Source organism: Astyanax mexicanus, chromosome 17, assembly GCF_023375975.1.
Source record: "Astyanax mexicanus isolate ESR-SI-001 chromosome 17, AstMex3_surface, whole genome shotgun sequence".
NCBI classification, from domain to species: Eukaryota; Metazoa; Chordata; class Actinopteri; order Characiformes; family Acestrorhamphidae; genus Astyanax; species Astyanax mexicanus.
The window spans coordinates 23367976-23512154 of NC_064424.1; the positions used below are offsets into that span (position 1 = coordinate 23367976).

Here is a 144179-nt window from a genome sequence, read left to right on the forward strand (position 1 = left end):
ACCCTCACATCTTTAATAGCTTCTATTTTTGAGCTTTTGTCTTTGAGCTACTGTCGTGTTTGTAGAGGCAAATCCTTTAGTTAAGGTGAAGCAATGGTTTACTCGCGCCATGTCGTTGAGTCAGATAATTATCCATTTTCCACTCCACAGGATGTTTTAAAAGAAAAAACAAACTTTTTTTCCACGTTTCCACAAGTACAATTATCCAACAAAAACGCTGGCCACGGTAAGAAAACCGTGTGCTTCCACAGCTGATGGCTCTTAACAAAACTCTCTCCACGTACGCTAATCACTGCTTTCCCCCAATAGCGTTTCTCTTAAAGAGACAGTACCCGTTTACATTGAGACTGCAGTACCACACAATGAACTAACAAATAGGGAAAACTTATTTGCCTAGATATTAATGAACTAAATATTACACAAACTAAAAATGGTCTCATTCAGTAAAAACTTCTCATACCAATAACCACAAAATAAAATTAACATAATTAAATAAACATAAATAACAGCTTTGATTAGTTTCAGTACGTGGCCCATACACACCCCGGCCCCTAATTGTATTCTATTAATAGAAACAATTATCTTACATAAAGGCAATACCCTATACAAACATTAAAGTCCTTCAAAACAAAACAAAAAAGATCAAGTCTTCAGGTGTCAGAGGTTGCCAGCACTTGACACACCGTAGGAGTGCAGTCTTTACCACTGCCTCATTCTGTGGCGTGAAGAAGACAAATTTTAGTAATGGCTCTGTCAAGCTCACTGGTTTTTGTCTTCACTCGAACTCTGCGAACAAGTCCATGCTCATCTTTTACTGTATGGGTAACTCTACCCAACACCCATGAATTTCTTGGTGCAGACTCATCCACAATCAACACAATGTCTCCAGGAACATAATTCCGTGTCACTCTTGTCCACTTTTGACGTTTCTGTAACTCAGGCAGATACTCCCTAACCCATCTTTTCCAAAAAATGTCAGCCATGTATTGCACCTGCCTCCATCTTCTCCGTGCATACAGGTCCTCCCTTTCAAACAGTCCTGGAGGCATAGAGGGCCTAGTTTTTAACATCAGGAGATGGTTTGGGGTAAGTGCCTCCATGTCATCTGGGTCGTTTGATGGCGTGGTGATTGGCCGACTGTTCAAGATGGCCTCTGCTTCACAGAGGAACGTGTGTAGACCTTCCTCGTCCAAATTCTGCATTCTTAGGGTGGTGTTAAGCACTTTCCTGATGGAACGGATCATGCGTTCCCAAATTCCTCCGTGATGAGAACCGGATGGAGGGTTGAACATCCACTTGATGCCACGCTGAAGCAAGGTATTCTCTATTTTGGAGGTGTTCCACTGTTGAATAGCGTTTTTTAGCTCTCGTTCAGCACCAACAAAATTTGTTCCATTATCGGAACGCATTTCCAACACTTGGCCACGTCTTGCAATGAAGCGGCGCAAGGCGTGGATAAATGAGTCTGTGTCCAAGCTTGCAGCCATTTCAATATGGACTGCTCGTACAGTCAGGCAAGTAAAGATGACCCCATATCTCTTTACTGTGCTTCTTCCACGCTTCACATTGAACGGGCCAAAGTAATCTACACCTGTTTTGGTGAATGGCGGTTCGTCTGGTAGGACTCTGTTTGTGGGCAAGTCTGCCATTTGTTGTTGACCAGTACCGCCTTGCAATCTCCGGCAGGTGACGCACTTTGAGAGGATCTTTCGAATTAAGGCCGTAGCATTGGGAATCCAGTACTTCTGACGAAGTTGGGAGAGAACGTGATTACGTCCACCATGACCTATTTCTTTATGGACCTCTTGCACAATCAGCTCAGATATTTTATGGTCTTTGGGCAGAATGGCAGGGTACTTGGCTTCATCTGGAATGGCTGCTCGCCTTAGTCTCCCACCAACTCTGAGAATGCCATCAATCAACACTGGATTAAGCTTGCAGAGATGACTGCCTTTCCTAACGTTCTTGTTCATTTTAAGAGCCAAAATTTCCTCATGAAATTTCTTTTGCTGGCAATAATGAACAATGTCTTGTTCAGCTCTCTGAAGCTCTTCCACTGTTAGAGTTCTCTTGACAAGTTTCCTTCTGAAGCTTGACATTGCTTTCTCTATCTCAGTCTGCGAATGACACTGGATTAATTCCTTTCTCCTTTTAGATAGCTTCAGCAGTGTGTTTTTTATTCTGAGAAGCCATGCTGTTGCCTTTTTAAGACGTAGCCATGAGGAGAAGTGCTCAATGAGCTGCTTCAGTGTGTCTCTTGATTCTTCAACTGCAATAGCATTGACCATTACAGTCTTCTTTACCTCAGGGTCTGTTGCCGTAGGCTCATCCAGGTGAACAGACGTCTCTGGCCAGTTATTTACTGGCTTTGTGAGAAACTCTGGCCCACTAATCCAAGCTTTGTTCTGCATAAATGTATCAACATCTTGCCCCCTTGATGCATAATCTGCAGGATTTTGTTGAGAGGAGATGTACTTCCATTGAGAGACCGCAGAAGTCTCTATAATGGCTGCCACTCTGTTGGCCACAAAGGTGCGGAATCTTGTAGTTTCATTGGCGATATACTTCAGTACAGCTGTGCTGTCTGTCCAAAAAACAGAGTCCCCTAGTGGAAGTTGCATTTCCCTTCGTAGCATGCAATCCACACGTGTAGCTAAGGTCGCTGCAGTCAGTTCCATTCGTGGGATGGTTGTGGGCTTGAGAGGGGCGACTCTAGCCTTTCCTAGGACAAAGGTGCAGTGTATTTGATTGTGACAGTTCTGTTGGACGAGATATGTGACTGTGCCATAGCCCACTTCACTGGCATCTGAGAAATGATGCAGATGAGCAGATACAGGATCTCCAAAGCATGCCGGCTTCAAACATCGATCCAGTCCAAACTCGCAGAGCTGCTGTATGCCCTTTACCCACTTAAACCACTGCTGGGCAAGGTTCTCAGGCACAGCATCATCCCAGCTGAATTTTGATCTGCTTAGTTCTTGCAAGATATTCTTCGCAGGCAAGATAACTGGTGCCAAGATCCCGAGAGGATCGTATACTGAACTCAACATGGACAAGATGCCTCTTCTGGTAAGTGGTTTGTTCTGGATGACAATTCTGAACCTGAAGGAGTCAGACTGGACACACCATTGCACTCCTAATGCTCTTTCAACAGGAAATTGATTATGGTCCAGATCAAGATCTTTAGTGCCATGGGCCTTTTCTTCATCTGGAATCTTAGACAAAACTTCTGTGCTGTTGCTGATCCACTTTGTTAGCCTGAAGCCTCCAGTCTGGCAGAGCTCCCTCAGATCATGGTACAACGACAATGCTTGCTCAGGAGATGCAACAGATTTTAAAAGATCATCAATGTAAAAGTTGTGCAACACTGTGTTAACAACAGATGCATCAAACATGTGCTTGTTGTCCTCTGCACATCGCCTTAGAGCATAGCTAGCACAACTGGGCGATGAAGTGGCCCCAAATAAGTGCACTTCCATCCTGTACTCTTCCAGGTTCTGACTAACATCACCATTTGGCCACCACAAGAATCGGAGCAGGTCGGCATCTTCAGCAGGAACCTTTACCTGGTGGAACATGGCTTCCACGTCAGCCATTACCGCCAGAGGCTCTTGACGGAATCTTGTTAAGACTCCAATCAAAGTATTGCTCAGGTTGGGCCCTTGGAGTAGTTGCTCATTTAATGAGGTTCCTTGATATGATGCTCCACAATCAAACACCACACGGATTTTGTGTTTTTTGGGATGGTACACTCCATGATGTGGAATGTACCACACCCTTCCATCACTACGGTTGATGTCTTTGTTTGGAACCTTCGCTGCATAGCCTTTAGAAATCATATCATTCATGAATGTGATGTAGTCCTCTTGAAACTGAGTGTTTTTGAGAAGCTTCTTCTTCAAATTTAATGCACGCTGTTCAGCAATGGCACGGTTGTTGGGCATTTTAGCCTCCTCATTCTTTAAGGGCAAACCAATACAGTAGTGACCACCTTTCAACTGAGCGGATGTGGACACCCTGTTCATGAAAAGAAAATCCTCCTTTGACATCTTTGCCTGCTCATCTTGCCTGCCCTCAGGAAAGTCATACTTGAACTGTTGATTCCACAGTTCTTCGAGTCGGTCCACTGATATACGATTTGACAGTACATGTGGTACACCAGTTTTGGTCCTGCTACAGCTGTCCTCCCTAAGAGGTCCATTAACAGTCCATCCTAGCATTGTTTTCACAGCATAGGGCCCATTCTTTACACTGTGGATTACCTCCTCTGGTTCCAATGCCCTTGGCACATTTGCACCAATTAGTAGTCCTATTTCTCCAATTATGCTTGGAATTTGAACACCTTTTAAATGAGGCCACCTGTCTACTTCTTCTTGTCTTGGGATGTTTGCCTTGCTTACTGGAATTGCCTTTTGGGAGAACACTTCCCTTAGCTCAAGAAAGTTGTTACTATGAAGGCCACTCACTTCCAACCCAGCTACAGCATTACTGCGAACAATCCTCTGCTCTCCCATTGTGGTCAGGAGAATGTTAACATTTCGTCCACAAAGGTTAAGCTCATCTAAAAGCCTTTCAGTGCAAAAGGAGGCGTTGCTGCCAGGATCCAAAAAAGCGTAAGAAGTCACTATCTTGCTGCCCTTCTTTGCTTTTACTTGTACTGGGACAATAGCAAGAACACTGTCTGTGTTCCCGGCCCCGTTGCAGTCATATTTGTCGGCTATGTCCACAAAGCTACTGATTACTGTTGGATTTTCTGGGTCCTTTGCTTGCTCTGAACTAGGTACAACTTTCTCTTTGATCTTCATATGCAGAAGAGTGGGATGTATCATTGAGCATAGTTGGCATCTCAGTTTCTCTCCACATGCCTTACTCATGTGCCCTGGTTTAAGGCAACTAAAGCATAGGCCCTTACTTCTGAGAAAGTCCAGCTTTTCTTTATGCAGAGACTTCTGCAGCTTTTTACACTGCTCCAATGTGTGCTCCCCTTGACAGAAGATACAGTGCTTACTCACTGTTTTAGGAGCGGTGTTAGGATCATTTTTACTTGGACGTAACTCTGTAACTGCACTCTGTGGATTATTTAACTTGGTCACTGTGGTAGTGAAACTCTTCTTACTACCCATTCTATCTGACCTCACGTTTGGCAGAGATTTTGTCTGCATTTTGTGTTTGTCCTTTACTTCTCCAAACACTGGGTGGAGAGCAATCTTTGCTTGTCTGGTAACAAACCCCACTATATCTCTGAATCTGGGTTTTCGTCCTTGTTTTTCCTGTATGTCACAGGCCACACCTCTCCACTTTTCTCTCAACTTATATGGGCATTTGGAAATGATAGCACGCATGTTGGCAGCATTATCCATCTCATCCATATATTCCAACTCTGCCATTGCATTTCTGCAGCTTGTCAGGAAAAGTGCATAGGAGTTAAGTGCTTCACTGTCATCTGCCTTGATGTCAGGCCAGTTTAATGCCTTATCCATATATGCTACAGATATTTTGTATTCATTTCCAAAATATTCCTTTAGGAGACGTTTAGCTTCACAATACCCTTCTCTAGGCTTCATGTGAAAACAACTCTGCACTAAATCTCTTGGGTGCCCAGTGGTGTACTGCTCTAAAAAATACAGTCTGTCTCTGCTGTTTTCCGTTCTACTCTCTACACTGTGTTCAAATGCTCTCATGAAAAGTATGTAATCCAAAGGATCTCCCTTGAATGTGGGAATGCTTTGAGGGGGTAAAGAAGAGAGTCTTTGCTGCTGTACTAAGCATTCTGTAATCTCATTCTGCCGCTGCATTACAGTGCATAGAGTCTGAGTATTAACTGGGCTATTAGAAGGAGCAACACCATTAGCGGGGGACTGTGGCTGAAAATCATCAGCAGTAGAACTATGAACTTGTGCAGCAGAACTGTTGATTGACCGACAGTCCGCTCTATCAGGTCCAGTAATGGACTCCTCCTCCTTTACAATGGGAACCACACCTGCATCACTTAACTCATGTGACTCTTCATATTTTTGTAGAACTTTAAGTTGAGCATCAGCAGCAGCAAGTGCAGCCTTTAGCTCAAGCTGCTCCTTTTCAGCTTTAACCTTCAGCTCTTGTTTATCCAAAGCATGTCTTTGCTCTAATGCTGCAGCTTTAGCCAATAGCGTTGCCTTTTCCAGTTCTGCCTTTAAACGTGCAGAGGAGGCTACTGACGATGCTTTAGAGCTTCCAGAACTTTCTCTAGACTTCCTAGAGGATGTGGTTGATATGCTATCTCCAGGGCTCACACTCTCATTGAACTTTCTTGCTTCTTCTCTACGTTCGGCAACAGCTTCAAACCATGCACTGACCTCATTAATAAATTCACGAAATGATGTACCTTTAGGCTCAAACCAACTCTGCTGATCCCTTTTCATTTCGTCTTCAGACATAACCTGGTGTAAAAGCCCCTTTACAGAAGTGTTAAGGTTGCAAAAATCTCCAAATAGTTGGTTAAACTCTGTGTGCAACTTAGTTTTCACCACATCCACATTGCCATCATCCTCCATTAACTCAAGCATTTCGTTTTTCTTTCCGGTTAGCTGACTTAGCTTAGCCCTCCTAGCACATGTTTGCCTCTGTAAAGCATCCTCCATAGCTTTCACTGTTGGTTTTACTTGCCTTTTTTCCACTGAAGCTGAATCATCAGCCATAGCTTAGCTTATTAGCTTTCCACCTGTTAGCCTAGCTGCCACAGCAAAACGTGCACTTACTTCAGTAACTTTTCTTCCTCTTTAACCACCTGCAGTGTGACGAAGCAGGTTTTCTTACTAATGTAGAGGCAAATCCTTTAGTTAAGGTGAAGCAATGGTTTACTCGCGCCATGTCGTTGAGTCAGATAATTATCCATTTTCCACTCCACAGGATGTTTTAAAAGAAAAAACAAACTTTTTTTTCCACGTTTCCACAAGTACAATTATCCAACAAAAACGCTGGCCACGGTAAGAAAACCGTGTGCTTCCACAGCTGATGGCTCTTAACAAAACTCTCTCCACGTACGCTAATCACTGCTTTCCCCCAATAGCGTTTCTCTTAAAGAGACAGTACCCGTTTACATTGAGACTGCAGTACCACACAATGAACTAACAAATAGGGAAAACTTATTTGCCTAGATATTAATGAACTAAATATTACACAAACTAAAAATGGTCTCATTCAGTAAAAACTTCTCATACCAATAACCACAAAATAAAATTAACATAATTAAATAAACATAAATAACAGCTTTGATTAGTTTCAGTACGTGGCCCATACAGTGTTCTTAAAGGCGAGATATAGCTTCATCCAGCAATCAGCAGCCATGGAGGTCCGAGCTGCCCTGCTTCTGATGACTGCTGCTTACGCCGTCACTGCCAACTCTAACGGTACGTACGCATCTTCTTCAGGCCTCAGATCAGTGAGTGAATGAGTGAGTCTTATATAAGTATTATCATAAGTGTCCCTGGTGAAAATATATATATATATTTAATTATACTTAATACATATTGAGAAACAAATTTATGCGCTTAAAATATATTAAAAGTACAACAATATTATGCTTTCATCAAATGTTTAAAAGTACAATTTGATCATACTTTTTAAAAAGTACAATATTTTAAATTTAAATTTTAAATAAATGGACTACAATGAAGTACACATTTAGTTTAATGCAACTCAATATAGTTCAAAAATATATATTTTTACAAATATATTTTGTCCATTTTTAGCAAAGTGTGTTAAAAACAACCGTTACAGTAGTTCAAGTACTTAAAGTACAATGTGTCATGTAACTTTTTAGAAAGTAAATTAAATTACTACATTTATAAAAAAAATCAAAGTAAGTTTGTAACACGCTAAATATTGTAGTACAGTGTATTAAAATATATATTTATACCCAACGAGGTATACTAGAAATGTGCTACTTACAAAAGTCAGGAACAAGAAGCATATTTGTACTCTAATGTAAATATATATTTAACATCCATTCTTAGTACATTCCTAATATACTATAATATGGTCTATAATAGTGATACAGTTGTAATACTCATTAAATGTATTCTAATTTTACTGTAAGCATATTTAAAATATGGGGTTACATACATGAAGTATAAAGTTTAAATGTTACTTAGGTATATTTAAAATAGTTCCATTTTAGTACAGTTAAGTACACTTAGCACAATTTAAGTAGAATTTTGTTTAAATGTTCTGATTAATAATGTGGCTACAAGAACACTTTAGTGCACTAAAGGATAATAATGCTTGTTTTACTTCTATCTACTTTTTTTCACTAGGGGTTTCTGTATGACTGGAGGGTTAGTGAGCTTAGATGATGTTCTTTTTTCATAACTTTTAATCCTGTTTCAACTTTTCCAGATAATCAAATCTCACTTTTTCTATTAAGTATCAAAATGATTTCAGACAAGATAAAGATTTGCTCCCTATGTAAATAAAAGTATGTGGGCAACACTTGGCTCAATTGTTGTTTCTCTTGAATTCAAGGAGATTACAAAGAGTGTGTATCCTGCTTTTGTTGGAGTAGCTTTCTCTTACTGTCCAGGAAATGTTTTCCTCTAGATTTTGGAAAATTGCTGTGAAGAGTTTATTGCATTTAAAAATATTGTATTGAACTCAGTCTCCACTTCACAGAACAATATACAGTGATGTGTTCTTTTTGGTCAGCAGTTTTTTGTGCCTTGGAACTTGGAATTTTACCAATTTTGCCCAGTCTCTTTCTTATTATTGAATAATGTTTAGCTGCAGTTTTTTAGATGTTGCTGTGGTTTCTTTTGTTATCTCTCTGGAGGAGTTGTCCATGCCCTTTTGGAGTAATTTTCATGTGTTCCATGTTTTCTCCATTTGTGAAAAATAGCTCTCACGGTTGTTGGCTGGAGTCCGAAAGCTTTACGAATGGAGTTTGCAGACTAATAAATGTCAATGACTTTGTTTTCTCATTAGTTTTTGGATTTTCGTTAGATCTGGGCATAATGCATTGCTTTTTGAATTACTTAATACTATTTAAGTGATTTCTTTATTCTACTAATATGTTTGTGGCTACCAAACCTTGTTTTTTTATTCCTCATCTGCCCTGTTAATTTTTAATTTGTCCTTTTTAATACTTTTTTCCCAAATTGTAAACACAACCTGTTCACTTAGGTAGAGCAAAAAAGTGAAATCGTTGATTAAATAATATTTTTATTAATGTAAGTGTTTTAAATCACTTTAAATAACTTGAAATCTTAATTTCTAACAGTAATTTCTCAACAAAATGTGTCCTTTATGCTTCTTTGTATTTGGTATTAAAAATTATCCAGTCCTAAAAAAGCCCCAGTTGACATAAATGTTGATTTTGATAATAACATTCTGAACAAAATCTTCAGGATCAAAACATGTATTATCTGTTTAAAAAACAGCATGTTTATTCCAAATAATTTTCTTTTCTTTTTTATCTACTTTCTTTCTATATGCTAATCTGCATCAAAGTGTGTCTAAATTGTGTTTTATGTAGATATTTGTGGATTTTATCAGTACTGTAAGATGTTGTTTAAAGCAAAGCTTGATCTCAGATGCATTTCAGTGGCTTTTGAATTGCTGCCAGTGTGACGCAGCTTTTTTTTTACGGTCAGACTGTTCCACAGGGAACAGTTTGAAACCAACACTTCAATCAGGGAGATCAAATGATCTTCCTGAAGCTTTTGAAAATAACAGGAAAACACAAACTCATCTCTATCTGACCATCCGTACTGTACACAAAATATCCTTTACTGGCCTAAACGTATTTGAAATACGGGAAATATTTTTTTACAGTAGCAAAAACGAAAGTACAGCCATTTTTCTGATCCAAAATTTTAGGAACAAACTGAAGAAAAGCAGCAAAGAAGCTTAAGTACATTTTTGGTGTCTCTATACTAATAATAATTTTTCAGACTACTTTTTACCTTTACTTTTTAAATTTTTTCACCCAAATATCTGAACTTAGAATTTTTTTAAACCTCTTACATTTTAAAAATAGCCTTGTTACTCCTATTTTATTTCAGCTTGTTTTCATTCCAGCTCACAATCGTTCAAAAAAAAAAAAAAAAACCCTGTACAGATAAATCTCTCCATCCAGATATAGTGAATTTGATTGTGGTTGGATGAGAAGTAGAAACATAAACTATTCTGACACTCTATTTGTTTATATGATTTTTATTAGTTAGTCTATATATTCATGTCACACTCCACCAAGAACATAGCAGGCCTATGTAGTATGAAGATGATCCGCGGCAGAGACCCAAGAGAACTAAGATTCTTTAATATATTTGCATTGTACTAAAATTCATTCATTTTCAATGAGCATGTATGCTAAATATTAACATTGTAATATAACATTACATAACTTTATATTAATATAAATATTACAATATTATATTAATATTAATATTCTATACCATTATATTAATATAACATTAGTCACAGACTAATTAGGAGCAGTGAGTAATGAATGTAAATACTTCTGACACATTTGTCAAAAGCTAAGTGTTGTAAGCTGTTGACTCATCATCTCAAATTTACAGTCACTTGACAGGAAAATTCTCCCCACAACAACACTTAACAAATGTACTCTCTCACTGTAGTAATATACATAACTCTTGGAGCTGAATTTACTATATATCTAAATACAGATACTCTTTTAGTCACTGTTTCTATTGAAGCAGTAGCCAGTAAAGAAGTCAGTGACTAAAGATAGTTCCTGTTATCTTGAAGGTCAGATTAGACTTCACTGTATTTTTTAAATATATTACATACGTTTGTCATCTTATACACCATATATGTGTAGGATTTAGTAAATATCAACCACTTTAAAAAATACTAAGCACTAAAATATTTACTTAAAGACCTACTGCTCACTGATTCGTGGTTTGAATTTCTTTACTCTTTTCCACAGGCAGTGACCCTCGCAGTTTTGCAGTGTTCAGAAAGACACCAGAGACCAGCACTTATGAACCAATCGACTACCCACTTCCTGAGGAGAAACACCCAGAGAAAGGGAACATCAGCACGCGTAGATCTAAGCTGCGTTCTTTGTGCAACAGCGCCACTCAGAACTGCAGCAGAGGTGCATCTGTAGAGACCCTACATGTCTCAGATTTGGCCCAAACTTTCCTCACTGGGCCGCTGGCCACAGGCTTCTTCCCCACCATCTATTCCCTCGTTTTCCTCGTCAGTGTGCCACTCAACACGGTGGCGTTTGTGGTGTTCACCTGTCGCATCCGCCAGAAGAAGTCGGTGGTGGTGTACATGTCTCAGCTGGCCCTGGCAGATCTGCTGTTTGGCCTGCTTCTGCCGCTGAAGGTGCACTACTACGCCCGTGGTTCAGATTGGGTGTTTGGAGAGGCGGCGTGCCGTGTGTTCACCACTGCCTTTTATGGATACATGAACTTGTCCGTGCTGCTGGTCATGTGCATGAGCGTGGACCGCATGCTGGCCGTGGCATACCCTTTCGTGTCCTTGTTCTGGCGTAAGCCGTGGATCGCAGCGCTGGTGTGTGCAGGGGCATGGATCCTGGCCGTGGTGGGTACGATACCCTTGTTGACCATGCAGCAGACTATGAAGATAAGTCAGGTGGGTAGGAGTGCGCACTTTTATGATTTACCTGCTGGAAAATCCAAGAAAGCTGGTTCTAGATGGTCTTAAAGGTGAACTCTGGTGTAAAATGGATTTTTGGTGTAGTAAAACATGATAAAAAGTACTTATCTTTGATAAATAGCATACCTCCATTCTCCCACAGTGTTTCAAGATCCAGAAATTGTAACAGTTTGTCCAAACAACCTTCAGACTGGATAACACAGGGCATAATTTGCCCCGATAAATAACTTTTTCCACTGTTATCCAGGCTAGAATCCGGACAGCCCTGACATTTAAAACAAGGCATTAATAACTTAAAAGTTGCACAAGAAGCTTATTAAAACCCACTGTTTACATCCTATAACGCAAGCATCACCTCCAAACGCTGCCATTACTAAACTTAAAATAACATAGACATGTGCGCTATAGGATGTACAGGAAGATTTTTGTGCACTTTTTAAGTTGGCACCTTCCAGCGCTGGGGTATTGGGGTTAAGTCCCTATCTGGGTGAAGTTTTCTGGGTGAATGTTTTTCCTACATGAGTTTCCTGTGGGGACTCTGGCTTCCTCCCACAGTCCAACAAAAAAAACTGGTAATCTGGATTTTCTAAATTGTTCAGAAAATTGAGTAGTCTAAAAATAGCCCTGGTGTGTGCCTGTATGCTAAATATCCAGATATGAATTGGCAGCTTGTGCTAGGTCAACTCCTCCATGCCTGATGCAGTTTCTTCAGGTGAACGGTTGTTCTGATTGAAAGTATACTGTGTGCAATTGGCTGCCGCTAGTCACCGGTGTGTTGATTGTGTGTGTTGGAATTGTAAGTGTCCTTGAGTGCCTTGCATGGAAGAAAGGCAATGTATAAGTGTAATTGTAATTGTAATTAAAGTCATCTTTGGTCCTTAAGATCTCCAAACTTGCACGATTTGCTCTCAAACACCACAGAATGTAGGAGTGCTGGGAAATTCTTTTAAAAGTGTATTGTTTGCTTCTACAGGTCTGTTCTCACCATTTAACCATTCAACTGCAATGCTAATGAAACATTTTCGTTCCATAGAACCAGTTCTGACCTGATTTTATAATTTGTAAGAAAATGTTAAAATATATTGAAATTATGAAATTATTGTTGTCATTTATGGTACATCAGAATTTGAAACTTAATACAAACTGAACTTAATACAAACTAAATTTTACATTTGGCATCAAATTTAGAAACGGTTAGGTTGGAAAGTGTGTAAGCAGTGTGTTTAACACAAACCTGAAAAGAAGCTATTCATCATTCTGACATTTCTTTTTACTATTAAGGTCCTATGGAGACCTAAGAAAGCTGTAGTAGATAACCTGTGGATTTAGATCTACAGAGATTTAAACAGGCTTATTCCAATATTCTACTGAACACTACTGAAAAGAGCTCGACTTACATTATAGATACATAATAGAGGGTTTTAATTGCATATTATGATCTGTCTTCAGGTATAATGTTGATTTATCTCTTGCCATTGCAGGTAGGGACCACCTGTCATGATGCGCTGAACCCTGAGGACCCTCAATACCTGATACTCTTCTCAACTATCAGCTGCCTCTTTTTCTTCCTGCCTCTCGTCATCACAATGGCCTGCTACGCCGTCATCCTTCTCACACTCAGGCCCCAAAACTCCTTCCAAGGAGCGCTGGCATCCTCATCTTTATCGAGGAAGAGAAGGAAGAGAGCCATGGTCACGGTGTGTGCTGTGATGGTGGAGTTTGTGGTGTGCTTTGCGCCGACCAATGTCATTCTCCTGGTGCACTGTCTGCTGCTCGGGATGGATGGGAAAACCGCGGGCGGGGACGGGATGTACGCGGCCTACATGGTGGCTCTGTGTCTGGGCAGTGTCAGTGCGTGCTTGGACCCACTGCTCTACTACTTCGGCTCTTCTCAGTGCAGACAGCAAGTCAGCATCGCTCTGTGGTGGAGGAAAGGAAAGCAGGCGTCCAGGGCTTTTCAGTCCAGTTCATCACAAGAGACCTGCCAGTACAGCTTGCCGTGTGGATCTATCACACATTGAGAAACAACAGCTACTGGTGTGAAGTCCTGAGAAGGAGGCTTGAAGGGAAATTCTACCTCTTTGTTAAAAATGTTCTCAAAATACAGGCTTTGAAATGAACACACTCAGAGTGGAGTTTGGCTTAAAATGATGGTTTATTGTTAAAAAACTTCAGACTGTTCAGACTACATGAATACAAATATACAAATATACCCACACTGTAAAAATAATGTTTGAGCAATAACTCATTTTTATGAATTAATAAGTTATCAGCCTTTCAACTTAAATTCATTCATTAATTTAAACTGTAAGTTATAGCTCTGTCTGTGTGTAATACACAGCAAATTCTGGTTATTGGAATAAAGTCCCCAGTAGTTAAAAGAAACTCATTTTAAGTGTAAATGCGTGACTATTAAATACACTCTATTACAGAGCTAAAGTGACTCTTTTCTGAGAGTGTCCAGGAGTTAAGTCCAGGAGTAATCTGAACTCGTGTGGGAGTTAAAATGCGTAGATCTAGAGTAAAATACAGCTCTCAACTGGAGTTAATTTAACATAATTTTAACTCCTTCACAGTGTTAACAATTAATGCAAAAAAGTATTTTTTTTTCATTACTGATTTGTATTGTATTTTATTTAACAATGTCATACTCAACAAGTTAATATAACTGCATAAATGTGCACTTAAAACGAATTGTGTGGCCAAATGCCATTAAAATTAGAAAATAAAATATTTCACAATGTGTACTGTAACAAAATCAATTTACATTGATATTGATATTGACTTTCTTTTGTTTATTCTTATTATGAGCCCATGGACACCGTTAGCAACCACACCAATCAACACTGCCCCACTTTCAGACATCTGGTTCCAGACAACATTACTGCTACTTTAAAAATATTTATATATAATTATCTTAAATAATCAATCTAATCAATCCACTCTGTTGGCTGCTGTTTGCTTTTGAAACATTTAATAATGGAGAACATTTGAAACAAATAGTGGAACTACCCTTTAAGACAATCAGCAGTAGATATGAAAATGAAGCTCTTATACTGTATTTTAAGCTGAAACAGTGTTATAATGTTTTTTGTCTGTAAATATTCTTTCAGCACCTTTAAGGCCAGTATTAATAACATATTTTTTTTGTCAGCTGAGCGCTTCAGTGTTAAAGGAAATCTCTGAAGTAGACTGTGGTGCAGGCCTGAGTCAAGTCACAAATCAGTCAACATGCAACTATAGTGTAACTTCAGTCTCTGTTTGAATCTATTTTTGTTTATATTGTTATATTGTTGTGTAAATGTATGTGTATTTTAAATTTAATAAACAGCATTTATACAATATTTTTTGTTTCAGTGTAATGCAAAACCTCCTGAGACCCGTTGTTGTGCATTTTTAATTTGTACTAGCTATTTGGGTGCAGGCAGTGTCTCTGTACCTGTGTTTATAAAATAAAATAAAAACAATTTAGTGTCTATTTCTACATGTAAAATATGCACATTATATAATATAATAATAAGCACCGGACAATCGGATCAGTTTATATGTGTATAACACTGTGCTGTATTGTAGTATGCTTTGTTTGAAATGCACTTATTATTTTATAACTGCTGTGGTCATAAAGATTTGGCAGCTGTAGTTCTCTCGATTCGCCGCTAGAGGGTCACGCGATGAGGATCTGCTGCTCAGTTTAAAAACAAGCACAAACCAACCGGCGCAGATAATTCAGTTACTCTCAGCTCTCACTGAGCTGTTTACACTAGTACTGGGCTCATACTGGAGTTATACTGGACTAATACTGGTAGCGTTACTGGGTGTTATATACTGGGGAGCTGGTCAGTATGCTCTGGGGGGAGAAGGAGTGGAGGGGGCTGCAGCTCTTGGTGCTGGGGGTCTGTAACAGTTCCTGGTCCTGAAGTTTCGTTCATTCAGAAGAACAGCAGGTAAGAATCACCCAGCTTTTAACCTTCCACACAAACTAAACCCAAATTTTACCTGAACTAAACCCAAACTAAAACCAAATTAAACCTAAACTATAACCAAAATAAACCCGAACTAGGTCCGTACTAACCCTAAATTAAACTTTAACTAAACTCGAACTGAACCTGATTAAATACAAAATTAAACCTGAACTAAACCAATATAAACCTTTTATTGTGTCTGAATGGAACCACATTTAACCGAACTAATCCTGTACTAACCCCAAATTAAACCTGAACTAAACTCCAACTAATCCCAAATTAAACCTAAACTACCCCCAAATTAACCTAAAATAAACTCGAACTAAACCCGAACTGAACCTGAACTAACCCTGAATTAAACCTGAACTAAACTCGAACTGAACCTGAACTAACCCTGAATTAACCTGAACTAAACTCAAACTAAGCCCGAACTGAACCTGAACTAACCCTGAATTAAACCTGAACTAAACTCGAACTGAACCTGAATTAACCCAAAATAAAACCACAGCTTAACATGGACTGAACCTGAACTAACCCCAAACTAAACTTGAACTAAATTTGAACTGAATGTGATCTAAACGAAAATGAAATTTGAGTCAGAATGGAACCCCAATTAGACCTGAACTGAACCTAAACTAATGCTAAATTAAACCTGAACTAAACCCAAATTAAACCTGAATTAAACTCGAACTAAACCTAAACTAACCCCGAATTAAACCTGAACTAAACTCGAGCTAAACATGATCTAAACCAAAATGAAACTTGAGTCAGAATTGAACCCCAATTAAACCTGAACTGAACCTGAACTAACGCTAAATTTAACCTGAACTAAACCCAAACTAACCCCAAATTAATCCAGAACTAAATCCGAACTGAACCCAAACTAACCCTGAATTAAACCTGAACTAAATCAAATCTGAATTTGAACTAAAAACAAATTAAACCTGAACAGAACCCAAACTACAATCCAATTAAACCCGAACTGTGTCCAAAATAAACCTGAATTAAACCAAACTAAACAAAAATTAAACTCGAACTGAAACAAACTGAACCCGAACTGGTCCCGAAATAAGGGACTGAAATTACTTTACTAGCAGAGGGGCTGGGTTTACTGTAGTCTTTAATAGCAGAGCGGCTGGGTTTACTGTAGTCTTTAATAGCAGAGCGGCTGGGTTTACTGTATAGTCTTTAATAGCAGAGGGGCTGAGTTTACTGTATAGTCTTTAATAGCAGAGGGGCTGAGTTTACTGTATAGTCTTTAATAGCAGAGGGGCTGAGTTTACTGTATAGTCTTTAATAGCAGAGGGGCTGGGTTTACTGTATAGTCTTTAATAGCAGAGGGGCTGAGTTTACTGTATAGTCTTTAATAGCAGAGGGGCTGGGTTTACTGTAGTCTTTAATAGCAGAGCGGCTGGGTTTAATGTAGTCTTTAATAGCAGAGGGGCTGGGTTTACTGTATAGTCTTTAATAGCACAGGGGCTGAGTTTACTGTAGTCTTAAATAGCAGAGGGGCTGAGTTTACTGTATAGTCTTTAATAGCAGAGCGGCTGGGTTTACTGTAGTCTTTAATAGCAGAGGGGCTGGGTTTACTGTATAGTCTTTAATAGCAGAGGGACTGGGTTTACTGTAGTCTTAAATAGCAGAGGGGCTGAGTTTACTGTATAGTCTTTAATAGCAGAGGGGCTGGGTTTACTGTGTAGTCTTTAATAGCAGAGGGGCTGGGTTTACTGTATAGTCTTTAATAGCAGAGGGGCTGAGTTTACTGTATAGTCTTTAATAGCAGAGGGGCTGGGTTTACTGTATAGTCTTTAATAGCAGAGGGGCTGAGTTTACTGTATAGTCTTTAATAGCAGAGGGGCTGGGTTTACTGTATAGTCTTTAATAGCAGAGGGGCTGGGTTTACTGTATAGTCTTTAATAGCAGAGGGGTTGGGTTTACTGTATAGTCTTTAATAGCAGAGGGGCTGAGTTTACTGTAGTCTTAAATAGCAGAGGGGCTGAGTTTACTGTATAGTCTTTAATAGCAGAGGGGCTGGGTTTACTGTATAGTCTTTAATAGCACAGGGGCTGAGTTTACTGTAGTCTTAAATAGCAGAGGGGCTGAGTTTACTGTATAGTCTTTAATAGCAGAGCGGCTGGGTTTACTGTAGTCTTTAATAGCAGAGGGGCTGGGTTTACTGTATAGTCTTTAATAGCAGAGGGACTGGGTTTACTGTAGTCTTAAATAGCAGAGGGGCTGAGTTTACTGTATAGTCTTTAATAGCAGAGGGGCTGGGTTTACTGTATAGTCTTTAATAGCAGAGGGGCTGGGTTCACTGTATAGTCTTTCATAGCACAGGGTTTGGGTTTACTGTAGTCTTTAATAGCACAGGGGTTGGGTTTACTGTAGTCTTTAATAGCAGAGGGGCTGAGTTTACTGTATAGTCTTTAATAGCAGAGGGGTTGGGTTTACTGTATAGTCTTTAATAGCAGAGGGACTGGGTTTACTGTAGTCTTTAATAGCAGAGGGGCTGAGTTTACTGTATAGTCTTTAATAGCAGAGCGGCTGGGTTTACTGTAGTCTTAAATAGCAGAGGGGCTGAGTTTACTGTATAGTCTTTAATAGCAGAGGGGCTGAGTTTACTGTATAGTCTTTAATAGCAGAGGGGCTGGGTTTACTGTATAGTCTTTAATAGCAGAGGGGCTGAGTTTACTGTATAGTCTTTAATAGCAGAGGGGTTGGGTTTACTGTATAGTCTTTAATAACAGAGCGGCTGGGTTTACTGTATAGTCTTTAATAGCAGAGGGGCTGGGTTTACTGTAGTCTTAAATAGCAGAGGGGCTGAGTTTACTGTATAGTCTTTAATAGCAGAGCGGCTGGGTTTACTGTAGTCTTTAATAGCAGAGGGGCTGGGTTTACTGTATAGTCTTTAATAGCAGAGGGACTGGGTTTACTGTAGTCTTAAATAGCAGAGGGGCTGAGTTTACTGTATAGTCTTTAATAGCAGAGGGGCTGGGTTTACTGTATAGTCTTTAATAGCAGAGGGGCTGGGTTCACTGTATAGTCTTTCATAGCACAGGGTTTGGGTTTACTGTAGTCTTTAATAGCACAGGGGTTGGGTTTACTGTAGTCTTTAATAGCAGAGGGGCTGAGTTTACTGTATAGTCTTTAATAGCAGAGGGGTTGGGTTTACTGTATAGTCTTTAATAGCAGAGGGGCTGAGTTTACTGTATAGTCTTAAATAGCAGAGGGGCTGGCTTTACTATATAGTCTTTAATAGCAGAGGGGCTGGGTTTACTGTATAGTCTTTAATAGCAGAGGGACTGTGTTTAATGTAGTCTTTAATAGCAGAGGGGCTGAGTTTACTGTATAGTCTTTAATAGCAGAGCGGCTGGGTTTACTGTATAGTCTTTAATAGCAGAGGGGCTGGGTTTACTGTATAGTCTTTAATAGCACAGGGGCTGAGTTTACTGTATAGTCTTTAATAGCACAGGGGCTGAGTTTACTGTAGTCTTAAATAGCAGAGCGGCTGGGTTTACTGTATAGTCTTTAATAGCAGAGGGGCTGAGTTTACTGTATAGTCTTTAATAGCAGAGCGGCTGGGTTTACTGTAGTCTTTAATAGCAGAGGGGCTGGGTTTACTGTAGTCTTTAATAGCAGAGGGGCTGGGTTTACTGTATAGTCTTTAATAGCAAAGGGACTGGGTTTACTGTAGTCTTAAATAGCAGAGGGGCTGAGTTTACTGTATAGTCTTTAATAGCAGAGGGGTTGGGTTTACTGTAGTCTTTAATAGCAGAGGGGCTGAGTTTACTGTATAGTCTTTAATAGCAGAGGGGCTGGGTTTACTGTATAGTCTTTAATAGCAGAGGGGCTGAGTTTACTGTATAGTCTTTAATAGCAGAGGGGTTGGGTTTACTGTATAGTCTTTAATAGCAGAGGGGCTGGGTTTACTATATAGTCTTTAATAGCAGAGGGGCTGAGTTTACTGTATAGTCTTTAATAGCAGAGGGGCTGAGTTTACTGTATAGTCTTTAATAGCAGAGGGGCTGGGTTTACTGTATAGTCTTTAATAGCAGAGGGGCTGAGTTTACTGTATAGTCTTTAATAGCAGAGGGGCTGGGTTTACTGTATAGTCTTTAATAGCAGAGGGGCTGAGTTTACTGTATAGTCTTTAATAGCAGAGGGGCTGGGTGGGGGTGATGTTAGATTGAACTGTGAAGAGCAGTTGTGGGCTGTCTTATCAGTATGTGTGTGTGTGTGTGTTTGTCACGTTATTCTATCTAGCTCTACTTCTCTTCTTTTTGTATGCAATTCTTTTTTTCCTCTTTCTATTTTTTTATTTAAAGAAGTTTTTTTTGCATGACTGTAATGTCTGGAATGAAAACAATATATATATATATATATATATATATATATATATATATATATATATATATATATATATATATATATATGCAGTTAGGACAGTTTGGACACAATCTTCATTATTTGGGCTTTGCATGCCACCCCACTGGATTTAAAATGAAATGAGATGTAAGAAAGGTGAAGACATTCAGGTTTAATTCAAGAAGTTGAACAAAAGTACCCAATCACATAGTCATACTTATGTGTCTCTTTTAACGTCTGTCTATCTTTATATTTGTATCTATCTCTGTGTGGCAGTGTGTGTGTGTCTATAGGGTTGGTTATCTGTGTTTTGAAACTGAACAGTGGTTAAAGTGTTCCTGCCCAGTTTACCGACAACTGTTGATAGAGGCCTATGTGTGGGTTTGGTTGTGTGTTTAGCCTCAGCTCCGCAACAGTTCAGACTAAAATAGTTATTTTTAATTCAGTAAAATAACTGTAAGATCTCTTTACTGAACATTTTAGTAATCTCTGAGACCTATAGTCTAGTGTAAATGTCAATAAGTCAGACTAATTTAACATTAAATGTGCAAAAGTAATGAAACATTATATACAGTGGTTTGAAAAAGTGTTTACACCCTTCATAATTTCTCATTTTTTTGCATGTTTGTCACCAGTTTACCAAACAAATGTAAATATTAGTTAAATACAACACAAGTAAACACAAAATGCATTTTTCTAAATGAAATGTTTTCATTATTAAGGTAGAGAAAATCCAAACCTATGTGGTCCTGTGTGAAGTAAATCAAGAAATCACTTAAATAGGATCTGCCTGACCAAGCAAAGGACACCAAAAGATACTCAAAACCTAGACACCATGCCAATATCCAGAGAAATTCAGGAACAAATGAGAAATAAATGATTGAGATCTTTCAGTCTGGACAAGGTTATGAAGTCAATACGGAAGTTTTGAGACATTGTCCACAAATGTCAAAAACATGAAACCGTGGTGAACCTTCCCAAAAGTGTCTGGCTGGCCAAAATGACCTCAAGAGCACAGCGATGACTCATCCAAGAGGTCACAAAAGACCCCACAGCTCACTCGCCTCAGTTCAGCGGTCATGGCTCCACCATAAGAAAGAGACAGGATAAAAAATGCTCAATTAATATTAAAATCTATTAATAAATGGATTAAGTTTCTGTTTGTTAGAGTATGCTATTACAAAGTGTATCCTGACTGTCTGTCTATTTCCTTCTGCAGAGATGTTGAGACGTAGCTCCAGATTAAAGTCAAAGTACCCCAGTCCTGATGAGGACTCCACCATCACCAGCTCTACCGGATCTCCAACACAGATCTCGTACAGGGAGAGTCCTGTCCGGTGTGTGTGTGTGAGGGAATAATGCAGAATACACTGAAAAACTGACAGCACTTTAGATCCCCATAGTAATCATTTACAATATCAAATCATCCACTTAACAACACAATGTCAACCACTTTACCATATAATTAACTTAGCAACAACATCGCAGTACCATAGCAACCACCTATAAGCCACTTGGCAACATTATAGTAACCACCATAGCAATATCATAGCAACCACCTTACAACCACTTAATAACACCATAGCAACCGCCCAGTAACCATTGGGGAACAAAATTACAAACACTTAGCAACCATCTTTAATACCACAGCGACCCTCTAGCAATCAAGTAGCCACACCATAGAAACAACCTAGCAACTGCTTGAATGTGTGAAACATGTAATCAGTGCAGCTGTTCAACTTTTCATTTTGAAAATGCACTTTTCTCATTTTAAAAAGGGGCTACACTAATTATCATCATATCAAAATGTCTGTTTATATCTATGCCCACCTTCCTCTCCACTAGGATCTTCAAGAAGAAGAGCAGAACCCACAGGCTGACTAATGACATGGGTAGGTACTGATGCTGATGATCGCTGTAACCCAGTTATAAAGCCTTAATTACAGCTTATAGCAGTTTAAAGTTGTTTTACATCTATGATACTGTATATAGTACTAGTAAAAAGTTTAGACACATCTTTCCATTCAATGTTTTCATTAGTTTATTTTACATTGTACATAAATACTGAAGTCATCTAAACTATGAAGGACAAAAAGAAGTCATTTTAAAAGTATTAAAAGTACCAAAATACTGTGTGAAGCATTTAGGTGGCTCTTATTTGGGGAGCTGTTAACTTGCTCTTTCTGAGGCTAGTAACTCTGAAGAACTTATTGTGTGCAACAGATGTAACTCTTAAACTTTCATTTTTGGCACGGTCCTGATGGGGGCCATTTTCATCATAGTGTTTTTATAGTCTTTGCGATTGCACTTGAGAATACTTTCAAAGTTCTTGAAAAAAAGATTCACCTTTATTACTTAAAGTCATTTTTTCTTTACTTAGTTGAGTAGTTCTTTCCAAAATATGGATTAAATCATTACTCAAATAGGGCTATTCACTGTATACCAACTCTACCCTCTTTACAACTTTACAACTGATGCTCTCAAACACATCAAGAGGCAAAAAGTTTAATTCATTTACTCTTGACAAGTTCACCACAGCTGTTAACTGAAAGCCATTCCAGGTGATTCTACCTTATCAAGACAACTCAAAAAATACAGATTATATACAGACAGGTTTATATACTACAGGTTTAATAGTAACTCAACTGCAATTTCTTGCTATATGTTCTAAGTAAACAAGTGTTTTTATTCCAGGGTTGGAATCGGCCGTGCACAGCTCTAGCCAAAAGACGAAGGTTACAATGTCCCCTCCAAGCAGCACAGTGACCCCTATAATCCCCAGCCCCTCCAGTCTCATGGAGAAGCAGAAGCTCTTTTTGAAAATCTCTTTAGAGGAGGGTTACAACAACACGAGACGTCCGAACGCCAGATCCAGTGAGTACAGTGTGTGTTTGTGTGTGTACAGTATCTTGCTATGTGGTGTTACAAGGTGCAAATCATTAATAGAAAGACCAGATTAGACTTTTCCAAATAAAACCCCTATAGAAGCCAGCCCAGTTCTGGAACAGGGTTCTCTGGGCAGATGAGACTATAATCAGCCTGTCACTGGATGATGGAAAGAAAAAAGTATAGAACAGCTTGAAATAATTTAAAACAAATCTCTCCATATTTTTTGTTCTCACAAATATCTTTATTAATTTTTAGCATTTTACAACCACAAATCATCCCCCACCCTAAAACCCAATGCTCACTCTCTTTATACAAACTTTATATCTTTACTATTTTCACATGTTACAATTTTTTTTTTACAAATTGCAAGAAGGGTAACCACATGTCTTCAAAGTCATCAAGCTTCCCTTTAGCTATATAGGTCAGTTTCTCCAATGCCAGGTTGCTGGATATTTGTTTAATCCATTGGTTTATCTTGGGTCTCTCAGTGTTCTTCCAGTTCAATGCAATCACATGCTTGGCCTGTAATAGGCAAAAACTCACAAGCTTCCTTCTTATTTCAGTCCCTCCAAAACCATCAGGAAAAATGTGCAGCAAACAGAGTTTACAATCCATTGGCATATCACATTCAATTACAAGAGAAATAAATGTTGTAACCTCTTTCCAGTATATCTGAAGTTCTGTAAATTGCCACATACAATGAAGAAGAGTGCCCTTATCTACATCTCTCCACATTTAAATCATGGTGGTGGTAGTATGGGCATGCATGGCTTCCAATGGCACTGGGTCACTTGTGTTTATAAAAAATCTGACAGAAGCAATAGGATGAATATTGAAGTGTACAGAGATTTACTTTCTGCTCAGATTCAACCAAATGCAGCAATGGTTATTGGAAGACGCTTCACTGTACAGTTGGAGAATGACCAAAAACATACTTTAAAAGCAACCCAGAAGTTTTTTTAAAGCATTGCAGTGGAATATTCTGCAGTGGCTGAGCCAATTCCCAGATCTGAACCTGATCGAGCAGCATTTTATTCACTTAAAACAAAACTGAAAGCAGAAAAACAACTGAAGACAGCTGCAGTAAATGATTGGAAAAGCATCACAAACCCAGAGTTTAGTGATGTCTGTATGTTCCAGATTTCAGAGAGGTTATACCTGCAATGGATTCTCAACAATTTTTTAATTTGTCCAATTATTTTGAGCCCCGTGAAATGAGGAGGCTTTATAGAAAAAAAGATTGTGATTCCCAAACATTTCTTTGGGTATTTTTGTTCAACTCCTTGAATTAAACCTAAAAAGTCTACACTTCACTTTGCAAGATAGTTTCACTGTCCAAATATTTATGGGCCTAACTGTATGTATTCACAAGGTGTTTACAATATTATATGCATTTATTTGTTTGTTTGTTTATTTATTTATTGTTTTAGGAAGTGGACTATTAAAGTTGTATTGGTGGCTTGGACCAGCCTGGTACAGTCTGATTGCTGGTATATCTTGGATCAATGTTTCTCTGCTCAGCAGGTAACTAAAGGAGTGTGTATGAGGTAGAAAACATTTGTGATAATTAAATCAACATGTCCACATTTTAGTTTATCAGTCTTCTAAACTTAGACAACGTGTGTTATACTGTTTATAGGTCTATTTATTGTAACACTCCTCTTTTTTCTGGTCTTTAGCACTGTGGTCATGAGGAAGACTATACTTCTCATCATCCTGCTACTTCTGCTGGTTTTCGGTGAGTCTGCACTGTAAAGACAGTCTTAATCTTTTTTTTTTTTTAAAGGCGTGAGTCTTTTATTTGTAGTGGCTTTCACATTATGGCTCAATCCAAGTTCTCTTTTGTACCCTGTTTTCAAATGTGACCTTTCCCTTTACAAGAGGAAGGGGTGCAATTCTTCCCCTAAGAATTGGGACAACCCTTAAAGAACCTGTAGGTCAGGGGTGTCCAAACTACGGGCCGCAGGCCATTTGCGGCCCGTTTCCTTTTTTGGAGCGCGAGGTATTTTAGAAATAGAATGAAAGTTGGGCCGCTGTTAAGCAGGTTTTTATAATATGAGATAAAAAGAGTCTAAAAGCGGAGAGGGTGCGCATTTCTAGCGCAGAAAAACGGGGCAAAAGAGTCTAAAAGCGGAGAGGGTGCGTATATCTAGCGCAGAAAAACGGGGCAAAAGAGTCTAAAAGCGGAGAGGGTGCGCATTTTAGAGCAGAAAAAACGGGGCAAAGAGTCTAAAAGCGGAAAGAGTGCGCATTTCTAGCGCAGAACATCGGGCCAAAGAGTCTAAAAGTTGCCGTAATTAAGGAGTTTAATATTAGAAGACATCATGAAATTAAACATCAATTTGAAAAAATCTTAGTTTACAAGATTAAAGATAAAAATAGTAAGTCAAGTAAAATGGTGTGTAAATGAAATAATCAGGAAAAAAGTATTAATTAAAGTTATATATTTTATTATTTGTTTTGGCCCGTGACTTCAAATATATTTCTCCTTCTGGCCCCCCCCAAAAAAAAAATTCGGACACCCCTGCTGTATGTGATCCTGCCGGGCTGATGTGATGATATTAGCACAGCGTTAAAGTTCATCAACCTAGCTGCTGGTTAATTAGTTATCTTCAGGGCATCATATTTATTCAAAAGGGGGGCAGGTAATGCAACAATGAATTATTATTTTCCGTTCCTTAATTCCTCTGTGATGGGGAGCTGAAATTAGCTGCTACTAGCTTTTATTTAATTTTAGCTTTATTCATTTTATTTTTTTCCGTTCCACCTTAAATAATGCCTTACCTACCATCTGTTGCATCATTTTAGTGGAACTGAAAAGTGAGCTAGTTAACTAGCTACTGAGACAAACTATTATTAATTTATCTTTTATGCTTGTTATAGAGAAAATGGCCATAAAACATTGTAACAACACATTTAACTTTGCTGATATTTTCATACATTTTATCAAGAAAAATACTCACATTTGTGGGTTTCTTTGGTAATGTGTGCTGCCATCTTGTCAGTGATTCTACTAGCCTTCTGTTTTGAGTGTCTCTAAAAAAAATCTTAGTTTGAAGGGTCATGTAGCCCTTATTTTTCTTCCTCCCCTACAGCCAAAGAAGAATCAGGACACCCTACCTCTAGACATGCAAACGCAAAACAGAGGGATAGGAATAAGTGGTAGGGCAAAGGGGTGAAATTTGAATGGGCCTAAATGATTGATTGCACACAAGAACTTTCAATGCCGTGTAGAAGATACGTTGGTTGGCACTAAACGAGTCTCTGGGCTGCTTTACAAGATTTTGTTTTGGTTTCAGATGTGAAATGATTGTGTTTTAGTAACAAGTGCTTCTCTGGCTTTAATGCCACTGTGTCCAGGTTTATTCTACAGGTATCCTTATTTCACTGATCCGGATTTGTTCACTGACACGCAGGCCTCCATTCAACTTCCTCTGAATGTGAGTATCATAAGCAGCTGAATTTGCATTCTCGTAATGCATAATCAGTAGTATATTATTTTGTATTATGCTCATTACAGTAAGTGTACACTTTGTTGGAAACATATGCATGGTAAAACAATATGTAACATTTTACATAGCTGTGGTTGCTAGAATTCTACTGTAAAATATACATTGCAATGTAAGACCTTTTTTTGGCAACCATATATTTTTTAATAAGGAAACTGTTGAAAAAAATGCAAAAACATTTTCCAATATAAACACAGTGCAAAAGTCTTTAAAAGATGGCCAGTATATATTTGGTTGTCTGGCCACTCCTGGGAAAGTTCACCATTGCATTTACAAAGCTTTAGAAATTTGTAACTTTTCCACTGTAAACACACAGTCATACAGTCCATTCAATGTTGTTAATGAATGGAATCAGATTCTCTCTTAGAAATTCTCTACAATTTTGCAAAAAGCCATCCCTGGTCAGTAGACACAGTTACTTAAACAAAAACAAAAAATAAACTCTTTTTTAATATCATTGATTTCCGAAGAAAGAATGGGTTATTCACAGTTAATAAATTAAGCTGTTTCTTTGGTGCCCCCTACAGGACAATGCATCCTCTGCCACTCTGCTGGCTTTAAAGGAAGAAATAAATGCTGATCTTTACAGGAATCAAGCCAGGTGGACTGAGAGCATGGAGAACTTAATGGTGAGAGGGAGGGGTGATGCAGAGGGTGGAGGGATGTTGGAGTTTGGACAAGAAATTGAAAGAAGGGGGAATTATATATCAAATATATTTGATATTCATCTTCTCAGATAGAGATCAGGATGCTGAAAGAAGAAGGGCAGAAGCAGAAAATCACACATGAGGTGAGAATACTAAACACACACACACACACACTCAAAGACACACAAACACACTCAATGTGTTGTTAAAGCATGGACTTCACAAGTTCTTAAAAGGCGTTCTGTGGTACCTGACTCCAAAATGTTTGCAGAAGATCCTTTAAGTTCTGTTTAAGTTCTTTAATATCATTGTTAGATTGGACTCAATGAGCATTTTAGACCATAGATGCCCATGGTTCTGCAACTGGTTCACTAGTTGTTCTTCCGTGAAAGACACTGCATACCAGGAACATCTCACAAGACCTCTGTGATGTTTTGAAGATGTTTAACCCATCAAAAATTGACTGCTCAATTGCTGTCTAATACTATATATCCACTCCTGCACAGATGCCATTTGAACCAGATCATCAGTGGTATTTACTTCAGCTGGCAGTGAGTTTAATGTTTTGGCTCATTGGTGTAATCCTCTAACCTGCTGATATCTGTGTGTTTGTAGATGCTGGAATTGGATATGAAGGCATTGAGAGTGAGACTGGGATCGTAAGTAGTTTTTTTAATTTAATATTTTTATTCATAAGCCATAAGCTTTTTTTAAAGAAGTATCATATTACTTATAATTCAAATACTTTAACACATGACACATATGCAATGAAACATGATGTAGATTTAGATACAATAATAATAAACCAACTCAACAAAAAAAACACAAAAAAAAACAACACCCAACCCACAACCCTCCTGTGAATGCTTCTTATAAGATATATGTATTTATACAGTAGATCTTGCTTAACCTCCGTCTCCTTTAAGGAATAATGTAAAAAGACTCCAGATCTTCTCATATAATTTAGGTTTATCCTATTTTTTTTAATGTTCTGTGTTGGTCATTTCCACTGCTTAATCGAATGCATTGCACATGTTTCTAGAAATTAAAAAATATATATATATGTTTTTTTAGCTTTAATTAAACTGTAGAAAAGCAGCTTCTGTTGAGCTGAGGGGAGCATCAATAACATTTCTGATATACCAAATATGATAAGAACTGGTTCTGGCACCAAGTGTAGCTTTAACATATCAGATAAGTCTGCAAAAATTGTGTTTTTTTCAATGGTGTTTAATGAAACCAGGGGTTGCCATAATTGATCTTATTACTTTCAAAACTTAAGCAATTACTTATCTATTCTCATCACCACCACTGTAAGGGCCGTTAAGCATTTCACACCAAAACACCCACACTTTCAAGACACCTACTTTCAAAACACCCACTTTCCAACGTTGTGTTAGAAGTAACTAGGGGGAAACAAAAGAAAAATTAATTATAATTTTGTTAATCAAAAATCTGCTGATTATTTTTCTGATTAATCAATTATGAAAATGAAAATTTGATTTCCAGCATTTTATTTAATAAACGAAAAAAGTCTTTGTACTATTTTTTGTAATTGTATAAGGACAACCTACCCTTATAAAAATATTAGTGTTTGATTAGCAAAGAGTAGATTTTTAAGCCACACACTGAGTGTAAATGTGCCTATATTGTATTGCCTCTGTCTCCCTCTAGTGTTCACTCTGAGCATAAAGTTATGGTTAAAGAGCTGAGTGGAATCCACCATCAGCTATCTGACCTGAGATCAGAGGTGTCTCTCCTCCACTCATCCTCTGAACAATTCAGTCACAGACTGGACACCCAGGAAACTCAGAATCTCAGGGTAAGGGCTGTTCACTTACTTACACTCTATATGACGTGTTAATATATGTCTAAACTCATCTTAGAAATAGGTATTTGAATAATGCATTAATATTAAATTATGTATATATCTCTTTTCTGCTGTAGCTGAAGAAGGAGCTCTCTGATTGGCTGCTCCAGCATGTGACATGGTTAGACAGCTCTGGACAGGATGTAGTGATGCAGCCTGAGCTGCAGATGGCCCTAGAAACCCTGGAGAAGAATATCATGGACAAACTGGACAAAGACAGAGAGAAGGATGTGGGGAGTACTGTGGGAGAGACACTGCAAGAGGAGGAAGTCAGAGCACTTACTATAAAGGTGTGTGTATTTAGCTCTTTGTGGGGACTAATGATACAAACTATGGATCTTTCTTTAGCTGAAAATTGCAACTTTAAGTAGGATACGTGTAGGGCACTTTAGGTTTTAACAGCTTTAAAATCTGTATATTTTGATCAAAATCACAAGAACATCATGCTTTATACTACCCCCCCCCACACCACCCAATGAATGTGTTTCTTTTTTTAATACATTAAAACATCATTATTTAGCCTTTTAATAGTAACAAGTATAAAAACATTTAAAAACATTAAAAAAAGATCAGGAGTACCCAATTAGTTCAAAAACAAAATTCTAGTAAGTAAATAAACTAGTTTTGAACATAACATTGGATGGGAATTTTTACCTGGACCAAGATCCTGTCTGGACTGGCTGTAGAAACTCTTGACTGGGATTCCCGCCATTGTGCTTTTAATCAATTGAGTGTAGCATTGTAATTTGACCAATAGATTGTATGAGCATATATACCCACCAACCCCCAAAGATATTTTGCTCTATAATAATTCATAACGTGATCAGAATGTATTATCAGACATTTAGGAAACATGTTTAGTTTAATCAGTGGCAGCTCTTGGCAGCAGAGCTTTAGACAGTATTTTTTATTTTGAACTGACTGGTATGTAACAGAGATCTGTGTGGGATTCAGCCTATAAATCTGCCACTGCTATTCCCCCAGTCCCATTTCCACACTCAGGGTTGCCGGTTAAAGACAGCAGTCCACAAACAGCTGGCTATTGTTCTGCTGAACAGGTAAACACTAAGTTTCAGTAAGGTTACTCACCGTAGCAGGTAAAATAATTACCACCACTAGCGTAGTAGAAACAGACATCTTACACACTGAAACACACTGTTTCTTTACTGATCAGCTATAGAGAAAGACTCATCATTGCTTGCCGCTATGTGTCAGTCTGGCAAATCGCCAGAGTGTCGCATCTGGGAAGAAGTGTTTGTAAATTGGACTGCTGTTGCCGTTTAACACAGTCCCTCCCATTTATTATTGTTTTTTTCTTTAAAATGGTTCTCTTTTAAAAATATGTTGGGCCTTGAGATTTTTCTTTAGATCTGGCTAAAAGCGTTGAATAAAATAGCAGCAGTGTGTTTGTCTTTATATGGATTTTGAATACTCTGTGCCATTTGTGTGGGCAGTGTATAAAGTGCTTACTTGTCTGTAATGTTTATGAGTGTGTGCGGCATTCCCAGGACCTCTCTGAGCCTTGTTTATAATTCCATCATTCACTGTGTAGTGTGCATGTTCTGCAAGTTTATGCCAAGAGTATAACAGCACATGTTTATTCTGATTTCTGTTGCAGGATGTAAAACAGATTGTCCACAGAGCTCTGAGTGTGTTCAGGGCTGATGGAACTGGTATGGCCGACTATGCGCTGGAATCTTCAGGTAAAGCGTCATAAACGAGACCTGGACTTTTGCTTGGTGTGCATTTTTGATTTCTCCTAGCTATTTGGGATTAGTGGGACCTAACAAGTATAAAAAGTAATGTCACTTAATAAACTTAATGTCAGGTATGAACAGGAGTTGTATAAAGCCCCCAGCACTGAGCTGTGACTGAGTGAAACTGTGTTCTCTGGAATGATTGTGCTCCATCCGTCCATAGTTTTGGGGTGAGTTTAGAAGATGTGGATGAGGTGGGACTGAGCATTCACCAATATCTTGAATGCTTGCAGTCAGATCCTCACAGCGATGTTCCAAAATCTATCAGAAAGACTTGACAATAATCCTGGACAGTGGAGGCAGTTACTCCAACAAAAGCAGGATAAACTGTCTTAGTACCATTGACTTCAGAGTAAACAGTGTATTAGAATGTGTATCATTAGTTCTGAAGAAAAGATTCTTCATTTATCAATTAAATTTGATGTTTATTTAGTTGTTTATTTCCGACACAATTACATGCTAATGAATTATAGAATAAATAATATGAATTCTGTCAAGATTTGAGCCTTTTTATTATGTATTGTAAATTGAAGACCCAAATAAAAATGTAACATTGTAACATTGTGTGTGTGTGTGTGTGTGTGTGTGTGTGTATGTGTGTGTATAGGTGCCTGTGTGATCAACAGCCGTTGCTCGGAGTCGTATCACGGCCAGATTGCCTGTTTCAGTATATTTGGAATACCTCTGTTTTACTACACTAATAGCCCTCGCACTGTTATACAGGTAACCCACACATCTAATTGTTCAATCTAAGTATCCTGATATTCAGATAATTATATTAATTATGTAAGTATTCATTTTTAATACAGAGCAGATACTTACGGATGCCAAATACCAAAGTCTATAACAAAGGCTATACTGTGCATGATATAAACAGAAGCGCAAAAAAACAGAATGGCTACTAAAACTTATATAGGTTAATCAAGGTGAACCAAAGAGAATAACAACAACCAATCAAACAAATCTCTGAAAAAATCCATACAGGAAAACCAAATAACAAAACGAAGAGTTGATACACAGAGTAGAAAGATAGGGAAATCACTCAGTATGCAGTGGGACTAGTTGGCAATACTTTGCCAATTCGGTGGAAATTTGAAAATGTATACCATCTCGGTTCTGCTGTTCTCACTAACATGTCAAGGTTTGGTTCAAGTAGGCAATATGGTAATATTAAACTCTTGCATAACAAAGACAATTAAAAGTCTAATTTTCATTGTTTTTATTGAAATTGAAGTTGTAAAAGTTGTGTATCTGTATGATTTTAGCCTGAGCTGTATCCCGGCAAGTGTTGGGCTTTCCGTGGTTCTGAGGGGTTCCTGACAATCTCTCTGTCTTCCCCGGTGAAAATAACCCACGTTACCCTGGAGCACCTGCCTAGAGTCCTCTCACCAACAGGGCACATCAACAGCGCTCCGAAGGACTTCGCTGTTTACGTGAGTTGACACAAACACACTTAAAAATAAAGTGGAAACTTAACACTAGACCTCAAGCAGCTTGGACTTACTGATGGTCACTGATGGTTTGGAGAGTCATGTCATCTGCTGGTGTTGATCCACTGTGTTTTATCAAGTCTAAAGTCAGTGCAGTGTTTTCCTGGAAAATTTTACAGCACTTCATTCTTCCCTCTGCTGGCAATTTTTATGGAGATGCAGATTTCTTTTTCCAGCAGGACTTAGCAAACTGCCCACACTGCCAAAAATATCGACTGGTCTTATATAATATTCTAATTTTCTGAGATAGTGTTTTTTGGGTTTTAATAAAATAAAAGATAAAATAAATAAAATAAATAAATAAAAGATTATTGATAATCTATATAATATATGACTTTCACATTTTGAACTGGATTACTGAAATAAAGTTACTTTTCAAAAAAATATATATATTTTCTTTTAATGCACCTGTACATGCCAAGGTTTGGTTTAAGTAGGCAATGGTAATATGTAAATAAGTAAACCAACTATAATACTTAGAGTGCTGGATGTTAATCTACACAAATTTCTTTCCTGAAAACAGTTTATTTGGGTGAGTAAAGCGCTTCCATTTATTTACAGTAAGCTTAGATTTCCAGATTTCCACTAAAGCTGGAACATTGGCATTAGGAGCTAACCGAGAGCTAGTGTTGTGGTTAGCGGCGAAAGCGTATGCTGCTCCAGCAGTGCTAGCCAGAGTTAGCAGCAGGGTAAAGGCCGATAATACTCATCTCTGAATGGCCAAAGAGCTAACGCTAAGCGTGGTTAGCAGTTAATGCTAATTCTGCTCTAGCAGTGCTAGCCGGAGTTAGCAGCAGGCTACAGACCTAGTAATACTCACCTCTGGACGGACAAAGAGTTAGCGCTTCGTGCAGTCAGTGGCTAATGCTACTTCTGCTGAAGAACTAAACTCCTGAATAACAGTGCAATTTGGCAGAGTAGCTTTACTGCTCCTTACAACCTGACTGGTAAAATTCATACATAAGGCACTCTGGATTATAAGGCGCACTGAAGATTTTTAGGAAAATTGAAGGATTTTAAGTGCGCCTTATAGTGCAAAAAATACAGAAATTGGCTGTGTGATTGTGTGAATCTTGTGAGGTATTTTTCCATGCATTTTAAGTGTTGTCTGTTTTTTATTTGAATCTGGACATCATCGCTTTTCACTTGCATGCTTGTGATTTGAACTTTGCCTTTCCTGATTACTAGTGTGGGAAAAGTCCAAATAAAGGCACTCATCAGATGCCAACCGTCTTTGTATAATTTTTGCTTGTTTCATCAGGGAATGACTGATGAGAACGAGGGAGGAAAACTTCTTGGAAGGTTCACTTACGACCAAGAGGGAGAACCTATCCAGACCTTCAAGATTCCTGTAAGACGATACACATTTCATTACATACATTACATGTATAATTATAATGCAGTATATTATAGCATATTATAAAATAATTTATAATTTATATAAATTTATAATTTGTATAAGTATAATGCAATAATTCTAACGCATTATACAGTACCAGACTGCATTGCAGATTAATACTAAAGTCATCCACACTATGAAGAAACATATTTGGAATTAATAATAAACAAAAAATTGTTAAACAAAACAGAAAATGTTTCATATTTTAGATTGTCCAATTAGGCATCTCTTGCTTAGATGACAATTTTCTCAGTCAGCTTTATGAAGTAGTGTCAAATTAATTACTTAATTTTCTTGCCTTTTAATGTGTTTGTGAGCATCAGTTGTAAAGTTGTGAAGAGGTAGAGTTGGTATACAGTGAATAGCAATATTTGATTAAAGTTCTAACGCACATTATGGCAAGAACTACTCAAGTACACTAAGTAAAGAACAAAATGACTTTAAGAAATGAAGGTCAGCCAATCTGAAAAACTAAAATAAAATCATGAGCTTTGAAAGTATCCTCAAGTGCAGTCGCAAAGGCTATCAAAAACGTTCTGATGAAACTGGCTCTCATCAGGACCGCCCCAGGAAAGAAAAAGTAAGGTTTTCCTCTGTTGCACAGGATAAGTTCATCAGAGTTGCCAGCCTCAGAAACCACAAATTATCATAACTATTTTGGTTTGTTTAACACTTTTAAGTTACTACATTATTTTCTTAGGTGGTCTTTCAAAGTCTAAATGACTCATTATTAAATTACAAGTTATAAATATTGTATGTTTAGTTGATAATGTAATAATAGTGACAGGCTTACCCCTAGAACATGGTGATGTATTTTAATGATGGGCTGTTGTTTATTGCAGGTCTCTGCAAACGAGGTGTATTGGCTGGTGGAGTTACGGATCCTCAGTAACTGGGGGAACCCGGAGTACACATGTATTTACCGGTTCAGGGTTCACGGCCAGCCCTGGACAAGCTGAGTGAAACAGAATGAAGAAGGGTTTGCACTTTGAAGAACAGTCTCTGACACATTTTGTAATACAAATGAAAAGTATTTATTATTTAAGGAAACTGTGACGTAGTTAAATATTCTGTATAAATGACTGACAAAGATTTTAACACTTAGAGTACATTGGATACTGGATCAAACGTATCCAGAATCTTTTAACCATTTTAATGTCATGTTACCCAAAATGATTGTCCAATGCTTTGTAGATTGTACTGCATACTGATCAGTAAACATCTCAGGTTCATTCTCAGGTTATCTTTATCTCAGAATTGTTTGAGTGGACATGCCATCATAAGCATTAATCCTAATCTTAGAAATCTAATCTTAGAAAAGCTCACTTATAAAGGTATTACATTTGTTAAAATAATTAAGTGTAACTGACAAAATACTTAAATGTTAAGGTATTTGTGTGAAAGATCAAGGGCCCTATTTTAGCAGTCTAAAGTGCACCGGACTGTTTGGTATCGTGAGGGTGAAAAAATATGCCTTGCGCATCTAGAAGCGCACAACAGGCATGTATTTATTGTCTTAATTAATCATAGGTGTGTTTTGAGCATAACGTGAAATAAACCAATCAGTGTGCCAGTTGTCATCCCCTCTAAGAGCCAGGTGTGCTCTGACTTTGGCACATTGATATCTTAACAGCACAGTGCTTTTGCGCATCTAAGCAGAGGATACTGACCTGTGCGTCCACGCTGTGAAGGTACACCAGCAGCTCATTTAAGGGAACTGCAGTGTTATTTTATTCTTTATTCTGTTTATTGCTGATGTAAAACTGGATTTGCGTCCATATGTGTGTATAACGAGTGGGGTTGTACAAGCGCACAACGCTTCTGCATGGCTGAGATAGGACTGGGCAACTGACTGTTGACTGGTGTCAGGGTTTTAATCAGTCAGTGGCGCACCTGCATTTCCCGCCGCCAAGATAGAAACACACCAGAAATTTACATAAACAAACACCTCACTTCCAGACAACAACACCCATCAGCGTAGATACATTCCTAAACTCCAACCATGGGTGCAAGGCATAAAAATAGACTGTTGACAGGGTGTAAGATAGCAACGAGCATCATGACACGCCCTGCGCAGGGTGTACAATAGATCCCTAATAGTAGTTTGTTCAAGTCCTCTAGAAGGCCAGGGCCAGAACTAAATATTGTTGCTGTCCAGTGAAAAACATGTATCCTTACAGGAGAAAGAAAAAGCCTTATTAACTTTCAGTGGAAGTCAAACAAAAAAAAGTTTATTTCAGGTAATTTTGGCAAATTTCTCTGGGTCCATTTTTTTATGTATTTTGCCACAGTGTAAGTGGCAGAATTTGTGTTCAAATTATACAGAAAACAGAAAAACAGTAAAAATGGAGGTACTTGTTTTTCACTGGACTGCAAAAACATGATTTACCATAATCTGCACTTTTTAATATCAACGACAAATGAATGTACGTCTTATTTATTTAAACATTTAATGTATTTTATTCCAGCTAAAATGCCAACAAAGATACAAATTACAAAATAAATATTTTCTTAATGCTAGTGAAGCTTTGACATACATAAATTATCGTATTTTGCATAATCTCAAGAGGTGTCTTCTAACTTTATATTTTTTACTAATGATATTAGTTAAAGCTTGTTGTTAAAGCTATTTCTTTAAATGAAATAGACTCTTCTAATAGAGATATTGGTGCTTTATAGCTGGCATTGCTAAATGCTAATGTTGCACTTTATGGTCAAATGTAATTAAACATCATTAATCACTATGGAGTTCAAAAAACTTGCAGCTATAACTCTCTCCACAGTCCTGTACTGCTGTTATTCAAGGAATATTTATTGGGTTTGAGGTCAGGGATCTGTACACTTATCTCATCAAGCCATGTCTTTCTGGGCATGTGTTTTGGTACATTTTTTCAAACTATATTTTAGTAGAAAGGCAACTCTAGCCAAGTTTTTGTTTAGCTGGTGCTATTGAGTAGCTTGACTGTTTAGCAAGGGTGCTCTAGACAGACTGGTCAGGAGCTAAATATTGAGCTGGCCTGCTGGCATAGTGTATATTTATATATTTATTTATTTGTTTATTTATTTATTTGATGAGATAAATAAATCACAGCACCCCCAAGCCCCATGAATTAATCCGTGGCAAAGGTGACAATAAGTCATAATAATACATTCACTTCTTCAAAAGTCTTCTGGGTTACCTGTTTTATTGCTGGTTTGTGTTTACAGAGTTTGCATGACTGTTTGCATGATTTTATACACATGCAATAAGTGGATGTGGCTGCAACGATTGAACTCTACAAATTGGATGTGTGTCCAAATACCTTTGGCCATACACTTTGAATATTTATTGGGTAAAAATATATGTTACTATGCAAAATATTTATTATGTATATATATATATACATATATATATATATATATATATATATATATGTATATATATATATATATGTATATATATATATATATATATATATATATTACCTGCACTAATATATTCTAATATTGTTTGTAAAGAAGTCTGTTTGATGGTTGATGGTGCTGTGGTGTGTTTGTATATTATGTAGAGTATCAATATTATGTAAACTTATTCTTTTGTCATTTGTAAGGTTGATTTATTATCATTTTGTTGTTTGTCATAAACAAAGGTGTACACACAGGTATTCACATTTATTATTCAGGTAGAAATATAGATACTAGGGTTTAAAAAAAATTGTATTAGTTGAAGTATCAACTCAAGATTTTTAATCAAGTAAAGTACTATAAAAGTACTGGTTTAAAAAGTACTTAAAGTATAAAAGTGAAGGTAATGTAATGGGAAAAAATTGACGACAAAAGCCTAGTTCATGCCACAGAAGCATATAGTGCACTACCCCCACTCCCACTTACCATAATCAAATTCACTCTGTCTGGATAGAGCTATTTATCTGGGGTGGGTTTCCCGAAAGCTTCGTAACGCTAAGAACTTTGTTAACTCGTACTTAAGATTGATCGTTAATTAAAGAGTGTTTCCCAAACCCGTGCGTAACTAAAGTACTATGTAAACTCGCTCGCAGATTAACGAGTGACCTGTCCCAGTCGTTATTTTTAACGAGCTTCTTTAGGGGATCTCGACTTGCAGTTCAGCACCATAAACACCAGGGACCGCCAATTTTGAGGAAGAAAAATGATAATTTCCGTGTTTGAAGCAATTATATTACATTACTATTAATTATAATCAATTATATTACTATATAATTATTATTATATTATATAATTATTATATTATATTATATTATATTATATTATATTATATTATATTATTTCCCGTGTCTGCGGGTGCTCCGGTTTCCTCCCACAGTCCAAAGAAATTAGTTCAGGCTAATTAGATGTCGGATAGAAATAGCCCCTTAGGTGTGAGTGAATGTGTCTGTGTGTCTGTCTGTGTCTGTCTGCCCTGTGATGGATTGGCATCCTGTCCAGGGTGTATACTGCCTTCAGCCCGATGCCAGCTGGTATAGACTCCAGCCACCAAGCATCGACCCCCCCCCCCCCCCCCCCCGCTCCCCTTAACGGATAAAGCGGTTGACGAGTGAGTATAATAATATTAATATTAGTATAATATCTATTAATATAATATATATTAACAATAATAGTTTTAAAAATGTAAAAAATAAGTTTAATGTTTTAAAATAGATTAGATTTTCGAGTATTTATTTAGTCATATGTATCTTTAGGAGTATAATGTTGTTAATTACAACACATTTCTACGTTTTTAGGGTGTAATAGTGAATAAATACTGCATATTGGCAGTGTTGAATCGATATTTGTGGATCGATTGAGTACGCTGTTTCGGGGGAGGAGTCAACAAAGATGTTCTTTAACCTCGTTCGTTAATTTTCACGTTGCGAAGCTCTTTGGGAAACACTCGCAGAACTGGCTCGTTCTTTACTCACGTCATTCGTTAGTTCATTCGTTATTCGCTAAGATTGATCGTTTTCGGGAAACCCACCCCTGGACACTTTTTTTGTTTGTTTGTTTTTTTATAAAAAGCCGTATTAAAAAACAAGCTGAAATTAAATAGTAAGTAGCATGGCTATTTTTAATGTACTTAAGTAAGTAACAAAGTATTTGTACTTCACCTCTGGTCATAAAAAGGTAAAACTGCAGGTGTCACACCCTGCAGTAGAAATATGCCATTTTGCCAGTTTGCTGCCATACAGAGTCAGAGTGTCAGTCTGTTAAATTAGCAAATGATTCACTAGGCCCACTCTTGTGAAATGCTTAGTGAGACTACAAGACTATAAGAGATACATAACTGTGAAACTCTTTACAAAAGACTAAAAATAGATTATTTATGTGTAATAAATACAAAATAAATGTTGATGTCTTTGAATAAATGACAATTGTCTTTTTTTTTTTACATACGAGGCTCAAATTTCACAAACTAGACAGGTCAAAACACACTTATTAACCAGACAACAAAGCAAAGGGTCATAACAAGGTTAAAACTCTTCGCCCTACCTCTCTGTTCACGCCTAGGGGTGTGGTTTTTTTTATTCCAGATTTTTTCATTTTTGTATATTTATAACTAGTAGTAAGTTTTGATAGCCAGCTTAATGTCTCGTTCCACCTTAAATAGCACCTGAGGCTGTTGCAGTTAAGGTGGAACTGAAAAAAAATGTGTACTGCTCTTTTGCTTTCCCTACACACAAGCAGGGTCGCCTGCAGAGTGCCACTAGTAGCCTGGAATTGAAGCTATTCGTTTTTTTTTTTTTTTTTTTATGACGCTGTATCAGATTGTGTGTTGTCCCATGTCTTTATGGGAGTGGAGTCAGACTCGCCTACTGACTAGGAAGGACTGCCCTGTCTCAGACCACCTTCATTGAGTTTACAGCACAGAAGCAGTGCAAAGTTTTCTTATGGCATCAAAAACACCAGGGGCCTCATGTACTAAAGGTGCGTACGAACAAAAACATTGCGTACTCCATATTTCACGCTCGAGGTCAGATGTACTAAATGTGACTTGAACGTGAGAAAGTGCGTTCCCCCACATATCGTGTTTTTGACATTTGGCAACACTTAAAGGCGATGCATTGAAATTACAACTATTAAGATATCCTTTATGCACACATTGTAGTAAGCATTATTGAGTAAAATAAAGTAAATTATTCAGAAAATTTCATTGGCTTACTGAAATAACCGTTCAACGTGTTTCCACCTAGATTATATAAACATGCATTAATGTTTGCGCTGGAGTTGTTGGAGACGGCAACGTTGGAATTGTTGGAAAATATTGCTAATGGCCAAATTCACTGAGAGCGCATTTTCCGTGACCATTATGTTTTTTTTTTGGCCCATGAGGATGACTGGCTTATAAGCCGTTTTAGATTTCCAAGAGCATGAGAGGATAAGAAAACAAGCTGAGTGCGTGACGTGTGGCTTCTTGGTAAGCAACTCATTTAAAGCATTTAAATGAAAGCATTTATTATCCACCTTAGAATAATACAATTTAAAACATGGGTAATTATTAGTTATTACACTACGCATATGTAATATTCATAATTAATATTATTATAACATTCGTAATTGAGGGAGGAGCCATGGCAGGTGTGATGTTTTCGTGCACTTGCGCTTGATTTCAAGTTGATTGCATGTACTAAGAGAAAGTACTTGGAATTCTGCCTACGCACGGTTTCATAAATCTGATTTTTTTGTGCGTACGGAACTTTTCAGGTCTGAGCGTACGGAACATTTGAGTAGGAAGTCCACGCAAGTCTTAGTACATGAGGCCCCAGGTGAAAAAAATTACCTGTAAGTGTATTTTTTGTATTGCAAATTAGAAACTGACGAGCACAAAAAAATACATTCTGTGCGCTGAACAAAATATCGCTCTCAAGCTTCATTTTTCTTATTTTTGAGTGTTTTTTTTTCTTCTAAAATTCACAATTTGTTGTGCCCTATGCGCAATGCCTGTGGGTGCTTATTTTTGCTGGTGTAAAGCTTTGTGCTCAAGTGTAGAAAGGGTGGTTTTTACAGTTAGGGATGGGTTCAGTGTAATTGCAAAGCAAAGATGGAGGAAGAAAAAAAAAACTGGAAAAGGAGAGAAACGAAGATCGAAAGCGTTATTGTGTTCAGGGAGCACACTATTTCTTTTTATGTGCTTGTGATTTTCACACTTGTGCTCACACAAATGAAATTTAAAGGTTAAAACTTGCAGGTTAATTTTTTTCACCAGGTGTTTTTGTGGGTATGGGCAGAGCTCCACATCATACCACAGCCAGCCAGCAGAAACACTAGAAGCTACCTGTGGTTGCTTCACTTTGCATTGTCAATGTTATAGCCATCTGGTTGAAGTGATTAAAGCCTGTCTGGACACATTAATTCCACTGGCACTCTTCAGAGATGTTTCCTCACTTTGGTTTTAATCCATCATCATCATCCTAGCGTTCATCCCGCGCAGTTGCAGGGTCTGCTGCTTTGCTCAGTCTTCTCCATTTGGCTCGATCCAGGGCCATGAGTCACTCTGGAGCTGCAGTGTTTATTTAATTCAAATAAAAAAAATGTTTCAAACAGAGAAGAATAGAGTGTAACACACAGTTCCTCTGCTGACAGATTTTAGTTTCACTTCCACTAATAGTTCCACCTCCATTCCATTAGGAACTGATAATCTGGGGTTTTTGACCTGTTCATTTTAACCCTTTACTGCATGAATGAAAAATGCATAAACGATGTTTATAAAAGCAAAGGAACCCAGGGTATTTCATGCTCTGTCTGCTGAGCATCAGTTTCTGCGTTTTAGGTCTGAAAGACATTCCAACTACTTTAAAATGTTGCCATTTCTTCTCACATTTTATTTTTTTGACACAGAGGATTTTCTTTCTACACTTTCTACTGGGGACAGGTCAGGACTGCTGGTATAGCCTAGTTCAATACCCGTACCCTCTTCTTTTGCAGCCTTTCTTTTGTAATGTGTGTATGAGTAACTCTGGATTATTTGCTGATAACAGTCTGGATGGTCCTTTTTATTTTTAGTCTGAAGTATAATGTCGTTGTCCAGTGAAAACAGTGCAAAACAACATCTTTACTGGAGAGAAGTAAAATTTTCTTAACTTTCTTAAAATTAACATAAAAAGAGTTTATTATAGGTGATTTGGGAGAGATTCTATTGGCCCATTCGTCAAGAAAATTGTTCAAATATTTAGTTAATTAAAAATACGTTTTTTCTCCTTTGGACAGCAAAGCTGTGGCTACCATTTCATACAAAATAAATCTAGAATACTCATTTGTCAAACTCGTTTACACTTTCCATGCTGTTCCAACTGTTTCTAAATTAGTGTTGTACTTAATTAATTAATTCAGAGTTAACTACAGGATATTACGCAAATGTTTAAATATATAAATATTGATATATAGATGTGTAAATGTCAAAAATTACTATTTCCATTACTTTTATTTTTACCATATCTGTGCATCATTGCTGTATGTAACAGTTAGACGGTTAGGCCGTCTCTGTTTTAAAAGATAACAATTTAATCCAGTTCGAGGTTCTGCACATACCTCATGCAATCAAACATTACTCATATAATTCAGTCTTTATTGAGTCAAATTAATTCATAAAATACTTGATATCTTCACTCTTCACTGGTCCTGGTAACCATCTCTGGGCTGGGCTTCCAAACATATAAAAAACGTATAAAATATTTACATTATAACTTTACAGAAGATTAAAAAAAGTTTTTATCTTTTAATGAAAGTAAACATTTGACCTTAAATCTCAATTAGTTTACATTTTTAATAATTTTTTTTTAATCTAAAATTGTAAATTGGCCAAAACATCACACATACTGCAAATTCATAGTTGAATATACATAGACAATTTAACTGAAATTGTAGTTATTTAACTACATATTACATTATTACAAATATATTACTGATACTATATCAGTATACAAGTATATACATATACAAACACTTTAATTAATAGATGTGTAAATGTCCCACAAAAATTACTTGAGTATGTCCCACACCTGTAAACATTGTGAGGTGTTAACCAGTGACATCATTCTTTTCAATATGCAGAGCAGTTTAATTGTGTTTTACTGTGTTAACTGCACTACCTCCATTACACACACACTAAAAAGGACTCTACTTTTATACTTTATTTTATTAATTTTATCTTTATTTTTTCATCTGTATCATATTTTCTTATCCTTTTGTGTAACTTCTGTGTACTGTGTATACCTGCTGCTACTGGATGTCCAAAACATCTGTCTATCTATCTATCTATCTATCTATCTATCTATCTATCTATCTATCTATCTATCTATCTATCTATCTATCTATCTATATTTTAATGATATTTAATTTTTTAATTTTAAGGGCATCTTTCAGACCCTACTAAAGTACTTGTATTAACGCTATATTTTCCTCCCATTTAACCAAGAGTTAACTTATATATTACACATTTTAGCAGTAAAAACAAAACTGGCGCCCTGAAGATCAATCCTAGAATGAAACACATTTTATTAAATTTTAGAAAAAAAAATCAGTGTGAAAATCTAAAATGTCTGAGACCACGTTAACCCGTTTCTGCCCTCCTGCATGGGTGTCTGTGTGCTAGCCTGACTAATCCAAAACATCGCATGACTGTATTGTTAGCATTAGCATTAGCTAGAATAGCTTTAACATGGCGCTAAACACTCTTAGCACTTAACAACTATTTGAGAGTGAGGAAGTTCCGATTACACCATCTGATATCACCTGATTTTACCCTCACAGAGATCCTGTGGTGTTTTGTTAGGATGTGTGTGGGGAAGCGCAGGAGACAGAACGTGTGGGAGGAAGTGTGTGAGGTGAGGTGTGAGGTGAAGTCATCCAGTATTGTGAGCAACTGACATGAGACTGCTGGATTACATAAGCACACTCAGACAGACACTCAGGTAGGTGGGAGGAGAGAGGTCATGTGATGGTGGTGATGACGGCGCTGGGACACCTGGGGGTGTGTGGTGATACTATTTGTAACCTATTGTTCCAGAACAGAAGTCGTTGAGATAAGCTACTCTACACCTCGGTGCTCTGTGTTAGTGCGGGTCTGAAGAACCTGAAAGGAACTTGTTGCTGCTTGTTGGGTCTGGAGGAGTTCACGCTACAATGAAGCACAGTTTACTGTGGATTCACTGTTTTATTGTATTACTGGGGGTTAATGTTTCTTTACAAGGTGAGTGTACACACCCTCTCTCCCTCTCTCTCTCTATCTCTCTCTCTCTCTCTCTCTCTCCACCCTGTGCTTTTATTCTGCTTTTGACTGGTTTAAGTTCTTCCAGAGCTTTCAGCATGACCTTCAAATCAGTTATATTGTTTGGTAAATAAATTTTATTTGGTTTTTAAGCAAGAACAAATAGATGACCAGAACATACAAATTGCAAGATAATATATAAAAGGAGACAAAAACAAAAAACCCACAAAAAAAAAAAAACAGCATTTCTGGTTTGCCATCATATTTTATGCATGTCATAAATAAAATTCTGTCTATCCACATCTTCAGTCACATAGCTATGAATATGTGCTCCTGATTCCTAAATATATACATCGAGCTGCGTTTTTTAAATGATAGATTTCTTCATAGTCTATAGTAACAGTAATAAAATTAAATAGTTAAGATGTAAACAATAATTTAAAGTGGTTTGCTGTTGGAGAAACCAAAGAAAAACAGAATTCACAAAGGTAAAATGTATTTTGTTGTTGGAGTGAATCTGAGATGTACTGTTATTTATTGAAATCAGAGCAGAGATGGTGACCCAAAGATGGCAAATGACCAGAAAGTGATCTATATATAAAAATAAGTCAGTGTGTTTCTCTTCAGGCAACCATTTCAGAGCAGAATGGTAGCGTGAATCCACTGGCATTATAGCAATGGTGGACATTTTTCTATAAATTATTCTTGTCCCTGACCATTAAACAGACAAGCAGCTCTGCAGTGGAGAAGGAGGAAAGGAGTTTCAGCTCATTAAACCATTGTTAAACTAGTTGGGACTGTTCTAGTCAGCCTGTCCTGCCTCTGAGTATTTTGTACCAATTGGAGTTGCATCCCCAATAGTACCGCCTCTTTTGTGGCAATTCCCTGCGGTCTGGAAATCTCAGTGACTCCCGTGCTGACCATATTTTACCAAGTTTACATGCAATTGGCTGTTCAATCAATGAACCTTATATTTTCCTTGGGGATAAATTTCCAATGCCAAGCATTTACAGTTCAAAAGGGATTGAAAACATCATCAGGTGCAAATCTTTAATTAATAAGACCAGACCATACTTTTTTTACTTAAAACATCTAAAGAAGCCAGACCAGTTCTGGAACAGTGTTCTCTGGACAGATTAAACTAAGAAAAGCCTGTACCAGAATGATGGGAAGAAGAAAGTATGGAGAAGGCTTGGAACAGCTTGACACAAAGCTCACCACATCTTCTGTTAAACATGGTGGTGGTAGTGTGGGTGTGCACAGATTCCAGTGGTACTGGGTCACTAGTTTTTTTTTTTTTTTTTCAACACATGTTCATCACTATTAACCTTACAATAAACTGAATAATAACAAAAAACATTAAAAATTAAGCTAATATTACAGGAAAAATGATATAAACAGATTAATCTTGCCCTCTGGTTTGTATCTTCTCCACACTTAAAAACATCGACTTGAAAAAGTTAAAAAAAAAAGTGTTAGTAAGAGTTTTACACCAAAACCTGCTCTAAACCTTTCTGTTGATAACTCAGTGACTGAACTAAAACTGAAAAAAAAAACAGTGGAATATTTCTTTAACTGAATCACCAGGTCAAATAAAACTGGAACACGCCCTGTTTGTGTAAGTTGGCCGTCAGCAAGTATGGTCTTAACTCATCATCAAGCCAAATTCCTTTAATTATATTCATACCTGTAGGTTTAAAACATTCCAGTGTTTGAGAAACAAAGAACCGTTCAGATAGTTTAAATATTGCTGAAGAGAAAATCAGGATGTGTTTCATGTACACATGATGACACACCACCAGCATATGACCACAAGGTGTCCCTCATAACATTGATCAACTGTATACTACACAAACAAACACTATGCGAAAGAAATGGTGCGTCCCCAGAATGTGAAACCTGTCCGAAAACATGACATTAAAATAGAGGAATTTCCAGGTTCTGCTTAAGAGGGCGTGTCCTTGAGAGTCTCTGACCTTCATGGAACGTTTTACGACATTCCAGAGTGACTGTATTTGGTCAGACCTTTCATAAACAGATGAAGATCACTAGTCACAGGCTGCTCAAGGTTATGGCTTCATTTGATTATGATTAAAGCTCAAATAAAAGGATATTATAGTAAAATTTTATTTGATATCTGTCTATTTAAAATGCATGTAATTTTAGTCCAGTTCTATTTTGCTTATTAAAACAAAAACTAAATTTGCAAACTGCAAACTAAATTTCTGTATCTTCAGTTTGTCTTTATGGTAAATTCCTGAGGAGCGTTTCTTTAACTGTGGGTACATTTCATTTCATTAAATTAAAGCACAGTCATGTTTTTTTTTATCAAAAAACAGGATAGCAACAAGAATAATACATTACCTAAAAAAATGTAAGATGGATATCTCTCTTTTGGCATGTTTGTCACTTTAACTGACCATGACTATAAACCTGTTTTGGCAGTTCTCTTTAACTCTTTAAAAATTAATATGATTTGTTTAATCATGGCAGAAAGACACATATAGCAGCTATTACAACACTGCCCTAAGGTTTAAACATTTTTTTAATCAAATCAAATCAAATGAATTTATATATCACTTTTTACAACCAATATTGTCGCAAAGCAGCTCTACAGAAATGTGATCTCAGGATAGAGAATCAGAAAACCCATTCAACATACAATACAGAACAACCAGAGAGCAACAGAGGCAAGAAAAAAATCCCTTAGAGCTTGGGAAGAACCAAGACTTACATGTACCATATATTATCACATGTACATCGCAGATACTTATTAAGGCTGATATGTAAGGGGGACCCATCCTTCTCTGGTCAACTTATAAAGCAATGTTAAAATCTATACATCCACACAGTTGATAATATATTATAATATACATAGTCTAATATAGTCTAATATATACAGGTGAAGTTTCCGCCCGTTCTTGGGCTCCGTATCTCCTTATAAGTGCGTTTTCCCCCAGCCGTGTCCCAATTCACTAGTCGGGGCAGCGATACTGACGAAACAGGTTCGATCGGTGGGTTTATTTATTAAATTTTTGCTTTTTTCTTAGGCTTAGCTGCTTTGAGATTAGCTTTTCTGCAATTGGGTTCAACAACCCTCTGGGCTTGGGAGCTACTTGTCTGAAGCACTTCATCCCATTACACTTCATTTTACAAAACACGTGCCCGCCGCGTAATGGCTTGAAAATTATCTGACCCGCGTCCAGACTTCGACCCCTGTCATACAGTATGTGCAAATGTATATTGTTGATAGGCTACAGCTTGTATAGTCTTTTAGAAAAGAACTGCCATTAAAATATTTAGACTCTCTTAAAAAAACACATAAACGTATATAGATATAAAAAAAAAATCTATATAAAACCCCCAGCATTGAGTTGTAGAGCAGTGGAATATTGATGCTTCATTCAACACATTTAAGATGAGATGTGGAGATCAGTCCACATCCTGACTTGCAGTGCACTTTAGTATTTAGTTCTGTGTGACTGAGGTCTTTCTTTCTTTCTCTTTTTTACTTCAGAATTGAAGAAAACCCCTGACACCAGGGTGATCGTTGCTGATGAGACTCTAGAAGGTATGAAGGTCTACCCCTCTGCCCAAAATATTCTGACCAGCAGTGTCACCACAGCCTTCCTCCCTGTGATCTACATCATCGTCTTCGTTGTGGGGTTACCCACCAACGCCATGGCCGTCTGGGTGTTCCTCTTCAGAACAAAAAAGAAGCATCCAGGATCCATCCTGCTGACCAACCTCGCACTGGCTGACCTGCTCTTCATCATCTGGCTCCCACTGAAGATCCACTACCACTTCAACAACAACAACTGGATCTTCGGGGAACCACTGTGTAAAGTTCTAGTGGGCTTTTTCTATGGGAACATGTACTGCTCCACTATCTTCATAGCGTGCATCAGTATGCAGCGCTACTGGGCAGTCGCACATCCACTTTCCCAGCAGAAAAGGAATAACCGTGCAGCAGTGTGTGTATCTGTGTGTGTGTGGATTGTGGTCTGGCTCCTCACCATCCCGCTCTATCTGTATGACCAGACTGTTAAAGTCACCAATCTGGGCATTACCACCTGCCACGATGTTGTTCGTCGCAGTCAGTCTCGTATCCCTGTTGGATATTTCATGACCATGGGCATTGTGGGATTTTTAGTTCCCTGTGTGGTGTGTACGATAGCTTATGTGCTGACGTTTCGCACTCTCAAGAGTTCCATGACGGATCCCAGCATCAACAAGAAGAAGAAAAAGGCCGTTATCCTCATCGTCACGGTGCTGGTGATGTTCCTAGTGTGTTTCACTCCCAGTAACATCATGCTGATGGTGCACTACTCTCTCCAGGTCGCCAATGTTCAGAACGACGGCTACGGTTTCTACCTCGTCACGCTGTGCTTGTCCAGTCTGAACAGCTGTCTGGACCCGTTTGTGTATTATTTTATCTCGGATGAGTTCAGAGAGCACGTGAAGAACACGCTGAAGTGTCGTAGCGAACGATCTGTCAAAAGAGAAAAGGTTTCCTTCAGTGCTCTGAAGTTCTCAAAGAAGAGCAGCACATCTGACTCCTCCACCACTCAGAGCACCACCTACACCTCTGACTCCTCCCACTCTAAAAGCAGCAACTGCTAGGAACAAAAATGTACACTTGCCTTTTAATTAATCTTAAACTTCTACACTTACTGGACTAAGTAGATGCATTTAAAGGAGTATGAAGGAAGTACCCAGCTTAACACACAGAAGTCCCCTTAACGCTAGCCATTGGATCCACTGTGGTTACTGTATGTTTGGGGAACTATAACATAATGTTATAGCAATGTTCAACTTGCATTAAAAATGTTAGCACAGTTGACAGAATGATCAGGAAACTCTATAAAAAAAACAATCCTTCTCTGATCGGGAGATTGCTGGTTCGAATCCCGTTTAAGTAGCTTGCCTTCGGCTGCCGGAGTCCTGAGAGAGCACAATTGGCCTTGCTCTTTCTGGGTGGGTAGATGGTGCTCTTTTCTCCACATAACTCCAAAGGGTGATGTCGCTCAGCACAAGGCATCCCTCAGAACAGAGTCGCTGTGCTTTCCTTCCTGTGATGCTACTGGGCAATGCTGAATCCGCAGCAGCTTGAAAAGAGGCGGTGGCTGACTTCACATTTGTTGGAAGAGGCGTGTGTTAGTCTTCACCCTCCTGGTGTTAGGGCATTACTAGTGATAGGGGCAGTCCTAATGAGTGGGTTGGGTAATTGGCCTATGATAACTATCTTGTTACTATAGTTTGATGTGTAGTTACAATGTTTTAAGGACATTTTCTTCATTATAAGCATAACAAAAATGACTAGAAATTTGTTTTAGCAGCTAGCTAGCTAACTACCTTTCCTGTTTTACCTTAAATTGTACAACATAAGGCAGAGGTTACAGCATTTAAGGTGGAAAGGAAAAAATGAATAAAATAAAAGCTTGAACTACAACTGATGATGTATTAGCTGCTGGAAGGGTTGTCCCAATTCTATACCTAAAAACAAGGGGTAAGGGTATAAATTAGAAATGGAATTAAGCAATGTTGTCGTCAAAGCTAAATGTGATAAGTTTAAGAAACCCAACAGATATAACATACTTTGTCTTGTTTAACACCTTTTTTACATTCCTTAATTGCATATGCGTTCCATCATAATTTTTATGTCTTTATATATAAAGATGTAGAGAATAATTAAAATATATTAAAAAAAAAACATTGAATGAGAAGAGGTGCATCTAAATACTGTCCAGTTCTGTTTAATCTGATTAATGTACACTATCGAAATAACTAGTAGCAACTAGAAGTTAACTAACTAACAAATTAACAAACTAACTAACTAACTAACTTACCAACTGGTCACATAAAATGAATGTTAGCAATGATAGCTAACTCAAAGTTTGATTTATCTCATAGACGGTTAACAGTTTTGTCACTGAGCTGTGAATGCGGTTAAACACACATTGATCCACAAACATTAAACTCAAAAAGAGTTCTAATTTCTCAGGAATACATGTTTTTGTGTGGGTTTGAGTTGACTTTACTTTAGTTGTTATTTAGTTGAATGTTGTTCTTATTTAAGAATTATTTCTGAAAGCTGTTCATTCCCTATGACGTCTCTTTCTATGACTCTTCACACCATTTCTCTGCATCAACGAATGAGTATTATAAATTAATATTAATATTTTTTTCTTGCACACACGTTTTGGTTGTCACTGCTTATTGAGCAAATCAGTGTCACTAGACTCCACTGTCTAAAAAAGAATACATTGTGGAAAGTAGCATTTTACTCTCTGTTTAGAAATGTTACTGTTGTTTGAAAATGCACTTTTTCTGCTAAAGCACTAATGAAGCACTGTTCACCCCTGCACACTACACATATTGAGCTCTTTTAGAATTGTTTACTAATACATTTATTATCTGCACTGAAATAAGAGTACAAAATAACACACTTCATTCACTTTAGGTACAGTAAAATAAAATAAAATAAAATAAAAAAGGTTACAGCTCACCTACAAAACCACCTCTCCTAAATGGTTCTCTGTGTGAATTCACAATTTCAATTAATTAAAGTCAATGTAAAAAGACTTAAACACAGGTCATTTTGGAGATTTTTTTACTGGTCCCCTGACCTTGAGCTTCTGACAGAATATAAAGAAAAACGGATTCAAGTTTGTACATGAAAGTGAGAATATAATGATTTTAATTTACTTTTCTTCTCATTTTTATTTAAATGTCATTTATTTTTTCATTCTAAACAATAAATATGATTTTTCTATTTGTTTGGTGCTTCTCATTTTTCAGGGTATATTGAGTATATTGGAAATTAGTCTTGTTTTGACAAAAATTCACTCGATAAGATAACACTTTATTAATTTTTTAGGGGAAAATCAGAATAGTTTACCCACAAAATCAGATGGATGAATGAAAGGTAAATGAACAGATTTTCTTAAAGTTAGCTCAGATTAATTATCTGACTGCTTTCAAATGAACAGTTTGCATTAATGGAACTTAAATATAGGACAAGTGAACTTGAACCAGTTAAGTGTTAATTACTTAAAACTATATATATATATGGTGTCACAGCACTCTATTCATTCCATAATATAACCCTTTCAGACCTGAATTATCTCCAGTGATGAAAAAAAATGTAGACTGTAATATTTTCCCAGAAAATCTAATTAGCAAATAAATCCAATTAACTAAAATATTCAGAAGCCTGTGAGTCATATGTCAGATTCCATATTGAGCTTTTTATTTTATAAACCATCCTTAAACAGTAAAAACATTACTAAAATGTGTTCTAAATCCCATTTAACTAGTAAAAATCTGCTAGTAGTTTGGCTCACTTTTCTAGTGTTTTTGCTGTGGATGGGACCAAGCTACTGTCTCATTGGATTATAAATTTATTCATTGGCAGGTTCATGGTCTATTCTGATGAACAGAAGCTCTCAAATAGCGTTATGTGCAACCTAACATAAAAAAACAAAAGTAGGAAATACATGAAGTCCACGAATCTATTTAAGCTCTTGCCAGCAGGGGGAGCTGCCTGTTCCCTGAATATTTGCTATTGCACATTTAGTCTTAAACAGTATGTAACAGTTAAAAGTATAACGATAGTATACTGAATAAAACAAATGTACTTGGAGAATAAAATTAAAATGCACAGGGAGCACAACAAATAACAGAACAAGAAGAATAAATAGATCTTTGCTCGTTTGAATGGGAAATGGGAGACTCTCCAGCTTTAAAGCATAGCCCTGTGACCGGTGAGACCTTTTCTTTATATTGGCAGAGCCTGAAGAAGGCCTGAGGGGAATGGAGGGAAAGAATCACACCAACCGCACGCCACCCGCCAAAAACACAGTGATCACTTTAATTACATATTTCAAGTTCTCCAGGGGCTGATTTTAAACAAATGAAAATGAACATGTGTAATCATGTCTGTAGCAGAATGTATTTGGATCAAACTAAAGCAGCTTCATGCTTTCCTCTAGTCCTGCCTCCTCCTCCTGTGTGTCGTTTCTCAGCAGTTTAAAAGGGGCTCCAGCACCCCTAAAAAAATTTTTTTTACCTTATTTATTGAGATTTTAACAGCAACCTCAAATACAAATCTGCAAAGTGTAAAAATGAAATAATGTTCATCCCCCTTTACTCTGAAACATCTAAATAAACACCAGTGCAATCAGTTACCTTCAGAAGCCACTTAATTAGTGAACAGCATCCAGCTGTGTGTAATTTAGTCTCAGTATAAATATAAACAGCTGTTCTGTGAAGGCCTCTGTAGTTTGTTAGAGAGAAATAACACTAGGGAACAAAAAGCATCAGGAAGAGCAAACAACTCACAAGACAGTTCAGAGATAAAGTTGTGGAGAACAGGGTTAGAATATAAAAACATTTTATATATTTTTATATATTCTAAAATAAAATAAAGTACATTTATAATACAGTTAAAATGTATTGTAGTGCTCTGTAATTATAATTAGAAATTATTAGAAAATATAAATATAAGTAAATTATAGGACACAGTGATAAATAAAAAATAAAAATGGTATTACAGTATATGAAAATATATTTTATATCCATTATAGTATATTAGAAGTGTGCTACTAAAAAAAGACAGGAACAAGAAGCATATTTGTACTCTAATGTAAATATATGTAACACCAATTCTTAGTACATTCCTAATATACCCAGTTTATAAAAGTGATACAGTTGTAATACTTTTTTTTAAGTATTATAATTTCACTGTAAGCATATTTAAAATATGGGGTCACATACATGAGGTAATGTTAATTTATATAGTTCAATTTTAGTACAGTTAAGTACACTTAGAACAATTTAGGTAAGACTTTTTTTTACTATTTTTATACAATTAAAGTACAAAAAAAGTTCCATTTTAGCAATCTATAAATATAGTGATTAATAATGTGGCTACAATTTACACTTTAAAGAACTATAAAATAATAATGCTTCGTATACTTTAATCTACTTTTTTTTACTAGGGATGTAACCCCTAATAGAGCTAAAAACTAAACTGTTTGTTATAAATATATTGTTATAAACTGTTTGTTATTATAAATAAATCCTACAAACATGAGCATCACCCTTGATTTCATATTGACAAATTATCTAACCCACTGTACACTAGTGAAAAAAATAGATTAAAGTATACTAAGCATTATGCTATAGTGCACTAAAGTGTACTTGTAGCCACATTATTAATCACTGTATTTAAAGAGTGCTAAAATGGAAAACAAAAATTTGTACTCTTACAACCCCTTTAGTGTGTCTAGGGATAAGAGGGGCATGTAATATTGTGGATGAGTTAAATGAGTGTATGGGTGTGTGAAACTGTGAGGGAGAAAAAAAACACAGACCAGAGAAATTGCCATTTAAACCGTTTACTGAAGCCACAACTCAATATATACAGTGACAAAAGATCCAAATCCAATATTTAAATATACAAAGAAGTTCTCAAAAAGAATACTCAACTGAAAACAAAAGAAGGGCTGAACTCAGGACGGCACCAAAGAACAGAACTTAACAAAACAAACCAAATCCCTAAGCTAACTTAACAAAAAGAATAACAACTTATCTAATGAAACAATGAAAACAACAGTAAAAGTAGCTACATTAAACCTTATGTAATTAATAAAACACACAGAGAGTGGTGCCCGCCCCTTACCTAGGGTGTTTAACAAAAGAAGGCCTGCGTGATGGAAAATGTATGAGCGCACTCCTTCTTACCTGTCCAGCCCCTAAAAAGAAACAAATAAGGAAAACAAAATACTACTGGCTATTATTAACCATTATAGAACTGATTCTTAGAAATACATGATTGCATGTTGTAGCATTGCAGTATGTTTGGGCCACATGATTTCTCCCCCATCAAACAGCATGGCCAGTGCTCTCCCTCTGTGGTGTCTGTCTGTCTGTCTGTCTGTCTGTCTGTCTGTCTGTCTGTCTGTCTGTCCCATCTGTCCTCCATTTCCCTCTGGTGGCAGACCTTAAATAAAAGGAGCTCCACCCACTGTGGAACCTCAGCACCTGGACCACACCCCAGGCTGCACCTGCAAACAGACACACACACAAACATGCCATACGTGCATTTGCATGTAACAGTACTTATTATACTTTAGTACAAAAGTCTTACTTAAATTGTGCGAAGTGTACTTAACTGTACTAAAATGGAAGTATTTTAAATGTGCTAAACATACTACTTTATGTATGTAACCCCATATTTTAAATATGCTTAAAGTAAAAATTAAAATACATTTAATACATTTGACTATTACAACTGTATCACTATTATACACCACATATATATGAAATGTACTAAGAATTGATGATAAATATATGTGATCTATTTACATTAGAGTGCAAATATGCTTCTTGTTCCTGTCTTTTGTAAGTAGCCAGTTCTAGTAAACTTTGTTGGGTATAAAAATATATTTTAATATACTGTACTACAATTTTTAGCATGTTACATATGTACTTTAAATTTTTTTAATTAGTAGTAGTAATTTAATGAACTTTCTACAAAGTTACATGATACATTGTACTTTAAGGGAACTACTGTAACAGTTGTTTTTAACACACTTTGCTAAAAATGTACAAGGTATATTTTGAAAAAGGTATTTTAGAAGTATATTTAACTACATAAAACTTTACTTAACTTTCAAACATTTAATAAAAGCATAAGTACATAAATCTGTTAGTATAGTTACAGCATACAGCAGACATTTATCATTCTGTTTTTAGTGCAATTAAGTAAATATATACGTATATATTTTCACCAGGCTAATCAGACCATTGAAACAATCTATTATTATTATTACTATTATTATTATTATTATTTGCAACAGTAGTAGTAGTATATAAGTTCAGATGTAAAGAGGAGCTAATTACGTAATAGGGATCATTTATTCACATGCAGAACTAGATAAAACTAGTTTGACTAGTTATTTGCCCTGTGGCGAATAACAATTTTAGGATGCATATTTTCTCTAAGCATGTCTACACACGCAGTTCACAGCTTCCTTCAGTGTAAAAGACAATCGAAGTTTAATATCTGCTGGAAAACGTGTACGCTTCAGATCTCACGAAAAAGAAACAGAAAGCAGAACTTTTATTAATCAGAAAGTGTTCAGACTGCAGGAAGAAATGTTCAGAGTTTAGTTCTGTCTTGATATTTGTTGTGTTGTTTTTACTGCTGCTTAATGTTTAATGATCTAGAGGTGGACTGCAGCTGATTGTGATACTGATTTTGTATTAAAAATGATAATAGCACCAGGATAAATCGGCTTCAGGATCACAAATCTCTTCCTCTGAGGCATCACTATGGATCACCATGTTAATGCAACTCCTGCTTTGGCCTACTGGTTTCAATCTGGTGAGTACTATAAGTATTTATTCTAAACAGTATTTTAAACCTGGTTTCTACAGCAGTAAAAAAAAATAGAGGCAAAAAACAGAACTCAAGAAGACATGAAAACACAATAAGCACTAAACAATCTTTTACATCAGCGACCCCACACACTACTAATATAACCACTACATTTATGTACCATCCCATACATCTAGCACCTCTACCTAAATGTTCCTATACACACAAAAAAGGCAGATACTTATCTTTATTCCCTCTCATTCTTTATGTCTTTTCTCTTTTTTTCTGTCTATTTATTTCCACATACAAAATAAACTAATTGTTTTAATAAAAACATTATTATTTCATTTTCTGGCCAATAGCCAAACATTAAAAACATACTAATCTGTACAATCAGCAACATCTAGCAAAAATATGAAATGATAACTATTGTAGGTTCCTACAATAATGAGACAATAATGAATAATAATATCAATAATTACAATAGTTTCACACACTAAAAGATATGTTAAAATATTTATCAAATATAATTGAAAAAACTGTAATGGAAAAATATATCTGATATGTGCATTCTTTAAAAATTTAAATGTACACTGCTCAAAAAAATAAAGGGAACACTCAAATAACACAATATAACTCCAAGTAAATCAAACTTCTGTGAAATTAAACTGTCCACTTAGGAAGCAACACTGATTGACAATCAATTTCACCTGCTGTTGTGCAAATGGAATAGACAACAGGTGGAAATTATTGGCAATTAGCAAGACACACTCAATAAAGGAGTGGTTCTGCAGGTGGGGACCACAGACCACTTCTCAGAACCTATGCTGTCTGGCTGATGTTTTGGTCAGTTTTGAATGTTGGTGGTGCTTTCACACTCGTGGTAGCATGAGACGGACTCTACAACCCACACAAGTGGCTCAGGTAGTGCAGCTCATCCAGGATGGCACATCAATGCGAGCTGTGGCAAGAAGGTTTGCTGTGTCTGTCAGCGTAGTGTCCAGAGGCTGGAGGCGCTACCAAGGGACAGGCCAGTACACCAGGAGACGTGGAGGAGGCCGTAGGAGGGCAACAACCCAGCAGCAGGACCGCTACCTCCGCCTTTGTGCAAGAAGGAACAGGAGGAGCACTGCCAGAGCCCTGCAAAATGACCTCCAGCAGGCCACAAATGTGCATGTGTCTGCACAAACGGTTAGAAACCGACTCCTTGAGGATGGTATGAGGGCCCGACGTCCACAGATGGGGGTTGTGCTCACAGCCCAACACCGTGCAGGACGCTTGGCATTTGCCAGAGAACACCAGGATTGGCAAATTCGCCACTGGCGCCTTGTGCTCTTCACAGATGAAAGCAGGTTCACACTGAGCACATGACAGACGTGACAGAGTCTGGAGACACCGTGGAGAGCGGTCTGCTGCCTGCAACATCCTTCAGCATGACCGGTTTGGCAGTGGGTCAGTAATGGTGTAGGGTGGCATTTCTTTGGAGGGCCGCACAGCCCTCCATGTGCTCACCAGAGGTAGCCTGACTGCCATTAGGTACCGAGATGAGATCCTCAGACCCCTTGTGAGACCATATGCTGGTGCGGTTGGCCCTGGGTTCCTCTTAATGCAGGACAATGCTAGACCTCATGTGGCTGGAGTGTGTCAGCAGTTCCTGCAAAATGAAGGCATTGAAGCTATGGACTGGCCCGCCCGTTCCCCAGACCTGAATCCGATTGAGCACATCTGGGACATCATGTCTCGCTCCATCCACCAACGTCACGTTGCACCACAGACTGTCCAGGAGTTGGCCTCATCAGGAGCATGCCCAGGCGTTGTAGGGAGGTCATACAGGCATGTGGAGGCCACACACAATACTGAGCCTCATTTTGACTTGTTTTAAGGACATTACATTAAAGTTGGATCAGCCTGTAGTGTGTTTTTTCACTTTAATTTTGTGTGTGGCTCCAAATCCAGGCCTCCATTGGTTAATAAATTTTATTTCCATTGATGATTTTTGTGTGATTTTGTTGTCAGCACATTCAACTTTGTACAGAACAAAGTATTCAATGAGAATATTTCATTCATTCAGATCTAGGATGTGTTATTTGAGTGTTCCCTTTATTTTTTTGAGCAGTGTATTTTAAACAAGTCCTAAAAGTAGAGAAAGAGAACCCAGATAAACAAATTAGACAAAATATTATACATGGTCTTTTGTTTATTGAGGGAAATGATCCAATATTGCATATTTGTGAATGATAAAAGTATGTGAACCTTTGCTTTCAATATTTGGTCTGACCACCCTTTGCAGCAATGACTGCAACTAAACGTTTCTGGTAACTGTTGATTGGTCCTGTACACTGGCTAGGGGGTATTTTAGCTCATTCATCCATACAGAACAGCTTCAACTCTGGGATTTTCCTTTAGAATTCTCTGATATAATTCAGATTTCATTGTTTCATCAATAATGGAACAAAACATGTCAAAACCTCGATACTACCACCACCATGTTTCACATAAGGTTCTTCTTTCTGGAACGAAATGCTTTCTGCAAACACAACACTTTTCGTTTAAACCAAAACGTTCCATGTCTCATCCACCCACAAAGCATTCTTCCTGTAAGGGCTGGTGGCCGACTGAGGCGTCCTCCGGGGCATCGGAGGGCGTGCCAGGCCAGCGCCGAGGGTTAATTGGCTAATTACCAACACCTGCTATGAACACCTTAAAAGCAGAGCCAACCAGCCACTCGGCGCTGGATCTTTGAAGCTCGTGAGAGCGAATCTATGCCCGGTTTTTTTTCGAGTGAGCCTCAGCTCTTTTCTCTTTCTCTTCCTGCTGTCCCTTTGGAGAGAGTTTTGTTCAGCACCGCTGGCAAAACTCCGCCCGCAAAAGTATCTTCCTCTGTCCCTTTCCTCACTCTCGAGTCTGCTGGAGATTAAGCTGTTTGCTCTCTCCTGTGTGTCTGTGTGTGTGTATGTGAAGCAGCCGCGAGGCACGCGGTTTTGCTCACCTTCTCTCTCCCGCTGTTCCTCCCCTCTCTGGTGGAACAGCATATAATCCACAAGCACCCCAGTTCAGTTTTGTTTTCTTTGGAAGCCCTTTTGTTTAGTTAATCCTTCACCTCATCTCATAAGAGGTAGCCGTAGCTTCCACGGCGAGTCTTGTTTACAATTCTCCCCCTTTCTCTCACTCACGCTCGGCGTGAATTTTGTTTTCCGCCTGTTTTCCCTCTCCGCCCGTTTTCGTTGCTCCGCCCCTTTCGGCGGAGGCTCTAAGGGCGAATAAAGCGGCCGCGTCCCATTCCGCTCGTTGGTTCAGCGGATAGAGCATTGGGCTGCGGCCGTGACAGCCTGGGTTCGATCCCCGCGTGAAGCGGGATTTAATAATAATTATATATACATAATATAATTATATAATATAATATAATATAATAATTATATAATATTATTATATATCCTATTGATATATATATATATATATATATATATATATATATATATATATATATATATATTGACAATTATATATTTATTATTATTATTATTATGATTATTTTCCTTTTTTCTTGGGTTTACCTGCTTTGAGATCCACTGCTCTGCACTTGGGTTCTAAAGCCTTCTGGGCTGGAGAGCTACTGCTCCCATCCCATTACACTTCCAATAGCCTTTAGGTTTGTCCATGTGATCTTTAGCAAACTGCAGAGCAGCAATGTACTTTTTGGAGAGGTCCACATACTTTTGCCACCCACTCAGAAAAAATATGAAATATTGGATCATTTTTCCAAATAAATATATGACCCAGTATATTTTATTTGGTTCATTTGTTTAACTGGGTTCTCTTTATCTACTTTTAGGACATGTGTAAAAAAATCTGATGATGCTTTAGGTCCTATTTCTGCAGAGGGTTCACAAACTTTTGAGCACCACTGTAAGCTGTCTATCCAGTACCTTAGAGGCCATTAGGAACTTGGCCCAGGTTTGCTTGGTTTGCTCTGTAATCTGTTTGTTTTCCAATCATTTTTTAAGGACTTGGATCATACCACATAATACATGAAACATTACTGATTTCCTTACAGAAAACAAGACCTTTGGATTTCATTGTGTCCTGATGGAGAATAATGCAGGCGTGATCCTGACCAATACTGCCAGGAAGGTGATGGAAGGTGATTTTAAGTTCCTGTCTGTGGTCTACATCTTTATCTTCATTGTGGGGTTACCCACCAATGCCATGGCCATCTGGGTGTTCCTCATCAGGATGAAGAAAAAACATCCAGCGTCCATTTTACTGGCCAACATCGCACTGGCTGACCTGGTTTTCATCATCTGGCTCCCGATGAAGATCCACTACCACTTCAACAACAACAACTGGATCTTTGGGGAACCACTGTGTAAAGTTCTAGTGGGCTTTTTCTATGGGAACATGTACTGCTCCACTATCTTCATAGCGTGCATCAGCATTCAGCGCTACTGGGCAGTTACACACCCACTCTCTCACAAACTGACCAATCGTGTAGCAGTGTGTGTATCTCTGTGTGTATGGCTTGTGGTGTGGCTTGAATGGGGGGTTGAATGTGCGTTAAACAACCTGGACGCACTGTCATTGCACAAAAGTGTAAATGGAAACTAATGATTACAATTATTATTATAAATAAATACAAAAGCAGTTTGTAATGTAATGAGCTATATTTGCCATTACTTTGCCATGAGACAATGATTTATGCAATCCAAATATAATAACGTACATCTTCTGGAATTTCACTGGGTACATGCCCAAAAATAGTGCTTCACCTAAATATACATAAATATAAAGTCTACCAGATCTAAACCACACTACACTATTATTACTGTTCTCTCACAATAATAGAGGGAAAATCCAGCATTAACAAAATAAATTTTAATTCATTTTTAAGTGACTAATTTTAACAATCTAATGCTGATATTTCTTTAAAAAAGAACCCAAACACTGAAATGCATCTAGTAATATGCTTAAGAAAAAAATATTTGTAGTTTAAATAGTTAAAATAGTGCTGTTGTTTTTGTTTTTAATAAAGCGCCAAAATCAGGCTCATTGTTTTTTCCAAAAACATAAAAAATAAGCCTTTCACGAAGACAGAATCAGAGAACCCTGGTGTTAAGCATTTAATAAAAGTCAATCCCAAAAAAACTAAACATGGTTATAATGAAGTTCCACTGTTATTATGAAGTTAATAAAGACGAGGCTAAACAGAATGCCCAGCCTCTTTTTTCCACCAACCGTACCGAAAATGTACTGAAAAGGAACTTTAAAAAAAAAACTAAATAAAAAAAATATTCTGAACTGTTACAGCCCTAATAAAAACACAGAGAAACAGTCGCTCTTCGCCACAGGCAAAATTGCGCAATAAATGCTTGTGAACATAACAGTGTTAAAATAAATAATAATTTAGGGTAAAGCAGCCATGAAACTTAACGAAACAGTGACAATGAAGACTATATCTGCATCTCATTTAGTTTTGTAACGTTTGTTATTATTTACAGCAAAATGTAAAAAATAAACTACTTTACTGGTCTGTATTTTTACACCAAATATAGTTTGATATTCGATATTCAGCGGAGATTCGCCTTTCGGCCGTTCTCTTGCTCACAGGCAATGTCCTAAACTCTCCCAAATTACATTTTCCAAACCACAGAAGAACAGAGAACAAACTACAAACGTCAGATTTTCTGAAAACACCCAACCTTTCTGTTTCTCCGAGAATATATACTGAAAATGGCAGAAATCGCTGCAGCGGGCGCTGAAGCTGTTAAGGGACCATCTGCAAAGTACGGACCCTGATTAAAAACGTAAACATTCACAGCGCCGTTTAATGCATTTCTACTGTAACACGCCCATATGAAATATAGATAAAAAAAAATCATACGTAGTCTTTAGAGACACACCTGAAAAATAACTACAACTTTTATTTTTGAAAAATATGATTTGGTTGATTTTATATTAATTTTTAATAATAAAAATTGCTACTGTACTGCACTAATATGAAATATAGAAATAAAATCACTTGTAGTCTTTAGAGACATACCTGATAAACATACTACAACTTTTAGTTTTGAAAAATATGACTCGGTTGATTTTATATTAATTTTCTAATAATAAAAATTGCTACTGTACTGTACTAATATGAAATATAAAAATAAAATCACTTGTAGTCTTTAGAGACACACCCGATAAATATACTACAACTTTTAGTTTTGAAAAATATGACTCGGTTGATTTTATATTAAATTGTTTATACTAAAAATTGCTACTGTACTGTACTAATATGAAATATAGAAATAAAATCACTTGTAGTCTTTAGAGACACACCAGATAAACATACTACAACTTTTATTTTTCAAAAATATGACTCGGTTGATTTTATATTAATTTTTTAATAATAAAAATTGCTACTGTACTGTACTAATATGAAATATAGAAATAAAATCACTTGTAGTCCTCAGAGACACACCTGATAAACATACTACAACTTTTAATTAAAAAAAATATGATTTGGTTGATTTTTTATAATTTTTTTAATAATAAAAATTGCTACTGTACTGTACTAATATGAAATATAAAAATAAAATCACTTGTAGTCTTTAGAGACACACCCGATAAATATACTACAACTTTTAGTTTTGAAAAATATGACTCGGTTGATTTTATATTAATTTTTTAATAATAAAAATTGCTACTGTACTGTACTAATATTAAATATAGAAATAAAATCACTTGTAGTCCTCAGAGACACACCTGATAAACATACTACAACTTTTAGTTTTGAAAAATATGACTCGGTTGATTTTATATTAATGTTTTAATACAAAAAATTGCTACTGTACTGTACTAATATGAAATATAGAAATAAAATCACTTGTAGTCTTTAGAGACACACCAGATAAACATACTACAACCTTTAGTTTTGAAATACATTGCTACTGTGACACACCCAAATGACTAATGCAAAATTTTTTTTCAACCTACAATTACTTTTTCAGGGAACGGGAAGGTCACCAGTGTTGTGAGGAGAGTGCTGTGACGAGAACAATAACTTCAGTGGAAGAGAAGCTTCTTTGCCATTCTGCTGTTCCTGGGCTAGTTTTTACCCTTTCAGCCCAGGAACAGCAGAACGGCAAAGAAGCTTCTCTTCCACTGAAGTTATTGTTCTCGTCACAGCACTCTCCTCACAACACTGGTGACCTTCCCGTTCCCTGAAAAAGTAATTGTAGGTTGACAAAAAATTTTGCATTAGTCATTTGGGTGTGTCACAGTAGCAATGTATTTCATTTTATATTTTGTATGGAAACTTATAGATGTGATATGACTTTCATATAGACAAGTGATTTCATATCTATATTTCATATGGGCGTTTTAAAGTAAAAAAGTTAACATTAAAAACATAATAAAAAATCAACAGAATCAAATTTTTCAAAACTAAAAGTTGTAGTATGTTTATCAGGTGTGTATCTAAAGACTACAAGTGATTTTATTTCTATATTTCATATTAGTACAGTACAGTAGCAATTTTTATTATTAAAAAATTAATATAAAATCAACCGAGTCATATTTTTCAAAAACAAAAGTTGTAGTATGTTTATCAGGTGTGTCTCTAAAGACTACAAGTGATTTTATTTCTATATTTCATATTAGTACAGTACAGTAGCAATTTGTATTATTAAAAAAATTATAAAAAATCAACCAAATCCTATTTTTTAAAATTAAAAGTTGAAGTATGTTTATCAGGTGTGTCTCTGAGGACTACAAGTGATTTTATTTCTATATTTCATATTAGTACAGTACAGTAGCAATTTTTATTATTAAAAAAATTATAAAAAATCAACCACATCATATTTTTCAAAACTAAAGGTTGTAGTATGTTTATCAGGTGTGTCTTTGAGGACTACAAGTGATTTTATTTCTATATTTCATATTAGTACAGTACAGTAGCAATTTTTAGTATAAAAAATTTAATATAAAATCAACCAAGTCATATTTTTCAAAATGAAAAGTTGTAGTATGTTTATCAGGTGTGTCTCTAAAGACTACAAGTGATTTTATTTTTATATTTCATATTAGTACAGTACAGTAGCAATTTTTATTATTAGAAAATTAATATAAAATCAACCGAGACATATTTTTCAAAACTAAAAGTTGTAGTATGTTTATCAGGTGTGTCTCTAAAGACTACAAGTGATTTTATTTCTATATTTCATATTAGTGCAGTACAGTAGCAATTTTTATTATTAAAAAATTAATATAAAATCTACCAAATCATATTTTTCAAAACTAAAAGTTGTAGTTATTTTTCAGGTGTGTCTCTAAAGACTACGTATGATTTTTTTGAATCTATATTTCATATGGGCGTGTTACAGTAGAAATGCATTAAACGGCGCTGTGAATGTTTACGTTTTTAATCAGGGTCCGTACTTTGCAGACGGTCCCTTAACAGCTTCAGCGCCCACTGCAGCGATTCCTGCCATTTTCAGTAAATATTCTCGGAGAAACAGAAAGGTTGGGTGTTTTCAGAAAATCTGACGTTTGTAGTTTGTTCTCTGTTCTTCTGTGGTTTGGAAAACGTAATTTGGGAGAGTTTAGGACATTGCCTGTGAGCAAGAGAACGGCCGAAAGGCGAATCTCCGCTGAATATCGAATATCAAACTAACTTTACTCCGCTCCAAAAGCCCCATAAATTAACATTTGAACCCCTTAAAAACTGTACAGTTGAAAACAGATTTTGACTGTGTTTTTACTGAAGATTTTTTCGAAACAGATGTTTTTACTGTGATTTTCAGGTATATTCTATTTTACCTAAAAGACAGAAAAAAACTTTTTCTATTCTACGGCTATTTGTGTGGTTAGAGAATTATTCATGTTCGTTTTTCTTTGTGACAGTGATTCAGCACCATGAATCCAGCAAGTGATTTAGAAATGAAGAAGCGGTATACGCAGAGTGCTTTACACGCCTTGTGATTCCTAAGAATGACACATTTCAACACTTGCATTCGAATAAAAACACAGTTTGGACATGTTATGGTTACTTAATAAAACTTAATACTTCAGAATGTACAGTACAGTATGTATACAGTAGCCAACTGGGTAATGCCATTCCTTTCTCCACCCATTTTCTGAAGCAGTGCCTGATTCACTGCCTGTCTAATTTTACTGGAACCGGCGTGGTGAACACAGTGTTTAGCCTCTTACAGTCAGAGGGGATAAAAAAGATTGTGGAATCAGAAACCATGTTACTCGCTCTCAGACTTTAATACAGAACCACCAGACAGTGGAAAAACGTCTGCTATCATCTCTACCTCCAGATCTGACTTCTGATGGATCCATCCACTTCCATCAACATGTTTGAAGGTAATGCTCTTTCCTGTTCTTGCTGCTATAAACAATATGGTAACACAGCATCTCTCAATATAATTAACTGCCTTATAATCATAAAAAAGTAACCTTTCTTTCTCTCTCAACAGATCTCCCTGATAATTACCATGTGTATGAAGACTATGGATGGCATTTTCCACCTAGTGAGTTCTCACAATATTATTAATACAAATATCAGGAGCTGGAATGTGAAGCATATCTCATATTATGTCTGGACTTGACTTAATATACAGTAGCAAAGTGCCAACATTTACCAGAAATCTCCACCAGAATTCTTTAAACGTTTTTTTTTTTTTTTTTCTGCAGGGCATGCAGACTAGACCATTCGCAACATACACTAAACAGTTATCTCACTGCTATAAATAAGATCTGAAACATTCTTTAACCATAAATGTTCAGGGTGATCACTACAGGCATGCAAAGATCTGTTTGTGGATTTTGAAAAATATGTAAACATGGCTGAGAAAAGCACTGCAGTGGGAGCTGGAGAGCCATTCTACTGTTGAAAGCTGATATAAAAAATATTTAAAAGTATATTTTCTCTTTATACTTAGCTTTGGACATACTTTATCTGTATTTCAGCTTAATTAACAAATGTGATTTTGATGTAGTTTTACTGTTAGTCTTTTGACTAAAATGTATTTTAGCTTTATAAAGCTATTATAAAGCTATTATACACTTTAGTCAGAAGACTATAGACTACAGTCTCATTTTAGTCATTTAGTTAGTATTAGTTTTAGTTTACTTTTACTTGTTTTTTTTCTATTAAATTTCTACTGTTTTTATAATAACGTATCAATTGTAAGTAGAAGATTTTTACCTGAGTAAGCATTTAAAAAAAAAAAAGCATTTACATAATAAAAGTGTACAGAATACTAAAACCTCATTGGGACAACATTTTAGGGCAACACAATTTATATTAAGTATTAAGTGTTAAAGTCACAAAAGTTAGGTATTCATAGACATATCAATATTAGGTGATGTGTTACCACCAGTGGCATGCACAGACATTGTGGGGGGCAAGTGCTCAGGGGGAAAAATGGCACTTTTTAGCGCACGTGGAACACTTCATTATAAAAAAAATTACACGCACATTTGATTTTTATTTGTTTTCAAATATCCAAATATGTTTTCTGATGTCTATATCTGCACACCTCTGACAGTTACTGGTATTTTATACAGATTCTCATTTCATTACAGAAAAATACTGTATAAATAATGTGAATTAGGACTTTTTTACAGTTAAATTGTCTAGTGCTTTGTGCACTGTGAGTTTTCTAAGAAAGAAAACGATCCGTTTCACGTTTTTTCAAAAAAGCATCCCGTTTCATTTTTTCTTTTAGGACTGTTTAAAACACACTGGCAGTTTATATTGTGTCACAAATAAGAGACTAAGACTAAGAAAAGTGCACCAACATGACAGAAAAAAAAAGAAATAAATAAATACATAAATATATAAACATGAATTCAAGTGAATCATTCAGAGGTTTTTCCTTCAACCTAGAAAGTAGTCTTTTTATTTTTGTGTTACACTGATAATTTGCTAAGCACCTTTTCAACTTTTTTAAAAAAGTCTTTTTTTTCTGAAAGTTTGAAGAAAGGCTGTAAAACCGTAGTGATTGTTAAACTTTCAGAATTTTAGAAGATCAAAAAAAGAGTTTTTGATGTCCAGAACTCTTTGTGGCCTCCCTGTGTTATATTTTTGAGTGATATCTGCATATTATTACATGTGATCATAGATGTCTTCTTTATCTTCCTGCAGACAATTCCACTGAGACTTCTTATCCTGCGCTTCAGGTAGAAAAGGAGAGAGAACATGATGTGGTCCTGCCAAACACTTCTGAACTTGTTCTCACCAGCAGTGTCACCACAGCCTTCCTCCCTTTGATCTACATCATCATCTTCATTGTGGGGTTACCCACCAACGCCATGGCCATCTGGGTGTTTCTCATCAGAATGAAGAAAAAGAATCCAGCTTCCATCTTACTGGCCAACCTCGCACTGGCTGACCTGCTCTTCATCATCTGGCTCCCGATGAAGATCCACTATCACTTCAGTGGCAACGACTGGACCTTTGGGGAACCACTGTGTAAAGTTCTAGTGAGTTTTTTCTATGGGAACATGTACTGCTCCACTATCTTCATAGCGTGCATCAGCGTTCAGCGTTACTGGGCAATAACACACCCACTTTCTTACAAACTGACCAATCGTGTAGCAGTGTGTGTATCTGTGTGTGTGTGGATTGTGGTCTGGCTCCTCACCATCCCACTCTACCAGTATGACCAGACTGTTAAAGTCGCCAACCTCAACATCACCACCTGCCAAGATGTCATACGGCCCAGCCAAGAACACTGGCCTGCTTGGTACTTCCGGACCATGGGCATTGTGGGATATGTAGTTCCGTGTGTGGTGTGTGTGGTAGCATATCTGCTGACGTTTCGCTCCCTCAGGAGGTCGATGATGGACAGCTGCACCAATAAAAGAAAGAGGAAGGCTGTTGTCTTTATGGTCATTGTGCTGGTGATGTTCCTGGTGTGTTTCACTCCCAGCAACATCCTACTGATGGTGCACAGTTTTACACTTTACAATGATAACTACAAATTGTACATCGTCGCGCTGTGTCTGGGCAGTTTGAACAGCTGTCTGGATCCTTTTGTGTATTATTTTATCTCATCAGAGTTCAGAGAGCATGTGATAAAGATGCTGATATGTCACAGCAAACAAACAGCTAGTATTATCAGATGTTCCTACAAACCCATGAGCATTCATACTGAAAGCCCAACACCTCCAACAGACACAGCACTACCTGCCTTCCTGGATCAAACTGATAGTACACATTGCAAAACCCAACAAACTGATCTAGGATCTGGACAACCTGGTGAAAAGACAACCGTTGTGCAATGGCAAAAGTCATGATACGCCTCAAAAGCAAAAAAAAAAAAAACAAAGGACCAAATGTGAGCCAGTAATTTTGGCTTCTAGTGTGAACGTGTGTTGCTGCTTTATTTGTATTCAAGACCTAGTGTCACATGATCTGTGAGTTTATTTGTTTGTATTAGGAACTTCTATCTTTGATGATTGATTAAGAAGTCTTGCACTGTACATGGCAGAAACAATGACATGAAAATGTCAAATATTGTTTCAAACGAGACTACTGATGTGTATAGACAGAATATCAAGACTCCTGATAGAAGTGTATAAATATGACTTGCTGGCAAGTGTGTGAAATAAAATAATTTTGTACTAAAATTACTGTTATTGGACATTTTCAGTTTAACTTTTTCTATTTTTTTATATAGATTGGGGGGAGAATTGGGGGTGATTGCTGCAATGGAAGAACAATGTCATGGATTGAAGTAACTTGATTTGAAATAACATTAAACTTTAAGACAGCTTTTAAACAAAGTAAAAATTAGAATAATATTTCAAACCAGACTACTGATTGGTGTATAGACAGAACGTCAAGAATCCCGATAGAGGATTCTTAAAACAATAATAATAATACATTGTTTTGTACTAAAATTAGGACTAAAACTAAGCCATCTTATTTTTCAAGTCTAATAATGGATTTGATGTCATGACTTTACTTGTTTTTTGTTTTCTAAACAAATACTACTATTTTGCATTATTGGTGTGTTTAGTGGAGAAGGTGATTACAGCAATAGAAAAACAACAGAAGAACAATGTCATAAGTTTAAGTAAAAATAAAGAATGAGCTTAAATAAAAAAATAAAGTAACAGCACCAACTTCTTTTTAGCAAGGGTTGTTCATTTTCAGAGCCACCAGCATATGTGTGCTACAAGAATGCTTTCTTCATGAAACTCCACCATGTCTTTCCAAGATTCCCCAACACTGACAAATGGCTGGGGCATCACTGGGGATCGAGCCTAAAACCTCCTGATGAAGAACCAACATTGAGACAGCTACACCAGCCTAAATATAAGAAGAGTTTAAATAACTAATGTTGATGTCAGAAAACATCTAGGCTGAAATGTAGCCTTCCAGTACGTGCATTGGCTTTTTGGCAGAAGCACGTTTCTTTCCACACAGGCTGTAGTTTAGTACTAGTAAGTTGTAATATAGTGCAGATGTGCAGGAAAGAAATAAGATGTGTTTGGTAGTTAGCCTAGTTTTGTGATGTACTCAAAATATGCCTCAGTTTATAAGTAAGTTACAGTGTATTTTTGTCTGAATTTGAATCTGTTTCCTTTCTTGGCAGGGTTGCCAGATTTGTGCAATTCCTGTTCAGTTAGACGCAGTTTTAAATGCAGATGGAAAGGGAAAGTTGTCAGGTACTAAATACTAATAAAAAAGCTCTATCAGTTGCTTAATATTTTAAGTACAGAGAGCATAGAGTGAAAACAAATCAGCCTATTAAGAATATTCAAATCTATAATAACAAATGTAATGCATTGAGTTGCCATGCATGAACAGGCATAGGGTTCCCTCCGTTATCTGTACAACACTTGCTATTAAAAGGAAACTTTTTTGCTATTTAAAAAGAAAAACACCCACAACACAATGTGCATATATTGTATTTATTATTTTACATACAGTATAATATGTGATAAAATGAAAATATAATGTGATAAACAAATCATTGTATAAATATATATATAATTATTATGCTATTATTTTTGTTGCATGCATAGTTGTTTTCTGTTTAAATAACCATTGAAATTTGTACAACCACATTTGATAAGAGATTAAATACTCCTGCAAAAAAAAAAAAAATCCAGATCAAGTTCAGCTGGTCAACCAGGAAAAACCTCAACGAAGCTTATGCTGGTAGGCTAGCTTGATAACTAGCTCTTGGCCAGCATAGGGAATACTTTTCTCTGGATTACCAGAGATGTTTTTAGCAACGTGCAGCATGCTTTTAGGACACGCTATTATACTGTGATTATGCATCAGCTTTTTATTATTACGTTGTATTGTATTTTATTTATTGTATTTTAGTAACAAAAGGACGTTGCTTTCAATGTTTCCATGATATTATGTGTTGTATAACTTGAAATGTCTAGAAATATTTCTGGAATTATACAACAGGTAATTCCGACCTCACAATGTGAAGTGTTCTAACCATGCTGATATTTGTGATAACAGCACGGCCTTCTTACACCAAATCTGTATCACTTTGTGTACACGTTGCTATGGACGCTATGGCCCAATGTGCTTGGGCAGCTGCCTTATTGCCGTCCTTGGCTGATATTGCCCTTCCGAGGGAAGGGAAAAAATAATATAGGCAAATATGATTTAATATTTCAACAAGATTTTCTTTATAATTTGTCATTTTGATTGAAGTTTCGTAAAATAAAGTTTTCAGAGTCAATCATTCAGATTCAGACACGAGGGAGGGCGCGGGCGAAGCGGGGAACACGCAGCACGCTTCACTAGAAAAAAAAAAAAGCGCAGCACACGACCGGGCAGTGCTTCAGCCGACTAGCAGAGGAGTTTGAAGATGCCGTGGGAGTAGAGCGACTGCCCTGAAGGTGAGCTTGAAATGTAGCCTTCACAGTATTACAAGACATGATCACAATCAACTTCTCTAAAATCCGATGTTGTCGAGTTTAGGATGTTTAGTGATCCTAAATAATCTCACAGCCACCTACTGTGCTATGTTTAGGTAGCAAAAAAACCCCGACAGCCAGCTAGCTTGCAGTCAACGTTTTACATGGCTCAGGTTGTTTTGTGGGAGGCTAACCAAACTAAGTTACATGCAGCTGATAACATTTCATTTTATCAAGCAAGATGAATGACGGACATAAAGCACTATTCGAATTATTCACATGCACGTTGTGTGCAGAAAATACAGGAGAGAGAGACTTTTTTTTTTGTGCCCTTTCTTCAGGTTAGAGCAACTGCCCTTCAAGATTCCTGTGCACGTCCCTGACACACAGTGCAGTTTTGAATCATCACCTCCAACCAGCAGCAGCAGCATTAGCTTAGCACAGGCTAGCTCCCAGCCAAGGCACACTTGCCTGCAGCTCCCAGTGCTGGCTCATCTTTTGTGGAAAAAAAAAAGAAAGGACATCCATGAGTCACATTCGGCCACAGTCTGATAGCCGGAACAGTAACCAACCAGGCTAGGCTAAGATAATGCTGAGCTAAAGCAAGCTACGCTAAACTAACCTCCGGCTAGCTAACCAACAATACCCAGCAAACAGGCAGATATGCTCACAAACGCACAGCTTTCATATGAAGACAACTCAGCAGAGCAGGAGAGGAGAGCTTCAGCGTTATTTCACGGTCCTAACGTTTATTAACCCCCTTAATCCCCAATTTTAATTTTAAGCTAGCGTATAAACCATATGCACTTTTGTAGATGCAGTTCTGTTACAGTTCACTTGTTGTGGAACTACTTTTTGGTAGAAGGTACCGTCCGTATTAAAGCATATTTATCATACATTTTCTGAGGGTCTTTAATTCTTTTCTTGATTCATTTTGTAAAAAAAACACTTGTTGTATATTAGCAACAGAACCCGAGGTTGTGTGTTAACGTGAATAACACTCCCACACTCCCTCTCGTGTTCTATTGCTTAACAATATTTCTGTAATGCTACAGGCTAACCTTCCTGCAATCATTCCCTGCTAGCTGGATGGCTAAGCACTAGCTAAATTAACTGTCTACTGTAAATGATTGTGTTCATGAAAACACACACTAACTGTGGTGTATCTGTAGTGGCTGCTTTGACCTTGTCAACTAAGGGCACAACTAAAAGCCTGTTAGCATGCTAGCTTGTTAGCTTTGTTGTTTAGTGATACATTAAGGTACAAACATAAAAAACTAGACAGTTGTTTATATTGTAAGCAGTATATACACACATACCACAAGTGGCTTAGTACAAGAGAAGCTGTCCTAAATTTATTAACTTATATATATATATATATATATATATATATATATATATATATATGTATATATATATATATATATATATATATATATATATATATATACATATATATATATAAATTAAAGTTTTATTATTTATTTTTATTGTTTATATTGTTACATGGTCAGTGTACACTGATATGCTCGAAGTCCAGGGATAACAGTATGTACAGTAAGTCGATTATGAAGAGTTACCACAGGGAACGGCTTGGGAACAGCCGCACCTATATTATCTTATTTTTCAGACTATAAATTACACCTGATTATAAGACGAACTATCAATGAACGTCTATTTTCTGGTCTATTTTCATACATAAGTTATAATAAGCAATACATTAAAGTGAGCACAGGTGTCACCATGTTTCCTTTCTAATGGGGAAGCTGGGGGAAGCGCCTAAGTAAACAAGGAAAAAGCGCCATCTACCCACCCAGAGAGAGCAAGGCCAATTGTGCTCTCTCAGGGCTCCGGTGGCTGATGGCAAGCTGCATGACTGGGATTCAGAACCAACAATCTCCTATTCATAGTGGCAGTGCTTTTAGACTACTGGACCACTCAGTGCCTGGAATTAATCTGATTTAACCAGCAAACTGAACAAACCATAATGTACTTAATGATCCAGCTTTGCTGTTGTGCGTGTTGGAGATGTTGTGGTTTCTGAAGAGGAAGCTTTCTTAGGAGTGAAGGAAATCCTCTCCTGCTGGGCAGAGCGTTCACTACAACACTTCAGCATGTTCTTCAAATTCTGTCTGAACTCTGATGAGATCAAATAATACACAAACGGGTCCAGACAGCTGTTTAGGCTGCCCAGACACAGCGCAACAATGTAGAAGCTGTAGGCTTCATTCTGAATCTCTGCACCCAGGAGAGAGTAGTGAACCATCAGCAGGACGTTACTGGGAGTGAAACACACCAGAAACATCACCAGCACAATGACCATAAGGATAATCGCCTTCTTCTTTTTATTATTGCTGCTGGAAGCAGTTCTGGACCTCCTGAGAGAGCGAAACGTCAGCAGATATGCTACTACACACACCACACAGGGAACTACATATCCCACAGTGCCCATGCTTAAGAAATATCCAACAGGAATATAATTTTGACTGAGGCGTATTGTGTCATGGCAGGTGGTGATGTTGAGGTTGGCGACTTTGACAGTCTGGTCATACAGGTAGAGTGGGGTGGTGAGGAGCCAGACCACAATCCACACACACACAGATACACACACTGCTACCTGATTGGTCAGTTTGTGAGAGTGTGGGTGTGTAACTGCCCAGTAGCGCTGAACGCTGATGATGGCTATGAAGATAGTGGAGCAGTACATGTTCCCATAGAAAAAGCCCACTAGAACTTTACACAGTGGTTCCCCAAAGATCCAGTTGTTGTTGTTGAAGTGGTAGTGGATCTTCAGTGGGAGCCAGACGATGAAGAGCAGGTCAGCCAGTGCGAGGTTGGTCATCAGGATGGACGCTGGATGCTTCTTCTTTGTTCTGAAGAGGAACACCCAGACGGCCATGCTGTTGGTGAATAACCCCAAAATGAAGACGATGATGTAGATGACAGGGAGGAAGACTTTGGTAAGGCTGCTGGTCAGAACTTCTGCAGCAGTATCAGTTGTGAACACACCCAGCTTAGTCTCATTCACTACATAAAATCCACCTACGAAAAGCTTAAGACTCCAGTTTCCTGTAATGAGAGAACAGAGGGTTAGGTCTCAGTGGAAAATGATGTTTTCTATGACAACAGCATAAGACATCTTACATCTGCAAACAGTCTATTTACATGGCTTCCACCTTTGTCGTTTCAATAACAACGGCACTTGTGAACATCTACAAAAATCTACGGTAATGAGGCCATGGTGGTCTCGAAATGAGTTGTTTTCAGGTAAGTTTCTGGCATATTGTTATCTTGGCAAGATAGCAATTAACATCTGACGGTTGACTGCAGTCAGTGGAGCACCTGTGCTTCCATTGCTAATATAACAATAAGCCAGAAATTTACCTGATTTACTGTATTCGCAAGTGCTGTTGCTATTTAAATGACACAAGTGAAAGGCATGAAAATAAACTGTTGATGCTGTATAAGTAAGTAATTACAATAGAAAACACAGGTGTGCCACTGACTGATTTAAACCCTGACAACAGACAGCCGTCAGACGTTAGTTGCTATGTTGGCAACGCAGGTGTACACACAAGGTGTAAACACAAGGACACACAGCAGTGCACAAACCCAACTTTTACATACAAAACAAAACAATGTATACAGTCCACAAATACTGTACAATGGGTAACTTAAAGATTAATAATATATTTATATTGCTGTGTAGTGATAATTGGACGTAATGCTACATGAGGTGACCAGAAAAAAACAACAGTTTAATGCAAGGTGACAATGTCAAATTAACAAGCTGATTTATTTGCAAAGTGCAAATTGACTATAGTATATAGCTGTTAATATTGATCAGGTCACCATAAAATCATATTATCATAATATTTGCCCCTTCCTGAGAGATTTGGCAGAAGCCACCACTGAGCGACACAGTGATTGGTTTATTGCATGTTACACCCAAAACACACCCATGATTAATTAAGAGAGAATTAGTACATGCTTTTTGCAAATTTTGAACAACACAAGGTGTACTTTTCCCGTCGTTATGATAGCAAAGACACACTGAGACTGTGCCCTAAAGCAAGCTGTGCTCACCAAAAGATTGCTAAAATAGTGCCCAAAAAAGAAAATGACAATCAGATACAGTATTATTGATTTATTATTGTTACTGATTAAACTCAATCTCTTTTTCCAATCCATGAAAAGTGCAGCCCTGCCCACAGAGGGAGTAGATTTACTTCATATTCCACATCAGCTAAAACTACGATCTAGCCACAGATAGTGTATGTGAGATAAATGAGACAATAAACTGGGAACCGTTGAAACCACTTATGAGCGGAAAATGTAATGCAAGTAAATAAACTCATTTTTTTTTCTTCAGTAATTTCTTACAGTGGACAATTTTGAGGGGAAGTAAAGAGGACACTGTATGTGTGTAATTGCTTTACATTACTATGATAGAGGATGTGGATGCGGTTTAGGATGCTCCCCCTCCTTTTTAACTTTTTCTCAGAACATTTAGAGGCTGGTTTATTAACATAGTGTCTGTGGTTTTTACCAATGTGGTCTGAAGATTGAGATTTTCTGCTGATGTTATTGGTCAGCAGCTTCAGTCCCTGATGGCTTTATTGGAGTAAGAAGTAAATATACAGTATATAGTCTATATTGAAAATGTGTTTCTAGACTTTGATACTTAATACTGTCTTAATTAAAATGATATATTGACTTTTATTCAACAGGTTAAAGTATTTAGGTTGATTTAAAGAACAGAGCATCACCAGCAAACAAAAACAAGAAATGAAAAGAAACAGAAGCTTACCGTCAGAGCCGTTTGTGAAGAATGAATCCATCAGATCCCAATATGGTATTAATTCAGAGATATTAGGTATCTCCCTCGTTTCTTCTCTGATTGTGAGGAGATTGTGCATTTTCTTCATCTGCAGTGTGATTAAACCACCCTCTTGTTTTCCAGTAACAGCAGGTTAGCAGGGCTGTGGGTTTGATGTTAATTTTATCTAAGTAAGAGTGGGAGGAAATGGAGGGAGTAGGCTTTCACCCAAATGAACCGTAATGGAGCTAGAGTCTTATTACTGTATAGCAAGGCTTCATTTGTGCTGGAACCTCTTAGATTTGAATTTTTAACCCACAGCCTGATAAAATATGAAAAGCAAATGCAATTCAGGCACAATGGACCACTCATAATATGCTCATCCATAAAGGGTCAGAGTCATAAAACAAATTTAAACAAGTAACTCTTCACACCCAATATACAGGGGTTGGACAATGAAACTGAAACAGCTGGTTTTAGACCACAATAATTTATTGTCTCGTTGGACAGTTCTGGTGGAAACAGTAGAGTTTAGGTGCACATTGAATTCTGCCGTGATTTGGGCAGCCGTGGCTTTGTTTTTTGGATACAATCCGGGTTAACACCCGAACATCCCTTTCAGACAGCTTCCTCTTGCGTCCACAGTTAATCCTGTTGGATGTGGTTGGTCCTTCTTGGTGGTATGCTGACATTACCCTGGATACCGTGGCTCTTGATACATCACAGGTGCGTCAGCAATACGAGCACCAACAATTTGTCGACTTTTGAACTCTAATTGAACTTGCTAATTGAACCTTCACATTCTGCTCGTACTAGTGTAATGTGCAATTAATGAAGATTGGCCACCATGCTGCTTCAATTTAGCCATGAAACCTCCCACACTAAAATGACAGGTGTTTCAGTTTCATTGTCCAACCCCTGTATGTTTAAACGTCTATAAATTTAATTGCATTTTTTTTTGCACGAGAAGGTAGAGTAAACACAAGTATGCTAACAAAACAAAGACTTGTACAGACATGGTTTATTGGGATGTTTGTGAATTTTAAAGGAGTGCACTATGTAGGGAACATGCATCATTCGAGACTGAGCCAACAGTCCAAACAAACTGGCAAACATAGCAAGCTAGCAAACAAAGCTAACACTCTCTAAACATTGACATCACTAAACTTCTGCATTCTTTTTTCTTTGTGATGCTTTTCCAGGCAGTGTGTTATGGTTCACTTTGCTGAATGATAAAGGATCTTTCTTTAAACTGACAGACAAAATGTTTCTGTAGATGTCTGAGTTCATTAGATATCAATGAAGATTAACAAGTCCATCTCAGAAGAAACCATGCAAGCTCATGCCATGGCACTACCTTCACCGTGTTTCAAATATATGCTGGCATAGTTTATCCAAACTTTAGCCTCCCCATCACATTGGTAAAGGTTAATATTTATCTCATTAGTTTTTGCCTGGCTTTCCTATTCCCCTTTTCCTACTCATAGTGTTTTTTCATGTTCATGAAGTCTTCTGCAAACAGTAGATTGTGATACCTTCACATCTGTCTTCTGGCAGTTGTTGCTAATGTCACTAAAAAAAATGTATAATTCTTTACAAAACGCACAGTGTTTCTGCATAAACTGCTGTTTTTTTCTGGTCTACCTGTTTGACATCAGTTACTTAGTACATCAGTTACTTAGTACATCAGTTACTTAGTACACCAGTGACGACTTTCTTCATCAGTACATTTCAAATGGCTGTACTGGCTATGGCCAATATTTGTGCAGTGGCTCTGATTGATTTTCGGAGCTGGCCCTGAGAATATGTTTTATACTTTTTATACTATTCCTCAAAGTAGCCACATTTATATTGAGGAGAGATCTGCATGTTCTTGGTATTCAAGAGGTAGAGTCACCTGGATTTTTTTTTCAGTTTCTTGAAGGAGTTCCTGGAGGGGCTGAACAATAGTTGCTGCTTTTCCTTCATGCTGTGAAGCTTCAGCTCCTCCCACATTACCTCAAATCACCCATCTCAGTTGATCAGGTTTAAGTCAGGGAATTGTGGAGGCCAAACACCTTTTTTATATGTGTCCCTTATTTGTCCCTTAACACTTTTTACTGGTACTGTACATGGACCCCCTCTTCTTTATTTCTAGAACACTTGTTGTGATATTAAATAGTTTTGACACATGCATACTTGTAACATCCAATATTACAATGGCTGTCGCCTAGGTTTTTACTGTATGAATGTATGCATGTAGTAGCGTGCAATGCAGCATGCAATAGGACATCATATTGTATATTATATATTACCATCAAGGCATTGATACAAAGATTAATTATAGATTAAAGTAATATAGATGCTCCTCTGGGTTTTTGAGATTGGTGTTGGCTAAGCAGGTCAAGTTAGTAAAAACTAGACCGTTGTTTATTTTATAACCAAAAAATATGGATATATAAGTGCTATGTTATAGAGTCCATACCTTAAAACTAGTGGTGTCAATAGATTAAACCATTTAATCAGATTAATCCCAACAATATTATGTGATTAACTGTGATCAACTGCATTTTTTCTAAACTGCGTTCTTCTTCCGACACGTTTTTATAGTGGATAATAAAATGTAAATAAAGAATAAATATAAGAAATGTAAATATATTAGTGGTGCAAATTAAAATACTAGTATATACATCTAAGTTTGATGGGAGATAAAGCCATCCAAAGTTTGCATGACAAATTGAATACAGGATCACTTACTTTTACTTTATTACAAACATCTCAGCTTGGTTGTAGGGATTTCTAAATTAGAACTTAATTTGCTGAGTATTAAAGGACATTTTTTGCAGTTGGTTCCTATGGTCCAGATCAGTTGATAAGTTTGTTTACTTGGAACATTTCTCCCCTGTTTGGTTTGATTTCACGCTTTGATTTCACGCTTTCACACCAACCTAAACGCACCAAAAATGCGCACCAATGCAAGCACATTGTTGAGAAGATTCAGTGTTCCAGCATGAATATCTGTGCAAGGTGAAGCTGCTTTGACACAGAAAGCTGAACATTTCCAGCTGTGTTTTCAATGGTCACTCAGCTGCGAGCATTGAACCCTGCACATACTGCGTGTGTAAACAGCACGGAGCAGCAGCAAAAACATTGTTTGTTCATAGCGCTAATATATCAGATTTAACTGCACCATAACAGCAGTTTAGCTCAATTAAAAATGAGTATAGCTGGGATGTCTCCTCTGTCACTGTGTTGTCTGTGTTGGAGCTTTTTGATCAGATGGATCGGAAAATCTGCTTGTTTGGTGTGGCAGATTACGGCGGAGGTTGGGGTCAAAATTTTTGGTGCAATTAATTGCGTTTAAAAAATAAAACTGAGTAACTGATTACAAATTTGGTTTGCTAATTTAGTCTTCTACTCATGGTCTACTTAGAAGAGCGTCAACTTGATGATCTTGCTTAGACGTTGTTGTGCTCGTTGAAGGTGTTGTGGTTTCTAAAGAAGAAGAAGCTTTCCCAGGAGTAAGGGAAACCCTCACCTGCTGGGCAGAGCGTTCACTACAACACTTCAGCATGTTCTTCATATTATTTCTGAAGTCTGATGAGATAAAATAATACATGAACGGGTCCAGACAGCTGTTCAGGCTGCTCAGACACTGTGCAACCACATAGACGTAGTAGCTATTATAGTAAAACCCTGCCAACACCGAAGAATATTGAACGATCTGCGTGACGTTACTGGGAGTGAAACACACCAGGAACATCACCAGCACAATGACCATGAGGGTAATCGCCTTCTTCTTCTTCTTACTGCTGCAAGAATGTGCTACAGACCTCCTGAGAGCACGACAAGTCAGCAGATATGTTACAACACACACCACACAGGGAACTACATATCCCACAATGCCCATGGTTAAGAGATAACTAGCAAGGAGATGTATTTCGTGGATCCAAATGATGTCATGGCAGGTGGTGATGTTGAGCTTGATTATTTGAATAGTCTGATCATACAGGTAGAGTGGGATGGTAAGTAGCCAGACCACAATCCACACACACACACATACACACACTGCTACCTGATTGGTCAGTTTGTGAGAGTGTGGACGTGTGACTGCCCAGTAGCGCTGAACACTGATGAAGGCTATGAAGATAGTTGAGCAGTACATGTTCCCATAGAAAAAGCCCACTAGAACCTTACACAGCAGCTCCCCGAATATCCAGTTGTTGTTGTTGAAGTGATAGTGGATCTTCAGCGGGAGCATGATGATGAAGAGCAGGTCAGCCAGCGCGAGGTTAGCCAGTAAGATGGACGCTGGATTCTTTTTCTTCTTCATTCTGAAGAGGAACACCCAGATGGCCATGGCGTTGGTGGGTAACCCCACAATGAAGATGATGATGTAGATCGCAGGGAGGAAGACTGTGGTGAGATTGCATGTCAGAAAATCTGCTACCATACTAGACGAATCCACTTCAATCTCTTTTTTCATTTCCGTGGAGTTAAATAAAGTGATGTTTCCTGTAGTGAAAGAGAAGATAAAATACAATTCTGTTTTTTTTCACAAACTAAAAGAAAAGGATTGTTACAGGAATAAAAAGAAAATCTTACACACTGCCAACAGTCTATTTTCTCACCTTTTACCTTTATCGTTTAAATAGCAACAGCGCTATATATCTACGCTGATGATGGTGTAGAGGTCTCAAAATGAATTAGATACATTTCTGGTGTATTGCTATCTTGGCAATGTTAAACACAGGTGCACCACTGACTGAATACAACCTACGCAGATGTCAACAGTAAGAGGTTCATCACTATCTTGCAGTGAATTGTCAACCCAGGTGCATCCCCAACACATGTGCACCCCCGCTTGTTAGGCACACATCAACATGCAGTAGTGCACAAACCCACAGTTCATGCCTGTTAGCATTGAAGTGTGAAGTGTGAACAGTGAGCACATCAGTTTCCTCTGCTGAGAAGTTTTGGACACATCCAGGTATAGCTGTGCCCCGGAAATAGTAATACGCCAAAGTCAAAGCGCACCTGGCTCTTAATGGGAATGGCAGGAGGCACGCTTATGAGGCACTCAGCTGTGATGAATTAATAGAAATAATACTGTATATGCCTCTTGCGCATTTTGAGCAATGCAAGGCATACTTTTCCCACTGTTACGATAGCAAAGTCTTCTAGCAAGGACTTATCCTCTGCCCTAAATGAAGCTACATAGTGCACAGTTTAAGGCTCGCCTATACATTGCTAAACTAGGGTCCTATGTGAGTGTAATCGCTAATTAGGACTAAGTAGATAATGTGTATGCAGTTAAGTAACCCATAAGGACAGGCTTTTTCCTTGGTCAGTAGTCCCAGACCTTAATGGAGCCTTCAGTAAGGTATAAAATAAATGCAGTTTAAACCCTATAATCTGTACTGAAAATGTGTTTGAAAACATTGATCTGTATGTCTCATTCAAAGTGCTGTATTAACATTCTTTAAGAGGTTAAGGTGATATAAAGAACATTCTCACCAAAAAGAAACACAAGCTTACCTTTAGACATGTTTGTGAAGTTTGTGAAGAATAAATCCATTTCAACAATTCAGAGGTCTATCAGAGATAGTGATGGATAAAAGTGACATGTGTCAAGCACCTTCCTTCTTCTCGGACTGTCAGGAGATGTGTACGTTCTTCATCAGCAGTATGAATGACACACCCAGCTTTTGCTAGTAACAGCAGATAAGTAGGTCTGTGGGTTTGTGGTTTATCTAAGCTAAGTAGGAGAGCACAGAATCGGGACCGATCTTCCAGTTAAATGGTTCGTAATGGAGAGTGGTGGTGATACTCTAAAGCATGGCTTCATTTGTTCTGGATCCTTGCAGATAATCCTTCACTGCTTATACCACAGACTGTTCATAATATATGAATAGGCCACACATAATGTAATCATTGATTAGGTCCAGATCATAAAACACTGCAGTAGCATTAATAACAGACATCCCAAGTTGCAAAAGTTGATTTCAGGGTGCTCACACACCAAAGGATAACGAATCTTTGCTTTTATATTAATTATTTTTACTTTTTTAAATTAAATTTAGAGTATTTATAGGTGAAATGAGTTTTATCTTTTTTCTTTCTGGAAGGCCCTGCCTCTGCTTTCATTTTTTATTTTTTATTTTTTGAAAAAATATTCTTGACAAAAATTGACAGTTACAATATCACAAAAAATTGCACAACATCAAAAACATTTCATATCATATTACAATAATTATTAATATTGCCTCCGCCATGATCTGCTTTCCCTCACTCACTGAACAAATCCCATCCGGGAGGGGGTAAAAACACTGCCCGCCCACACTAAAAACTGATTGGCTGTCTCACAGACTCTTTGCAGAGAACAGGCCAATCAGAACCCTCTCTGTTTTCTCTCTTCTTCCCACACGCGATTAGAGGGAAAAAGGCTGTGGCCTGTGTGCACGTTTGTGTGCAGTGCACTCTTGGGGCGCTCGTTCTGAATTCCGGGAGATTATATGTGACTCGCGGGCATCAGGGAGCCGCTACCGAAATGCGGGAGACTCCCGCAGCTTCAGGGAGACTTGGTTTGTCTGTAATAAGCTCATATGAAAAAAAAAAAACGTATTAGTTTTAATTTTAATTTTAATTATTTCGTCCTAAATATATAAAGGTTTAATTTTATTATGTATACACCATGTAGTATTCCAGCAGTTTTAGTGACTTTCCAAATCCGTTTATATATATATACTCAGGTCGAGGGGTCAATCAGAAGTGATTTTCTCCTGCTGGTTCATCCAATTCTGTGTAGATGCTGCCATTCATATGCAAATTAGACACGTGAGTGAGCAAAGTTCCGAGTCCATGAAGAGACGCTAACTGCTGGCAATTAGTCAAGTTTGCAAGGGTTCACAAGGCAGAAAATCTTTTTTTTCCTTCAGTGCATGCATACAGTATTATTGGGCAATGTTTATGTAGGTAGCACAGAGGACTGAAATTCTTAGAACAGACAGTACAGATTCTAACAAAAACAAAATATATGTTACCAAAAAAAAAAATACAACTGCAAACAATATTAACATGGTGTTAAATCATGATTAGATATGCCTGGCCTGAACTTCTGGGGCTATAGCCCCAAAACAAGCCCTGAACCCTGAACCCCACGTCAAGCCATGAATGCACTTCACACATCAGCGTTTACAGGCCAGTCCCAAATCACTCCCTGCTCTCTCCTATGAGTCTCCTCTCTCAGAACTATACAGCGTGATTTTAAACAGACACGCTTTTGGGACACAGCCCATTTCTTTTAATTACAACCCCCTTCTAGAAAAGCTAGCACAGCATTAGCATTATCCACTAAGCATTAGCTCTTTTGCTGTTCAGAAGTGAATATTATTGGATTGTAGCCTGCTGCTAACCCCGGCTAGCATTGCTGGAGCAGCATTAGCTTTACCCGCTAACTAGTGATGGGACGATACGCTTTTTTTCAGCTCCGAGCCGATATCGATACAAAACTGATAAAATTGCCGATACCGATACAAATACCGATACTTTTAGTTTATTAATAGTACTATGATTAAGGTTTCATAATGAGGCTGAAACAGACCACACAGCCCTTTGAAGAGTATACACAAGTGCATTTAATGTAAATGCATTCAAAAGTCATTTATTTGACATACTTTATATGCAAATACACAGTAGTTTCCTTTCAAGTTAAATGATTTAATTTTTATTAAATATTAAAAAAAGGTAAATATTAAATACGCTAAATATTAAATTCAGGGCATTGTTTTGCTACGGTTGCGCAGGAGACTTTTATTTTGACAAGTAGCATAGAGGATTAGCTGCAATAGCTAATGGCTAACCGGTGGTGCTAACTGTATTTCCAAGCTGAATTAATCACTGTTTTTTAATAACTGATTGATTTCTTAGTGCTGGTTAGGGTTGGTAGGATCTGTGATTTGATATTAGATGAAGATTATGGCTGTAGTTCACTTAATATAGTTATTTATTACATTCACAATGCCGGAATGCATTTGCTAACGGCTAACTGGTGTGTTTGTGCTGGTTAGTGTTTGTAGATCCTGTGTTTTTATAGGATATGTGAATTATAAATGCTAACAGACTGCTGGTGTTAATCTGTTTATTTGGACGCTGACTTTACGTGTACCGTTCTGCTGTACAGCGTTTTCAAAGTTAAAACTCTCCAGATGATTGAATTTTTATTGTAGACAAATAGCTAATGTTTACTCAGTCAGCTGCAGACTGAAGCTGCTGGATGTTCAGGGTAAACTGTGGAACTGGAATCCGGATCAGTGATGTGTTTCGTGTTAACGTTACGGCGGTTTTACTGTCCAGCTCAAGCTGTGGACTGGAATATGGATTGGTAAGTGGATCGGACGCGCTCGCCCGATATCCGATATGTCGAATTACATCAATATCGGCCCCGATACCGATATTGTATCGGATCGGTCCCATCTCTACCGCTAACCACAGCGCTAGCTCTTTTACCGTTCAGAGGTAAGTATACTGGACTTTAGGCTGTGTGTTTACAGTGTAAAAACAATCTATGTGGGATGAACCGCTATCTAATATCGACCTGGCTTACCGGAACACTCAGGGTTCCTCAGTATAGCGCTGTCGGGTGGCATTAGCCACTAACTGCAAATAGAATGTGTAACTGTCCGAATATTTTGGATCCTAACTGTAGTTGCACTTATTCCCCCCCATGATGCTTTGTCTTGGCATAGCTTGTTTTAGTTTTTCCTATTTATTAGATTTTTTTCTTATTTATTATAGTTTATTACAACCTGATTGCAATTGTGTAATCGCACCTGCCTACCAATACAGTATGTGTTGTTTACTGAAGACAGACAGTGATTATTTAAAAAATTCTAAGAATACTTTAAATGTTTGAAGGGTTAACTGGTTATTCAAAGACAAGTAAAACCCACTAGCAGAAGGTTCTTTATAATGACACTTAAAATATGTGTCTCACAACATTTTTAAGTACTGTTTAGATCCCTTACAATCCTTAGAGCAGGGGTCGGCAATTACTTTTGGCCACGGGCCAGATATTTTTCAAGCCGTTACGTGACGGGCCACAAAAAAAAATCTGTTTTTGGAAAAGGAAGCAGGTAAAACTAGAAGAAAGGAGAAAAAAATAAACACTCCGCTCCTCATACAGGATCGAACCCATGCTTCAAGATTGCGGTTCAATACACTACTGTTGCCCCGGCTAGTGAATTGGGATACAGCCGGGGAAACTGAGCAAGAACGAGCAGAAAAATAAAAACAGGCAGAAACTAAAGTCACGCCGAGCTCGACAGAAAGACAGGGGAGGGATGTAAACAAAAGCTCTTCAGAGAAGTATTTTATTATTTTGTTTTTCATTATTGGTCATTAAAGTTTAAACAACATCATGGGCCAGATGTTTTATGCTTGGCCGCCTATTGCCGACCCCTGCCTTAGAGTGTAGTGGTGTTTAATTTGGCCAAGGACACTTGTGTGGTAACCAACAGATTTTATCTGACTCCACCCTCAGATCAAATTTGAAAAATGCTAAAAAAAAAATGTGAGGGGCAGTTTGGGAGGGGTTCCTGGTGATGTATGGTTTAGGGGCAGGGCAGGAGGGAGCGCTGATTGAGCGGAGTAGTGTTTTCTGCCTCTGATAGTGGTGAAACGTAGTGATGTGGTGACGTGTCTGCGCACCAAAGTACATGAAAATGGGCAGAAACTAAAGTTACGCCGAGCTCGACAGAAAGACAGGGGAGGAATGTAAACAAAAGCTCTTCAGAAAAGTATTTTATTATTTAGTTTTTTTAATTTTCGGTCATTAAAGTTCAAACAACCTCATGGGCCAGATGTTTTACGCTTGGTCGCCTATTGCCGACCCCTGCCTTAGAGTGTAGTGGTGTTAAATTTGGCCAAGGACATCTATAGCACAGTTGAATCGGAGAGGGTGCAGCAAAGGCGAAAATCACCACAATAAAAGTGGTTAGAAAAGGTTTATAAAGATTTTAAGCAGTAGTGGTGTTTCATTACTTCCAACACATTTCAGCTATTAATGAAAAATGTGTTTTAGGGTTTAGTGCCTCTTTAATGGAAATTGGATCCATTTAACTTGTTTTACAGACAATGGAAGGACAAAGCATCCAGAGTAGAATATATTTAGGGTGATGATGATGATGATGAGAGGGAGAATTGCTGGTACTGTAAGAGACTGAATTCTGGGCAAAAAATAAGATTAACTCTGTACTATATTGTGAACAGTGCTATATACTGTAGTGCCTTTTTGCTAGGATTGTAGACAAAGATGTTTCAGAAGAATTCAGGCCCAGCTGGCTGTGATCAGTTCACTCCAGTAGCATGACCTAACACTGCCTCCCACTGCCCTCCACAGGGCCGCCGCTCTGCATACGCAGACAACGCAGCCAGCGTTAGGCCTCAACCATTTTGCAGTTGCAGGGAGCCAAATTGACTGAGAATGAAATGTGTTGAAATTATGACATTATTAAATTTAAAACCCAATGTGAATTATTTATGATACGCTCATCTTTTTTGTCTTTAAACATTGCATGGGGCACCTACTCTACTACTTAAAAGCGGCACGTTATTATTTTTGTGCATAATATAATGCCCCCACCCCTATTGCCTGAAATGGCACGGCTCGGTTTGCTCTGTTGGTTGTTGCCAGATGTGACATTTTCCAGTCAAATAAATAATCAAAAAATGCATGGATGCGCTAAATCTTGCGCATGTTTAACCATTTTTAAAGTGTATGTGGCCATTCTATACAAAAACTTGTCCAGTGCAATATTTGTGTAAGTTAAAAACTTAAAATAAAATAAACAAATAGGATGAAAAATCGTAACTTATCTGGCAACCTTAGTCCTAACTAAAGTTGCAAGTTCACCGCGCAAAGTTGCTACTAAATGGTAATTCAACTATGAAGCGACGGTTTGAGTCTGGAGCTGAGAAGAAGAAAAAGAAGCAGAAAGATGAGGCCCATGCATCCCTTTCTGGTGAGTAACTTCGATGATAAAGGTTTAAATAGTTTTGATTACTTCATGTTCAGTGGTGTTGCCTGAGCTAGTTACGTTGGCTTTGCTGATTTGGTAGCTTTAAACGCTTAACTAGAAACTAATCTGGGTATTGCAAGGCACGTGGCACGTTTGCAAATAGTAGTAGTGTAGTTTGAAGATTTTTAGTGACTTTAATAAAAAATTAATAAACAGAGTAGCCTACCTATTGACTAATGCCGTCAGTGCACTATCCAAATGGTCTGTATGACAGCAGGATCAGACAGCTCTATAGATTTTGACAGGCTGATATAAATACACCACGAATATAAACGATAATTTCATAACCTTTAAGGCTGGCTTGTGTAAATGACGTGTCCACTGCTTAAAATAGACATGCATCGTTTCATTTATTATTTATACAATATAAATAGTACTCTTGTGCTGTTCTTCACTGTTATTGGCCTTACTTATAACGTTGTAAATATTCACAGTTACATGTGTAATTTTAATAAATAGTAAGATTTTGCGTAAACCTTTTGTGTTTGTGTGTGTGTGTGTTTTTTTTTTTTTTTTTTTTGGGGGGGGGGGGGGGGGCGGTTGGGGGGGGGGGGGGGGGCGGTTGGGGGTGGGGCCTCCCTGACCAGCTATGCTTAGGGCCTCCAAAACCTTAGCAGCGGCCCTGGCCCTCCACCACAAAACCATATGTCTTTGTGGTTTCCATATTTCTGACCGTTTCCAGCACAACCGAAGCCCTGCATAAATAGCAATAACTTCATCTCCATTACGACCCATTTGCCTAAAAACCTCGCTCCTTCCATTTCCTCCCTTTCGTACTCAGATAAAATTAACAGCAAACCCACAACCCTCCAAATGTGCTGTTAATGGAGAAAGGCGTGGCCTTTGTACAGAAGATAAAGGAGGCAGAAGGTATAGTCTTTCACACTTTTCACACCAAACAGTTCCAGAGAGCAACCAGAAAAAAAACAAAAAAAAAAAACAAATCATAACTGGTTTTAACTATAGAAGTGGATTCTGATGGCTTTTTCAAACTTTACCAACCAGTCTCAAGGTAAGCTTCTCTTTGTCTTTGAAGGTGGGAGATGTATGAGAGCTGAAATCAGAAAGGGTTATGATGTGACTGCATTAACTTTTTCTTCAATCAGATCTTTCTACCGATTATCGTACAAATGCAACCTTGATCTCAAAAAAGATGAAGCTATCTATGACTTTAATATTTTCTTTCATTGTAATTAATGCTTGTGAAAAAAGTAGAATTGTTCATTTGACTTCCATTGATGTTTAAAGACAGAAGAAAGCTTTTTTCCTTCTTCTGTAAAAGTTTCCATGGTGGATATTTGAGTTGATGCATGATGGTGATGATCGATGCTCATTTGCGGAAGACACTTTTCTGTGCCAGTGTGAACACACTTATGCACTCAAAGTGAGGGTCTTTAGGGATTGATTTCATGAGTTTAATGGTTTAAGGAACCTGAGCCTCAATCTCAACCCCATTAAACACATTTGGGACATGAGACTGAACGCTGATTGATAAGCCAGGCTTTCTCATTCAACATAAGTACCTTAATATTGTTTATTGATTACTGTTACAAATTCAGCCATACAGGTAATATAACAGGAATGCAAGTACAACAAAACTAATGCAATACATGTAATTGTGCTGATCTGATCTTCTTCTGAGTGCCAAGCAGTACATTACAGTGTTTACTACCTTATTTTGCTATTATTAGTAATGCAGAAAGCCCTGTGTGAAAAGGTGTTTGCCCTTAAACTTAATAACTTTGTTGTGCCACCCTTGTTTTTACATTTCTGTGGGGGATTTTTCCCACCCTTCATTACAGAATTGTTTTAATGCAACTACATTGGAGGGTTTGTTTTATAAGCCATTCAGAGGTGAACTTGTTTGTTGTTTGTTGGATCATTGTCCTGCTGCAGAACCCAAGTAAACCTGAGCTTAAGGACGCAAACAGATGGCCGGATATTCTCCTTCAGGATTGTCTGGTAAACAGCAGAATATCTGGTTCCATCTATTACAGCAAGTTGTCCAGGCCCTGAAGCAGCAAAGCAGTTCTGGGAAGGCTTCAGTGGTTTGTTAGAGAAAACTAGTGAACAAATAGTATCATGAAGACCAAGGAACTCACTAGATAGGTCAGGGATAAAGCTGTGGAGAAGTTTAAAGCAGGGATAGCTTATAAAAACATATCCCAAGCTTTGACCATCATCCAAAAATGGCACAAGTATTCTACAACTGCCCCCAAACGTACAGATCGATCAAAGAGAAAACTAGTAAGAGAAACAGCCAATAGGCCCATGGTCAATCTGGAGGAGCAGCAGAAATCCACAGCCCATGTAGGAGAATCTGTCCACTGGACTATAAGTAGAGCACTCCACAAATCTCACCTTTATGAAAGAGTGGCAAGAAGGAAACCATTTTTGTAAGAAAGACAAGTGCCGTTTGCAGTTTACCACATCCATGTATTGGACAGAGTAAAAGTAGAAAAATGAGTTAAACATTTTGGCCTAAATAAAATGTCCTATTTGTGGCAGAAAAGTAACACTGCTCTTCACCCTGAAAAAATTGCTGTTCACAGATGCTTTCCATCCAATGTGCTTGAGTTTGAGCTTGAGCTGTTTTGCAAAGAAGAATAGGCAAAAATCTCTAGATGAGCAAAGCTTATAGAGACGTAATTTGAAATACTAACTTCAGTGAAATGTGGCTCTACTAAATATTGATATAGAGGGGCTGAATACTTTTGCATGTCACACATTTCTTTTAGATTTTTATCATTTTAACCCATGTATCATGTTTGTTCCACTTCACAATTATGTGCTATTTTGTGTTGGTCTATCACTTAAAATCTAAAAAAAAATGCATTAAATTTTGTGGTTGTAAGGTGGTAAAATGTGACAAAGTTCTAGGGGTATGAATACTTCTGCCAGTCACTGCATGTCAATTAAGATGTTACTCTCTTTTCAGGCATGGCTGGAATTCCATTTCCATCTTCCATCTCCAATAACGATGAACAAGGTCTCAACGTGAGCAAAACTGCCGTAATTATTCTGACCAGCAATCTCACCACAGTCTTCATCCCTGTGGTCTACATCATCATCTTCATTTTGGGGTTACCCCCTAACGCCTTGGCCATCTGGGTGTTCCTCTTCAGAACGAAGAAGAAGCATCCAGCGTCCATCCTGATGGCCAACCTCGCGCTGGCTGACCTGCTCTTCATCATCATGCTTCCACTGAAGATCCACTATCACTTCAACGGCAACGACTGGATCTTCGGGAAACCACTGTGTAAACTTTTCACAGGCTTCTTCTACGGGAACATGTACTGCTCTACTGTCTTCATTTCCTACATCAGCGTGCAGCGCTACTGGGCAGTCTCTCACCCATTTTCTCGGAAAGTAGACAACCGTGTCGTGTTGTGTATATCCATCTGTTTGTGGGTTCTGGTCGCCCTGTCCACCATCCCGCTCTACATTTACGACCAAGCTATCAAAATTAACAATCTCAACATCACCACTTGCCATGACGTCAATCGAATCAAAGAGTTACACATCCCTGTTAGATATTTCCTGACTATGGGCGTTATGGGATATGTAGTTCCCTGTGTGGTGTGCGTAGCAGCATATCTGCTGATGTTTCGCTCTCTCAGGGGTTCGATAACAGATGCACGCTCCAACAAGAAGAAAAAGAAGGCCGTTTTTCTCATGTTGACGGTGGTGGTACTGTTTCTGGTGTGTTTCACTCCCAGCAACGTCATGCTAATGGTGCACTACTCTCTTGCTGGTTTAGAGATTCAGAACGAAGCTTACCGGGTGTACATCGTCGCGCTGTGTCTGGGCAGCCTGAACAGCTGTCTGGACCCGTTCACGTATTACTTTACCTCAAAAGAGTTTCGCGAGCACGTGAAGAACACGCTGAAGTGTCGCAGTGAGCGTTCAGCCAAGCAGTTGATGGTTTCCTTCACTCCTGTGAGGCCTTCCACAGAAAACCACACCCTGTCATCTCACACATCTACAGTGGAGCATCAGGCTGAAGGTCCTCAAAATACTCTCGAGAAAACACTGGAATAAAAGAATCAATGGGTATTAGATGAATAAGTCCAATAAATAAATGTCCAATCAGAGGTATTTAGCCAATAAGGTGAATGAGGTACCTTAGGCTTGTACATGAGTGTCAGTGTTGCAGGGTCAGGATAAGGATGTGTCTGCAGTATGTGGTCCTTCTGAGTTGGGCACAAAAGCAGACCAGTCGAGATTAAATGAGGAAGATGAGAACTTAAATTAGAGCTTTTAGATAACCTGCAACAAAAAGAGTTTTTTTATACTGCACTAAAGGTAATAAATCTTTTGGAATTGTAAATATCCTTTTTTGTTTGTCCATATACTGTACATCCAGCCTTCGCGTAAAAAAAAGCTCAATAAAAAAATAAAAATAAAAAAATAATATTATAATAATATTCACCTCTTAATATTCACCTCTTAATGGGGAAAAAGCTAGCAAGTAGCACGGTTAGCGGCTAATGCTAATACTGCTGGAGAACTAAACTGAAACTTCTGTATAACGCTGTACTTCAGCGGAGTGGCTTCATTGCTTGTTAATACCTGACTGGTAAAATGTATCCAGATTAAAAGGCGCACTGTCGAGTTCTGGGAAAATAAAAGGAGTTTAAATGTGCCTTATAGTGCAGAAAATATGGTACATTGCTGTGTTGATGTAAGTCATTGAACTATAAACTGTCTGCAATATTTTGTCAAGCTTTTCGCTATTTATTTGACCCATTTTTAGTGCATTCTTCATTTTCCTACCTGCATTTTTTTGTGTAGAAAGGTGCTAAAAAGTTATTGTAGTATGTTGCATTATAATGCATAATATGCTATTATATAATATAACAGCATGAAGACTATTAATGCTATCCAATTTCAATATTATTACAATATTATTATTATTCCTTACAAATCACATATTTTAATCTAAATGTATCTCTTGGTCAATAGAATATGGTGATATCAGATTGTTATAATCAGTTTTAGGGAGTGTTTATGATATATGTTATGGTTTTCCTCTTTAAATACTATTTATCCAGAATATACAACTTATATGCATAAGAGGAATATACATAATAACATCTAAACTTATCTAAACTGTAAAGTTTTATCATGGATATCACAATGTATTATTAAAACATTATATGTTGCAAGCTATATAAAGTTATTCACTAGTGTTACTGTATTTGTGTTTATGCATGTACAGTTTGAAAAATAAATCAAATAAAAAATGGTGCATAATTTGTCTGTTATTGTGCTGTGGATGTATTTGCAGTTTGGACTGCAGATTAGAGATTCAGGTGCAGACCACTTATATTTACTGATACTGTGATTACTGTATATTTAAATATTGCCTAGCAAACACTGACACTGACACTAACACTCACATACAGTCAGACAAGAGACATTAATGATGCATTCAATATTTTTATTCTTTTTATTTTCTACATTGTATATTAATACTGAAGTCATCCAGACTATGAAGGAACACATAAGGAATAAAGTTAAAAAATGTAAAACAAACCAAAATACTCTGTAAAGCATTTAGGTGCTCTTATCTGGGGGGATGTTAAATCACGGTTTCTGAGGCTGGTAGCTCTGGTGAACTTATCCTGTGCAACAGAGGTAACTCTTGTTCTTTCTTTCCTGGGGCAATCCTGATGAGTGCCAGTTTCATCATAATGTTTTTTTTTTATTATTATTATTCTTTGCGACTGCACTTGAGGATACTTTTAAAGTTCTTACATTTTTTGGATTGACTGACCATCATTTCTAAAAGTATTTTTAGTATAAGTTAGACTTAGTTGAGTTTTTCTCACCATAATATGGATTAGAAAATTACTCAAATATGGCTATTCAGTGTATTCACCATCTCTACCTCTTCACAACACAACTGATTAAGTGCTCTATTTTGTCTATCTATAGGTGAGCCATCAACTGTGCAGCATGCAACTTGATTTAGGGCGAGTCAGTGTGTCTTTGCTTTCGTAATGACAGGAAAAGTAAGCCTTGTGTGGCTCGAAATACAAAAAAGGCATGTACTAATTCTCTTAATTGAACATGGGTGTGTTTTTGGGTGTAAATGTGAAATAAACCAATCAGCGTGTCTGTTACTTGCCATTCCCATTAAGAGCCAGGTACCCTCTAATTTCTGCGGATTGGTTATTTTAACAGTGCAGTACTTCTGCACTGGTCATTTATGGGTGACAGCAATGTTATTTTATTCTTTTATTCTGTTTTTTTGTTGATGCTAAATTTTGTGTGTGTAACATGCGGGGTGTCGGGTACGGCTTGCCTGTGTTGCCAAGATAGTAATAGACGTCTGACTCTGACGGCAGTTATTCTTTATATTGGAAGAGAATTCACACTAGCTAACATATTTCTAAATGAAAGCTGTATTAACAAATGTGTCCCAGCACGGTTACTGTAATTTGTGTACCCTACCTTTAAGAGGCATGTGTCAAGCTGCAGCAGAGTCCCAAAAATAGCCAGTGAATAACAGTATAAAAGGCTTATTTGACACATATCCTGTTTTACTATCCTAGTTTTTCTTTGGAAATGCCAAGAGCAGAATTCAATGTGCTCCTCAACTCTCCTGTTTCCACCAGAACTGTCCAACGAGACAATAAATTATTGTGGTCTAAAACCAGGTATTTCAGTTTCATTGTCCAACCCCTGTATGTGTATCTAGATCACACATCTAGATTACAGCACATAAATAAACATTTGTGTGGTCCATTTACTTCCAAGGACCATTTACCACCTTATTTTTACTCTATAGTGAATTTTATTTTACATTTCTTCATTTTGCAAAACTGTGACATTCTAACCCCTTATGTTTGTCAAGCTCTTATTTTTAAAAGATTCTGAATTCAGAACATTTTTCTTTTTCGATTTGAAATCATGTGCAAAGAAAGGTCTGCAAAAAGTCCTGACCCTCTGGCTCCTCTGAACACCTTTGGGATAAAATGAGCTATTGATTGTGAGTAAGACCATCTCATCTAAAAATATAATATAATAAAAAATAATGTTGATAGCTCTGGCAACACCTCAGCAACCACCTAGTAAGTCCATAGTAGCTGCATGCAATTATTTTGTGTTTTGTACATTATCTGTGCAATATTAAAGGTCAACTAAATCACAGAATTTCGAACCATGTGAAAATCATTTCCAGACCATCGTCCCTCCACCACACCTACTGTGGGCAGACAGCATTCTCCTGGCATCCATCTTGCTGCCAGATGGTAAAGCTGGATTCCTTATTCCAGAGAACATTGTGAAATGCGTCTCTGCACTTTTGTGGCTTTGTTACCACACACCAGAAACGGAAAAAAATAATTGGTCCAAATGTGTTTTTATATTTTTTTATGGATCATCACTGAAAATGAAGAAGACACTTTGATACAGTATAGAGTAGTGTCAAACTATAGTAGACAGCTATATTTTATTATTGTAAATTTACTGTCTCCTTAAAATGACTTAACTTAAAGCCATTAATGTCTAAACCACTATATATATATAAGTGAGGGGTGTGATGACTTTTGAGAAATACTGTATATCTTCACACTCTCAACACCTAACAAACAAACATACAAACAAACTATTAGCTCATCTTGCCTATAAAAGCTCTTACTCAGCCTGTGAACAAACACATTTTAGAGCATTTAGTACCACTCTTAGAATGTTCCGGATGTGATCTTTGCCATTAGTGTGAATGTGATAGGCAATTACAGCCAATCACTTTAATGTTCACACTATTTCCACCTTCCATTATCGACTATGTTAACACAGACTCTCACCGCTGCTGATACTGATAAAGGTTTATTGTTATAAATTTTAACACCGCTCTTATTCATCACCACTGCTTATATTTTTCTTACCATCAGCACTATGACTTTACTAGAGACGAGGAAACTGGCTTCCTCTGACATCTAGAACCTTCCTAAATGAGTTCTCTCCTCTGTTTTTAGCCTTTTACAAGGCTGATGGAATGTTTCTTAACCTTTAGAGCTCTAAAATTTAGAATTTGTATAGTTGCTGCTGATGTAGCATTGCCGAGCAGCCAGCGTGCTTGGAGGAAAGTGCAGCTTTGTAGCTTTTGCAGACTTGGTTCCGGTACATCAGCTTACAGACGCCCTGTGCTGCAGACATCACCCAAGGAGTGATGTGGGGAGAAAGAGCGCCATTTACCCACCCAGAGGGAGCAGGGCCAATTTTGCTCCCTCTAAACGCCAGCAGATTGATGGTCAAGCAAAATGAGTGGGGGTTTGAACCTGCGGGCCTGCACTTTAGACTGCTGGACCACTCGGCGCCTATGACCTCTGTTTTTTGATGCTCCTGGCTGCAGATTCTCCCATCCCTGTGCAGTGTACTTATCAGTACCACATAGCCAGGACACCAGTGAAGTGTTGGTTCTGTTCACAGGCCTGTTCTTTATAATCAGCAGTTGGGGTAGAAGCGCTGGCTTGTTTTTCTGTAAAGTTCTCACCATGGTCAACTTCTGTTTTAAGAGCTACTGTTCCAGCTGGTATGATGTACAAAAATTGTCGTGTGTGACGTTATGTCCACTTAGTCCCCGAGTCATGTCCAGGACAACTCCCATTCCTTGATTTTTCTCAGGCACTCCATCTGGCTAAAATGTAAACATGTAAATGGGTTTGATCCATACATACATACATAAATACATACGTACAAGAGTAACCGTCATCTGTGTTGTCCCTGGTTGCATCTTTTTTATCACATTGGCAGCCATGCATTCTGGCTTGTTTTTTGGGCAGGAAAACCATTCCATTTCTGCTCCCACATTCCCGCACATTTTATCCTGTCTTGCGGCAACCTCTGTCTTGGTTCCCGCAAGACAGGTAAGTCTTGGGTAAAATATGCGGGAATGTGTGAGCAGACAGGTGTTTTTTTCTCTGAAGAGTGGCAACATGGGAGCTTCATAACAAAACTCTCAAATGACCTGAAAACAAAGATTGTTCAACAGCATGGTTTAGGAAATAGATACAAAAAGCTAAAATCTCAGAGCTTTTAGCTGTCAGTTTCCACTGTGAGGAACATAGAGAGGAAATGGAAGATCACAGGCACAGTTCTAGTTAAGACTTAAATTGGAAGGCCAAGAAAAATCTCAGATAAGCAGAGGAGAAGGATGGTAAGAACAGTCATAGTCAGACCCACAGACCTCCAGAGCTCCAAAGACCTACATCATCTTACTGCAGAGGGAGTCACAGTACATTGTTCAGTTACTCAGTACACTTTGCACAAGGAGAGGCTGTATGGGAGAGAAATGCAGGAGAAGCCTTTTCTGAGCCACATGACACAAACAGAGTCACTTGAGGTATGCTAAAGCTAAAGTACATTTGGACAAGTCAGCTTCATTTTGGAATAAGGTGCTGCGTGTGGACTGATGAAGCTAAAATTGAGTTATTTGGAGGGCGGAATGCCCTGGTGTCTGTTCCATCATGCTGTGGGGCTGTGTGATCAGTGCAGGTACTGGGAATCTTGTTAAAGTTAAGGATTAATCGCATGGATTCCAGTCAATATGAGCAGATTTTTGTTAACAATGTTCAAGAATCAGTGAGAAAGTTGAAGTTGCACCGGGGCTGGACAATAAGACAACGACCCCAAACACTGATCAAAATTTACTAAAGTTAACTTAAATCTACTAAAGTACAACGTTCTGGAATGATCATCTCAGTCCCCAGATCTGAATATTATTTTTAAAAATCTGTGGTGTGATTTAAAGTGGGCTGTTAATGCTCAGAAACCATCAAACCTGACTAAACTGGAGATGTTTTGTAAAGAAGAATGATGCAAAATTACGGAAGCCTGAATTTTGTTTAAAGAATTATTGAACACTTTCTGTAAATCCTATAAACTTCACTAAATGTCACTTCGCAAATATCACTGTGTTCGTCCGCTATATGACATATTTAACTGAAATTGCTAAACCGAACAACCAGTGATTTATAAAGGAAAAACATATAAATAAACATTTCCTGCCACTGTACTTTTATAAATTAATTGCGGTTACTCTCCTCGTTCCCTTTTCTCTCTCTCTCTCTCTCCATAAACATGTTGGCTGACACTGTATATGGATACACTATGTGTACAGAAATCAGGAATGGGGCGATTTAATGGTCTTGGTCTTCTAATTGGACCTAGATGAGAAAGCCCTTCACTTTACTAACCACAGATAGAATAACCATAATAGAGTGTGTGGCGGAACAAAGAGGCAGTCTGAGAGGATTTTAACAGCTTGTCTCTACAGCAGTGTAACAGTAAAGAGATCATTGATTTTGCTATAGACCCACACAGATGATTTCAGTAAATCTGCTAATGTTCTGATAAATATGTACTGTGAATTTTAATGCACTTATAGATGGCATTGATATGGTAAAGGCCTTAATTAATATGAATATAGGATTCATTGGATCTATTTACTGTATTGTAAGTCAATTACCGTGTTTTTCAGATGAGTTACCAAGGGATAGATAATGTACTCAGATTCTGCTGCCTACAGACAAGCAAAGAAATCAAACACGCTAACACTCTAATTGGTTTGCCTCAGAGGCCACTCCTATAATTCTCCCTCTCATTTAGAGAGAGCTGTAGAGGCTAGACTGCAGGCAGGCGAGACATTCCCGCTCTAGATGATGAGCTTGTGAAAAGAAGAAGCAGAAACCCTGTAAAACCAGAAAGCAGGACACAGTAACTTCACTTATCCACACAGCGTCCTTGATTTAATCCTGATTTAAACGTCAGAGTTACATCCTGGTGGAGATATTCAACAGTACTGGCCAGTTCAAGGTAAGATGCTTGCTGTTTCTCAAAGCTGCTAAAAGATACAGGAGTAAAGAATCCACCACAATTTCCAATCTAAATGTTGGGTTATGGCTGGTGGATCTTCTTCTTGAGTCTAATTCTAACTCTGTGTAATAGAAAGTGTCGATTATATATATATATATGTATATTTAAGCTAAATAATAACCCTGAACTCTCTTATTTCCTGAACAGAAATAGCTATGGATTATCAAATGGAGGCAGTGCCTGATGTTTACGAATATGATTATAACTGGCTTCACCAAAAAAGTAAGTTTTCAGAGCTTTTTTGTAATAAATAACATTTACAGGGCCATCTCAAAAAATTAGAATATCTTTGAAAGGTTACTTTATTTCAGTAATTCAGTTCAAAATCTGAAACTCATATATTATATAGATGTATTACACAGAGTGATATATTTTAAGCTTTTATTTATTTTATTGTTGAAAAATCAGTGTCTCAGAAAATTAGAATATTATATAAGACCAATTGGTACTTTCGACAGTGTGGGCAGTGTGCCAAGTCCTGCTGGAAAATGAAATATGCATCTCCGTAAAAGTTGTCAGCAGAGGGAAGCATGAAGTGATGTAAGATTTTGTGGGAAAACACTGCACTGACTTTAGACTTGATAATAAAACACAGTGGATCAACACCAGCAGATGTCTCTCCAAACCATCACTGATCATCAGTAAATTTCATATTTCATTTGTAAATCAAGGAAGCAGAGTCTGGAGGAAGAGTGGAGATACACACAGTTCAAGCTGCTTGAGGTCTAGTGTGAAGTTTCCACAATCAGTGATGGTTTGGAGAGACATGTCTGTCATCTGCTGGTGTTGATCCACTGTGTTTTATTATCAAGTATAAAGTCAGTGCAGTTTTGTTTTCCCACAAAATCTAACAGCACTTCATGCTTCCCTCTGCTGACAACTTTTATGAAGATGCGGATTTCATTTTCCAGCAGGACTTGGCAATTGGTAATTTTCTGAGACACTGATTTTTGGGTTTTCATTTCATCAACAGTAAAAGAAATAAACACTTAAAATAGATCACTCTGTGTATAATACATCTATAAAATATATGAGTTTCACATTTTAAACTGAATTACTGAAATAAAGTAACTTTTTAAAGATATTATTTTTTTTTGAGATGGCCCTCTATATTATAATTCCAACTAAAACCTAATTGGGCAATATAGAAACTTCTTGTTAACCATATAGAATATATCCACAAGTGACAACAACTCCTTTGGGCTTGGAGGCATATGGGATGGATTTTTTATGGAATAAATGGATGATAGGTGCTCTGGACCAAAGACAAAAAGGACCATCCAGTCTGTTATCAACTACAAATTTAAAAGGGATGTACGGTCGTGTTCCCATTTTCTCATAGTGGCAGTGCTTTAGACCACTGGACCACTCTGAGCCCCATCAATATAGTGTATTTTAAATAAATAGACTACTATGATGTACATTTTAGTTTAACGTAAATCAGCAAACTTCTAAAAATACTTGTGTGTTGAAAACAAATGTTACAGTAGTTCCCATAAAGTACAATGCATCATGTAACTTTTTAGAACTTAAATTAAATTACTACATTGGTGAAATGTTTTAAAAATATATTTATAAAACATATAAAAGTAAAATATATTACATTAATATAACAGGTAAAATGTATTTCAATGCTCTTTAATTATAATGATGAATATAATTAAAATATAAATCTAAGTCAGTCAATTATAGGATACAGTATTAAATAACACATTTAAATGTCAAATAAAAAATGTAAAGTAAATTTGTAACACGCTACAAATTGTAGTGAAGTATATCAAAATATATTTTTATAGCCATTGAAGTATACTAGAAGTGTGCTACTTACAAAAGACAGGGACAATAAGAATATTTGTACTCTAATATAAATACATCAAATGTAACATAATTTCTTAGGACATTCCTAGTATACTCTGTGTATAATAAATAGTGATGTATTAATGTAGAGTGTTGTATTAATCATTAAATGTACTATAATTTTACTGTAAGCATATTTAAAATATGTATATATATATATATATATATATATATATATATATATATATATATATATACATACTTCAAGTAGTATGTTTAAATGTTACTTAAGCATATTTACAATAGTTTAATTTTAGAACCCTATAAGTACATTTAAGTACACTTAGCACAATTTAAGTAAGACTCTTGTACTGCTTTTAGATTTTTTATTAGATTTTTTGTATTTATTTTTAGTATTTTTATATTTTCTACTTTTTTTCAGCAGGGTTCTTAAGGGATGTTCATGCATGTTGTAATAGGAGCATGCACAATCACATGCTGCACACATTGTAAAGGTATAACTACAGAAGAATAAAATACAGGTACTGGAGTGGTCTACCTGCAGTCCTGCACTATAAGTAGCAATAGTAGTCCTGAAAAGTGCAAAAACACAAACCAATCATCCTTTTCTCCCTACAGACAATTCCACCTATGTCGGATTTCCTGGACTTCCTGTAACAACAGAGAGCCCACTGGGTGTTGGTGTTTCAGACACCTCCATAAGTGTTCTGAACAGCAGTCTCACCACAGTCTTCATTCCACTGATCTACATCATCATCTTCATTGTGGGGTTACCCACCAACGCCATGGCCATCTGGGTGTTCCTCTTCAGAATCAAGAAGAAGAAAAAGAATCCAATGTCCATCTTACTGGCCAACCTCGCACTGGCTGACCTGCTCTTCATCATCTGGCTCCCACTGAAGATCCACTATCACTTCAACAACAACAACTGGACCTTCGGGGAACCACTGTGTAAAGTTCTAGTGGGTTTTTTCTATGGGAACATGTACTGCTCCACTATCTTCATAGCCTTCATCAGCATTCAGCGCTACTGGGCAGTTGCACACCCACTCTCTCACAAACTGTCCAATCGTGTAACAGTGTGTGTATCTGTGTGTGTGTGGATTGTGGTCTGGATCACCACCATCCCTCTCTACCTGTATGACCAGACTGTTAAAATCACCAACGACAACATCACCACCTGCCATGACGTCACACGTCCCAGTCAATCAAGCTTCCCTGTTGGATACTTCCTGACTATGGGCATTGTGGGATATGTAGTTCCCTGTTTGGTGTGTGTAGTTGCATATCTGCTGACCTTTTGCTCTCTCAGGAAGTCTGCAATTGATTCCAGCAGCAGTAAGAAGAAAAAGAAGGCGATTATCCTCATGATCATTGTGGTGGTGATGTTCCTGTTGTGTTTCACCCCCAGTAACATCATGCTGCTGGTTCACTACTCTCTGCTGGCAGCAGAGATTCAGAATGAAGCCTACAGCTTCTACATTGTTGCGCTGTGTCTGGGCAGTTTGAACAGCTGTCTGGACCCGTTTGTGTATTATTTTATCTCGGATGAGTTCAGAGAGCATGTGAAGAACACGCTGAAGTGTCGTAGCGAACGTTCTGCTGAGAGGATAAAGGTTTCCTTCACGCATGTAAAATCCTCTTCAGAATGCCCAACACTCTCAACGTTCACCCCAACAGGATATCAGCAAAGTAAAAGTCCTCTTAAAACACACCAACCAATAACAAATTAAGTTCCACGTTTGAATGAATTTATTGCTGTCTGATTAATTAAAACAACAGATAAAACCCAAAAAATTTTATTCCCTCAATAGATTAGCACAGTTCTAGTGTTAAAAAATTTGCATTTACCATTACAATTATCACAGTTAAAGAAATAATCAGTAATAAATGAGAGCAACTATGTGAAATGCCTACAGGTGTCCAATTTCCAAGCACTGGATTGACGCCAAGCTCACACATGTTACAAAACTGACACACAGTGGCAAGTGATGATGAGTCTTACTCTGTAGCTGATATGTGTATAAAGTTTATAATGCCAAAGTATAATGCCAAAGTGATTACCTGTTCAGCAGAAAAATAGCATGCTTGCCACGCTGTTTGCTTGCTGTTATCTATACCTGGCAACCTGGGATGTGGAAATGGGACCGGAGGCATGGAAGTCGGCAGATTCTGAGGCTACATCCCACACAGATTTTCGTGACGTCCTGTCTGAAGCTCTGCTGCATGTTTCCTTAATATCTGATGGTACAACCTGGTCATGTTATCAGTTACTAGAAAAAATATGTACAGAAAATGTATTAATTACCAGACAATAGACATACACTTCTGCATTGTTTCAAGAAAATATTAATAAATTAATGTGTGTTTGTGCACTTGTGAGAGATGTGCATATGGAGATTCTGTGCTACCATTTGTTTAGCAGTCTGATGACCAAAGGGAAGAAGCTGTCCCAGAACTGCCTGGTTTTGGGATTATGTAGGTGTAATTAGCAGGTGTCCAAATACTTTTGGACTTTTTCTGTATCTCTCAACATGCAAAGGCAGCTTTGTGCTCGTAATGTTGAGGTTTCTCTGTAAATTTGCGACCCAAATTCTCTTGTGTTCCTATTATTCTAATCTGAAACATTTATTATTAAACATTCAGTGTGAAGAATGTTTCATTCAAGTGTAGCATTTGTACTACAGATGTGTTTTGCACAAGCTATTTGCATCTGGGTCTAAGTAGCAGTGTGTACTATTTGCACCACAGAGTATTTTCCCAAATGTCTTGGGAATCATTAAGATGTTTTCTGGGGAAATTGAGATGAGCCTTAATGAGTTTTTGCTCAGCAGTGGTTTTCGTCTTGGCACTCTGCCATGCAGGCAATTTTTGCCCTGTCTCTTTCTGATGGAGTCATGAACGCTGACTTTAAATGAGGTAAGTGAGGCCTGCAGTTCTTTGAATACTGTTGTGCGATCTTTTGTGACCTCTTGGATGAGTCGTTGCTGTGCTCTTGGGGTAATTTTGGTAGGCCGGCCACTCCTGGCAGGGTTGACCACTGTTGCACGTTTTCGCAATTTGTGGATAATGGCTCTCACTGTGGTTTGCTGGAATCCTTTTCCAGACTGATAGATCTCAATTATTTTCTTTCTCATTTGTCCCTGAATTTATTTGGATATTGGCATTATGTCTAGCTTTTGAGTATCTTTTGGTCTACTTTGCTTTGTCAGGTAGGTCTTATTTATTTTAGTGATTTCTTGATTGAGAACAGGTGTGGCAGTAATCAGGCCTGGGTGTAAGGCTAGAGTAAGTGAACTTAGGTGTGATAAACCACAGTTATGTTTTCTGTTTGTTTTGCTCCCTTAATAATACAAACCTTGATTTAAAAACTGCATTTAAGAGTGACAATCATGCAAAAAATAAGAAATCATGAAGGGGCAAACACTTTTTTACACCACTGTTATTACTAAAGTAAGGATAGGATGGAGCCATTGTGTCCATTCTTCTTTATAGTCACTGTTCGCCACAGTACAAGTGAGATGAGCTAGATTCTTCTGGTGGACTGAAGGCTTCAATTATCAGATTATCAGAAAAAAAGGAAAAGAGAAAGAAAAACATTCTGCTGCCTGAACATTTTAATCTCTTACAATCAGCTGTACAATTATCTTATCATGTTTGTCTCAGTGGCCTTAGCTTCCATCAGAGTTGCCAGGTTCGCGGTTTTACCGCCAAATTGGGCTTGTTTAAAAACCCAGTCACGGGTAAAAATTTAGGGGTGGCGGGGTGCGTTTTTTTTTTGGGCTACATATACAAAATTACAGCAGCTGGCAAAAAATAAATAAATAAATAAATAAATAGGTGTTGCCTTGAATGTTACGTCAACACTGCGGGCAAAAGTGAACCAGTCAATGCTTCCTTGGAAGAGTGGTTACAACAATAAGAACCAGGAAAACATAACAACATAAAGGAGACAGCATGAAAAGGGGAACGGGAGAGAGAGCGAACTAGCAAGAGAGAAAGAGAGAAAAAGAGAGACGGAGAATTTTTTTTTTTTTTGCTAATTATGTAACTATTAAATGTTCTTAATGTTCGGATGTAAAACTGTTATAAAAAATTAATAAAACACTAATGTTACAATGTATAAACAAAATACTAATAGTCATACACTTATAGTTATTTTGCTATTTGCTTTGAAAGTGTGACAGGCATATATTTTGGGCTCGTAACAGGTCAGGATTTTGCCAATTCTCTACCTGACTTTACACCCCTAAATCTTGGGGATTCCTATTTAAGTATTACTATTATTAATAAGCTTTCATGTTTGATAAGGAACATTACTGAAAATAGTAATATAGTAATTGTAACAGAAAATATATAGAAAAATATTTAAGTAAATCTGCTAATGTCAAAATATGATGAATAAAATCATAAAATTGGCTTTTTCCTGAACTTAATTTTAAAATCAATATTTTCCTAAATACAAATCAAACAGTTTATGTCCTGTAAAAACCTTTAGTTTCGTTATTTTTTTCTTTTGTATTTTTTAAACTTAGGAAAAATTTGGGTTGATTCCTGTTACTGGTTTGGAACTAATAAGTGGAGTAGAGAGAAAACAGCTTAAAAATAAGTTGGTTTTTTTTGCTACCGAAAAAAGGGGTTCGTATCACCCACACCTGTAGCCTGCATACGGGACAAAGACATTTAAAAAGCGGGGTTTAGACTGAGTTTGGGCTGGATATTTTTGTTGGATCTGGCAACCCTGCCTTTCCCACCCTCATACACACAAACAGTGAACCAACAGGCGAGTTTGCAAGCAGGCGTGAAAGAGGAATGCTTGTGCGTGTCTGGGCAGCCTGTAAAGAAGACAGAAAGTGAAAACGTTAGGAATTACTCTTCAAGCTTTACTAAAACAGAACCAGAGAGAAAAACACTTTCAAATTTATTCATCCAAACAGATTTAATATTGAGAACTTTAACATTGAGAGTTGTGTCCTGGTGAAGATATTCAACAGTACCGACCTGCTCAAGGTAAGTTACTTTCCCTTTCTCGTAGATGATAAAAGATAAGGACATACAAAAGCCTACGCTCTCTTCAATCTGAGCTGAGGCTTGTGGGTCTTTTAACGTATAGTTAGTTCGTCAGCGCTGGTAGTTTAAAAAAAAAAAGTTAAGGCAAAACTTAAGCCACAGTGTTACTGTTTTTGTCACAGTAACAACCTAGCCATTGGGTTAATTATCAGCATTGCATAACAGCACCTGAAAAAAAGTCATTTGGATTCACTCAGAGCATATAAAATCTTATATGCAAACAAACAATAACAAAACAAAAGAGTTTTGAGTCACAGAGATACTGAATCAGTTTAACACATTTGTGTTTATTATGTTTATTATGCTTAAACATACAGCACACATTTGGGAATGCAGTAATAAACAAGATAAGGTGAAATAAAAGTGAAATAAAAACCCTAAACTCTTTTTCCCCTGAACAGAAATCACTATGGATTATGATACGGGTAACTATGAAGACTATCCCTGGCCTTTCCCACCAAGTGAGTATCTACAGCTTTTGGAACATATAAACAGCATTTATAACAGAAAACACAACAACAAGGAACTAAAATGATAACGATTTGATACTGCCATCATCTGGATAAAACTGGCATCGCAACTAACATTACAGCAAATAAGAATATTAAACATCTTAATGAACATAAAAGATTAAATCGATATAGAAGAACCATCAGGATTAATTCAGAGAACCAAATAATAAAAATAAAAATCTGTTTGTAATATTTCTTTGCACACTTAGATTTCATTTAAAATGATTGTTTGGTTTTCTTTCTTTCTTTTCACACATGGCTTGTATGTCACTAAGGTTTTGCAGTTTCACCAGCTACACTTCAGATGTGAGCCATGGTTAGGACTGGGAATCATTTTAAATTTTAAAAATAATCAAACAATACTTTTTGATACATTTTTCTAAATTGTAGGCAGAAATACCAAAAAATGTATAATTATTCTCACACAATGTAACCGACAAGAGAAATCTCATTCTCACACTGTCACTATGAGAGACTCCATCTTTTTGGATCCTGTGAGCATGTTTGTGGCACTTTATTAAGAACAAAAATCATTGCTTGTGCTTAAACTAAAAATATTTTTCTATCGCAAATTGCTTTATTCATTTCAGTTCTTTAAAAAACAAAAACAGCATTACATTGACAAAATTAAATGTAATTGTATTAGTGGTGTCAATCAATTAAAAGTTAATTATAATCATGATTTTTTTTAATGCTGCTAGTTCCTTGTATTTTTGAGAGGAGGACAGTGAAGAATAGTGTAGTGTAGTTTAGGTCAGGCAGACTAGAGTTTTTACTGTATTATAATATCTTAGGCGAAAGGGAGACAGCGCGAGTGGGAGAAAGACAGTGTGAGAGTTAGCAAGAGACAGCACAAGAGCTAGCGAGCGAGTGGCTTAGATTTTAGCAAAGCGGCGGTGTGTTTACAATTTGAATAATCACCCATTTAAAAACCACATTTCTGCGAGTGCTCTTCACTTGAATCCGCCAGGGCAATGTTGCAGTTGTTTTTGGTACTTTGGAGACATTTTATTCTGTGCCTTTTTGGTATCGAATTTCAATACCCAGCCCCATCCATGGTAGTGGAACCCAATGCCAGATACCAAAAAGCTAGTTGTGTCAAGTGTCAAGTGTAGGTGCCAAGCATAGCAAGTGCAATTTGTGAAATATACCTCCAAGATTGATGCTGTTCCCAGCAGACTTAACAGTTTGTACCCTGTTCTAGTGGTTGAATGTCTCACCTTTGCTCTTCCATCTTCCATTTTTTTTTCTTATTCTCATCTGACTACAAAGTCTTTTATTCTTTCTTGCACTTGCCATCAATCCAGTTTCATCTCAGTGGACCAACACCAGCAGATGACATGACTCTCCAAACCATCACTGATTGTGGAAACTTCACACTGGACCTCAAGCAGTTTGGAGTTTGGTCTCTCCACTCAACCTCCAGACTCTGCTCCCTTGATTTCCAAATAAAATGTATAAGTGAACAGATGGTCTGTGATGGTTTAGAGAGACATGTCATCTGCTGGTGTTGGTCCACTGTGTTATATCAAGTCTAAAGTCAGTGCAGTGTTTTCCCAGATAATCTTACAGCGCTTCATGCTTCCCTCTGCTGACAACTTTTATAGAAATGCGGATTTAATTTTGCAGCAGGACTTGGCACACTGCCCACACTGCCAAAAGTAACAATTGATTTTATATAATCTAATTTTCTAGGACTGATTTTTGGAGTTTCATTAGCTGTAAGCTATAATCACCAACAATAAAATAAATGAACGCTTAAAATAAATTAATCTATGTGAGTTTCACATTTTGAACTGAATTACTGAAATAAAGTAACTTTCCAATGATATTTAATTTTTTATGAACTGTTGTTATTCAACTGAAGCATGGCTTTATGTACTTGTATAATGGGTGTATCCTCAAGTTTTTGACACTGTTAGTGTGTAGTGATTCCTCCTAAGCTACCATTGGTAAACTTAAAGATCATATGTAAAGATTACTGGCTGGCCTCTATAATGTAGGCTGTAAGAACAAGCATAATTTCCTAAACCACTAACTCTGTGTTATACTGTTAACATTTTAGCATATTCTTTTAACATTTAATTTTTTATAGTATCTTTTGTATTTACCTAACCATAAAGTAGAGTCTACAAAGTCTAAAGTAGAATTATTGTGCAAAGCAATTGTAAGGAAATGTACTTGCAATTTAGGAATAATAACTAAATGTTTTAAGTCTACGTAACTAAAGATTTTAGTAAACATTACTGAAAAAAAAATGTCAACAAATTACCTCAAGTGATTTAAGTGCATTCAACATACTGAGTCTGACAGTTAAAGACTTTATGGATCCCAAAGGAAATTTAGGGGAAATATAGTTGTTGTGTTCTATGTAGTTATTTAACTGAAACATTGTACCAAAACTTTTCAATGAAGTATAAAGTTTTTATTTTTTGTACAAAAACACAAACCAGCCTTATTTTCCTCTCTACAGACAATTCCACTGAGTTTATAATTCCTGGATTTGCTGTAAAGCTGGAGACTGAAGAGGGTGTTGGTGTTTCAGACACTTCCATGAGTGTTCTGAACAGCAGTCTCACCACAGTCTTCATTCCACTGATCTACATCATCATCTTCATTGTGGGGTTACCCACCAACGCCATGGCCGTCTGGGTGTTTCTCATCAGAATGAAGAAGAAACATCCAGCGTCCATCTTACTGGCCAACCTCGCACTGGCTGACCTGCTCTTCATCATCTGGCTCCCGATGAAGATCCACTACCACTTCAACAACAACAACTGGATCTTTGGGGAACCACTGTGTAAAGTTCTAGTGGGCTTTTTCTATGGGAACATGTACTGCTCCACTATCTTCATAGCGTGCATCAGCGTTCAGCGCTACTGGGCAGTCGCACGTCCACTCTCTCACAAGCTGACCAATCGTGTAGCAGTGTGTGTATCTGTGTGTGTGTGGATTGTGGTCTGGCTCCTCACCACCCCGCTCTACCAGTATGACCAGACTGTTAAAGTCACCAACCTCAACATCACCACCTGCCATGACGTCACACGCTCCAGTCAGTTAAGTTTCCCTATTGGATTTTTCCTGACCATGGGCATTGTGGGATATGTAGTTCCCAGTGTGGTGTGTATAGTAGCATATCTGCTGACGTTTCGCTCCCTCAGGGGGTCTGTTACAGATTCTGACAGTGAAAAGAAGAAGAAGAAGGCTATTATCTTCATGGCCATTGTACTGGTGATGTTCCTGCTGTGTTTCACTCCCAGTAACATCATGCTGATGGTTCACTACTCTCTCCTGGATGCAGATATTCAGAATGAAGCCTACAGCTTCTACATCGTTGCACTGTGTCTGGGCAGTCTGAACAGCTGTCTGGACCCGTTTGTGTATTATTTTATCTCAGATGAGTTCAGAGAGCATGTGAAGAACATGCTGAAGTGTCGTAGTGAACGATCTGCTGAGAGGATGAAGGTTCCCTCAAGTCCTGTAAAATCCTCTTCAGAATGCTCAACACTCTTAAGTTCTACATAAAACAGAAACAGAGATAGGTCAGCAGAGGGAAAGTTCTCTGAACACACCGCAACTGATGCATCTTTATAATGTTTAAATTATTATATTATATTATTGTCTTCTGAATAAGTCAAAACAACAGATATAACCTAAAGCATATTACCAGAGTGGGTCATTTGTTAAAAATAGTTACAGTATCCAACAAAAGCAAATGAGTACATCTCACAGTAAACATGTCCAGATTTTGCCTTAACCCTCTTGGGCATGGAATTTGCTATAGTAAACAATGAGATGGTAGATATTAGACACTGTTGTACTCTCCTCTATGGCTCTAACACTTCATCTTCAATTTGAGGATGCCCCACAGGTGCTCAATTTGGTTTAGGTCTAAAGACATACTTGGGCAGTTTATCACCTTTACCTTCAGCTTCCTCAGCAAGGCAGTTGTCATCTTGAAGGTGTCTTTGGTTTTGTTATAGTGCTGGAAAACTGCTGTGCGGCACCGATTCTTAAGGGAGGTGATTATGCTCTGCTTCCGAATGTCAGAGTGCATGTTGGAATTCAGCCCCACTGCCAACAGCACTCCTGCAGCCCCCCACCATGATGCTACCGCCACCATGCTTGACTGTAGGCAAGGGATTGCTGTCTTGGTAATCCTAACCAGGGTGCTGCCACTCATGCTTGACACCATCTGTGTCTGAGCCAAACAAGTTCCTCTTGGTCTCGTCAGACCATAGATGATGGTTCCAGTAATCAATGCTGTTGGACTGCATGGTCTAAAGCAAACTGTTTGAGGGCTTTCTTGTGCATCAGTTTCAGAAGAGGCTGCCTTCTAGGACCACAGCCATGCTGACTATACTGCTATATAAGCTTTACACTGACTACTTCAGATTATATCCAAGTTTCATGTCTATTGTGTTGTCTCAAGAAAAGATGTGGGTCATGTACTCAAGGGCGTAGGAGCGGGCTTGATATTGGGGGGGACACATTTGCCAATATGAACCCAAGCCCACCCAATAGTTTCCTAGAACAACATTTGTGGAAATTACTTTTAATTAAAAGTAAATTATTATTATAAGGTGATTTTACAACCTAAACATGTTACTCCACATTACAGCTACTGTTGTTAGAAAAATTATGCAAGCAATGTCTGAGTTATCACCTAATATTTAAAATAATATAACAGATTATTATTATTGTTATTATTATTATTATTATTATTATTATTATTATTATGTATTGGCATGTCAATTCTGTTGTATATTTACATTTTCTCCTGCACTTTTATTTTTTTCTACTGAGAGCTCTTCTTAAGATGGTGTCCTTTTATGTAAAAGAATGTAACTTTACGTTTCATAGAGACTTTTATAAACGTCAGGATATGTGGTCTTACTGTGAAATACAAATGAACAGAAGTCACGTTACAGCAGTGTTTCTCAACCCAGTTCTTATATATTCTACTGCATATTAAAACTGTTCTGCATATTCTAGAGCTTCCTCTGGTGGATATACATGATTCATTTAGGCTCCATAAGGGGCTAAAGGATTTTAACAGGTAAACTCAGTAAATGACTGTTTATTAGCTGATCAGGTGGAAAACACTAGTTTAGGGCAGTGATCGGGGTTAAGTAACTGCTTTAAACTACCAACTTAAAGTACTGTACGAAATTATGGCGATCATCTACATCCAGCTTCTAGATAACTAGTTAGTTAAATCAATTTTCGTTCATTATAGCTCACAGTAAGTCCTGTAATCCTAAATGAATAAACAGTTTGAAAATTAAAGTGATTAGCTGATCAGGTACAGGGAAACATTACATATATATTTTATTTTTTTCCTTTAACCCTGACTCCCAATCTAGCTAATTCCAAAGATAAGCTTACACACTAACACAGCTGCAGTTTATTAATCACAGTGGGTTTAAACTGTGTGCTGATTCAGAGACGTGTATTTTTAACCAGCTATCAGAAACATATCATCACAGTTTGCGTGGTTAGCCTATCGTTACCTTTTCTTTTAGAAAAATCTCCGTATATCCATATCTGTTTTAAAATCAGCTGAAGCTGCTGCGTCCCGATCCCGCTGCTAAATCTCACAGCGAGGGGGCGGGGCTTCCCCAACAGCAAACTGCCTCTGCTCCGCGCGCCGCAAAACCAGCAAACTGATTGGCTGTTTCTACTGAGAGGCGTGACTTAATACCTGAACCGGCTCCGTGATTGGTCCGGTCTGTCTCCTCATTAATAGTACAGCTGACCTGAGCGAACTGATATCATTTTTGGGGGGGACAAATCCACCTGTTTCTAATATTGGGTGGGACATGTCCCACCCATCCCCCCCGGTTCCTACGCCTATGCATGTACTCACTTTTCAGATATTGGTTATAGGTGTAGAGGTGAGAGGGATAAAAGAGACTTACTATGGTGCAGCATGATGGGACTATTCGTTACAGTTCCAGATTAAAAAGGGCAGGACGATGAATATGAGTAAATATAAGTTAAAGTAGTGGTTTGCCAATAGAGAGTTATAGTTGCTTTGTCTGGGGTAAATGTGTGTGATTTTGCATTGATTAAAACCTGTGTACTTTATGAATGAAAGTGTGTGTGTTTGTGTATGTATTTTTTACTGTATCATAATGTGGTTCATTTTACTCTTTATGTATTTCTAGAAATGTATGTGTAAATAGGCGTGTCTCAGTTGCAAATTATAGTAATGTAATAGTGAGTTATTATTAATTACAATGGAAAACAGTTAGCATCGAGGCTTATGCATAGGCTAATATCTACTGCATTTGTGTGTTCAGAGATCAATAAATGAGAAATCAATTTAGCTATCGCCATAATCCACATATATAGTCTGCACATATCAAACCACAGAACCTACTAATCTTACATGCACAAAAACATTGATCTTTTATCACACATAAGCCATTAATTCAGCTTGGAAAACAATGAGCATTACCAGTTAGCAAACAGCTATTCATCATTTTGAGCTTCATAATAAAAGTATCGTGACAAATCGTATTAAAACACATTAAAACAATAAAGAACATGCAATATTTTATTTTATTTGGACTTAACTAAGTAAACTTAATGTCTAAATAAGTGTAGTTACTCTTTAAAACATATTTGAGTAGCGTAGAATCTCCTGAAAATAATGTCTCATCTTTAGGTAAATAAAGGTGGATTGAACTATAATAAATTGGTCCAATGTTATAAGAGAATTATCATTTACAGTACTTACAGCGTCTGTTAATAACTGATGTCCATTACATGGAGCTTTTAAGTCTATAACAGTTTTCTATTGATTAATTTGCTCATCTAAAATTCAACTGAATTGCACAGTTTAAAATACTTTGATGAGGAATGTGATTAAATGAGATTAATGTAGATTAATTAGTAAAAGATTATTTTTTAATCGCCCTGACAACATTATTGTATATATAATGTAGGCAACATTTGTATATTGTTTTGTTTTTTAATATGTATATTTTGTTCATAACAGTTTTAAAATACTTTCAAATATTTCTTATTTGCTGGTGATCATTTGTCTGTGTTTTGGTTTTAAAAAAGTTTTTATAATGTTGTCTATAGCCTGTCAGTTTTGACTTTGTATTTCATTTTTTATACATTGGTAAATTTAAGGTTTTTAGTAAAGTTTAAATCAGGTGTGTCCAAACTACGGCCCGGGGGACATTTGCGGCCCGTTTCCTTTTTTGGAGCGGACTGCGAGGTATTTTAGAAATAGAATGAAAGTTGGTCCGCTGTTAAGCAGGTTTTTATAATGTGAGATTCAAAGTTTGAACGCTCGGTGTCAGAAACGGGCCAAAGAGTCTAAAAGCGGAGAGAGTGCGCATTTCTAGCGCAGAAAAACGGGACAAAGAGTCTAAAAGCGGAGAGGGTACGCATTTCTAGCGCAGAAAAACGGGACAAAGAGTCTAAAAGTTGCCATAATTAAGGAGTTTAATATAAAGAGACATCATGAAATTAAACATCAATTACAAAAACAAAAATCTTAGTTTACACAACACTGTCAAAGATAAAGATAGTAAGTCAAGTAAAATGGTGTGTAAATGAAATAATCAGTAAAAATGTATTATTTTAAGTGGTATATTTCATTATTTGTTTTATTACAGAGTGTGGCCCGTGACTTCAAATATATTTCTCCTTCTGGCTCCCAACAAAAAAAGTTTGGACACCCCTGATTTAAACGTATTTGTAAGAAGATCTGCTTTTTGTGAATTGTCCATCATTGTCTCTTGCATTTGAACATTTGCAGCGCCACACAGTGGACTAAAATGCCGTTGAGCTAATTGCATTTAAGGAGGCTTGTGTGCAATTCTGTCACAAATTCAGCGTTTGGTTTTGAGAATGTAAATTCTTGTGTAATGTTTTTTTTTTTTTTTAATAAAGAGTTCAAGTGCTTTACATTGTAATGTAACAGTGGATGGCCACACCTTTTACCCCCCCCCCCCCCCCCCCCCCCTCATTCAAGTAACCATGAACCCAGGTACCAGCTCCTGAGGTTAGTCAGCCAGCAGGCGTGGCTTTCCCGCTCTTGAAGAGGAATGCATGTGCAGGTCTGGGCAGCCTGTAAATAAGATAACGATTAAAAACGTCAAGGATTACTTTTCAGGTTTTACTAAGGCAGAACCAGAGAGCAAAACACTTTCAATTATATTCATTTATATACATTTTAATCTTAAGAACTTCTTGAGAGTTGTGCCCTGGTAAAGATATTCAACAGGACCGACCTGCTTAAGGTAAGTTACTTTCTCTTTCTCGTAGCTGCTAAAAGATTTAAAGCACTCCAATCTGAGGAGTTAAAGCACTCCAATCTAAGCACTGTTTTTTCAGGCTTGTGGGTCTTTTAACATTACGCAACAGCCGCTGGATTCAATAATATTATGATAATTGTATAATCTGATCTTTTAATGAGTTGTATGTGAATAAAAATGTAAAAACAAAAACAGCAGAGTTAAATAAAAATACAATACAGGGCTAAATCAAAGCAACCTTATCTTTAGGTGATTTCGACAGATGATATGGATTTATTGTTTTGAATATTTTTTTTAAATTAAGTTTTATTCACATTTTAGTAATTTATTTATTCAACTTAGTCAAAGAAAACTAAAAACAGTTTATTTAAATACATTTTAATTGAACGAAATATGCATTAGCATTTTTATAGTTTTATTACTTCAGATTTGTGATATTAAATATTAAGTATTGCTAACGTTTATTAAAACAATAACGTTTAAATTTTGATAAACTTTAGCTACTTGTTTTGCTTCCTTCTAACACACAACTCTTTTGGAACCTGCCATGCTGACCTAATATCACTAGAAGCTGCCAAACCAGCTAACACATAAGAACTGACAGCTGCAATTAAGAGCAACGTCTGTTTTTTTTTTTTTAATCTTTAACAGGTCTAAGCAAACCTTAAACTATGGCCCCCACAGTCACGTGATGATGTCATTGAATGAAAGTGCTCCCATGATGCTTTGGGTGTCATTTATTTTATTTTTGGGGCAATATGAAAGGACATTTGGGTATAGTTTTGTTAGGCATGTTTTTTTTTTTTTGGTGAGTTTAAGTTTTAATTGTTATTTTAGAATATATATTTTTTTAATATAATTTAAGGACCTACTATAATGATGTTAACTATGCCAGGTTGGTGCCTTAAAGCTCACCTTCCGTCGTTTTTTCTTTCATTTTAAAATGTCTAGTTGTGGTCTCTAGTATGAATGAATGACATGTGAGCCGTTTTTGTAAAAAAAAAGTGCTCAGGTGTCTCTGTATAGCTCTTTTTTAATGGACTGTTTTAGGGGTGTGTCCAAAATGACCGGATTCCAGCTTTGCTCATGAATATTCATACATGCAAACAGCATGCAAATATCTTTCCTCTGATTGGCTAGGAGCACTGCGACGCCCCTCCACCGCTCTGCCGCTCACTGCCTCCCACCTCCTAACTGATGAGCGGTGATGTTGCGTCGCTTCAGCTCCGCCTCTGGGAGTTTCTCAAGCCAAGGTGGGCTGGTCTGTGAGTTTCTGCCTACGTAGGCAGAAAGATAATTCAAAATTCACCCGTTTTTCGGAGGGGGGGAGGGGGGATTTCTTTGCTTAGCTCCTGCAGACAATGGGGGCTGCAAAACAGTTTAATGTGCAGGTGTACACATTCAACTCGGAGAGACCTACTGTATTCCACAAAAAACAAGAAAAATCGGATTTTCGCGGAAGGTGAGCTTTAAATAGCCCCCGTCTCCCATCATATTCAATCAGTGAATAAAAGCAATACGATAATCTGGGAAATATATTACTTGATGTTATTTTGACAAAAAATATGAAATGTTTTTGGCATTCTTTTAATTTAAACTATTTTTATTTTTTGCCTCATTCTGACACACAACTCTGCCTATAAAGTGCTTGTAGGCTTTACAGGCTGACTGAAATAAGAGAAAAGACAACCATTTCTTGAATATCAAGGTTTGTACTTGTCCCATTAAAATCCTGCAGTGTATTAATACCTTTACTCTCTCAATATTTATTAATTCCATTTGTCTGACATTTTTCATTTATTTTTTATTCGCTGACAAAAAGTGCAATACATTTCATCACAGTTTTAATTTTCAAGTATTAAATTTGGTTTCCGCTCTTATCTCATTTTCAACATTAAAAATAGCTTGTCAACAAATATTTTTCGTCATATAAAAAAAAAAGTATTTTACAATATGGCACAATGTAATTCCATACAAATACAACGTTATATTTTCTTTTTTTCAGTAATTTCAACGATTCACATGAATTTCAAAGCATAAGAAAATTGCTGTAGTCCATTTTCCCATTTAATAGAGGTGTCCATAAATAGTAGATTTTTAGGGACATATGTTTTATGTATATATATAAATTAGGCAACCGAGTCCATGTGCTGTTCTGGATCCACATTATTATATATGTTTCATCTAAGCAGCCGAGCCGAGAAAAATTTAAGTCCTCCATCTGACTTGGACAGTAACACTTATAAATACTTATAAATAAGTAGAGTAGTCAGGGCAATATATTCATAGGAATGCTTTAAATACAGCCTAGTAAAGAGAGAGGGAGTGTAGACGACTGATTCAGGTATATGTTTATAAAAGATATTTCAGTGCCATCAATCCATCAACCCTTAAGACTGTTTCAGGTGACTGTTTTGTTCCCAGCGTGTTTAGTTCTGGATCAGTTTGAATGTGATCACAGAATGTGTTGTAGTATGTTGTAACTCAGATTTGTAAACAATATTTAAACATATATGCACATACAGTATTAGTAAGCGCAGAAATGATCAAGAAAAATAATAACCCTGACCTTGTTTTTTAATCCCTGAACAGAAATACAGAAATCACTATGGGTGACTATGATGACTATCCTTGGCCTTTCCCACCAAGTAAGTATCCAGAGCTTTTGTAATAAACAGCATTTATAACAGTGAACAAAACAAGGCACTACATTTTACTAATATAACAAATAATAAATACTTGACAATGCCCTCGTCTGGATAAAACTGGCATTGCAACTAACATTACAGCAAATAAAAATAATTATTATGTATTTAAATTATTAAATCTCTAATTAAAAACAATACAGTAGCAATGCTGTGAACACTACAGAAATATGATCGTAATATTGTGTAGAGTGGTCAAATGGTGTGTAATGTTCAACTATTCCACTGGCTAAAAAAAACAGCTTCAGAGCATGATGCTGCCATCACCATGCCTAACAGTTTGTATAGGTTTTTTGGGGCTTAAATGTCTCACCTTTACTCCTTCATGAAAATAATAACTCTCATCTGATTGTAAAATGTTTCTTTAGAAGTCTTTTCTTTTTTCTTCACTGCAAATTTTAATCAAGCAGTGTTTTTTTTTTTTTTGGAGCAGAAGCTTCTGTTTGGAAGGCAGCCTCACAGTCCATGATGTAATATAACTGTCTGTTACCAGGGCAGGTACTAGCATAGTGGATGGACTAAGCACTAAGTCTTTTTTCACCAAAAAATGACATACTCATGGGTTAATAGTTAATGTCTTGCAAAAGTATTTATACTCCATGAACCTTTTCATATTTTGTCACCTTAGATATAAATAATAATACAAAAATATATTTTATTGATATTACAAGTGATAGATCGACACAAAGTAGCACATATTTGAAGGGGGATGGAAATGATACATGATTTTCAAATTAAATAAATATCTAAAAAGTATTCAGCTCCACTGCAATTCACTGCAATTACAGATTTTTGGTGCGTGTCTCTACCAGCTTTTCACATCTAAAGACTTAAAGTTTTTTTTTCCCTATTATTCTTTACAAAATAGCTGAAGCACAGCCAGGTTGGATGGAGAGAGTCTGTGAACAGTAATTTTTATGTCTGTCACAGATTCTCAATGGTATTTAGGTCAGAACTTTGACTGGGCCATTCTAACACATGAATATTCTTTGACCTAAACCATTCCACTGTAGCTCTGGCTGTATATTTAGGGTGATTGTCTTGCTGGAAAGTAAATCTCCTTCTCAGCCTAAAGTCTTTTGCAGCCTACAACTGTTTTTATTTTTTCCAGGATTGGCCTGTATTTATCTTTTTATGAACTCTGACCAGCTTCCCTGTCCCTGCTGAAGAAAAGCTTCCCCAAAGCATGCATTACTTTTTATTTACGCCAAAAAAAGCTTTGGCCTCATCTGACCACAGCATCTTCTTCCACATGCTACATAGCTCGTCTGCACTTCTTTTATCTTTTTTTCAACAATGTTTTTCCCCTGGCCACTCTTTTATAAAGACCTCCCTGAAATCAACTTTTGCAACTTGGGATGTCTGAGACAGATTTTCCCAACTGAGCTGTGGATTTCTTTCATTTTACAATTCTGGTCTGTTATGTAAGTCTTAATAAAATACATTTATGTTTGTGGTTAAGTTCAAGTGGTATGAATACTTTTAAGCCACAGTGACAGATGCCAAATAAACAGCAAATAAACACTATTTACTCTTCACAGACAAAAGTACTGAAACACCTGCCTTTGAAAAAATGCAAGCTGCATATATACACTGTGCAACTGAAGATGTTTATGTGAAGAAGTGTCTACTAATATGAAGTGTATAAAAATAGAATTCTGAATTCCTTAGCAGAGAAACACCCCCAAATGTTCCCATCACCAATGAGGACGGTGTTCTTTGGGTCATAGTCAGCATTTCTCTTTCTACAAACACAGCGAGTTGAGGTTATGCCAAAGAGCTCAATATTTGTAATACAAGTGTAATTAATCCAGTTCTGGAAAGTAGTATGCATTCTTTAATCCTTCCACAAAATCTAAAACCTACAGTGAAAGAAACAATTATTTGATCCCTTGCTGATTTTGTAAGTTTGTCCACTGACAAAGACATGAATAGTCTATCATTTTAAGGGTAGGTTAATTTAAACAAGAGATAGATTATCAAAAATACATTTTCACCTGTATAAAAGACTCCTGTCCACAGTCAGTCTCTAATCTCTTCAACAAGAGCAAGACCAACAAGATTTCTAAGGATTTTATGGATAAGATCATAGACCTGCACAAGGCTGGAATGGGCTACAAAACCATAAGTAAGATGCCTGTTGAGAGGGAGAAACTGTTGGTGCAGTTAGTAAGAAAATAAAAAGAAACACAAGATGACTGTCATTTGGCATCGATCTGGGGCTCCATGCAAAATCTCACCTCATGGGGTATCCTTAATCATGAGATAAGCCTAAAACTTCACGGGAGGGGGATCTTGTTAATGATCTCAAGGCAGCTGGGACCACAGTCACCAAGAAAACCACTGGTAACACATTACACTGTAATGGATTAAGGTCCAGACTCGTCTGAAATTTGCAATTGAACACCTGGATGAATCTAAGAGTGATTGGGAAAAGGTGCTGTGGTCAGACAAGACAAATATTGAGCTCTTTGGCATCACTTCAACTCGCTGTGTTTGTAGAAAGAGAAATGCTGACTACGACCCAAAGAACACCGTCCTCATTGTCAAGCATGGTGATGGGAACATTATGTTTTGGGGGTGTTTCTCTGCTAAGGGCACAGGACTACTTCACCACATCAGTGGGAGAATGGGAAAGATGTAGCCATTAATTAAAAAAAAAAAACTTAGTGACAACCTCCTTCCCTCCATCAGGACATTAAAAATGGGACATGGCTGGGTCCTCCAGCATGACAATGACCCAAGACATACAGAAAAGGCAACAAAGGGGTGGCTGAAAAATGAAAAAGAAGCACATTAAGGTCATGGAGTGGCCTAGCCAGTCTCCAGACCATAATCCTATAGAAAGTTTATAGAGGGAATTGAAGCCGTGAGTTGCCAATCGACAGCCTCAAAATCAAATTATCAAAATAAATTGATTTAGAGATTATCTGCAAAGAGAAGAAGTGGACCAAAATTCCTCCTGACATCAAACCTCATCATCAACTACAAAAAACGTCTGACTGCTGGGATTGCCAACAAGGATCTTGCCACCAAGTGTTAAGTCTTGTTTGCAAATGGGATAAAACACTTATTTCTCTCTGCAAAATGCAAATAAATGTATTTCATTTTATATCATCAATGTGATTATCTAGATTTTATTTTTGATAATCGGTCTCTCACTGTTAAAATTAACCTACCCTTAAAATTATGGACTGTTCATATCTTTGTAAGTGGGCAAACTACAAAATTGTCACGTCTGGTGCTGTAGGCACTTCCTGTCCTTCCACACTGGTCTCCAACGGAGGTTGTCAGCCCAACAACTACAATACCCAGAATGCACCACCCGCTGACAACACACACACTGCTGATCACGTGACACCTCACCTGCCCCGGCCAGTTAGCCCTGAGTATTAGCTACAGTATAAAAGTGCTGCTCAGACGCCCTTCGGCGCCGCGTATTGCCTAGGTTTCGTCCGACATTACAAAGCGTTATTCCTGTGATTATTTTCTGTGTATGACCTTGCCTTTTGTTTTTTGACTACCGATTTTTGCCTTTGCCTTCGTTGTGGATTTTTTCGTGTATTACTCTGGATTGTTTATCGTTTATGTTTTTCGGATCACCTTTGATACTGCCTGTCTCGTGTATGACCATTGGACTGTTTATCGTTTCTGTTTTTGGATTGCCTCTGATACTGCTTACTTCGTGTATGACTACTGGACTGCCTCACTATCCTGTTAAGCTCTTCGCTCCCAGGTATACCTTTACTGGTGTTTTGTTTACTCTGCTAATCTCATTCTCTGTACCCTGTGGGTTTTTAATAAAATCCTTAACTGGTTCCGCGAGTGTCTGTATTCTGTACCCCACCATGACAAAAATCAGCAAGTGATCAAATAATTATTTCCTCCATTATTATGATTTATCAGCCTAATGTTAAACCAGTCTGCTCTTTCTCTCAACAGGCAATTCTACAGAACATATAGTCCCTGGATTTGCTGTAGAGCTGGAGATTAATAAGAGTGTGCATGTTTTCAACAAATCCTCGAGTGTTCTAAAGAGCAGTGTCACCACAGCCTTTCTCCCTGTGATCTACATCATCATCTTCATTGTGGGGTTACCCACCAACGCCATGGCCATCTGGGTGTTCCTTATTAGAATAAAGAAGAAACATCCAGCGTCCATCTTACTGGCCAACCTCGCACTGGCTGACCTGCTCTTCATCATCTGGCTCCCGATGAAGATCCACTACCACTTCAACAACAACAACTGGACCTTTGGGGAACCACTGTGTAAAGTTCTAGTGGGCTTTTTCTATGGGAACATGTACTGCTCCACTATCTTCATAGCGTGCATCAGCGTTCAGCGCTACTGGGCATTTGTACACCCACTCTCTCACAAACTGACCAATCGTGTAACAGTGTGTGTATCTGTGTGTGTGTGGATTGTCGTCTGGATCATGACCACCCCGCTCTACCTGTATGACCAGACTGTTAAAGTCACCAACCTCAACATCATCACCTGCCATGACATCATACGGCCCAGCCAATTACGCTTTCCTGTTGGATATTTCTTGAGCGTGGGCATTGTGGGATATGTAGTTCCCTGTTTGGTGTGTGTAGTAGCTTATCTGCTGACGTTTCGCTCTCTCAGGGAGTCCGTTACAGATTCAGGCAGCAGCAAGAAGAAAAAGAAGGCTATTATCTTCATGGTCATTGTGCTGGTGATGTTTCTAGTGTGTTTCACTCCCAGTAACATCATGCTGATAGTTCACTACTCTCTCCTAAATTTGAAGATTCGGAACAATGCCTACAGCTTCTACATTGTTGCACTGTGTTTGGGCAGTTTGAACAGCTGTCTGGACCCGTTTGTGTATTATTTTATCTCGGATGAGTTCAGAGAGCATGTGAAGAACACGCTGAAGTGTCGTAGCGAACGTTCTGCTGAGAGGATGAAGGTTTCCTTCACTCCAGTAAAAATCTCTTCAGAATCCCAATCTATCTATGATTTAATGGCTAAGAATCGTCATAAAGTTACTCTGTACTGAATTAAATTTCCCACATAGTGGGAAGTGCAGGCTGTCAGAAGAGAAACAAGGTAATTTTTTTTTTAATTAAGAAATTAAATACTTGAATAAGTCATGGCTGTCAGGAATACACACAATCATGTTGCATTAGGCTTACTTATGTAAATTAATGGTGCCAGAAGCCAATAGGAAAGATGTACTTCTTGTGTGATATATTTGTTCAATAAAGCAGCACCTTTAGGCTATCATTTGCTGTTGACCATTTTTTAGGGGTGTCACGATCTCGATATTTTATCGAAATCGAATCGAAATGAGGTCATGGTCTCGAGTATCGAAGTCAAAAAGAGGATCGACGATCCCTCCCGCGCGCGCTACGCAAATAGCGCAGCGCGCTACGCAAATGGCGCGGCACCAACACAGCGCATCCTATTCATTTAAATAGAGAGAGCGGCTGCATGAGCGCAGCCCCGCCCTCGGTTCTGCTGTGTGAGAGACAGCTGCCTTTCAACCACGGAGGAGAAACTGAAAACGGATTTATAGAAATATAGACAGGGCTCTCAAGTTTTGAGTGTCGGCGGGAGTGTGATCACTGTTTTTTATCTGTCCAACGGGGGAGGGGGGGCGGGGGTTGGGCGCGCAGGTTTTGTATCTGTATCTAACGGAGGGGTGGGTGCGCGCAGGTGAGAGCGTGTGAACTCGCTGAAATGCGTGACTTGAGAACACTGACTATAGATCACAGTGAGGTGGATTAAAAATCTTAAACTTATAATTGACTACACCTGTTGCTTTCCATTGAATTAAAAAAACATCTTTCTCTCAGATAAAGTAAACACAAGCGTGTTTCTGACTAAAATAAAAGCTTTTCAGGAGAGATATAAGTTATGTGTAAATATTTATAAGACAATACCTGACAAAATCTGTTTTAATGACGTTAATAAACATCACTGTGACAGCGCTAGTCACAGTTTCACCACATCACTTATCTAACCAGCCTGTACTGATTTCTGCCCCCCAATAATGCTTTCAATAACCTCTAATAGCCTTTAATAGTCTTCAGTAGCCTTTAAAAGACTTACCTGGCGGCCGTGGTGTGTCCACTAAACTCCGTAGTTATAAACATCCTGAGGTTAGCAGCGCGCTAACTGACCTGTTTATAATGTAATCCGAGCAGTGACTCCGTGTCGGCTGTTCTAACCTGCTGCTGTTAGCTGCTTAGGCTGAAAGATGAACTGTAGTGAGCTGTATTATCCGGTTAGTGGGTTTAAAACCTTTATTTGTTTACAGAAACAGTAAAAACGGACTGGCTGAGCCCTGTAGCCCGTGGCTGGGCTGTACTGAAGTAGTGACTGAGTGAAGAGAGCGGGGCTTGTGCTGCTGCTGCAGCTCCGACTAGTGGTTGGATGAAGAACTGCAGCTTCATGTAAGTGAGCAGTTTCACCAGCCATCCACACACAGCTCTGATAAACTGCTTGTTTTAATAGTGCACACTGTTGCTACCAAAAAAAGTCACTAGATGGCATTACCATATATATCTTAATAAATAATAATAATAATATTTATAATATTTATAATAATAATAATAATAATAATAAATACATTATTTAAATGTTATGAGGCATAAAATAATAACAAGAAAAAAAAACAAGAAAATCGAGAATCGAATCGAATCGTGACCCTCAAATCGAAAATGAAATCGAATCGAGGATTTAGAGAATCGTGACTCCCCTACCATTTTTCAATGTGTTTCAGTTTCAAAAATGTTTTAATAATGTTCTTTGTGTCCTATCATTTTTGAGTTTATATTTCTTTTTTATAAATCAAGTTTTGTGAAGTTTGTGTTTATATAGAGAGAGAACCAGTGCATCTGCAAATTGTTTATTAGCTGGATCTGCAGATGAATGTAGTTCTTAATGAGTAACGAGTGTGTTTAAAATCTGAGTTTAAATAATGAATGGGTTTAAGCACTTTGTAAATTACAAAGGTTTTAGGGAAAATATTTGTAATTTTAAGGCTCCACTAGGTAGGATTATTGAGTTTTTGTGATTGTGGGCTCCCCCTACAGTTGCAGAGTGTAATAAATATATACAGCACTGTCGTTCAAATTAATTCTAATTGGATTCTACAGATTATAATGATTCAGTTCATCTAAAAGAGCTGCTGTGCCCATCACTACTAGTTAGCTTCTGTAAAAAATTAACCAGCTCCAAATAGCGGGTTTTTGTAGTCCTTGTAGAACTGTTAGAACTACATACAGGTCGGAAAGCAGGTCGCAGTTCCCACGTATGAGCTTTTGAAGTATTTAACCAGCTGGTCACCAATGTCAATAGACGTCAATTTCAGGTTGAATGTTGGTTATAAAGACAGATGATAAAACTTTTCTTCAGGATAACTTCTAACACTGTTACAGGCCTGCGGGGTAGCCGCAAGAACATTTGGGGAAATGCACCCTAATAAGTCAATCATAATTAGAAGACACAATACCATACACATAGAGGCTAATGAGAAAACACAGCTTAACATAAGCATAAACATAAACAAAAAGTCTACAAAAATCTAAATCGTTTTGTAATGTAACATTAACTGCACTTTACACTTGCTGTATTAAGGAAAAAATCCTCTTTGCTTCTGGTTTGTTAAGCTGCTCTGTTAACTTAATCAAGGCAGTCTGAGATACTTGGTCTCTACTGTACAAATCAGGTTCCAAAATGTTGGACAGATATGGCATTACAGGAACCATGACATCTATACCTATATACACTTACTGTGCATGTGATATGATATGTCATATGAGCATATGAAGTTTTTTCAGGAGGATAAGAGGGTTTCTTTATTTCTCCACAGTCCAAAACCAACAAAAAATGAAAAAAAAAAAAAAAAAAGTATCTTAAAAAGTTTGAGCAACCTGTGGAAATAAACACTGCGGCTTGTGTGCATGCACGCAACTAAAAATATTTAATCCCTCGTCAATCTCGCCACTGCTTGTCTGAAAAGCCAAACTTCCACCCACCCTCCTCTTTAAGATAATCTTGAAGCCACAGCTCTGAAGTCTACGCAGGCGTGGCTTTCCTGCTGCTGAAGAGGAATGCATGTTTAGCTCCGTGCAGCCTGTAAAGAAGAAAGAAAGGAAAAAACAACAAGGATTACTTTTCAAGCTGTACTAAAGCAGAACCAGAGAGCAAATCATTATCAATTTCATTCATTCATGCACTCAGATTTAATCCTGAGAACGTCTTAAAGGTTGTGTCCTAGTGAAGATATTCAATACTACCAACCTGCTCAGGGTAAGTTACGTTCTTTTTCTCTAAGCTGATAAAAGATACAGGAATAAAAAAAAGCCTTCACACTATCTGGTCAAAACACTGGATTGAGTCTGGAGGGTCTTTTAACTGAACTAGTTCGGCAGTGCTGGTTACTGTCTTTTGTTACTGTATCAACCTAGCCAGTAGGTTAATTATGCAGATTTATTTGGGGGTTCAGGTTTTTCTTTAGGGTATAATGGAAAATCAGTACTGAACCGAAGTCGTATAATCCTTAAAGTGTTTGCTTGCTTGCTTGCTGTAAAGTCTGCAGTAAGTAAATGATAAATCCATTACACCAGATAACATAACACATACCAATATACTCAGTCTCTCTCAAAAAAAAAAAAAAAAACACACACAATGCTATTGGATGCTCCCATACACAACTTTGTACTGTTACTTTAAAGGCATATGCCACCCAAAAGTCTAAATCTGTCAGCAGTTTTCTTGCCCTGGAAATTAAAAATCCTATTCCATATAAAAAAATGTATACATCAGTGTATTGATTGACCGCATGACTCTAATAACTTTACTTTAGAACAACATAAATGAGCAACTAATTTCTCACTACTAAAGTCACCAGAATATTTTTATTTTTTCACACTTTCTTTTCCACCTTAAAACACAATTCCCTTCCACCTTAAAACACAATTTCCTTCCACCTTAAAACATATTTACCTTAAACCTTAAAACATATCTCTTCCACCTTAAACACATTTCTCTTGCACCTTAAAACACGTTTCCCTTCCACCTTAAAACAAGTTTCCCTTCCACTATAAAACACACTTCCCTTCGACCTTAAAACACATTTTCCCTTCCACTTTAAAACACACTTCCCTTCCATCTTAAAACACATTTCCCTCCACTGTAAAACATATATCCCTTCCACCTTAAAACACATTTATCTTCCACCTTAAAATGTATTTCTCTCTCACCTTAAAACATTTTCCTTCTATGTTAAAACACATTTCTCTTCCACCTTAAATCATATTTATCTTTTACCTTAAAACACATTTCTCTTCCACCTTAAAACAAACTTCCCTTCCACCTTAAAACACATTTCCCTTCGACCTTAAAACAAATTACCCTCCCACCTCAAAACACATTTTCCTTCTACCTTAAAAAGCACATTTGCTACATTCAGCTTATAGTAGATTTGAAGTGCTTCATGATTTGTACAAATTTGTGGTTAAGTTGTGAATAGATTACAAACAGTCCACATAAAACTAAACCTGCATTCGTATTTGATTATTCTGTTCCACCTTAAAAGCTGAAGACGTACAGTTCAAACAGAGCACCTAATAACCATAGAGTGTGTATAAGTATGGACAGGATGTCACCATTCACCCTCATTATGGCGTTTTGAAGACAAAATATGGCCGAAATGGAAGCTGCCATCTTGCGCAGTAGAGGCAAATTGGAGCCAGAACTGGCGCGGCAGAGGTGACTGCCCAAACCCCACCGTCCACTTCAATTACTCTTACGGTTTCACTGTTATTTTCACCAAACAAGTTACTTAACTTAGCTAACCTGAGTTGGCTAACTTAGTTAACTAGTTAGCTAGCATTAATTACCTAACGCTAGGTTAAAAACCTAACCTAGATACTAGAACAAAGTATGAATACTTACGAATTGATGGAGGGAATTTTCCACTTATCCAAAAAACTGCAGAGAAAGTTTCTCTGAGGTTCTGTTACTACACTTAACTGCTGAACAAGCCGTTGCTTTACTTCAGAAATGTCATTTTTAACAGTAAAATCCGAGTGTCAGAAAGATCTGACTGTGAGCTCCGAGCCACAGTGGCAGTGCGCGTTCACGCTCTCAGGCGACCTGTCCATCAACTTGCCCTCAGCTGTCAATCACCATATCGCCACACCCCTTTAAATATAAAGAACAACAGTGGGGGTTATTAACACAAGAGGGCATTGCAGCATTGCAAAATGTACAGAACCTAACTTATATTACCAAAAAATAATTCCTGGATGGAACTAGGAATTTTAGATAAAAATGTCCGTCATCTCTCATTCAGTTGAATGGAAATAGGCGGGGTTAAAAGTTATAATTATGTCATACTTATATAATACAGTGTATGCTAAAAACACATCTACAGCCTGAAGCCGTTGTCGCAAGAGCTGCATTTATGGATGAATGGTAAATTAGCTGCATTTAAGGAGGAATGGTAAATTAGCTGCATTTAAGGTGGAATGGTACATTACATGAGTGATTTACTAAAAAATCAATAGTGTATTTAAGAAAGCTAGATTACACACAGTACCATGGCGTGTGCTACTGTAATAAAGCCGCAAGACCAAGACTGTGATATTGTACGTACTTTACTGTAATATTTTACATTTTAAGTAAAAAGAAATGCACACCCTGCATTAACAGCACCTGAGTAAGGTTATTTGATTAATAAATATTATGATGTATATATGATGTAATATTATGAAACAAACAACACAGTGCGTTATTTTATGTAGTAAGTCTGGGTGGTAAAATATATTTAATTATATATACGTATTTTGCAGTGCAGTAATTGTCCAGATGTAAGAACATCAAAATAACCCTGAACTCTCTTTATCCCTGAATAGAAATCACTTTGGATTATCAAATGGATGCAGTGGCTAATGACAGTGACTATGACTGGCCTCACCCAACAAGTGAGTATCCAGAGCTTTTGGAATAAACAGTGAAACCAACAAGGAATTGAAACCTATTCTGTGCATTATTTTATTAAATTATAAAGACTTCTCACTGCCCTCATCTGGATACAACTGGCATTGGCAAATTACATTACATCAAATAAGAATATAAAACATGTTCATAAAAGAATTTCAGAAAATTATAATATTAAATCTCTACAGAAGATCCACTCAGAGATTGAACCAGAGAACTAAATAAGCATGTAATAATTTGCTGCCTTATTTTACACTGGATTTCACTTTATATTATTTTTTTTATTTTTTTATTTTAAAAGGTCAAATTACCCTGTTTTATACATTCCAATAATCTTTATTGATGCACAATGAACCCCAAAGTCTCCAAAAACATTTTGTTTGTCAAATAAAAAAAAAGATGCAAGCAAACTAATTGGGAAAGCCTTGAGAAAGAATATGACCCAATCAGATCCAGATGTAAATACCTGGAAATAAAAGCTGAAATGTTGATTGTTTAATGTCAAAACTAAATGTTTTCAATCTTTCAGTCAGTTTAATACTTTTGCAGGGGAGTGCATTAGAAAGCTCTTTGCATTACAACAATAAAAAATGATATATGAAATATTGTTGCCTACTGTTTTCTTGTGAAGGTTTTTAATGAACTAAGAAGTTTTAATATTTTACAGTTTCAAATGTAACTGTAGAAATGCTGAACGTCTTCTTTTTGCTCTCAACAGAGAATTCTACTGACTTCGTACTCTCTGGATATGATGTAGAGCTGGAGACTAAAGAGGGAGTGCGTGTTTCTCACGTTTCCATGAGTGTTCTGAACAGCAGTCTCACCTCAGTCTTCATTCCACTGATCTACATCATCATCTTCATTGTGGGGTTACCCACCAACGCCATGGCCATCTGGGTGTTCCTTATTAGAATAAAGAAGAAACATCCAGCGTCCATCTTACTGGCCAACCTCGCACTGGCTGACCTGCTCTTCATCATCTGGCTCCCGATGAAGATCCACTACCACTTCAAAGGCAACGACTGGACCTTCGGGGAGCAGCTGTGTAAAGTTCTAGTGGGCTTTTTCTATGGGAACATGTACTGCTCCACTATCTTAATAGCCTTCATCAGTGTTCAGCGCTACTGGGCAGTTACACACCCACTCTCTCACAAGCTGACCAATCGTGTAACAGTGTGTGTATCTGTGTGTGTGTGGATTGTGGTCTGGATCATGACCACCCCGCTCTACCTGTATGACCAGACTGTTAAAGTCACCAACCTCAACATCACCACCTGCCATGACATCACGCGTCCCAGTCAATTAAACTTTCCTGTTGGATACTTTTTGACCATGGGCATTCTGGGATATGTAGTTCCCTGTTTGGTGTGTGTAGTTGCATATCCGCTGACGTTTCGCTCCCTCAGGAGGTCTGAAACTGATTCCAGCAGCAGTAAGAAGAAAAAGAAGGCGATTATCTTCATGGTCATTGTGCTGGTGATGTTCCTGGTGTGTTTCACTCCCAGTAACATCATGCTGATGGTTCACTACTCTCTCCTGAGTTTGAAGATTCGGAATCATGCCTACAGCTTCTACATTGTTGCGCTGTGTCTGGGCAGTTTGAACAGCTGTCTGGACCCGTTTGTGTATTATTTTATCTCGGATGAGTTCAGGGAGCACGTGAAGAACACGCTGAAGTGTCGTAGTGAACGATCTGCTGAGAGGATGAAGGTTTCCTTCACTCCAGTAAAAACATCAACACTTTCATCATCCACACCAACAGGAGATTCACAAAGTGGAAGTCCTCCTGATACACCACAACCGTGACTGATGGAGGAAGTTTGAGTTACCTGTACACGTTTGTGAAAATAGGTTGTTTGTACCTTTTGACGTAACCCTGAATGACAGAGTAGCTTCCATGCTGTTTAGCTGTTTTGGGACCAGTTTATATAAACTAGGAGACAACAAGAAACTGGGAACCTCTCTTCATATAGCAAGAGCATGCCTGTTCTACACAATGTAAAATTGTCCACACACCAGAAGCCCTTTCCCTCTCATAGACTTTAGGACTTGTTAAAGCACTGGTTACTGAGTTTACGAAGGACACAAAGCTGAACAATACCACAATAAAAAAATGTTGCTTAAACAGGCTGGAGCTGATAGCTTTATCTGAGCTGGAAAACAAGCTGTTACCTGGAAACTGCTGACGTAGTCGTATTGATAGATTCCATCTATTTGCATAGAATTCTATTGATTTACATGCGATTTGCATAAATGTATAACAACTGCTTGGAGGAAGTGTGTTGGTATGTGGGAGGAGATGTCTAAGGGTCTTCAACCCCTCACCTTGGTTTCCCTCTCTCTATTTCTCTCTCGCACTCTCTTACTCTCTCTCTTTTGCTTTCTTACTCTCTCTTTCTCTCTCTGTCTTTAGCTTTTTACTCTTTTTTTCTCTCTTGCATTCTCTCTTTCTCTCTCTCTCTTTTGCTTTTTTACTCTCTTTTTCTCTCTCTCGCATTCTCTCTTTTACTTTTTCACTCTGTTTCTCTCTCTCTGTCTCTTGCTTCCTCTCTCTCTTTTTCTCTCACATTTTCTATCTCTCTCTCTTTTGCTTTTTCTCTTGCACTTTTTCTCTCTCTGTCTGTTGCATCCTCTCTCTCTTTTTCTTTCTCTTTAGCATTCTCAAGAATTTCCCCCCGGGGATCAATAAAGTATCTATCTATCTATCTATCTATCTATCTATCTTCTCTCTCGCATTCTCTCTCTCTCTCGCACTCTCTCTCAAGTATTATCTGGGTTGCAAATCTGTTGACCTATCAGGATATAATTACTTGGATATAATTTACTTTAATATAAAATTTAATATAATTTGATGTACTTTTACTCTTTTCTAATGGATCTATTCATTTATGTATCTGTAATGGTGAAAATGTTTTTCAAGTGTTTTTTGTTCTGGGATTGTAACAGTTATTCACTACAACTGGCAGTTCTCACATCCAAGTGCTGTGGTAAATGACCCTAAAATACTTGTAACAATGCTCTGTAACATTTTACTTTATGCCACCTTTGTATTTTTTTACATCAGTAAAATTACTGTTGCTTTTTTATGAGTGTAAAGTTAAGAAGTACTTAAAGGAGCATCTACAGTATTTATTGTGAACGTATTGTTTAGCATCATCCAGCTTCATGATCTGATCAAACAGTCTACACAGGTCAATTTCCAAATAAGGATATGAGCTTTAAAATCTCTATTTGATCTGCAGAGTAATTAAACATTGTTGCGACAGTAAACATGATATTTGTTCTTTATGCTGCAATATCAGAGCACTGGCTTTTAGATTTGCTGACGTTGCCATTCCATCCTGCTACCCTGTTCTACAGAACTACACATGCTATAAAGTAAATAGTGTTTTCATGGAAGTGCCCTATGTTGAACAGTACTGTCTGCAATCCAGCTTTATGATACAGGTCATTTATTAACCCTCAGCAGCACTGAATATGTTATACTTTTATAATGTGATGGAAACTCATTTGCATTAACTCAGAATAAAACCTTGTTACACTGACTTCCATTCAGAGTTTCCTTATACAGTAACTACAGTAAAGCTGCTGTTTAGAGCAGCACAGAGTGATACTATATACAGTGTATATCAGTATATAAGTACATATAACCAAGTGGGTCCTGACATAGTACCTGGGGGTTGTGGGAGTGATCCTACTTAAGGGTATTTACTTCACTAAACATTTTGAACCCTAAAAAGGGTGAAAAATATTAAGAGCCCCTGGGCTAGACAATAGTGTTCCGTAATAGAATAATAGTATTTCGTTTCTATTTTGGATGACTATTTTGGACAGAGAGTTGAGATTGACCTCCTCAGTCAGAGTTACATTAAGATCAAATAAACAGAAAAACAAATGAGGAACCTTAATTTTAGTCTTCCCATGACCTTCGAAAGAACCAACTAATGTAACTTCCTGTTGTAGATGTGGCTTGTAAAATGTTCCCAATTTTTCAGACGGAGTAATGTGTTACGGTAACAGGACTGAGTGAAAACCCAGGGACACAATTAAAATGTGTATTTTAACTTAAATAATATTATGGATATATTATAAATAAAAATGTAAAGCATAGATGGGACTTGGAGTCACATGCCCATGCAAAACAATGACATCTCTGAAGGATTTGATTAATTATATTTCATGGTAAAGTAACAAAGTAGTTTTTACTAATGTTTTTAATTGCATATCTTACTTTTGCAGTTAGGTCAATGTACAAGACACTATATGCTTAATAATAAAATTTATTTTAAAGTTGTTTTGTGTGCACATTTATATGTGTAGTTCCCTGGGGAAGGAAATGGCACAGATTGGCTGGAATGTGCCTGCTGCAAATGTTGTAAATATTTCTAAAATCTGATTGCCCTTCTTTGTATTTTTAGAATAAGTGGAAATTGACTTAAATCCACTCATTGTTTGTGGTGTTTCGGTGAAACATTCTCTCTCTCTCTTTCTTTCTCTCTCTCTCTCTCTCTCTCTCTCTCTCTCGCTCTCTCTCTCTCTCATTCTATCAGTTCCCTGATGTTCCCTTTAATGTTGTTGTACTGTTTAAAGCTCTGATGGCGTCTTGGGGACACTTTGAGTGTTTTTTACCAGAATACTCAAAAATAAATGGTGTTTTAAACCTCTCTCTCTCATTATCTCTCTCTCTCTCTCTCTCTCTTTCTCTCACACACACACATTCTCTCTCTCCATCTATGGAAAGTATTTCATTTTTTTCGTCACTCGAAACCGGAGCGTCTGTAAGCGGAAACCAGCGTGAGAATGCGAGAGAGTGCCCGCGGGGCTGCGCATGCGTGACGTAACACAGGTGTTGGCCAACCTGCTGTCTTTAGCTCTTCCCCCGCGACTCGACTGCATTTGTCCTTCATTCACTGCGGAAAACGGCTCGCCTTTTTGTAGCTCCTCCAGTAATCGCGTTTCTCTCCCTTTAGAAATCTTTACTTCATTACTTTTACCAGAGCAGAATCTACCTGAGCTTTTCCCGCCATGTCTGGAGCTGTCGCGCGCCTCCTCCTGCTCCTCCTGGGCTGGGCTGGAGTCTCCACCGCAAATAAAGGTGAGTTCCGGGCTGTTGTTCTGTTGCTAGGCTAGGCTTCTTTTCACTTTAATCTCCAGAGGCTTCATAAAACAGGGTCTCTCTCTCTCTTTAAGCAGGTAACCTAACCCCCCGGTACGGCGGTTAAAGAGCCGCGGGGCTGTCGGACTATAAAACTATAAATCACACAGTTCTCAACTGTCTCACCTTTGGACCTTTAGTTTACTTTGCCTGGCTGGCAGAGAAACTCTGAGAAACTTTCGATAAAATAATAAGAAAAAACCCTGCTAAAATATTAGGTCTTCAAAACAAAAACATTCAATGAATTATTTTATAATTATAATAGAATATAAGCTGAAATCGTGTACACACTAAGATTTTTTGTTCCAGCAAAAATTATAAAGATTGTAAATATTACTATCAGCTAAATATGTTTCAAAAACTTGATGATCCAAAATTGTCTGTCTTTCAAATAAAAAAGTTATAATTAAAATATATATTATTTATTAGTACAGTGGCACAGAATACCGACCAATGTACTTTTTGCCTGGTTAAATGGTACAAATCCGTACTTCCTGCTGTTTGTAAAAAGACTTTGTACTTCAGAAGGAACAAATCTGACCCTGTAAAGACCAATATTATACATTTTTAAGGTACAATTATGAAAAATATGCCTTTTAGTACAAGAAAGTACTTATATTGTACCTCTGTTTCTTGGTGTGTATTGACTATTAAGTATAACATATATACATATAAATGTATGTATATAATACACTTAAATTTGTATGGAAATGTACAAAAAATCAACAAATATGTAGCCAGTCTTTAAGCTAAGTTTCACTAAAAATACATTTAACCTGGCAAAAACACATTTAACATGGATGTAATTTAGCTGGCTAACTCAGAACCTTTTCTTTGTGAGAAAAAACACCACCACCCCCTGACAAAATGTCTTCCGAATATATATGTAAAACTAATAACAATGTTTAACAGTACTAACCGAACACACCTGTCTTTCATTACCTGAGTACACCCAGGGGGGTTTTCAGTGTCCTATACATCCTTTAGTCAGGTGTGTTTACACTAGTGACACAATAGTGTTCAAGTAAATTTTTGTATCATTTTAACAGGTTTTTGGCTAAAATTCCACATAAAAAATATATATATAAAAAAGTATTCATAAATTACTTTAGAAAAACAGGACAAATGCTTTACAATTACTTACAATACATTTTAATTATTTTTTGGAAATGGTGCATATATATTCTATAAATGGGCATTCTTTTTTTTCATTTAAAATACATTTCGTGTACATTTATATTTGATTTCAAAGTGCATTTCATACAATAAACCAAAGTATTTGAAAATATATTTTCTATACTAATTTATTTAAAAAATATATGACGAAATCTTACATATATGTTAGTCATGTGTTAGCAAGTTTAAAAACATGTTTCATAGATAGAGATACGCGGTAATACACAGCAGTTTTAATATAAACTTATCTATATAATATATACTGTACTTTTAATGAAAATTACTGTAAAAACTTAAAATTAGTTTTTTTTTCAAGGTATTTCTATTGGTCTGTTTATCCAGAATTATTTACATAGTGTGCAGAGCAGCCATAGGGTTAAATTAACAGAGAAAACTACAAACAGACAAAAACATTCATTGGGAAGCAGCAGTCTTGTTTAAAAATATAAAAACATAATATACTTTGATCGTGTTCACACATTGCAAAAATATATTTGATAAATACGTTTCAATTTTATTTCCCATATGGGATGTAATGATTCTAGCTAAATCTAACTCCAACACTGGCTTTAACTTTTCTGCACAATCAAAATTGCTGCGTAAATAAACATTAAAGGTGTTAAATAAAATGGGTTTGGTTTGCCCATTCAGTGTTATTTACCGTGGCGATTATTCATTTATTTTTTGTTTTTATTGGGTATTTTCTAGTGATATGCATGTCAGAGAGGTACAGTGCATGTTGGACAAAACAAAAATGTATTATTTAATACAATTTTAGAATCACTATAACTCTTAAAAAGCTCTGAGGGTCCAGGTTTTATTTGTGTTGTAGTCATGGTGACTCCTGCGTAAGTTCACCATACTGGTTTCGCTGGAATGAACTGCAGTTTCACATCAGCTCATTCTGGATGGTTCTGTTTACATTACAAAGCCTAAGACTTTAAATTAAAATCTATAGAGCACCAAAAAAGCCTCACACGGATCATTATGTGGTGTTTTAAAAGTGTCCTGTCTGATTATGCTCACTCAGAGATGAATCATCCAGTTGTTCAAAGTCCATGATGCGCTTAGAACAGAGTATCGTGACGTCATGTTCTGTAATTTAACATGATACTGATGAATATCATCATGTTGTCCACATATACTGGTGGAAGTAATGTTGTAATGACATTCAAAAGAAAGAGCGAGTCATTGTTTGTAGAGCCAAATACCTTTTAATAAATACTTCTCCATTTCTGTTCAGAACAATAAACATTAGCAAACACAGTTTAGAAATGAACCATCCCGTAGAACACGCTGTTTTAGAGTCTGGACATGATTTTGAGGACTATTGTTAGACTTAAACTGAGTAATGCCTTGATAATCAAAAGAAACTTATTCTTATAAATCGACAAGTATTTTATTTGACATTTTAACAGGGTTATAAACATGCAAAGTCTGAGGTTAACTTTATAATGGTTTAATCTGTTAATTTGTGAATGCATCGAAAATATTTTTGAGGACGGGTGCAAATTTTAGAATAAATGACAAAGTTTTGTACGTTTGTAAGGAAATTATTTTAACCACAGAAAAAAATTACATAGCCTTTGTGTATTTTTGTCTTGCATTTCAAAGAAAAAGCAATTACAAAACATTTTTAATATTTTTAATATTCCAGCAGACAAACCAACAAAGCACAAAACATTGGCCTCAACAGTGCTACTCTAATCATGAATATATTTCAGCAGGGCTATTCTAGTCACACATTTATTTAGCTACCTAATTCAACAGTGCTCTTTTAGTCAAGAGTTTGCTTTAGTAAGTAGTGCCTTTTTTAATCATACATGTACCTCAGCAGTGCAAAATGTAAAATGTACACATTTAATGAACTCGACCCAACTATCCCTGCAAGGCAATTGTGGCAGAATCTTTTTGTTTGGCAAATATTCTGATTGTTTAAAACTAATATTAAATGATATTTATATCTCTATTATTTAATTCCACAGGGCGAATGATGATTGGTATTGAGGATCCCGACGGCACTGTCGCTATTGATGAAGTTGCAATGAACACTTTGAAGAGCAGCTTGACCACCGTCTTTCTACCCATCATCTACATTGTTGTGTTCGCTGTAGGGTTGCCCACAAATGCCATGGCAATATGGGTCTTGCTCTTCAGATCGAAGAAGGTCCACCCTGCTGCGATTTACATGGCTAACCTGGCATTGGCTGACCTGCTGTTTGTCATCTGGATCCCACTGAAAATCGTATACCACTTCAACGGCAACAACTGGACCTTCGGGGAACCGATGTGTAAGGTTCTCGTGGGCTTTTTTTACGGGAACATGTATTGCTCTGTGCTGTTCATCGCATGCTTGAGCGTCCAGAGGTACTGGGTGGTGGCTCATCCCCTCACACAGCAGAGGACGGACAACAGGCTGGCCATCGTTCTGTCTGTTCTCATCTGGGCCTTTATTTGGATTAGTAGCACACCGCTGTACCTGTACGAGCAGACGGCCAAGATCTCGGACCTGAACATCACCACTTGCCATGACGTGAAGGCCATCAGTCGGGAGAACTTCCAGACGGCGAACGCCTTCAAGGACTTGAAGGAGCCCTACTACTACTTCATGTTGATGGCGGGGCTGGCGTTCTTTGTGCCGTGTGTGATCATCATAGTTGCGTATGTCCTGATGCTGCGGAAGCTGGGGGACTCCACCATGGACGGGAGCAGTGCTGGCAAGACTCGTCGCAAGGCCATTTTCCTCATCATTACGGTTCTCGTCACTTTCCTGGTTTGCTTCGTACCCAGTAATGTGATGTCTGTAGTGCATTACTCTCTCATTGGAAAAGGGATAACCAACAGCGGGTACGCCTTCTACATCACCACGCTCTGTCTGGCCAGTCTCAACAGCTGTCTGGACCCCTTCATCTACTACTACGTGTCGGAGGAATTCAGGGAGCATGTAAAGAACACGCTCCTCTGCCGAAGCAGCCGGACGGTGGAGAGGATGAGGGTTTCCTTCAGCTCCATGAAGTATTCCCAGAAGAGCAAAATCTACACCTCCAGCTCTGGCCACACAGACAGCAGCACATGCTGAGAGCACATGTAAACCTCACTCACCTCACTGTGATCTTCTTGTTGGGTTATACTTGGACTTCTGGCTACTGTTCCATCGTGTCTCGGGAAACCCAAACCCAGACAGCTTCCTCTCTACTGATAAGTCTCTAAGTAAGTCCTACTGAGCCATATAGAGACTAAGACTGAGAGTATGTTCATGCCTATACTGGAATTATTCATTTACTAACCATTGTAGAGACTGTACTGGACTTCCTTCAGCAGCTCTTGAAGGACAGGGTCCCTTCAGTGTCAAATCTGGAAACAGCTAACATGGTGGCACACAAATGAGGAAGAGTTCCAAAGCTTAAGCAGCTTAATGCACTGAAACTTTCTGTTACAAGCTGAAAGCGAAGCTGAAAAGAGTTCTTTTGAGCCATAGAAGAGCCACTTTTGAAACTTTTTACCTGCAGACTTTTTACCAATTTAAAGGATTTTGTTCAGGTTTTTCATGCTTCCACACTTCTCCTAAAGAATGGATTGAAACTGGATTCTTTTTAGAGCAGTTGTTTTGCTGCTCTAGAATTCTGTTCCCAGCCAGCTTGCAACACATAGGAATAGAGCAATGATGTGGACTGTCTGGGAGTCCCAGTTTAAGAACCAGTTTGAGAACCACTGCTTGGTTCTTTAATATAATTGCACAATGAAACTTTTTTGGGGGATGTTATTTTTAAAAGTGTAAAACTGAGCTTGCCCATGACGTACAGTACAGGCCAAAAGTTTGGACACACCTTCTCCTTTTCAATGCAGTTTCTTTTTTTATGACTATTTGCATTGTAGATTCTCACTGAAGGCATCAAAACTATGAATGAACACATGTGGAGTTTTATGTACTTAACAAAAAAAAGTGAAATAACTGAAAAAACATGTTTTATATTCTAGTTTCTTCAAAATAGCCACCCTTTGCTCTGAGGAATGCTTTGCACACTCTTGGCATCATTCTCTCAATTAGCTTCAAGAGGTAGAGTCACCTGAAATGGTTTTCCAACAGTCTTGAAGGAGTTCCCAGAGGTGTTTAGCAGTTGTTGGCCCCTTTGCCTTCACTCTGCGGTCCAGCTCAACCCAAACCATTTGGATTGGGTTCAGGTCCGGTGACTGTGTAGGACAGGTCATTTTTTGCTAAGTACAGAACTCCACATGTGTTCATTCATAGTTTTGATGCCTTCAGTGAGAAAATAAAGAAAACCCATTGAATGAGAAGGTGTGTCCAAACATTTGGCCTGTACTGTATTCCACAAAGCAGGAGTTCTCAGATTATCCAGTTGGTATAATCCTGAGGGAAAGCCTCTCACGGTTGTGGGATATTCTTATTAGACATCCCAGAACTTTGGGTTTAAGTTATCTGACCAAATGTTTGTATAGAAAAGGGATATTTACACAGATTTATTTTTACCAGATGATTTGAGCTTAGTAAAGCTTGTCCAATGAGAACAGATACGCTTTAGCATCATGTTTTTCAGCGTACTGTTTAATTCCACTTTGTGAAATACCACCCTGGTACTGGTGTTTGTTTTCTATATAGATAAGTCTGTGAATATTTTCTGTTACTGAAGGACTGAATCAAACATTTGATTTGGCTTTGGTTTGTTCCAAACATGGACAAAGCACAGGATTTCTGTACTTGAATAATAGAAAAAATATTTTTGGTAAAATATGATATATGTGCTTGCCATTGTAAAGTACTTTTAAGCTATTACAGATCTTGTACAATATAATTTTTATTACCAGGTTCTATCACATGCATCATATCATGGAAGATGAATTTTGCTTACTTTTGTAAAATAAATTTTATACAAAAACTTCAAAACCTGCCATTCAATTCCTAGTTTCATTTTGAAAAAGCCAACAATTCACACCTTTTTTATAAGAAGTGTTTCAGCTTTCAGACTACTGTGGTCCTTGGCATTCAATCTGAACCAAGCTCATTTACATATGTATCAGTCTTAAAGAGGCTCTAAATTCTAAAACTTTTTTTTTTCATTAATAGCTGAAATATGTTCCTTTTGAAGTAATAATATTCATAACATACCAGGCCTGCATAAATTGTTTAAAAGGTTCAACTGTGCTTTAGGTGAGGAGGACGTATCCATGTACTTTGGTACGCAGACACTTACAATATGCAAATCAATCAATCATTCAATAATACCACCCCCTTGGTAACCTCCAACTGTCTGCATCTCACCGCTATCGGAGGCAGACTGATCAACCCAATCAGCTCTCCCTTCTGCCCTGCCCCTAAACCCATACATCACCCAGTGCCTTTCCCAAACTACTACTTCCTTCCTTTTTTTTTTTTTTTTTTTTTTTTAATAAAAAAGCATTTTTAAATTTGAGCTAAGGGGTGGATTCTGCTAAAATCAGGAGGTTTAATTGCCATCTAAAGGTTTAAAAAAAGGTGGAAATTCTTGTTTAGAAATGAATTAAGGGTTATTAAAATAAGTGGATGTGAGGGGAAGTCTAATTACACGAATAATGTTTGATAAATGCATTTTTAAGGAGGCAAGTGTGACCAGAGACTGAAGTAGATTTTGTTCCTTAATACAGCAAGTTTTTTTTTTTTTTTTGGAGCCCCCCCTTCATGGATGGTAAGTACCACTGTGGCCCATAACAGGCCCGTATTCCCATGTAACCAGGAGTAAAAAAAAAAATAAAAAGATTTGTATTTTTTTTATTTCTTATGGGAAATGATAAATGGACATAATTGAAAATTAAATAAAAGAAGAGCTTCAATATCTCATACTTTTGATTGCCCATTCCAGCCCCTTAGACCATCATACTACCACCACCATGTTTTACGTTCAGTATGATGTTCTTTTTCCGAAATAATGTTTTACACCAGATGTAACAGGACACACTTTTTGTCACGTCAGTCCAGAAAATAGTTCTGGGGATCAAGATGTTTTTTGTTTATTTTTTGCAAATGTGAGTTACAACCTCTAATAGTTTTCAGTGCCCGTTGCAGCTTGCAGTTTGCCTTTTTAAAACTATATTCACCATACGATTGTAGACACATAGACACATTTACTCTAATAGACTCTAATAGACACATTTTGTATTGGTTATACTGGTTAAACTATATATTACTGTTCTACTTTCACTCCAGAACGGAAAGTTTAACTTGGCCACCTTGGTTTCATTGTTCTATGAATAAGCATGTGTTTCCGACAGCTGGCAAATAGATTATTTCCTGTACATGACCACCATAAATTTTCCACAGAGTTCTTCACGTTCACAGTGAGGGTCATATAAGGTGGAGCTGGGTTTATGTAAGAGAAGTCAACCGATGAATTATTGTACTATGTTCTGGTCTATACTTCCCTCGGTTTATGGAGGAACTTTAAGTGCATATATGTATGTATATATATATATATATATATATAAATATAAATACACACATATATATATATATATTTATATTTATATATATATTTATATTTGTATATATATATATATATATATGTATATATATATATATATATATATATATATATATATATATATATATATATATATATATATATATATATATATATATATATATACAATGATGTGAAGGTGATGTGATATTTGAGTGTACCAAAGAACCAGCACAGTGCCATCAATCTGTAATCAACAATCAGCGATTAGTCTATCTTAGAAAAACTGTTAGCGTCTCCAGTCAAACACTGTGGCTAATCTGTTATTCTAGGCTTCATAATAAGAGTCATCTGTCCTCAGGTTAGGATGTAATAGTGAAACATTAAATAAATAACTTACATAGTGAAAGTAAGATTTGATTCAAATATGGGAATCTAAATTCTGTTATTTTTTCTATCTTAAATCAAGACATATTTTGTTAGATCTCTTTAAAATATCATCTGCCTGGTCTCCAATAACTTCTTTTGTAATTTTTTTGCGAATAAATATACTTTAAACTATTTAAAATTGGCCTATTTAACTAAAAGACATACAATAATTACAGATTCTGTCAGAGGCTGTTGTTCATTACAGGGTTCTGCCATCAGTTTGATGATTTTAAGCCAAGCAGAAAGGGCAGAAAACCACAGGCTACCATAGCCTTTCAGCATCAGTGTGTGATTTCTTTTGTAATGTTAATATTGGTGTCAGAATTAAATCGTATCACTTAAATTAAGAGCTATGTATCATGATATAATTTTGTTCAGTCCTGTTCCTTGCAGAAAGATGTTATAGCGAATTATTATAAATACACTGCCTATGTTGGCCAATGTTTCCCAACAATAAAATCTAAAGTTATGATGACTTAAACGCATTTCTGTTCCATTAACTCAGGGGTGTCCAAACTTTTTTTGTTGGGGGCCAGAAGAAGAAATATATTTGAAGTCCCGGGCCACACTCTGTAATACAACAAATAATGAAATATAGCACTTTAAATAATACTTTTTCCTGATTATTTCATTTACACACCATTTTACTTGACTTACTATCTTTATCTTTGACAGTGTTGTGTAAACTAAGATTTTTCAAATTGATGTTTAATTTCATGATGTCTCTTAATATTAAACTCCTTAATTACAGCAGCTTTTGGATTCTTTGGCCTGTTTTTCTGCGCTAGAAATGCGCACCCTCTCCACTTTTAGTCTCTTTTCCCCATTTTTCTGCGCTAGAAATGCGCACTCTCTCTGCTTTTAGACTCTTTGCCCCGTTTCTGACACCTAGCATTCAAACTTTGAATCTCACATTATAAAAACCTGCTTAACAGCGGCCCAACTTTCATTCTATTTCTAAAATACCTCGCGGGCCGCTCCAAAAAAGGAAACGGTCCGCAAATGGCCCGCGGGGCGTAGTTCGGACACCCCTGCATTAACTATTTCAAATTAACTATACAAAAATGACTTACTTTAATTATTTTAAAAAAATGCTACACATTGGTGAGATTCACCTAAAACACAAATGCATTACTTTGACATACCAGTCAATAGTTATATAGTTTAATAGTGGACACACCTTAAATTCAACTTTATACATCTTGGCTGGATTTTCTCAGTCAACTTTATGAGGTAGAGTCACCTAGAATGAATCCGTTAACAGCTGCGCTTGAATTTATTGCTTCTTAATGTGTTTGAGAGCATCAGTTGTAAAGTTGTGAAGAGGTAGAGTTACAGGTAGAGTCAATCTGAAAAATGTCAAGAAATGTAAAAGTATCTCAAATGCAGTTACAAAGACCACTGAAGACTTCTGATGAAACTGGCCCCTTATCAGGACTGTCCCAGGAAAGATCTATAACTTTTAAATTACTTAATAAACCTTGTGTTTTCCTTAATAGTCTGGATGACTTTAGTATTAATTTAGAATGTAGCATTAAAACATAAAAATGTAAAAAAAAAAAAGGGGGGGTGTCCAAACTTTTGACTGGTACTGTGTATATCAAACTGTAACTAAAGAGATATTTGTCCATGTATACATTTGTATATATGTGTTATCTTTAAAGGGTAGCTAAAACCCCTGTTTTTTTCTGACTTAGATCAACCTTAGCTCAAATGTGAAAAATGCTAAAATATGGAAGGAGTAGTTTGGGAGGAGCACTGGGTGATGTATGGGTTTAGAGCCATAGGAGAAGGGAGAGCTGACTGACATCCTTGTCTATAGCACAGTTCAACCTGTGAGCACTGTAAAGGCGAAAAAAAAAAAAACACAATTACCACATTTTTTTAAAGGTTAGGAAAGGTTTATAATATAATGTTAAGCAGGACTGGTATGTTTCATTACTTCAGAGAAACACATTTCAGATACATTCAGAACATTTCTTTTGGAATGGATAATATGTAAGTTATTTCATTGACTTGTGAACTGTAACAGATACTGAAATCAACTGAAGCCGCCAAGCTGAAACAAGACCAAACCGGAATGTTAGAGAAACTGTAGCAGCAGACTGCTGGAATGTTTTGTTCCCTGTGTTATGAGTCATGACACGACCGATTGAATGTGCAGTCCAGGTGACCTCACTGGATGACTGTTCGCTTGCCAAAGTGACACGTGCTGCGAAACCTGCAAAATAAACACAGTAAACTGTATAAACCTCTGAATGCATAACCAAAACCCCTCATTTACTAATGATTAATATTCCTGCTGACTCCGAGGATATAATCAACAAGTCAAGACCAGGCCTGCTTGTGTGGTTTTGAGATTGTGACACAATGCTATCTATTAAAGTGAACAGAATATGTGAGCACAGCTTAAACACAGCGGATACCTGCTTTTAGTCAAAGTGTCTAGATTACGGTGAGCGATATGGTTTTAGAAACAATGAAGTGTATTTAAAGTTACAGAACAACACCTACACATGGCTTGAAGAAAGACTTTGATTATTTTGAGGACTATTGATGGTCCTCTGCTGGCTGGTTGCAGTATGATGTGTAGCTCTGCGTATCACCATATGTTTTGAATGACACCAGACAGCCCGTTTTTCATCTAATTTCCCCCCTTTATACTGTATTCTTTACATCTACAGTGTCTAATTCCGAAAAGATTAGAAGGTTTAATAATTATTTGTTAGTATGCCCTTGTGGCCTTCTCTATGTAGGAAAAACAATAACGACAATTAAAGACAAGGATTTGTGAACATAAATGTACAATCAGAAAAAAAAAAAAGATGAAAAATCCCCAGTAGCTAGACATTTTAATAATGCTGGACATGATGCTAACTCTTTGCGTTTCATGGGTTTAGAAATGGTAAAATCTTCACCTAGAGGTGGGAATCGGGAGCAGCGTCTCCTACAGAGAGAGGCTTGGTACATTTTTAAACTAAATACAGTAAATCCAAAAGGCATGAATGATGATTTTTCTTTGAGTTGTTTTCTTTAATTTATTTTTTGTTTTTGATGTGCATGTGGATTTTTAAGATACTGTTATTGTGTTGAATTGATTTTGAGTAGGACATATTTTCATAAGATTGTGATCATTATTATTGTTTTTGAAGCATTTTGGTTTTTCAATAATTGTTTTTGATATTTTCTTTTCCCATTTCTGCACATCATTGATGTTTGTACATTTATTATATATTGTTTTTGTAAAATAACATATAATACTATGGACTCTGTTATGACGTAGCTAAATGGGGCGGGGTGTACACACCTGGTTGATCCATTTAGCAGCGAGTCCGGTGTTTGGTGAGCACGCTGAGGACGGCCTAAGGGCCGAAACGTTCGTGTTTTATCTGTGAGTCAAATAAATACATTGGATATTATACGAGTGCTGTCCGATCCTCTTCAATTTAAGGTTTAATAGTGCTAATTTCATTTCTCTCAGAAAATCAAATTTTTAAAGCTTTATTCAGCTACTGTATATCGTAAGAAGGTGGGTTTACATTTAGAAATAAAGTGATTGGCAGCCTGGGCTAGAAGAGAACAGCCGTCTGGAGGACCTGCATGATGCTGCTTCTGTTCACTACCTGGAGTAGCTGAGTTGAAGTGGAATTGATTGGAAAAGAGCTGCACTTGTGTGGTTGAAAAGTTACAATTACTTGGACAAACTGAAAAAAATCCAAGAGAAATTCTGTGTTGTTTTTATAAACTATAAACTCAATGAAGGTGGTCTGAGACACACTTGATCTAGAAGAAATAGGTGGGTGTAACAAATGCGTAGACAAATCTGGTTCTGCATCTATTCTTTAAAGCTTTGGTTTCAGACATTTTTGCAGTTGCAGTTTCATTTCTGTAGAACAGTAGAAAATACTATTTACAGTTATTGATCTAGAACAGGGGTGTCCAAACTTTATTTGTTGGGGGCCAGAAGGAGAAATATATTTGAAGTCACGGGCAACACTCCGTGATAAAACAAATAATGAAATATACCACTTTAAATAATACTTTTTTTCTGATTATTTCATTTACACACCATTTTACTTGACTTACTATCTTTATCTTTGACAGTGTTGTGTAAACTAAGATTTTTCAAATTGATGTTTAATTTCATGATGTCTCTTAATATTAAACTCCTTAATTACAGCAGCTTTTGGATTCTTTGGCCCATTTTTCTGCGCTACAATTTCACCCTCTCCGCTTTTAGTCTCTTTGGCCTGTTTTTCTGGGCTAGAAATGCGCACCCTCTCCGCTTTAAGACCCTTTGGCCCATTTTTCTGCGCTAGAAATGCGCACCCTCTCCGCTTTAAGAATCTTTGGCCCATTTTTCTGCGCTAGAAATACGCACTCTCTCCGCTTTTAGACTCTTTGGCCCGTTTTTCTGCGCTAGAAATGCGCACCCTCTCCGCTTTTAGTCTCTTTGGTCTCTTTTTCTGCGCTAGAAATGCGCACCCTCTCCGGCTCTTTGGCCCGTTTCTGACACCTAGCGTTCAAACTTTGAATCTCACATTATAAAAACCTGCTTAACAGCGGGCCAACTTTCATTCTATTTCTAAAATACCTCGCGGGCCACTCTAAAAGGGAAACGGGCCACGGGCCCTAGTTTGGACACCCTTGATCTAGAAATTCAATCAGCACCATGTTATTCATCTTTTCATACCCGTTACCTTAAAGCAGTAACGGTGGTGCTAATTTTTTGGTTGACCCACACAATTTTCTGTCTATTTTAGAGATTCTGTGAGCATACTAATATAATGTTGCTTCTTTGCAGAGGTGGAAAGTAACAAATTACATTTACTCACATTACTGTAACTGAGTAGATC

At 37.4% G+C, this 144179-nt stretch overlaps 12 protein-coding genes across 12 annotated transcripts; 10 read left to right on the top strand and 2 right to left on the bottom strand.

Annotated features, from left to right (window-relative positions):
• Positions 1 to 7282: 7282 nt before the first annotated feature.
• On the top strand, positions 7283 to 14972 carry LOC103035934 (proteinase-activated receptor 1-like). The gene is made up of 3 exons (XM_007246996.4): positions 7283 to 7388; positions 10928 to 11604; positions 13110 to 14972. Exons 1-3 carry the CDS (start codon positions 7325 to 7327, stop codon positions 13647 to 13649), a joined length of 1281 nt encoding a protein of 426 aa, XP_007247058.3. The 5' UTR covers positions 7283 to 7324; the 3' UTR covers positions 13650 to 14972.
• Positions 14973 to 15301: 329 nt separating this feature from the next.
• On the top strand, positions 15302 to 34759 carry LOC103034998 (SUN domain-containing protein 2-like). Its single transcript, XM_049466686.1, has 17 exons — positions 15302 to 15572; positions 21175 to 21292; positions 21801 to 21847; positions 22650 to 22829; positions 24275 to 24368; positions 24524 to 24582; positions 26205 to 26284; positions 26881 to 26982; positions 27090 to 27143; positions 27616 to 27659; positions 28675 to 28822; positions 28948 to 29160; positions 30489 to 30573; positions 31235 to 31350; positions 31893 to 32060; positions 33379 to 33468; positions 34359 to 34759. Exons 2-17 carry the CDS (start codon positions 21177 to 21179, stop codon positions 34473 to 34475), a joined length of 1713 nt encoding a protein of 570 aa, XP_049322643.1. The 5' UTR covers positions 15302 to 15572; positions 21175 to 21176; the 3' UTR covers positions 34476 to 34759.
• An 8724-nt stretch (positions 34760 to 43483) lies between these two features.
• LOC103035423 (proteinase-activated receptor 2) lies at positions 43484 to 50489 on the top strand. Its single transcript, XM_015605244.3, has 2 exons — positions 43484 to 43696; positions 47232 to 50489. The coding sequence occupies exons 1-2, from the start codon at positions 43630 to 43632 to the stop codon at positions 48335 to 48337; spliced, it is 1173 nt and encodes a 390-aa protein (XP_015460730.3). The 5' UTR covers positions 43484 to 43629; the 3' UTR covers positions 48338 to 50489.
• A 13366-nt stretch (positions 50490 to 63855) lies between these two features.
• On the top strand, positions 63856 to 67727 carry LOC103034672 (proteinase-activated receptor 2). Its single transcript, XM_007247072.4, has 3 exons — positions 63856 to 64454; positions 64568 to 64621; positions 66241 to 67727. The coding sequence occupies exons 1-3, from the start codon at positions 64421 to 64423 to the stop codon at positions 67392 to 67394; spliced, it is 1242 nt and encodes a 413-aa protein (XP_007247134.4). The 5' UTR covers positions 63856 to 64420; the 3' UTR covers positions 67395 to 67727.
• Positions 67728 to 71590: 3863 nt separating this feature from the next.
• On the bottom strand, positions 71591 to 74958 carry LOC103034357 (proteinase-activated receptor 2-like). The gene is made up of 2 exons (XM_049466547.1): positions 74800 to 74958; positions 71591 to 73058 (listed from the first exon to the last, which is right to left on the bottom strand). Exons 1-2 carry the CDS (start codon positions 74915 to 74917, stop codon positions 71983 to 71985), a joined length of 1194 nt encoding a protein of 397 aa, XP_049322504.1. The 5' UTR covers positions 74918 to 74958; the 3' UTR covers positions 71591 to 71982.
• Positions 74959 to 78016: 3058 nt separating this feature from the next.
• Positions 78017 to 79264, bottom strand: LOC111188478 (proteinase-activated receptor 2-like). The gene has a single exon (XM_022662232.2). It carries the CDS (start codon positions 79238 to 79240, stop codon positions 78206 to 78208), a length of 1035 nt encoding a protein of 344 aa, XP_022517953.2. The 5' UTR covers positions 79241 to 79264; the 3' UTR covers positions 78017 to 78205.
• Positions 79265 to 86766: 7502 nt separating this feature from the next.
• Positions 86767 to 91028, top strand: LOC103033717 (proteinase-activated receptor 2). The gene is made up of 2 exons (XM_007247069.4): positions 86767 to 86877; positions 88804 to 91028. The coding sequence occupies exons 1-2, from the start codon at positions 86844 to 86846 to the stop codon at positions 89904 to 89906; spliced, it is 1137 nt and encodes a 378-aa protein (XP_007247131.3). The 5' UTR covers positions 86767 to 86843; the 3' UTR covers positions 89907 to 91028.
• Positions 91029 to 98061: 7033 nt separating this feature from the next.
• Positions 98062 to 101147, top strand: LOC111193898 (proteinase-activated receptor 2-like). Its single transcript, XM_049466668.1, has 2 exons — positions 98062 to 98068; positions 99129 to 101147. Exons 1-2 carry the CDS (start codon positions 98062 to 98064, stop codon positions 100298 to 100300), a joined length of 1179 nt encoding a protein of 392 aa, XP_049322625.1. The 3' UTR covers positions 100301 to 101147.
• A 2172-nt stretch (positions 101148 to 103319) lies between these two features.
• On the top strand, positions 103320 to 108599 carry LOC103034900 (proteinase-activated receptor 2). The gene is made up of 3 exons (XM_007246993.4): positions 103320 to 103577; positions 104039 to 104098; positions 106623 to 108599. The coding sequence occupies exons 2-3, from the start codon at positions 104047 to 104049 to the stop codon at positions 107672 to 107674; spliced, it is 1104 nt and encodes a 367-aa protein (XP_007247055.3). The 5' UTR covers positions 103320 to 103577; positions 104039 to 104046; the 3' UTR covers positions 107675 to 108599.
• A 10451-nt stretch (positions 108600 to 119050) lies between these two features.
• Positions 119051 to 120381, top strand: LOC107196827 (proteinase-activated receptor 2-like; the record flags this gene model as incomplete). The annotated part of the gene is made up of 1 exon (XM_022676201.2): positions 119051 to 120381. A coding segment is annotated over one exon (1107 nt), but the record flags the coding sequence as incomplete, so codon positions are not given.
• Positions 120382 to 123199: 2818 nt separating this feature from the next.
• Positions 123200 to 129643, top strand: LOC103033397 (proteinase-activated receptor 2-like). The gene is made up of 3 exons (XM_022676199.2): positions 123200 to 123417; positions 126027 to 126095; positions 126830 to 129643. Exons 2-3 carry the CDS (start codon positions 126047 to 126049, stop codon positions 127915 to 127917), a joined length of 1137 nt encoding a protein of 378 aa, XP_022531920.2. The 5' UTR covers positions 123200 to 123417; positions 126027 to 126046; the 3' UTR covers positions 127918 to 129643.
• A 1301-nt stretch (positions 129644 to 130944) lies between these two features.
• Positions 130945 to 137836, top strand: f2rl1.2 (coagulation factor II (thrombin) receptor-like 1, tandem duplicate 2). Its single transcript, XM_007246992.4, has 2 exons — positions 130945 to 131206; positions 134428 to 137836. Exons 1-2 carry the CDS (start codon positions 131137 to 131139, stop codon positions 135519 to 135521), a joined length of 1164 nt encoding a protein of 387 aa, XP_007247054.3. The 5' UTR covers positions 130945 to 131136; the 3' UTR covers positions 135522 to 137836.
• Positions 137837 to 144179: the final 6343 nt, after the last annotated feature.

Excerpts from the sequence above, each read along its gene's own strand:
- LOC103035934 (XM_007246996.4), top strand. The coding sequence starts at position 7,325 with ATGGAGGTCCGAGCTGCCCTGCTTCTGATGACTGCTGCTTACGCCGTC. Across the intron at positions 7,389-10,927 it reads CGTCACTGCCAACTCTAACG|GCAGTGACCCTCGCAGTTTT; the intron begins GTACGTACGCAT and ends TCTTTTCCACAG. Across the intron at positions 11,605-13,109 it reads AGACTATGAAGATAAGTCAG|GTAGGGACCACCTGTCATGA; the intron begins GTGGGTAGGAGT and ends TTGCCATTGCAG.
- LOC103034998 (XM_049466686.1), top strand. The coding sequence starts at position 21,177 with ATGTTGAGACGTAGCTCCAGATTAAAGTCAAAGTACCCCAGTCCTGAT. Across the intron at positions 28,823-28,947 it reads AGGAAACTCAGAATCTCAGG|CTGAAGAAGGAGCTCTCTGA; the intron begins GTAAGGGCTGTT and ends TTTCTGCTGTAG. Across the intron at positions 30,574-31,234 it reads CTATGCGCTGGAATCTTCAG|GTGCCTGTGTGATCAACAGC; the intron begins GTAAAGCGTCAT and ends GTGTGTGTATAG.
- LOC103035423 (XM_015605244.3), top strand. The coding sequence starts at position 43,630 with ATGAAGCACAGTTTACTGTGGATTCACTGTTTTATTGTATTACTGGGG. Across the intron at positions 43,697-47,231 it reads GGTTAATGTTTCTTTACAAG|AATTGAAGAAAACCCCTGAC; the intron begins GTGAGTGTACAC and ends TTTTTACTTCAG.
- LOC103034672 (XM_007247072.4), top strand. The coding sequence starts at position 64,421 with ATGGATCCATCCACTTCCATCAACATGTTTGAAG. Across the intron at positions 64,455-64,567 it reads TTCCATCAACATGTTTGAAG|ATCTCCCTGATAATTACCAT; the intron begins GTAATGCTCTTT and ends CTCTCTCAACAG. Across the intron at positions 64,622-66,240 it reads TGGATGGCATTTTCCACCTA|ACAATTCCACTGAGACTTCT; the intron begins GTGAGTTCTCAC and ends ATCTTCCTGCAG.
- LOC103034357 (XM_049466547.1), bottom strand. The coding sequence starts at position 74,917 with ATGAAGAAAATGCACAATCTCCTCACAATCAGAGAAGAAACGAGGGAG. Across the intron at positions 73,059-74,799 it reads CTTCACAAACGGCTCTGACG|GAAACTGGAGTCTTAAGCTT; the intron begins GTAAGCTTCTGT and ends CTCTCATTACAG.
- LOC111188478 (XM_022662232.2), bottom strand. The coding sequence starts at position 79,240 with ATGGTAGCAGATTTTCTGACATGCAATCTCACCACAGTCTTCCTCCCT.
- LOC103033717 (XM_007247069.4), top strand. The coding sequence starts at position 86,844 with ATGGCTTTTTCAAACTTTACCAACCAGTCTCAAG. Across the intron at positions 86,878-88,803 it reads CTTTACCAACCAGTCTCAAG|GCATGGCTGGAATTCCATTT; the intron begins GTAAGCTTCTCT and ends CTCTCTTTTCAG.
- LOC103034900 (XM_007246993.4), top strand. The coding sequence starts at position 104,047 with ATGGATTATGATACGGGTAACTATGAAGACTATCCCTGGCCTTTCCCA. Across the intron at positions 104,099-106,622 it reads TCCCTGGCCTTTCCCACCAA|ACAATTCCACTGAGTTTATA; the intron begins GTGAGTATCTAC and ends TCCTCTCTACAG.
- LOC103033397 (XM_022676199.2), top strand. The coding sequence starts at position 126,047 with ATGGATGCAGTGGCTAATGACAGTGACTATGACTGGCCTCACCCAACA. Across the intron at positions 126,096-126,829 it reads TGACTGGCCTCACCCAACAA|AGAATTCTACTGACTTCGTA; the intron begins GTGAGTATCCAG and ends TGCTCTCAACAG.
- f2rl1.2 (XM_007246992.4), top strand. The coding sequence starts at position 131,137 with ATGTCTGGAGCTGTCGCGCGCCTCCTCCTGCTCCTCCTGGGCTGGGCT. Across the intron at positions 131,207-134,427 it reads AGTCTCCACCGCAAATAAAG|GGCGAATGATGATTGGTATT; the intron begins GTGAGTTCCGGG and ends TTAATTCCACAG.